The following is a 144,179-nucleotide window of genomic DNA, read 5'->3' on the forward strand; positions in this document are numbered from 1 at the left end:
ACTACAATAAACTCGATAAATATGGCAGGTACCGTTATTTGGAGAAATTGTCATCCATTCAGAACATAGATCCATATATGAGCTGACTGCAGTAAATTGGAGTGCTGATCCCACATTGCTTTCTCATCCTCATACTGGGACATTGTCAACTATCTTGTTTATGGTATAAGCGCATATACCAGTGAACAATTTAAAAACTATAAATCTCTTAAAACCCACGGACATTTTACCAACGGCTGAGTACAGGATTTATTTACATTCCCACCGAAGGACACAGTAGTAACAGCAAAGATAGGTTTGCTGTATTGATGATGATGATAATGTCATGTTAAGGATGGTTTAGTTTTAAAAAATAATAAAAAACACAATTCTCCAACAACAGAATACCCCTGCATCGATACCTTACAAATGGCGGCTACGCCCCATAATGCACTTCGTGTATCACGAGTGTGACGTCACCTGACAAAGACCGATAAGGCGAATGACTGTGATTCATTTCATCTAATGAAAAATAGATTTTTCACTGGTATTAATATCAAGGTCAGGAACATAACCTCACACCCTCAGTGGAAACAGCATTACAGTTGTAACAAAGGCTGCGCAGATGACTGTATAATCGTGTATGCGCACCTCTGGCGCATATTGACGCGCTCTAACACACCATGAGGGTACGCAACGAGCAGCGCTCTGCTCTGTGCAGATTCACGGATGATGGTGAAGCAAGTGTGTGATGGGACGACGCTGCTGAGATTATTCACTGTTTGGAGAGTGTTTAGATTCATATTGTGTGCGTCACTGCTGAATAGTAAGTGTTTCTGTATTCATTTGCTATTTAGTGCAGATGATCGTGTTTGTGTGTTATAATTTCATATTTATCACTAATGTCTGACTGACGCGATGCTAGAGTTATTGTGCTAATCACCTCGTTTATTTTCATTACTCTCCGTGTATATTTACGTTATGCGTCCAGTGCAGATATTATTTATCTATATTGTGGATTATGTAGTTCGATACTTTGAATCCTTTAAGTAGTTATATTCAATATAATCTGTTACTCGTGTATTATTGCCACTCACGTTTCTGTACACGTGACACCACCTAACGGCAGTTCGTATGCATCTGACTGTTAATAGTTATTGCATCGGTTACGGTTTAGTAATGTATGTATATTTAATTCATAATGCTGTTATTCTTATTTATTTGTTTTCATTTAGAACCACACATCTGAATACATATTGGAAGATTGTATGCCCATGCCTACTGCAACAGTTTATTAAACACCATCTAATCAGTTATTGGTCTGGTTGTGTTCTGACCGACACTCGAGAGTGATTACCACACAAAAGTAGTTCCAGCAATAGAAGTATAATACAGTCCTTTTAAGTCTCCCCAACAAATGGTCATTCGAGCCGGTTACGTGGTAATTTCTCTCTAGAAGATGGATGATAGAGTTTCAACCAGACCTAAGCGTCAGACTTACCCGCCACGCCATTATGATGAGTATGAGATGGGGTATGTGCTGCCGCCCAGACATTCTTCTGAATCAAGAATCAGTAGGCATGGGCAAGAAGAGGAGTTATATTCATATGAGGAGGGAGCAGCCAAGATGACACCCTCTCCTTTCAGCGATCATCAGACATTGAGGGATGCTGGCTATACAGAAGAAGACCCATATGTTGAATCGAGACTGCGCAGTTACAGACATGGTCCTGAGAGTCAACTAGCTGAACCGTACCCAAAAGGAACACATCCTGACAGAAGTAGAGAATCAGTTCCACGCGTCTGGTCTACGACACTGCGAAATCTGCCTCCAGCCTCCCAGGCAGACCCTTCGCATATCAGCGAAGAGCATTTTAGTGCCACCTTAGCAGAGATCCGACAGACTACATCGGAGTTGAAGTTACTCGCCGAGATGGTGCACAGTCTTCAGCAGACCCCTCAACTAGCTATAACACGCTCTCGTTCCAGTACATCTGAGCCACTTATGTCTGCTCAATTCCCCATATTCCCACTAGACCACAGATTTGTGCCTCCTCCTTATACAGAGCTGGTCAGCGATGAAGTCAGCGAATGCGACGAAGTAGACTGGCCTGACCCTCCCCCCTGGCCAGAGCCAGAGGAGCCATGGCCTATTGGCGATGCTCCCATCGTGGGCCTTTTGGAGAAGATGATGAGTGAATTGCAAGTATTAAAGCAAGCTGCCATCCATCCAAGTAGACCTCTTGCAGTACCATCAGCGAGTATTCCTGTCAGAGACTTCAGACTTTCAGACCCTCAGACAAGCAGGATACTTCTGGGCCATTCAAGTCAACGACAAAGCCGTCATCCTCAGCCACCTCCCAGAGCCGGTCCAGCTTATAAGTCAGAGCAGTACGAGTGTTACCCTCAAGATGAGCATGCAGTGATCTCCCAGCCATACCTGCAGAGGAGGGCCCAGCCGAGAAACCCACTTGATCTTCGGCATCGGACTGTCCCACCCTCTGAGCCGACATACCGAGGTCCAATGCCAACGATCCCCCATTTCAGTCACAGAGACCCCAGCGAGTTTGCTAGATTGAAGATAGCTTTGGAGAATCTACTGCCCCCAGATGGAACGGAGCTGTTCAAATATCAAATTATAGTGGATCACTTGAAGCTAGAAGAGGCAAAGCTGATAGCAGATTCGTATCTGAACTCTCCCACACCTTACAGCAATACCATGGCTGCTCTTAATCAGAAGTTCGGCCAACCCCATCAAATGGCGTTGAACAAAATAGCCAGTGTTATGGACTCGCCTGATATTCGACGCGGTGATCAAGCTGCCTTTGAGAAGTTTGCCCTTCAGATCCAGGCACTCGTGGGCATGCTTAAATCCCTTGGCCCCCCAGGAGAGATAGAGTTACAGTGTGGATCCCACGTAGCACGCCTGTTGAGTAAGTTACCGCCAGAGATGAGAGCTGAATTCAGGCGCAGCAAGGTCCATTATCCAGGAATAACCTATAACCTGAATGACCTCTCTGAGTGGCTGCAATATGAGTCCTGGTGCCAGGAATATGATGGTTCGTCACAGGTGAAGATCACCAAGGAGAGACAAGGGCCTAGACAGAAACCTCGCCAAAGGAGGTGGACCACCACTGTGTTGCATGGAGCCAGAGAAGCGACGGAGAAATTTCAACAGTGCCTGTGAATCTCCCTGCCAAAAGCAGAATTAAGCCATATTGCCCATTCTGTAACAACTCAGATCACTTCTTGAGCCAATGCACAGAGGTTGTAAAACTGACAAAGAACCAATTATCAGAATGGATCCGTACCAATAAAAGGTGCTGGCGATGTGCTAGAACCCACCAAGCTGCGCAGTGCAACCTGCGGAAACCCTGTAGCATTTGTCAAGGTAAACACTTACCAGTACTGCACGAAATTAATTCCATGACACCCAAGACTGTGATCAAGCCAACCAAAGAGGAGAGCTGTCTGGTGAATACACCGTCGGAAGTGCTGTATGTAGACAGACCAGTAGATGGTAGTCGTGTGCGATTAAAGGTTATTAAAGTATTACTCCAACATGGCAAACACACCCTGAGCACATATGCCATCCTGGACGATGGCTCAGAACGGACTATGCTCTTACCAGCTGCAGCACGCCATCTGGGCCGCCGAGGGGAGCCAGAAGACCTTGCCCTGCGGACTATACGACATGACATTCAAATCCTTCACGGGTCCATGGTGTCATTCCGTATTTCACCTGCCGATAAGCCTCAGCACAGCTTCCTCATCACTGGTGCCTTCACCGCAGAACAACTGGGTCTTGCACTTCACTCTTACCCCATGGACAAATTGCAGAAGAGGTACAAGCACCTTGTGGACCTCCCAATACAGGCATTCGAGCAGGTGCAGCCCTTGCTGCTAATTGGAGCTGACCACCCTCACTTAATTACTCCCATTGAGCCAGTAAGGTTAGGACTCCCAGGAGGACCTGCAGCTCTTAAGACACGTTTAGGATGGACATTGCAGGGTCCCACTAGACTTGTCGAGCAGTACACTCACCCGCAGCAGTGTTTGTTGACGTCCACAATTCCCCACATGGCAGAGCTCTTCAGGAACGTCGAGAAACTGTGGCAAGTTGACGTACTTCCCTTCAGAAACGAGAAGGAGGTCACCAGATCTCGACAAGACCAATATGCTGTTCATATGCTTGAATCAAAGACTACCTGAGTTGAAGTGGACGGAGTCTTACGTTATGGCACCCCTCTGCTTAGGCGTAAAGAGATGCCGCATTTCCAAGCCCCAAAGAAAATGGTAATTCCCAGCCTCCGGAACACTGAACGGTGCCTCGCTAAACATCCAGATCGAGCCAAGGCATACAATGAGGAAATTCAGAAACTGACCCAGGCAGGAACTGTCAAGAAGTTGAGTTCCGATGAGTTGACACAGTCAGGGGAATCATGGTATATCCCACATCACATGGTGACCCATAACAATAAGAACCGCATTGTGTTCAACTGTTCTTATCAGTATCGAGGTCTGAACCTAAATGAGTGGCTGTTACCTGGCCCCGCCTTAGGACCTTCACTCCTAGGAGTGCTGTTACGGTTCCGGGAACACACCGTAGCTATAAGTGGTGATGTGAAAGCCATGTTTCACCAGGTACGCCTGCTCCCTGAAGATCGTCCCCTTCTGAGATTTGTCTGGCGTGACATGGAAGGAGACCGAAGTCCATCAGTGTTTGAGTGGCAAGTCCTGCCCTTCGGTACCACATGTAGCCCATGCTGTGCCACTTACGCCATGCAGCACCACGTTATCAGTCATAGCCAGCCAGAGGATGATGTGAGGTTTTCCATTGAGAGATGCTTCTATGTTGATAATTGTCTGCAAAGCCTCTCCTCCCCTGACCAAGCCCGAACACTGGTAGATAAGCTAAGGGAGATTCTAGCCTCTGGTGGATTTGAACTCCGACAATGGGCCAGCAATAAGCCAGAGGTTATCAGCCATCTACCTAAAGAAGCCCGATCAGACAGTCTAGAACTCTGGTTCGCTCATGACCGAATGGATAATCCAGAATCCGCCCTGGGCCTCAGCTGGCACTGTTCCACAGACACACTGAGGTACAAACATCGACCAGTCAATTATGATGCTCCTACCATGCGGAACATCTACAAGGTCTTAGCCAGTCAGTACGACCCCCTCGGGTTTATCCTCCCGTACACCACCCGTGCTAAAATACTAGTGAGACAGCTTTGGGACAAACACAGGGACTGGGATGATTCCCTACTGCCCCATGATTTGCTACAAGCTTGGAGAGACTGGGAGGGAGAGTTACAAGTCCTGCCGAAAATCACCTTTCCCCGAGCGTACGGACCTCCTGCCATGAATGAGAGAAGCATTACTCATGAGATACATGTGTTCTGCGATGCTTCGGAGCAAGCATATGGAGCTGTCGCTTACCTGAGGACAGTAGACAGTCAAAATCAGCCTTATCTCTCCTTTGTTGTGGCCCATTCAAGAATTGCACCTAAACGACTGCATTCTATGCCCAGATTGGAGCTTTGTGCTGCCCTCACAGGAGCCCAACTCAGTAGGTTGATGGAGCAAGAACTTACCCTTCAAATCAGCCAGATTACCCTCTGGACCGACTCAACCACGGTCTTGTCTTGGCTACAATCTGAGTCGTGCCGATTTAAGGTATTGGTTGGCACCCGAGTGGCGGAAATTCAGGAGCTCACCGATCGACATTCATGGCGATATGTTGACTCGGCGAATAATCCTGCGGATGATCTCACTCGAGGAAAGAGGCTAGAGGATCTGGCTAAGCCTAACCGTTGGAGCCATGGACCACCATTTCTCCTCCAAAGCTCAGATAAATGGCCAACCCTACCAGCAACAGTAGTGGTAGAGTGCTATTCAGAAATTCGCAAGTCTGTATTCTGTGGAGTTGCGACCATACCTGATGAAGAGCCTCACATACCCGATGCGCATCAGTACACCATTTGGAAGGAACTTCTAGAGACCACAGTGCAGATGCTTCACGGGGCAGCAGGTCAGAGCGAGAACCCTAATGCTGACAACTACCGTACAGCCGAGATTCTTATCCTGAGAGGGGCACAACAGGATAGCTTTGCAGAGGAGTTCAGACTACTGCGAAATGGGAAACCAGTCCAACGAAGTAGCCGTTTACTTACCCTGTCTCCAGAGCTGGACAAGACAGAGGATCTCATTAGGGTCGGGGGCCGACTGCGCCGATCTGAAGACTTAGACCTGGTTGCTGTGCATCCCATCATCTTGGATAATTGCCATCCTACCACTAAGCTTCTGATTCAAGACTATGAGACCCGACTCTGCCACCCAGGCCCTGAGAGAGTGTTTGCAGAGATCCGCCGTAAGTTTTGGTTCTTACGAGGCAGAGAAGCAGTTCGAAGGTATCAACATGCTTGTACAGAGTGTCGTAGATGGAAAGCAAGACCACAAGTTCCTAAGATGTCAGACCTACCTGTAGCACGCCTACGCCTGTATAAGCCCGCATTCTACTCGACAGGCATGGACTGCTTCGGACCCTTTATAGTGAAGGTGGGCAGGCACACCGAGAAGAGGTGGGGAATTATCTTCAAGTGCCTCACAACAAGATGTGTACATCTAGAGATCCTCACCAATCTGGATACCGACTCCTTCTTGATGGCCTTGAGGAGGTTCATTGCCAGGCGAGGGACACCAGCCGAGTTGTTCTCTGACCAGGGGACAAACTTCCGTGGAGGAGAAAGAGAGATGCGGGAAGCCCTTGCAGAATTATCTCCAGAACTCCGACTCCAGCTTGCCAAACACAAGATAAAGTTTCACTTAAACCCACCTGGTGCACCCCACTTCGGCGGAGCTTGGGCGAGGGAAATCCGCTCAGTGAAAACTGCAATGCATCGGGTAGTAGGCAGTCAATCAGTTACGGAGGAAGCGCTACATACTGTTCTTCTGGAAGTAGAAGGTATGTTGAATGCTAAACCATTGGGATATGTGTCTTCCAACCCTAAGGACCTTGATCCAGTGACGCCAAATGTTCTCCTGATGGGGTGGCGGGACGGGTCCCTGCCCCAAGTGGTCTATCCTAAATCTGAACTCCTGAGCAGAAGACGCTGGAGACATTCCCAAATTCTGGCTGGCCAGTTTTGGTCTAGTTTTGTTAAAAACTATCTCCCGAACCTGCAAACCCGCCAGAAATGGAATGCCAACCCTACAGATATGACCTTAGGATCAGTGGTACTGATGATGTACCCTCAACTGCCCAGAGCATGCTGGCCGGTTGGTCTTGTCACTAAATTTTACCCCAGTGCAGACGGACACATAAGGACAGTGGATGTAAGGATAAACAATAGAACTTACACTAGACCTGTAGCCAGACTGATTGTTCTACCAGAGGTTCCAGATGAGGTTCCCTTTATGCCTGTCCCCGGATATTGAACTGATCACCTATACAGTAACAAATGTGCTGCACACATTTGGGGGCGGCTGTAAGAAAGGCTGCGCAGATGACTGTATGATCGTGTATGCGCACCTCTGGCGCATATTGACGCGCTCTAACACACCATGAGGGTACGCAACGAGCAGCGCTCTGCTCTGTGCAGATTCACGGATGATGGTGAAGCAAGTGTGTGACGGGATAACGCTGCTGAGATTATTCACTGTTTGGAGAGTGTTTAGATTCATATTGTGTGCGTCACTGAATAGTAAATGTTTCTGGAAGATTGGAAGATTGTATGCCCATGCCTACTGCAACAGTTTATTAAACACCATCTAATCAGTTATTGGTCTGGTTCCTGTGTTCTGACCGACACTCGAGAGTGATTACCACACAAAAGTAGTTCCAGCAATAGAAGTATAATACAGTCCTTTTAAGTCTCCCCAACAAATGTACATATGCTTGGCTTTATGTAAAAGCAATGTCTGCACCATAAGTTTAAGAAAAAAAAATGTTCACCGGAAATTTGGCTCTAATAGATTTATAATGCATCCTTGATTTGAAATCCAGCCATTTCAGAAGTGCACTAAAAAGTTAATCTTTGCCAACTTTGCCCCACTAAGCGAGACAAACCTGCTACATTTAATATAAGCTTCAGCCCGAGGCATGCGAACATGAACTTTACAGTGACTTTTATGGTACCCCAGACTCAGCAGTGACTTGAAACTGCAAGAGCGACGTAAAAAACTGGCCCCACTGGTTATTCCTGCCAAATGTGTGATGACGTTATTTACACACTTCGAGGGAGAATTGGGGTAGTACTGACAGTTATAGTGTCTTGGGCCTGTGTTTTATGTTTAAAGTGCAAGGTTGCTGCACTGCATGCCTGTGTTATCTGCCTTATCTTCCAAATGTTCTCCTCAGAGAGCAGTCACTGACATATTGTGGATAATGAACACTTTTCTCTCTTCAGCAGTTGAAGAGAGTAATATAGGAACATGTAATTTCTTCCTGTTATACAAAATTGCACAGGAAAAGGTTTGTGCAATTGTGCTACAAGAATATTTACGTGAACAAGCTTGTTTTTTAGTCTTCTTGTTTACATTATCTCCGGCGTAATGTTGGCCTATATGGCTGGAGACTGGCCGTGACACTCCAGTTCTCACGACTGCTAATAAATGTTCATAATTACGAAAAACATAAAAAAAAAGCATTTGACACAATGATTTTAAAAAAGCGAGAAAACTGTGCATAAACATGTAGTTTCGTCAACTATTATCACATAAGGTGGTGTTATCAACTTACATATTTACAGTGCGCGACATCCTCCACTCAGCAATGAACAGATTTACGCCCTTCCCTGGCAAACTTCCCTCGGTCTCGTGCGTCTCGTGCACTCGGATGTACGTCATTGCTTACGTTGCACAAGTGCCCACTACTGGCAGAACCCTTGAAATTGAAATGTGTTTAAATGGAACCCTAAGTCCTTGATCACTTTAAATCTGCTATGGAGCAGATTTATTATTGCACATTTTTTCCCCTTATGAATTTGTTTTATGCACCAAATAGGCCTGTATGCTTGGGCTGTTAAAAAAATAAATATAAACAAATATTAATATATTAATATATAGAGTATTTATATTAAATATAAAATCTAAATATAAGATAGTTAAATGTAGCCAGGATTGCGTGCTCTTTGTCGGATTTGTGAACAAATGACGAATGAGTCGCTCTTTTTTTAATAAATCAGTCAATAAGATTAACGAAACAATCTTGAACTCGCATGAGAGTTAGAGGTTTGAATCAGATTCACTCAGAAAGTCAATCGTTCAGAGCAGCTTCTGGCCCTGTCCCAAATGGCACACTTCATATGCACTTTTGGTCTTGTGAACTTACAATGGCTGCCGCGTGCACGTGTCCGTTAAGTCCATGAGACCATAGGGTGTCCCATTTGTCATCATAGGTTTTAGAAGGGTGCACGTGAGTCCGCACTGAAGCGAGTTAAGCAACAGACTTCTTCCCGAGAGTCAAAGCGGCGTTACGTCACAAAAGTGCTGACTCAGAGCAAGACTGCGAATGTTTAGAGTGCCATTTAGGGACAGACAACTGTGGTTACAGTTCCCTCACTGAACTGCAAATAATTTTTCGATTTAGTCTGATTCGAAATGAACTGGAAAACGTTATGTAGCCTATTTTTTAAGTTTGTGAGACTCACATTAGTCTATGTGTAATTAAGGGTACGTTTGACAACGATATGCTTAAAATGGAGAAGTTTTTCCTTTGAGTTTTCCGCAAACAAACGACACCATTGTCAAAACGATAATCATTCTCATGGATTCGCGAAAACGACTAAAAAAGCTGTATTCTGCTGAACGTAATACGCATGTGCATGACGTCATCGTCTTCAGAGATTTGTGTTTTTGTTATTTACACGGAGACCGTTTTCAAAAACTTGCACTTTGAAACCCGTTTTCAAAAGTTTGCGTTTTCAGCCACCCAAAATGCCGTTGTCGTGTAAATGAACGGCCAAAACGCATACATTTTTTTAACGTTTAAACAGTCGTTGTCTAAACAGCCCCTAAAGATCCCTGATCCAACACACCTTATCAAGTGCTCCTGAAGATATTAATTATCTGGTTCAGTTGTGTTTGATCAGGGGTTGAAGAAGCCATAGGCACCAATTTATGTTTCTGCAGATTGTGTCACCGCGGAGTAACGAAGGCTGTCACAATTTGAAGGCTCCTTCAAATGCGGCCTCCAAATGCGGCCTTTGTTTCTCGTGAAATGAAGGATACATCAGATGGATCCTTCGTGGCCTTGCCTACCCCAGAATTCATTGCGCGCCAGTGACGACAGTCACTGAACAGTCCTCCGGTATAGACCGTCCCATTTAAAAACGCTCAGTCTGACCTTCGTGGCCTTCGAAGGATTCAGTTGGGACTTATGGTTGCTTACTAAATGTTTTATTTTTGGAGCTGATGACTCCTTTCTTCAGTCTGAAGCCCTATGCTGTTTCTCTGTTCGTCTAGAGAAACTACAACACACCTGACAGGCTTGCGCATGAGTATCATATTCTATTATTACATGTATGCAAAAACAACAACGAGACGGATCCCTCAAACAGAATTATAGTAGTACGATGATAAGTTCTGAAGTCAAATGGAATGATTTCCATTTTTAACAGGCCGCTCTGTCTGCAGCCCCTCTGCTCCATGATCACACAGGCTGCGAATGACACTTATAGGATTGAACTGGAAGCAGGATAAAGCTCAAGTCGCCAGCAGCAAGCAGAAATCACAGTCTTAAGAGTCCTCTGGGTGCTGTTCCGCCTGGCGGTGCATTCAAGCAACACTTTCAAACATGTCCTGCCCAACTAACTCTAGAGGTCCCCAGCCAAAGGTCTGCTTTATGAGCCCTGGAGCTCACACAGTCGGACTGGGAAGGCAGGCACATAAAAAAAAACGCCTGGCCATGGATATCAAAGCCTAGTTTTTTTCCTTCTCGCCCGCTCTTTCTCATTGTCTTTCAGTTTTACTTTTTCTGTTTAACCAGGGATCGTCTCTGAAAGCTGGCAAACGTTCTGTAAAAGTTCTCTTAAAATTACAAACAAAATGTTCTTGTAGTAACATTAATAGAACGTTCTCTCAAAGTGTTCTTTAAATGTCTGAGAGTTAATAAATCAAACGTTTAGTTTAATAGTTAGCAGTGTTTCATTAGTTATAGGTGCTTTATTGGCCTCATTTATTTCATTATTTTACTTTCAATTTTATTGTTGTTAGATTGTAGTTTTTTCTTAACATGTTTTTAGTCTAAATGAAGTTTGTTATTCATTTTCAGTTTGAAAACGACAATTTTGTGGTGCATTTGGACAATGAGAAAACGAATGTTGGCTAATGCTCTGTGAAGGTTCTCTTAGGGCGTTTTCACACCTGAAAGTCCGCACCAAAGTCCGAACCAAAGTTCACGTTTTGATACATTTTATACTTTCAGAAAGTTCTGGTTTGGTTTCACACTGCAATTATGCGAGCGCAGTAAAGAACTTTACGTGACATACTTGCGTCCTGTCGTCATCATCTATGTGGGCTGCATCTTGACATTGATTGGTTTGTAAATGGACGTGCGTCTGACGTCAGCGTGTTGTCAGTTCGGCGGGTAACTTTGACAACATGAATGAACAGACGCATATCGTTGCAAATATTGTTATTTTTATAGCATAATTACCTGAAGCACCAACTATACACAAGGCCAGTTCAAATTCGCCAAATGAACGTCCTCATCGTGCGAACATTTTATCGAGTTGACTTCTTATTATGTCATCAGACCATACTTCAATTAAAAAACCTCGTCTACTCCTCTCCCCATGTGCTACCACCGTACCACGGCTCATTTTTCCTGCCACCTTCTGTTTTTTCGGCTATGCGGGAACCACCAGAACTTCCTGTAAAAGGTCTGAAAGTCCGAACCATACAGAAATGCTTTCACACTAGAAACGAACCAAACCTTTGTTCAGTTTGATCCGGACCGAGACTACCTCTTTTCGTCGGACCAAATTTCATCTGTTTGGTCCGGACCGTGGTCCAGGGTAGGTTTCACACCTGTAATTTTGATTCGGACCAAACTGAAAAGTCCGAAAGTCCGGACCAAACAAGGTAGGTGTGAAAGGGCCCTTAATATGTTAACCTAATTTCACCAAGTGCACCATGTTCCTGGATCAACATCTTTGTTGCTCCTGGAAACACTTTCCAATTAACCAATCAGATTTGAGGGACAGGTTTACACTTTATGTGAAGTTTAGGCTTACAAACAGCATTAGGTGCTTCACCTGTCATTTCACTCATATATTGGGGTAACTTATGGGTAGGGTTAGGTTTAGGGGTAGGGATAGGGTTAGGACAAAATTTTCGGCAAAATCACAGTACATTTTTAGTGTAACATTCTTTACATGTCCGTGAGTTAATGAATCAGCTAGTTTGGTTTAATAGTCAGCAGTGTTTCATAGTTATGTGCTTTATTGGGCTCTGTTTTATTGTTGTTAGATTGTATATTAGTCCAATCTTGTTTAACATGTTTTGAATTTAAGTTTGTTTGGTCTAAACATTTCAGTTTGAAAACAACACTTTGTGGTTCAATTACATAATGAGGAAATTAAACGTTCTAATAACATCGGAAACGTAATGGCAACATTACAAAATGTTCTTAAAAACATAAAATTGTTTGTCTTTTTTCTGAAAACCTTCTTTGGCCCTAACAGACTGAAGTGCAGTCAGCTCTTCCCATGGGAACCCTTATCCCGGGCCACTGCTCTTCCTCACCCTCACCTATCAGCCCGACCAATCTGACTGTGATATACAGCAGGTCCTGCACGCTGCCTGCTCTTTGAACATCCCCTTCTCCATTCACTTACCTCGTTAAACATGAAAAGGAAGATCAATGCTGTTGGAGTCACGATAACGGGCTGGATGACGCTGGCCAGTGAGACCGACAACAATTCTGTGGGTCAATGTTATGGCAACATTTCTTCCTTTTCAATCATTGAGGGTGGAGGACTGCAGTTCTCCTAACAGCAAAGGGCGAGACGAAAACTGGCTGTCCCAATGTCTCACTCTCCCATTTTGGCTGCTTGTAATACACTGACGTCTCCTGGATGAGGTCTTGACCGTACAACGTGAAACGTTGCAAAACCACCAAATAGCTTTACATAATGGGTAATGATAACCCAGCATGAGCCACAACGTCCCCATCAAGCAGTTACCACTCTTATATTTTGCTTTGCAGATATATTATATGTCTCACGATGAATCCAATGACAGAATTTCTCCATTGATGTAATGCCCATGATCTGTCAGTTAAGCAAAGCATAGTTTATTGCCAGTCAATCACAGTCGGCCAACTTGGAAGCAGCCGAACAATTGAACGGCACACCATGTACATTTGGTTTGACAGGCAGCAAAAAATAACACCAACACCAGGCCCTAGAGAACTGGGCATGGACGTGTCTCCAAAATAAATGATTCCACACCAGAGAGGAGCCTTTACAGTTCACACTCCTTTTTTATTCGATATAAATTTGGATCCCGGGTGGGCGTTTTATAACTCTTTCTTGAAAAGAAACGCTGTTTCCTTTACTGGCTGCCAGGATAGTCTCAGCAGTCTTGTATCACACCTTGAGTTTGGTCAAGGCAAATGGAAAGGACCACAAAAAACACACACACACACACACACACACTGATTTCATCATCTCACGTCTCCATGCCAGTCCATTGAAAAAAAAAAAGTACTTTTCAGGATTGTGGAGTTGTTAGATACTATAAATACTAGACGTGGCATTTTCTGTCCATCGCACTGTAAAAGTGGCTTTTTAACATCCTATTACAGTCAATCATTGCTACATTCATTCAGTTAGATTATACATTAACACTCATGTTGACGCTTGTTGACTATTATCATTCATTAAAATTTATAGTGACATGTAAAAAAGTTACATTTTTGAAGTGAATAATTAAATACTTTCACCTACCCCGGATTAATATGCAGGCAATTATGATGTTGAACAAAAGTCAAATAATTTATATATATAATTTTTTCTTGTCTTCAAAAAACATTGCTATTTGTTAGGGGTGGGACTATCTCTTTGTCAACCAATGACAGATGAGATGAGAGGCGTGGCCATGAAACCAGTTTGAAGACTGCTATTTTCTTTGCAAATCCGATTGGTCACGTCATTGGCTCAGAAATTACACACTTCGTTTATAATATAGGTCATATCTAGTCAGAGAGCAAGACAGAAAGTGTTTTAAACAGAATTATATTTGATAGTTTTATAGTGAATTATATTTAGGTGAATGTTCTGAAACAGTCACAAAAATATAATCAAACTTTTAGAATTTCAGACATAAAACTGACAATCAGTCACTAACACTGAATATTTAAGATGAGACCTGCCGGACAAGTTTAAAAAATGTGCAATTTATTGTGTTTTTTTTAGATATCAGATATTATATCTAAATATATAGATATCAAAATATTTGAATCAGACATTTGAGACATAAGCTGCTCAAACTGAAATTCTCCAAAAATGGACTATTTACAGGTGGCACACTGCAGTTGGATCACCAGTTCAGACTGGGAATTGTCCGAGCTCCGGCTAAGCCTACCTTGCATAATTGGTTAAACTTGACCTGGTCGCTTTAGCCCAGGTTATATATCATCGTCTTGAGGTTCACTTTATCTTAACATCTTTAATGCAGACTTAGGGAACCTCTCATGTTCACTTCAAAGCCTCGTTCCGAAAGCCTTCAAAGTCAGAGACTAAAACCTCTGGATTGCCCTTAGAATCAGAAGCCGGACTCTGGCTGAGTGTGGGAAAGTTTGTTAGGGAGCGACTCCATTTTACACTCCAATTCTGTTTATTTTTTTAAATTCACTCATCAAAATCTTCATTGAAAAGATTGTCCAGAGAAGTACAGGATGGAAAAGAACTTTATTTATAAAAGGTGATCTGTGACAGAAGGGAAACACGTACGGTTACAAACTGTATGTGGCATTCTATCGTTAGCGGACAGTTCTTATTAACATCCAGTGGAAAAGACAACAGGAATGAAACAGGCCAGCTCAGGTTGACTCACGGGCTATTTGTAGACATAGTGATGGCTCACATCAATTAAACATGGTTTCCTCTTTAAGTTTTTTTTGTTTTTTTTTGCTGATGTTTTTCATTCACAAAACATAATTTCACACCAAAAGCTTGAAATAAAAAAAGAGGAATACAGGAAAGATGGCTCGCTAACAAAAAATGACAATAGTTTCTTGATCACGCAAGTTGATCTGAGCACTTTATGAAAAAAGACGGCCAACGAATGGCAACACCGCCTCAGGAAAGAACAGAACGATTACCTTTTTTTTTCTACCAAAGAAACATCAAGCCTGCGTGTCGTGGTAAACACATCACGTGGGAATACAGAGGAAATGATTGGTTTTAAAAGGGGGCTCCCCCCGCCGTCTCCTCACTCACTTTGTAATTTGCCTCAACAGTAAATCAGAGCTCACTGCTGGGCCCTCTGACTTCAGCATGGAGTTGTCCTCTCCCAGCATTCCTGCACTCATGAATCATTCTGATTCCTGGCTTCCACCAGGCATTTCCTCTACAACTCTCTCCCTCTGAAAATTCAGCATGGAGCAGAGTGCCTTCGGTTCGGGCCACAGGAGAACAAGGAACACAGAATGTCATTCTAGAGCTTTCCGGATCGCGTTCCAACGGTTAAAGGAATATTCCAGGTTCAATGCAAGTTAAGTTCAGTTCAATACAAGTTATTGGCAAAGTATTGATTACAAAAAAAAAGAAAGAAAAAAAAAATGGGGCCTCTAATAAAATGCTCAGTTTTATTAGTATAACCACAAGATGTAAACAATATACTTGTTAACATGGTAATGACCATAAAAATGAACTTTACAGCTCAAATAATACACTAGTTTCAATAGAAGAATATCTACCATTTACATAAAATTATTATATTATATTATTATTGACACTTTAATTAAAAGTGTTATTGACACTAAAAATTGGCCATTAACTTTTAACCTTTTATTTATTAATATATATTAATAAATATATATATTTTTGTGGCAATCAAAATTATACCACAAGTGCTGTCAATTAATCATAATTTGTACTGATTCCTGAATATTCCTTTATTCCTTTAATTTATTTGTTGTTGTTGTTGTTGTGTGCATTTACCGACTTTGTCCCCAGACGATCTGTAAGTCTTTCAGCAAACAATAAGCTTACTCTTACGTACTGTAACATATCTTTATAATAACATTCATTTAAAGCAAATTAAGATCTATAAGAAATCCATAGTGCCATGGGAAAATCACAGAAATATCCTACAAGAGCTTTGAGTTGCAGTTTCTCAAAGAGCGGATAGAAAGTAGAAATGATTTGTTAAATTATTATTTCAACAAACAATCAAGAATTGCTTCTTAGCATTTAAAAGACCAAGTGGGCTAAAATTCTCATCTTATTCAATTATATACAAAACATACAACGTACAATACACAGATCACTTCACAAGTTCACGAATGCGACCGGTTCCGAAGCTCCAAAAGCAATGGCTCTGTGTCGTGTAAGCATGTCGTGTGTGTGTCAGCCTGTGCCTTCGTGTGCAAGTGTGAAGATGTATCTGTCGTTTCATATCATGGCCTGTATCACCATCCTCCCGTTCACCTGGTGAATGTAGGAGCTCTGCCTGTCAGCCAGGCTCTGAGTGGCCATTGTCTCATCATCGCTGGCATCGGGCTCCTCTTTGACCCGGATGACCCCAGGGTGAGTGTCCAGTGGCTCGATGGGTGATCCGGAGCTGCGGTTGCTGTCGGGACTGTGCCTCCTGATGACACCACCAGAGGGCGAGCTGTCCTCCTGCATGGGATGGTCATGAAAATCCTCTCCCTCTTCCTCCTCTGACTCCTGCAGGTGGACGTTCGGCTGACGGAGCTGCTCGATGGATTTCGACAGCATCTAAGGGAGAGAGAAACACGGTTTATTGTTATTGGAGGTTCCGTCAACGTACATAATCGTTTCAGTCGATGAGTGATTTACACAAACAGTGTCATTTACCAGAATTGGAACTCATACACAACAGCTAAATAGTGAGGAGGAATCTAAACCTCATGTAAATATAGCCTACGCCAAGTAAATATAGTCATTGTGTCCGGGAATTAGTAACATACTTTTTATATCTCCTACTAAAGCTGGATGTAAAATTACACAGGTGCCCTATTTAGCACATGTAAAAAACATTCAGTTATTAAGCCAGAGAGCTAATCCCTGATTTCACAGCATTCATGACCTCATTTCCCTCAGAAATCATTTACTTCTAGGTACATCTGTTTTAGGCTTACAGACAATCCAAAGACAGATTATTTACTCTTCAGTTGCTGAAAATAGCAGGATCAATTAAATGAGACTGATTTTCTTTTTTTTAAAGGATCTATTAATTACTTCGAAATACATTAAAGTTAAATTCATATACTGTATGACTTATATACACCTCTTCTATGATAAGCATGTTTTTAATTTCTGAATTAATTTATTTTGATATTTTTGGGGGCATCAAGTTAAAAATGTCAAGGTGATACAACTGTCCTGATATATCATAATCATAATAAAAAATAAAATACAAATGTGAAAATGAATTAATGTAGCTTGGCATAATCTTTTATACCTTTGAAAATATAATCGAAATAATATTTGGAAGAAAAAAAAAACGTTTGCCAAATCAACAAGTCATGTGGTGCAACCAAACCCAAACATTATATTATATATATGTCTCCTACAATATCAAATTGAACTTTTTGTGGCAAGGCAAATTTAGTTTAGGCTGTAAAATATCAGGCGGCCAACAGCCTCAAAAAATGTATGACATGTATGAGGGATTATTAATTCATGATATTTGTCAAATAAACTATTTACCTTAAAAAACACATTTCAAAACCCTTTTGAAAATACTTTTCCCCCCTCTAAGCATTTTTTGTATCATATCTGTGATTTGCTTGTCTGCTATAAATGAAAAAAGCTGGGTGAACATCCTCTAAGTGTGGCGATTCCATAATTGTGCACATATATTCAATGTGCAGGGAAAATATGTTTCAAGTTTTTACTTGATGGTTAAGACCTCATTGCATTTTTTAGAATCATTAAACAAAGTTTTCTTGAAAATGGTATAAAAGTTTTTCAAATTCATATGATACCAACATGACTCGAAATAGCCCTAAATACATTTCTAAGAACACGTTTTAAACTATATTTAAAAAAACAGCTGCACTCTGCACTTAACTCGTTTTCTATTTAAACATGATTTGCTAGTTTCACATCATTTAAACATGAAAAACAAATCAGTTAGCAACTTTCAAACTACATTCATGCAACTATTCCAGTCATGTGTGACCCAGACCAGACTTCTTCTTTTTTTTTTTTTTTACATGCCCCTGGTGACTGAGGCCATAACAATAAATAGGCAAAACAAGTGCTCTCTGGGTACTTTTGATCTTCATGTTTGAAAATTGCACATGTAACCTTGAATTTCCCATAGCACTCTCAGCAATAATAAGGCAGATCAATCTGCAAGCTCCCGTTAACAATGGAGTCTTTCACAGCGCGAGCCTCCCGTGTCGCTAACCTTGCATGCGCGGCAGAATAATTGCACTTAAACGGATGGCCAGGTCACGGCTGCTGGTGCACAGAAACACAAATATTTCCACAAGGGAACAAAAGTATGTATTCTATCCACTTTGGTGCACATTTGAACTTGTCCCTATGCAATTTTGTGGTGTTAGCATGCAGCTGATGCCTTAAGCTATGCTAATTCATATGCCGCTTCTGAACCCAGTACATGTTTTTCCCCTCACATAATGGAGATGGGCTGTCCAACTTTAGTTCCCATGTGAACCGAATGGTATTTCAAGGTAAATGTGTTTTATGATGACAATATAATCATTCAGCTTCATCCTCATCTTCCCATGACAGTACTAAGAGTGTTTTTAGACATTTAGATCATTTGCTTTGTTCCGAAACAGAGACTTAAATTGTTCAAATGTTGCATTTTCTTCTTGGTTCGGTTCGCTTTCACAAGCCAACATATGTTTTGATGTGGATCCAAGTGCGATTGCCATGATCAAATTTGCCTAAACGAACCAAACTAAGGGAGAAAACGTGCCAGGTTTTAAAAAACAAATTCTCCAAACGAGCCAGGTGTAAAAACACCTTAAAATCATTGCCGCACTGACAGTTGGCTAAATGATTGTACCTTGTTGATGTGGATCTGTTGCTGGTACTGTTTCTGCTTCTCCAGGAAGTTCTGATGTTGCTGCTGAATCACAAGTTGAGCTAGTGTGCTCTGGGGCAGCGGAGCAGATTGGGTGCGGTTTAAGGGCCGGTGACGAGGCAGTTTGGGTCGGGTGCTGCTTGGAGAGCTTTCCATCATGGCCAGCGGAGAGGGAGGATGCACAGGACTTTGACCTATGTAACAAAATGTATGTATCTGATAAATATAAATGTATATAGACAATGTTATATTGTTTATGATGTGTTTATAATGAATAGATTAAGGAATACTAAGAAGGTTGATGTATAACTTTAAAAAATGAATGAGGGGAACTTGAAGGGTAGTGAAAGATATCCTAGGTCGACAAAGACCTAAAGAATGCGTGTAAGGGTTAATGACACGATCATAATCTTTGGGTGAACTATTCCTTTAAAAAAAAAAAACTTTAGGCCACAAGATGAAAGGTTACAGGTTCACACCCCACAAGGGACAATCTTGAGCACCAATGTTGTGCTGCTGATCAAGGCACTTAACCCCATGTTGCTCCAGGGGGGCTGTACCTGTAACTTAACATTGCCATGTGAAAGCCATTGAAATAAAATGTATTATATTCTATTGACCTAGAATAGAGAGTTCTGAAGTATTTGGTAATCTCGTATATGTTCTCACCAGTAGAGAGGATCTTTTGGTGGCGAAGTTGTTCCTTCTGGAGGAGGTGCTGCAGGAGAGCTTGGTGGCTGCTGCTCACTTTGGTCTCCATCGCAACAGACAGGGGAACTGGACCCAGAAGGTGCGTGGGCAAACCCTGAATGACCGCTGATACACCACCAGCCTCAACATGCTTCTCCTGAAGTCCTAAAGCAGCCTGACAGGTGATAGAGAGAGAGGACATTGTCTATTTTTCCCCCTCTTGGTTCACTTGCAAAAATTTTGAATATACTGATTCAAACCTCAATGTGTGCTATGATAAACAAGAGATTACGTGGAAGGGTCCTGAATATAGCATTAGCCAAATACAGACTAATGTATTCAGGTTTATTTAATTTTCTTGGGTAAAGAGCAATAAGATATTTAAACTGCAAATTAACTGAAGATTAAACATTATTTGGAGCTACATTTAATTATCCTGGTTTGGCTGGACTTTAAACAGCAGTAATGGATGAGGTGCATGGGGAGGGCTGGAGTGCAACTGACACCAGACACTTAAGCACAATATTTATCTAAGGCCTATAAAATCCCCCAAGGTCAAAGGTCAGTACCCTGAGGCTACACATATCATCCAGCCAGCCAGTGATGGCTAGTCTTTCAACAGTCAAAGCAATATGCAGCTGAGCCAAGGCCATAAACTAGATTTCCCCTCATTTATCAGCGTAAACATCCACATAAAATTAATTAGAAGTTAATCAGTTTTGGACGACAAGAGTTTGAAAGAGACATTCAAATTAAAAATGTGATTTATTATTTATTATTTTATTTTGTATTTCATAAAATATTAGAAAATATGTAGTTTTGCACATAATCTTCATAGTTATTTTGAATAGGCTTGATCAAGTGATATATATAGACTCATACTATATCTTCACTTGATCTCATGTATGCATGTATATACACTACCGTTCAAAAGTTTGGGGTCAGTGAGAATTTTATTTTTATTTTTTGGAGGAAAGAAATCAATACATTTATTTATCAAGGACAGTAAAGACATTTATAATGTTACAAAAGATTCTATTTCAAACAAATGCTGTTCTTTTGAACTTCCTATTCATCAAAGAATCCCAAAAAAAAAAAAAACTGTACAACTGACAGACCAACAACTGTTTCAACATTGATAATAATAATAAATGTTTCTTGAGCATCAATTCCTCATATTATACTGATTTGTGAAGGATCATTTGACACTGAAGACACTGACACTGGTGATGCTGAAAATTCAGCTTTGATCACAGGAATAAATTACACTTTACTATATATTCACACAGAAAACAGCTGATTTACACTGGAAAAATATTTAATACTATAACTGATTTTTGTTGTATTTTTAATCAAACAAGCGCAGCCATGGTTAGCAGAAGAGAATTCTTTTAAAAGTATTTAAAATCGTACCGACCCCAAACTTTTGAACGGTAGTGTATATATATATATACAGTATATACTGTATATATATATGCACACACATGCACTTCCTCTATACTCATTGCAGTCTAATTCAGTGTGTTATGTTATTCATGCCGAAAATCTAGACTTAGTGTGAACAGGCCTTAACGGGGGAACTTATGAATGAGGATGTCATTATTTCACTTGCTTTATAGATGAAATGAACTAATTTAACAATTGATGATCTTTACAATTGAACTGTATCAACACTGAACTGACTTCAGCTGAACAACAGACACAATGCATCATTTTCCTATTATCACTGTAAAGCTGCTTTGAAACAATCTGTATTGTATAAAGTGCTATATAAAAAAAGGTTACTTGACTTACACTGATGGGAGAGGAGGCAGCCGGGAGACCCAGGGAGATATTGGGCAGTGATGGAGACGTATAGAGATTTAACATAGACATTGAGCTTTCAGGCCCTAATAACCTGGACTGTGACGGCCACCGCTGTGATGGAAAAAGAGAGAGAGAGAGGGGAATGGAGGAAGGGGAGAGAGAAAAAGAGATATTTTGAAATCCCACTACGGACCATTGGAAAGAGCAACAGCAACAGAACAATAAACTTTAATGTATTAAAACGAATGACGGTTTTGTTCCTGCCACAGCGGAGCTGTATGAGCTCAACGTGGAGGACGTAAAACCAAGGCAACAGAGAAACCCACAAATGCAGAATCGTATCCCAGTCGAGATCATTTCACAAACTGTATCGGAGAATAAAAACTGATCAGTTTTCTACTGTACTTCCTCCACCCAGTGGTGCGGCCCATCAGCATGTGGCAGAGAGGCTGTACTGTTTACCCTTCAATCCCTCCTGCTTATTCACTGACCTGTATGTGGATATCCGGCCTTATTTGACCCAGGGGACCAGTTCCCTCTGAAAGAAGATACCCAATGTAACGGATCACAAACACGGCTCGCTTTCGAAACTGGCGCGCTGTCTGCGGGTAGCAACTCGACCCAGCGGTCCGATCCATGAGACGTCAAGCTTATGTCAATACAATAGCGATCGGGCGTGTTTGTGTTGTTAGCGTGTCTTTGGCTACCAGCGGCTGGTGGATCAATTAAGCTCAACCACCCACCACCTCGACCCTGGATCACAGCGCAATAAGCATTCCTTCTCGGCTATTGCATTGGAGGTCCATGGGAGTGTAAACAGTGGTGTTGAAGAATAACACAGCTGCTAAGCTGAGGCTTCACAGAGACATGTCACATTTGCCCAGAATACACCTCTTTGTGAGCAAAGTCCACAGGGACCTGGAGGAACCGAGCTGTGAAGCCACCAGGAAGTGAGTCAGAGGGAGCTAATGAACATTTTGGATTCAATGCGTTACGCTCAATCGGCAGTAGGAATTCAAGATTTGGAGAAAAATATATATATATAATCGCGATTTTTTTTATTTAGAAAAATCTCTAATAAGAGCTTGTGTAATTTTTCCCAAAATTCTGTGATTATAAATCAATATGACTATGAGATTATTATCGTTATTATTAGCTGCTGACATCTAAAAGAACACAGTGTTGCGCTTCACCTTTAAACACGCAGCGCATATATTTATTTAATTAAATAGCAGCCAATTTAAAATCTGACATGTATTATTTTATAAAAGCACTTCATAAAAAAATAAAAAAAAATAAAAACTCATGTTAACATATATTTTTTATATATATCTTGTGCTCATACTTTTGAGACAGTGAGTTTTTTAACATTTACAAATTCCCCCCCTCCACTTCCATTGCAAATGCCTCAATGTAAACCAGAATTTAGATTTTTTTTTAAAGAAATGGATGGTCAAAATTCATTTTGTGGTGATCAACATTATTAACAACAACAGTGCTGTCGATTGAGCATAACTTGTACTGAACCTGGAATATTCCTTTAAAATGCAGGCTATATTGAAGGTGTAAATGTCTGGCTCAGATGTAATGTCTGTAACTTTGTTTCAACCAGTATCTGATCTACTCTTTCTTGCCCTGAGCTTTACGAGAGCCGCAGGCAAAGAAAACCACATAGCTGTGCCAGTAAATGTTAGCGGTTATAGAGCAGGAGTTTGTGGGAGGAAGTGAACTGACTCTTTATTGTCCGTGCTGGGAGCCGTTTTCATTGGACTGCGACGGACAAGCAGGTCACATGCTGTAGAGACAGAGTTCTGTTTTCATAGCTGCACAAGGACAGGCTGGGTTTGTGTCGAGGAAATGTATGGGTGTGGCCTGGTGGCCATCAACTTTTCTTTAAGTCGTACAGGTTCTAATCTTTCAGGAAAGCTTTGATGAAACTGCTGTGAGAAAGCTAAACTGTTAATAGACTTTTGTACCTGTTATAAAACATGTTTAATGTAAGTACCTCAGTGCGTGTGGTGACTGGTAGTGAAGAGGGTCCGTTTTCAGCCCCTAAGGCACTGCAGGCCCCGTTGGGTGAACTGGGCCCCGATCCTGGTGCACTGCTGCTGGCTGTGGATTCTGGGGAAGATTCAATTAAACAGACATAAGTTCAAGTGTATACATCATTGACATTATCATTTATAAGCTGTACAGATCTATATATCAACAAAAGTTTTCAACTAAGTATATTTTACCTGCAATTTTCAAGGTAAAAGAATAACATATATATATATATATAATATATACACATACACACACAATTATGTAATCAGATTCCAAAAATTTAGTTTTAAAAATTAAACTTGTAATTACAAGAAGTACTTAAGTACTTGTAATTGAGATTACAGTTACTTTTTATGGATTACATTATTATATATTATTCCCACAATGGCGAATCCCCAAAAATATCAAAATGAATTTTAATTTGTTTATAAAAAAAGATTTATTTAAGTCATTCTATATATATTGCGATTTTTTATGTATTTTAAAATAAATGAATAAATCCAGGCAAAAAAGTGCTGTCAAATCGATTAATCACATCTACCATAAAAGTTTGTGTTTATATAATGTGTGTGTGTATATATTATTAAATTTATATATATCATATATGTGTCTGTGTGTGTGCGTTTCTTTGTATATGTATACACATACATACAGTATATATGTGTATAAATATATGTGTGTATATACAGTATACACACACAGACATATATACAATGTATATACATTTAATAATAATTATACACACACATTTATTATGTAAACACACACTTTTAAGTTAGATGCGATTAACCACGATTAATCGATTTGACAGCACAAAAAAATGCATGTCATGTCATTGATCCATCTCTCTATGGATTTTATGATAAATTGACTGGCAACTGGCGAACAGCAATAGAATGATATCATATTTCGCATCTTTACATAAGATTTACTGGATGACAATCTTGCCACTGTGTTTTTCCAAACCCAACCACCAACTGCTGCCACAGATACATTATAAATATACATAAGCGACTGAAATACCATGGAAAAATCATTCAACCGGCCAAGGCTCCAAACCACATTGGATGGCACTCCGGATTACACCTGCCAGAGCGGCCATTACGTAATAACACTGAGCTTCACAGACAGTGGATGCCAACCAGTAGGATGTCTTATTGTTTATGCCCCAGGTATATTGTCTAATGTGAGATGCATTATGGGACGGCACTCCTACCCAGAAGCTCCAGGGCTCTCTTTTTGAAGGGTGTCATGATGCTCCCCTCCTTCCTCCTGAGAAGTGGGCTGCTCCTCCTCTCTGCAACCTTCTGCTTTAACCTGGACCGCACCTTTAGATTGGGCTCTGAGACTGAAGAGAAAACAGTGACACATTTAAATCAAATATTCCCAATCTAAAATCGACTTTAGATTCTAAGCTTCATTTAGCTAAGTGTTGTCACGGAAATGTTTTGATGTATTTGTAGCTGTGCCTGTTAGTAAGCAGGAGAGGGGAATCCACAGTGTTGTGTAGTAGCATTCCTGTGCTGTGATGTTATCGGTCTGAGATTAGATCTGTGGGCATTTGCAGGCTGTTTTCAAAGATAAGAGTTCCCTCATCACCTGGAGTAAATTAGGCTGAGTAGCACAAAGGTTTGACATACACTGACCATAAAAAAAAAATTGTGAAAAAAATAAAATAAAATAAGAAAGAAAAAAATGTTGGCATGGTGTAATGTTTGAACATAGTAAAATAGTAATATATAATAATAGTTTTTTGGCTCAGTGAGATTTTTTTTATTTTATTTAAAGAAATTAATGCTTTTATACAGCAAGGACATATTAAATTTATTAAAAGTGAAGAGATTTATAATGTTTAAAAACATTACTATTTCAAGTAAGCACTGTTCTTTTTTCAATCTTTATTCTTCAGAGAATCCTAAAAAAAAATGTATCATGGTTTCCACAAAAATTAGTTTTTAACATAACAAATCAAAACAACGTTTTACTGTATTTTAGTAGAACAATTTGTTATTATTAATGCAAATTTGTACAAATCCTTAATTCAGGATTTGAATAATATAACATTTTTAAAAATACTACAATAATAGTCATGGCAACTTCAATTTAGATTATTAAGCCAATTATTAAGATTATTATTAAGCCAATTTTATGGTTTTTAGTTTTTTTTTTTTATAGTGAGTCTCTGTACAGTAGTAATTAAATTAACAGACAACGTTGGCAGATGTTTTGGCAAGTAAAAGTAACATGTCTTCTATGCAAAATCATATTAATTCAAAACATAAAAAAATCGACAATGACTACAATAGAAAAAATATATATATTTACATCATTATATTCAAATTACACCCTATGGAGCATTTTGCCATCATTTAAATACTGTTGAATTATGGAGAAGTGTCTGTTTTGCATGACTGTAATCTACAGGCAAGTGTTTCTAAACATCTCCCTGATGGGAAGTGAGTGAGTAAGTCAGCCACACACATTCAGTGCCTCCCTTTGGAAAACACCCATATCACAACTAGCAGCCAGAAATACCGAAATTTGGTCTCATTATTATGAATGCTGTTTTATTTTTTCCCCCATCAGTTCCCCATTGTGCAGTAGTACCACCCAGTGAGCAAGTTATTATGTTGATCAGTGGTTCTCAACTGGTTTTGTGTCACATTCCCTATATATATATATATATATATATATATATATATAGTCAAACCAAAATGTATTCAGACACTATCAACATTTCTCACATTATCACAGTTTATTTGCTATAGTTTAGAAAATGGTAATAGACAAGAACTCTATCAAATCAGTTTATATTTCACTGGCTTTGGCCATCCTTCTGTAAGACTGTCTCACAAATGAATTAGGTTGAATAGCTGTCAGCTGTTAAATTTAAGTACACAATTAGATAATACCAATGTATGTCAACCAATTACCATGCAATGCTTAATTTTGTTCAGTCTGTGGTGTAAAAAGCAATTAAAGAAAAAACACTCGGTCAGGTCAAAGTGTCTGAATACAATTTTTGGTTCCAAATTTTTATACATTTTACTGGTAGTCCACTGTATGAAGAATTTTTGGGTATAATATGTCATAGTTTACTTTATTTTGCTATCCTCACTTACATAAATGAACTATAGCGTCCTGTACCCACTAGTAAAAAAAATATAAAAAATTATATCTGGTCTCTGAATAATTTTTGGTTTGACTGTATATATATATATATATATATATATATATATATATATATATATATGTGTTGTGTATATATATGTTGTATATATATATATATATATATATATATATATATACAGTCAAACCAAAAATTATTCAGAGACCAGATATAATTTTTTATATTTTTTTCTCATACAAGTCTCATACAAGTCATCCTGTATGGTCATTTACATTTGGTCAACTGTCTTTTTAGGATGGCAACAATACGTTTCTAAAATAAATCAAGATCATAAGACCTTAACTGGAGGGCCGAATGACATAAAGTGGCAAACAAACAATAATACAAAATTTTTTTATCTTGCATAACTGTGATATATATATATATATGTTGTGTATATATATGTTGTATATATATATATATATATATATATATATATCACAGTTATGCAAGATAAACAATTTTTGTATTATTGTTTGTTTGCCACTTTATGTCATTCGGCCCTCCAGTTAAGGTCTTATGATCTTGATTTATTTTAGAAACGTATTGTTGCCATCCTAAAAAGACAGTTGACCAAATGTAAATGACCATACAGGATGACTTGTATGAGCAGTGGGAGTCATGGGAAGACGCAGCTGTAAGTAGTAATCTCAAGGGAAAGAACTGGACCGCAGGCTGGGCTGCTATTTCAGGCCTCTTCAGAAGCAGAGGCAGGACTGTCTGCTCCCATCCAGCAGTGCACTAATGGGATGTAAATCCCGCAAGCGGAGTGGGCTGAGAGCGAACTGCAGGGAGCCCTCTCCAATCCGCCTTGCACCCCACACTGTCCTGATTGCCTTCTATTTTTATTCCGGCGCTACAGCCTGTCACCACGGGAACGCTACCCTATTGCTGTGGAGGTGGAAGAGCGATTGTTGGTGGGTTTAGTAGGAGGCTGTGATCGTGATGCCATGGGAGAACTCATCACTCTACTCCACAGCTTCGCTAAAAACAGTGGTCATCACTCTGTCGGAGAGACAGGCCCGACACCTGCTTGATTTTTCCCCGTGCTGACGTATACGGCCTGGAACTAGATGCCAAGCCAAACAGGAATATGTATGAGGCAAAGACTTAACAGGCCTATAAATCAATCATATTATTACCCTTGAAAGCAGCACTGGAGGGTACACACTGCTGAGTTCTATTTATTGTGTTGTCTCAACTCGAAGATGAGGTTCCCCTCAAAGTTGTGTGGCTTAGCATGTGTCGGACAAGTGTGAGGAGTGTAGCCAATGTGTATGTGTAAAGAGACAAAAAAGATCATCTCTACTAAGATGTGGTAACTAGGATCAATAATTAACAAACACCAAGTGCAAGTGTGAGTAAAAATGTGCGTGAAAATTGGATTCAATAGGTGTGAATAAATTCTAGCCATTTCATTCTTAACCAACGAACAATTGGAAAACGGAATAAAACTCTAGCGTTTGAGCAACCGAACACACATTTTCAACCCATATTGCTCCGTGACGTGTCAACGGTCGCTTTGGCCAGGTGGGATTTATAGCATAGGAGGCGGGACGCTTTAGATTCTAGAGAGCATTTGATTGGACAGAAGATGTGATGAGAAGCTGAAGTCCTCGGTTATGTCATAAAAATCGTTTTGAATGCTTATATCTCCTAAATGGGAATTTTGTCATTGTTTTGGAACACACCAGCTTATTCATAACCTTAAGGCTAACATATTCATACCAAAAGCTAAATAACTTAAATTTTGATTTCAGGGGGCCTTTAAAAGAAGAGCAGAGTCAGACCTTCTAAAGATAACCCATCTGTGCACACACATTATCCTGTCTATGGCCTCTCTGATACTTGTTTCTCTCATTAGTAAAAATACAAACACCTGTTTACCCAGGAGATGAAGGCTTTGTGATGCAACAACACTGCCCTTGCAAACCATATTACTTCATCATTGGATCATTATAAATCATCCCTGGTCTGATGGCCCAAAATATCCACATTTAAGACACACAAACTCCAATCCCTTTCATCTCAGTTGCACCTGCTCTACATGTTTGGTATGTGGGTCATAAGAAGGAGTTTTTTTTTCCCCGTCTTCAATAAGCTGGGCTATTCTTGCCCGCAGCAGTGTCAAGTGCCCCCACACCACACGGATCTTTTCTAGTCCAGAACTTGGCACAAAGAAGATAGGTGGCGGGTAAACAAGCTAATCATGTGATCCTTTTGAGATAAACAGCTTGTTTTTCTTTGACAAGTTTAATCAAGGGTTTTTTTCACAACAGTGAGATCAAACCAAAGCCACATTGAGTTATGTAGATGATACAGCATTGAGGACCCCGGGGAAATTAAGGTTAAAATTACCTCTTGAAAAAGTGTCAGTTATTGTAGCACTCACAAAACAGCCTTGTTTTGGTTCTCTCTACAGCGCTAACCTAAACGTTTGACATATGCCAGTCAAGCATCTCCCATGAAATCCAGGATGTGGAACAACCAGCATCTTTGTGTGGCTCCTGTTGTGTGCATCTACATCTAATTGAGACAGACAGGAAGAGGGGGAGGGGTCCTTACACGGGTGTGACCACATATAGAGTTTGGAATCCAACTAGCAGGAAATACGTTTTAAAAGGTTTAGGCAATGGATAAGATTAACACACATAAAGGACGGGTTATTCCTGACACTTATTTGGCTTTCGGTAGCATATATTAATATGATTTGACAAACATTAAAAGTTAATTCTCTATGAAACGGTTTATTTCCGAAATTTTGTCACTTCAATAAGTTATATTGAAAAATATATAATAACGCATTAAGAAAAACGCCGAATTTGTATTAGAATTTTGTATTTTCGTATTTAAAAAGTCATGTCGTGCAACCAACACGCTGAAACACAGAGACAAAAAACATAAAACAGGCAATTATATCATCGAGTGTCTGTCAAGGTCAAAAAGTCTCTGTGCAAAAATAGTAAAATATTGTTATTGTTAAAAATATATTTTAAAATTAAGATGTGTACACAAAAATACAAGAATATTACTTGATGGTTACACCACATGACATTTTTAGAGTCATTGGGTCTCATTCATGAAACATTCGTAAATATACGAGTAAATATGAGAGTGATTTGCGCGTAAAGAGACCTTCCCGAAAACAAATACTTCGTAAACGTCAGATGTGGTAGTGAAATGTGTGTGTGTGTGTGTGTGTTAATGAATTCCAATCAGTCGTATATGGGACGCGCGTGCACGCTCATTCTCAATTACCATAAATCCCGCCCATTAAATCCGACTGACAACTATATATGGGCATCAAACAAAGGATTTCAACATGTCTTCTCAAAAACGAATGAAAAAGAAAATTTTCTCAGATGCAGAAATCAAAGTTTTATTATCAGAAGTTCATTCAAAACACCACATTTTATTTTCAAGCATAGGCTACATAGTGGCGTATCAGGTCCTAAAAAAAGGAAGCTTGGCAGCATATTACAGATGCAGTTAATGGAGTTTCATCTGTTAATCAAACAGTCCCAGAAGTGAAAAGAAAAACCATATGTAATTACTATATATAATAAAATGCTGTGTAAATATGTACCCGATTAAGGTGAATTAAAATGCAGCCTTAGTTATTAATGAGCAAAACGTTCGGATGTTAATCTCACTACTTACGCGTGGCTGGGAGCAGGTGTAGATTTCTTTCGTACCAGCTAACATTTGGAAAATACGAACATTTTAATGAATCCGAAAATTTACGCCAGAACCACTTTACACACGATTTACACAAAAATTCGTTCTGCTCGTGTTTCATGAATGAGACCCATTAAATTTAAACATTTCGTAAAATGTGTAAAACGTTTTTTTTTTCAAAACCGCACAAACCCAATAAGAGACATTTCTAAAAAAAAAAAAAATTGGCATGTGTTTTAACAAGATTTTCCCTTTCCTTTATCATGGTCTATCAATAATCAATCAATAATATGTTATTGATCTTAATATGTAATAGGGACCAAAGCAGTTCATATTTGTAAGTTTTCCTAACAGCAACAGCTCAGGCCTTTTTTTTCTTTTCTTTTTTTCTTTTTTTGGGACTGCTTTCTCAGCAGGCTGTTTGGATTCCAGAACCTTCCGCTCCTTTTAGTTCTCAGGATATTGGCTGGTTTCAGTGGAGCGAAGCAGAAATTGATGCTGAAACTGGGAGGTTACTGTTGAAAAGCTAAGACAATAAACATGTCTCTTTCATGTGTCCATAAAGAGCTTATTTGAACAGAACAACCTACATAATTACCTTAGATTAGTTTACATTTGGCACACACAGTCTGCATAATTTGGGATTAAACCTCCATTGCCTGATCCCTAAATTACGTAAATACACAACATGCCAACCCATATGGTGAAGCATTTAAGCAGGTATAATTGTTTACCATCATAATTCAAAGGGACACAAAGGGGAAGGAATGTAATGTCATTTCCGTGACTTAACAGCACAGTTATGAACAGTTCGCCCTTTGCAAGAACTCGTGACTGGCCGGCCAAGTGGGAGTCATAACTCACACTAATACTGACTTCCTACGAGACTCCCTCCAACACTGAGTCAACAAACCTGTGGTGTTTTCTTGTGAAAAGTCAAGGATTTTCTAAATTATTAAAGCCTCTTATATAGCTGAAAATTATACACCTTTTAGTGTTTTAGGAAATTTGTGGTTCAGTCGCATGCTATGAGGGAAAGAAATCCTACTGTGGAAATCTATACTCTTCATTTACTGTACTTAAACTATCCATGAAATAATGCAAATACGGGTATTATCTCTCTCAAGGGATCCTGTAATTCTGGGGAAAACACTCTAATCAGAACCCCTCCTTAGTGCAAGAAGCAATGAATTGTGAGCAAAGCTACAAATTAAATATTGTATGTGCAACACACATTTTGGCAATATCACAAAATGATAGTGGGAACGGATTGTGTGACTCCTTTTTTGAGACAGTACAGCTAAATTTTAAAAAATGGATTTTGAGAGGCCAACTTTTAGAAACCTACCTGTCTTCCTCAGAGGAAAGTCGTCCCGGCAGTCCTGTGGGGAGGGCAGGGAGATCTTGTAGGAGGAGGACGCGCCTCCCAAAGGAGGTGAACTTTGCTCCAGAGAGGTGTGATGGGAGGCCCTGAACAGAAAGGAGATGCAAACTGAACTCCTGAACTTACCTCACAGTCATAAATACAGCTGACAGCCCTTATGTGCTCTAGTACCATCCACCTTAGTATCACTTTACTGATTATTAGCTAAAATCAGAATTGTATTACTTTGAAAAATCTGAAAAGTGTTTCCAGTCTTGCTTTATTTATTTTATAAACAATAAGTAGCCTACATTTAACTTTATTTGTATTTAATATTTTAAAACACTACACTTTAAAGTTGGGGGTTTTCCCTAAAAAAACTCTTACTCCTTATTGATAGTAATAAGGTACAGTAGTTGCTGTAGTAGTTATTTTTAGGTATTAGTATGTTAGTAAAATGCATGCTAATAAGCAACTAGTTAATAGTGAATATGTGTGAATAGTGAATCTAAAGTGCTAAATTTTTTAAATATCTATTAATATATCACATGCTTAGACAGTATTTAAATGTTTGTGGTATTTCTGTGCTACATCCATTTAAATTGAAAAGTCTGAAATAACACATTTCAGCTTATTTAAAAAAGCAAATGGTTTGAGGCTTGTGCGGGTTACTTACGTGTACCACATTTTGGAGCCCTGTGTGATTTTCTGGGGGACCCCATTTGACATGCCGTCTTTGGTGGATTTACTCAACAGAAACTCTTGTAGTTTCTGCTTGACCTCAGTGCTGGCCGCTGCACCTGTCAGACCAGGAGACGCACACAGAGAAATCATAAACATCTTGGGGTTTGATCAAATTAATACAATAAAACTGAGACATTCCTGACAGAGCTCAGCTAGGTCTCTGGTTAGAGTCACTGTAAACAGAAAGAATGCTTGCAGAGTTTTGGCTTCATTTCAAGGTCAGAGAAATGATTGTATTACTGCCACTCCCAGACACAGCAGGATCAGCCTCAACTCAAACAATAGCATCTCTCCTACACATTCACCCACACGCTCTTCTCAAAAGCTACAGTTCAGATGCCTATATAGCATTATTGCCTAAATATGTTTGAGCACATTTAAACAAATGAAGGAATATCTCCCTCTTCTGGACAGCAGGAGTGAGGCACCATTCAAGGATGTCATATATCGAACTTCATGAGCAAAAATGAAGTTCTAATTGATCCGTTTATGGGTAAATCTTATGAAACCTGTCCAGAACATTCATATTCAGTCATATTTCCCATTAAAAGTGATTATGTCATGCGTATAGAAAAGGGAGCCTATAGAAATGAAGTCTATTGAAATAACTATCTAATGGTCCAATCCAATTGTATTTTAGTTTTTTACACTATGAGATGACAATTTCACATTTCCCCCCAAAATTTTAATTAATCTGTAATGAAGTAATGATATATTCACTCCTCCCAAATTCTATATATTATTTATGCATATGTATACATATTTGTTGTAAACCCTATATATATATATATATATATATATATATATATACATACATATTAAAGGGTTTACAAATATATAAATATGTATAAACAATATATGTACATAACAATATACTGTCTGTATTCTTTTAGGGAAAATGTAACCTTCATATTCACCCATATCAGTTTGTGCATTTGTTTTATAATATAAACATATTGTTAAAGGTTTAACTAATATTTAAATATATATAAAGTCGCATTGGTCACATTTACCCACATTTTACCCAATTACACACAGACATGTACTTTACCTTTTCCTCTGTTATTTTTGATGTTCAATAACTTTTACCCTCTATTATATGTACTTTTTAATGTCATTTTGTTACATTTTCCTTTTTTTTTTAAACAAATCTAAACTGGCGTACAGTTCAGATCTAGCCGACAAGATATAGTCGTTTTTTGTTGTCAGTTTCATCCTGTGTTGATCAACACCTTGAACATGTAAAAGACCCAGACGTCATTTGACTGATGCCATTTTGATGTCATTAGATACAGACAGGTTGTGGAGTGTTTGAGTGTTGTGTGGGTGATCGTGATGATGAGCTCTTACTCTCTCTGCTCCGCTCTCTGTTGCGGAGGACCAGGACTTGTTGTTCACGCCGATGCCTCTCCAGTTCTCTCTCCTGACTCTGTAGCTCTAGTTTCCTCTCTTTCTCCAGCTGCTCCTGTTGTTGCTTCATGACATGTAGTTCCTGCTGCAACTGAGAGGCAGATGTTTATTACACATTTATTTATCTAGTCAGACTGTATGGTTGTATTGCACTTCTTGCTTTTTGCGTTGTATCAACTTAGTATGTCAATAGGGTTGTGTTGTTACCTTCAAATGCTCCTGTATCTGTGCCTGGTGCTGGCGAACCAGGTTCTCGTGCTGTTTCTGGAACTCACTGATGAGTAACTGTTTCTGAATCTGCTGCTGCTTCTGAATAAGGAGCAGCTCTTGTTGAAGTTGTCTTTCCCACACAATGGGGTCCGAAGCAGAACCCTGCATCCTAACGTCTGTACGCAAGTCCAACGGGGAGCCTGGATCAAGAGCCAGTGGAACCTCTGGCTTAATGTCCACTGAGAAAAAAAAGGGGTGAGAATGCAAGGATTTAGTACAGATGTCTTTATATGTTTTGAAGGGTTATTATTATTAATCATTCAGAGATATTGTAATGATCAGGTATGACATTCTTTAGACATATTACAAACTTTTTTTGACATGTGGTGCAACCAAAAAAGTCATGTGGTCCAAACAACATGCATTAAAATATCAGAAAATTTGGCATTTTTTAATGGCAAGGCAAGAATGCAAAATGCCATGTGGTGTAACTTTTTTTCAAGGTAACTTTTAACCTTGACAAATATATTTTAAAAATATATAAAATATAATAATGTGAATATATATATAAAATATGAAAATAGTGATTAAAATGTGTACACTCACAAGTATTCAAGATATTAGGAAAATATGCTACTACTTTTTCACTTGATAGTTACACCACATGACATTTTTAGAGACATTACAATGTAAAATTGAAAAAAATCTAAAACGTATGAACAACATGCATTCAAGGAGTACATTTCTAAACACTTTGCAGAATTGCGAGATATAAAGTCAGAATTGCGTGATATAAAGTTGCACTTGTGTGTAATAAAATCAGAACATTTTTGTTTTTTGCGAGTTTTTTTATTTTGATTTTTGCGAGTTTATATCTCGCAATTCTGAGATAAAAAGTCAGAATTGCGAGATGTAAACTCGCAATTGTGAGAGAAAAAAAGTCAGAATTGTGAGATAAAGTCGCAATTACCTTTTTTATTTTTTATTCTGTGGAGGAAACAAGCTTCCATAAAAAATTCGCTTTAGTTATGTTCAGTAAAAAATTAAGTCAAGTTGGGAAAATTGCTCTAACAATATTATTTGTCATTATATTAATGTAATTATGGTTACAGTTGTGGTGTAGAGTGATTTTTAAAACTTATGATTGTAGTTATAACTTTTTATATAATTGGCCTTAAGCAACCAACTACATCTCAAAGTCATCAAGAATGTATGGCCCCATAGGAGCTTCTCTGATACAGCATGCAGAGATACAGTAGAGAGAGTGAAGGAACTCTATTTTTATTTTTATTTTTTGCAGTAGTGTGTATATAAGAATCCCATCACGTATAATTCCAAAGGTTATTACTAGCCATGATTTGGTCCAATGTGTACTGACTCCTCTGGTTTGAAAGGAGACTGCAGTGCCACAGTTTGTTATGTATGTCACAACATAGTTGTGATGTTTGTGTTCCTGCCTTTTATTCCCCCGCCGTTCTCCCCCCTTAGAGCCATCATCACACCTTCACCATTATGGAAAATTGCTGCTGTAGTCTTCAAGCTGCGCCTCATTACAAGTAATACACCGGGTACAAAAAGCAGAGGACACCCCTAAGGCCCCAAGAACTATATCCAACAGAGTGAAAATCAATAGCAAGCCTGAAACACAGAGGAGATGTTTATCATAAGAGAATGTGTCTCTTCTGAAAGACGAAAAGCAATTACTTAGAGATGGGGTTTGGAAAGTGCACGTACGGACAGAATGTTCTATGGGTGTGGAGAAGAAAGACAAAGAAGTTTACAGAGAGGCTTGTCAAGATGTACTTATGATTCAGTGAATCTAGGTTCCACATTTAGGAAAAGTACTCGCTGAAGTGGTTGTTACACAATTGGGAATGATGTAACATCAGGAAGCCCCGCACAGAAAACAATTCACTTTAAGATCATCTGAGTAAGCAAGTGTCTGGAAACATGATTAAGTCAAATAGGTTTTCCTCTTAGTCAACATGATGGATTAGTTGGCTAGTTTTTAATGAGAGTTTTAGTACACAATGTCAATGGCTGATAAACTGCACAGAATCGATAACTGAGAATATGGTTTCAGGTTAAAAAAAAATTGATCACTCTCTTTCTTCTGTATAGAACACAAAAGAAGATATTTTGAAAAATGTCTGATTTATTTTTTGTCTGTGCTGTGTCAATGTTGTTGGTCCCGTCTTTGATTATGTAAATTGAACACTTGAAATATTATTTAAAATATCTTCTTTTGTGATAGACAGATAAACTGAACAGATCGTTTTTTTTATTCAAATAAACTTAATTTACTGTGTTAATCCAATTGATTTGTCCAAAGTATTTGAATTGACTAAATAAATAAATAAATAAAGTTACTGAAAAGTTATTGAAGTTAAGTTTTGGGAGTAAGTAAAACTCAAAGTAGTCAGTGCAGAAAAAAAAAGCAACATGGCATCATGACTTTGCGTAAACATACACGCCACTTTCAAGTCAAGTGGCGTGTTATCTATACGCATTTTGAGCTATCCGCGTGTATGTCCACGCCGAAACGAACCGTCATCTTTTGCGTGTATGTGTACGCCGTTAAATGTCCGAGTGATTCCGCGTGTAAATGTCCGAGTGAAACGAAGCAAAATGTAGATCTACATCTGGGGAGCGATATTTTTTTTCCTATAGGATGGTAGGGGAACACTCATAAATGGTATTAACCCCAGTGACGGGTAGGTTTAGGGACGGGGTTGGGGTAGGTCAAATATTTATATACAGTAATGTAACGTTAAGTCAACGGCGTTGATAAACACGCTGTAAAGCGATTATGCGTGTTGATAGCACGCCAAAAATGGAAATACGAATTGGCGTGTCATACATACGCCATTTCATGAGATCAGTCTGAAAAAAAGATACAAAATATAGGCCTACATGTAATGATTTGAGGACATTTACAGTGCAGACAGACATAAATAGAACAAATGATAGAATGATGAGATAGATTGATAGATTGATAGATAGATAGATAGATAGATAGATAGATAGATAGATAGATAGATAGATAGATAGATAGATAGATAGATAGATAGACAGATAGACAGACAGATAGTATTTTAGTAAACACACTAGATGCAAGAGACTAGATTAATTAGCTATGTATCTTTAATCCTCAGAAAGCTTGTTATTGGCATAACACACTCCCACCTGTTCAGTGCTCACACACGCACACACACAAAGAGGAAAAGCCTTTAAAGCATGAATTCTATCCATGAACCAGTGTCTCTTAAGCCTAGAATATTCCCCTAATGAGTTGCCATAGCAAGGCAATTATTGTGACACACGCAGCAATTCACACCTTAATGGTGAAGCATTTCTGTGCTTGTTTGATTGAACATAATGTTCTTCACCATCATCAAAAATGTCTGCATGCGCAACCGCTGATTATAAATAGCAACATAAAAGCAAGTGGTGCAATCTTAGACTATGACAAAACGCACACCCAATCCACCACCCAAACCGGCTGCCATGGCAACACTGGCGACATCATAACGACTCCTCTTCCTGCAGATATTGAGCTGCGCTGTATGGTGTCTCCTCCCCGAGAGCACCCATGGATATTATATCATCCCTTATATAAGACAGAAACATACACACACACACACACACACACACACATGCTCCCTCTTTCTGTCGACACTCATACACGTCAGCTATGCCTGTCAGCTCCAGTAGAGCTCGAAGCAAGCGTTTGAAGCCAACTTCTGGGTGTTTAGCAAAAATTCACCTTGGTTTGTTGTCGTGACGGCACTTCTTGGAAAAGAGTTTGAAGAGACATTTGCGGCTCTCTGTAGTGAGGACCCTAAGCATCCTGGAATGATGGGGGGAATATTAATTCTGACTTGAGAGAGCTCTTCACAAAGAGCAGCCTGTTACAGCACTCATGGAGTCAGCCAATGAGCTTCAACAATGAGTCACAGGCATTGGGCTCGCTGCCCTAATTGAGCTAAAAATAGCCTCAAAAACACCTGCTGGCTTGGAGCACTTGCCACGGTGATATCTCATTTATCTCATGTTTCCCTGCTTGCCCTCCCCGCCACCGTCGTTAAAAAGATACACTTTGATCGACCATCCAACCAAGCTCTCGGTGAAGAAACCTCAGGTCAACTCAGCAGGTAGCAGGCGGTTTAGAGATTAAGAATGGCCAGGTTAGACCAAATGGCCCTCTGGATAACACAACTTAACCCTGTTCCAGGCAGCGCGACATCATTGTGACACATTGTTGGAAAGAGAAGCTTTGACGTCATCGAAGGTCAAAAGACTTCTTCTAATGTGAACTATTAGGTCTAGGGATGGAAACTGTATTGAAATGAATGATTCCAGTTTTGATTCCTCATCATGGTTCTGGTTCCTCAACAGTTACATATACCATTCTTTTAATACTTTTTAGGAATAAATATTTAGGGGGGGGGGGGAATGAAATAAATTAATTAATAAATGTCAAACAATTCTTGCAAAAGGTGATTGGACTTTTTACACTGTAAAACTGTACATTTTTAAGTACAATCAACTTGGATGTTTAAGTCATTTCAACTTAGATTACATTAAACTGACCTAAAAAATGAGTTGAATCTTGTATAACGGTATAATAAAAAGTAAATTGATGAGACACACACAACTTATTTTGATGAGTTAAAGCAATGTAAAAACAAATGTTGTCATAACTTATTGATATATATTTTTACAGTGTTTTTTTCTTGAGAAAACACAAAAACTATGCAATAATACATCATAATTGTGCATTAAACAGCAATAGTAAACCAATAAAAAAATGTGGTAAACATATTTTATTATTTTTTTCTGTTTTTCTTTTTTTATTACTGACAAAACACAAAATGTGTAGGCTATCTAAACACATTGTCATATGAACAACCAGCCAGTTACTACACTGGGTTACACTTTATATTAAGGAGACGTTGTTACAGTGTAATTACATAATTAAGTACTAAGTAATATTAATTAATTACATGTACTTACTGTAGGGTTGAGGTTAGGGTTAAGGTTTGGTTTAGGGTTAGTTGCATGTAATTATCCATAATTTACTGTTATTACTATAGTAAATAAAGTGTTTTAATTAACTCATAAGAACCGACTCATGATACTCATTTGTTTGGGAATCATACTTCACTGTTTGCACTGAATGTTACTGAGGGTAACATTTCCTTTGCGTTTTTCGCGTACAGATGACAACGTTGTTAAAACAATCCCAGATCTGCAAAAATGACTAAAAACGCTGTAGGCCTATTATGCTGCCAGGCCAGTAGTTGGCAATGTCACTTGTCACGCTAAAAAAACACTACGCGCCAATAGACTGAACACGTAATACACATGCAAAAAATTGTGCATGACGTCACCGTTTTCACAAATTCGCATTTTTGTACAGTATCGTTTTCAGAAACTTGCACTTTGAAACCCGTTTTTAAAAGTTTGTTTTCAGGCCCCCAAAATGCTGTTGTCGTGTGAATGAACTGCCAAAACGCATAAAACTGACTCACTACGAGTCATTCGTTTGTGAATCAGACTACACTGGTTGCCCTGATTGTTTTGATTCGCTATTCACTTCGTTCAGGAGTCGCACTACACTGGTCGCGCTGGTTGTTTCATGCTGTAGATTTTCATGCACTGTTCAGGAAACTTCGGCTGTGTTTTAGTACAGTATCGCCATGTTAATTTTTAGTACAGAAAGCATGTTTTAGACCATTTAGCGAACCGAATATCAACCGTTTCTGTCATTGGATTAGGTCGATTGATTGAATCCACTGTGCTTTCATAATTTATTTTTAAATAAACGTAGTAAATGAAGCAACAGGTTGGATGCTGTAGAACCGCAATGACGTGCATGTTTTTCATTCTATTTTATTTGTCAACAAGGCACTTGTAGAGAGTACAGTGGGAAGCGGTCCATTATTGCATCACCTGACATCATCACTAAATCAATGTTATGAGACAAAACATGCTCACACCTTGTATTTTGGCCTCGAGCCTTCGAGAGAACATGCAATGAAGCCAAGAAGAGCTGTTGATGTATTAACGCCAGTTGAGCTGAAAAGAGACGCAAACCAGCAGTAACTGGGCTAAATATAACTGCATTTCTGAGCACACTCTTAATATAGGGAATGTGTGAAAGACTGTCAAACGTGTGGAGCCATCTGGTAATTTTAACTCGGGCAAAAATAAAAGCACCCCGTCAAATTTATGTAAGCTATTGGGCGGCCCGCTCCCACCCTTAACCCCCCACCACAAACATTTCAAGCACCTTAGCTTTCATGAACTGTTTCCTTTAGTTGTGGTTTCACTTATGAATTCTCAACTGAACGGTATGACATGAGAGGAGAATTGTGGTGCAGATGTGGCACTGAATCAGTAAACACAAGTTCGAAGACCGTAAAAGCACCCTGTTTTATTTTTTAGCAGGAAGGGATGACAAGCATCCTGGCCTGTGTCCAAACGGTTCCCTTTCCCCCAGAGGGCCAGACTCAAGGGATATGGTGACACATCTGCTCTACTACATTTCCCATAATCCCTTGAGCAATGCATTTCTCATAGACTCATGTTTCTCATTACTGTTGATTACAGAGATAATAAAAGCGTCGAGTTTGTAGTGCTGCATCCAGCTACAAAACCAAACCACCCACACACCGTTAAGTAAAAACGTACTAAATTAGACTCTTAATGAACCATCTATACATGACACTTTTTATTGGGAGAAATGTGTCACACAATGATTTGCTACCTTATAATTTGAAAGGAAATATACTTAAGTTTAATTTGGCTTGACAGAGTCAGTGGTAATGTTGAATACGAATACCTAAATTAAATTACATGGTTCATGACATTTAAGAAAAAATAATAATGCATAAATGCTCATATTTTAGTATGCTTCAAATGCTGCCTATGTTAACCTTTCTTGTAGTGAGGCACAGTTAAATGTAAATCTATTTTTTAACCTCTGTTGTCAGTAACAGTTTTTTTTTGTGTTGGGGGGGGGGTGGAGATACGGTATGTTTCTTAGCAAAAACAGGGTGATGCTTTTTTGGCTGTATATGCTGCGGTGACTGAGTGCTCATTACGGCTGATGTTATTCTGAGCTGCAGGCGTGTCTAAAGCAGGAAACGCTGCTGTATTTTTAAGTAGAAGCTTATTCCTCACAGCAAAAACAGGACAGGGGGAATCCAGATCATCCCATTCAGCGAAAAAGATGTTTTCGGGTATATTTTTGGATGCATTATAAAATATGGGGGGGGAGGAAATTCCACAAAAAAAGATCAGAAAAATATACTGGTAAAATATAAGTGTATAAAATATAAATTACTTTTCCTGGTGTATTTAAAAATAGCCTTCCCCCGACATGCATTGTACATTTTAATTCGATATTTGAGGGTTTAAATAAAATATATTTCAACAAAACATATTTTCATTACATATACATACATATATACATACACACACACACACACACAAATGTTGGGTTTCCATGTTTTATGGGGAAATTCAGACATAATGTTTTTTTTTTTTTTACAGTACAAACTGTAAAACAAAAAAATCTGGGATTACTATCCTTGTGGGGACATTTTAGGAAATACCTAAATCACACACACACACACACAAATATATTTTCCTAGAAACTCTGAGAAAAATTGGTAAACCAATCAAAACCACTTATTGCAATAATCTAAATCTTAAAAACATAAAAAGGCACATAGCACATAAAGCTCACGTTTAAGAAATGTGATCACATCCATAACATTAAGCATCAGTGAGAGAGTCATTCCACTCATAATGTTGCATATTACATTCATAATAACAGCCCAACAAAATGTTTAATTTTCCACTGTATAGTTCTCCATAGACCACATGATCACATCACTTGCTTATCACTGTCATTAGCATAATCCAAAACTCATTTTTTAAAGTAAAATAACCTGGGGTCATAGATGGCTACAGATAAAAACAACAAGATGATGCATGAACAGCCATTCATTTTATTCAGAAATATATTAAAAACCACAAGGATGGCAAACTGCACAAATCATTTAATTTTCACTAATTATCACCTACATTAAGGGACTTCTTGCTCTGTGAGCATAAAATTGCTGCAAGTGTATTAGAACAGATTTATGAGTTCTTTACACTTGAGACACTGTGTTTTGTTTGCGCTGAAATAGACAAGTCAAATAAACTCCAAAATATTTTCCTCCAACGCTGGCTGACACAAGATGATTTTCACCTGTTCATTCAATATATTTTGTTGATTCAACGCAATATTTAGCCCTCTGAAGTGTTTGCTTTAATCCACATAATCAGAATGACTGTAACATTTGTTCGAAGACTAGCTTCAATGGTTTAAAACTGACAGTGAGCGTACATTAGCATTACAATAAACATCTTCCGACAGCAGCATTGCTCCCATAGATTTCTGCCTCGACTCTTGATCACATATATTCAAAAAGCTTGAGTTAGTGTTACAGAATAAATCCTTAAGTCTGCACTCTTAAGAAATACGTAACTTGCAACCAATTTGCCTCAGTTACCAAAACACAGTTCATCTGACCGTTGATCACACAGTGAAAAGATCACAATGTTATGAGAACTACTTCAGATAGGCTACTCTGCACTCTTTGAATTTTGCAGCGATGCTATTTGCATCGAGCAGAACGACAGAAATGAAACACAAAAAGAAGAAACAGTCTTTTTTTAAAACAAGTAGACCCTCGTTAACAATAACAGATTTAAACCCGACTGCATATCACATGACGGTGAAAAACTCTCTGTTAATAACTGTTCCACTGTTAGGTTATATTAAGAGTATGTGGAGATGGTATGATGGCGAAGCGCCACGGTGGCTAATCTTAGCACGCTAATGCTATAAGCTGAAAATAACATACTAATAATAGCTGACCCATAGAGCGTGCAACAGGCCTGCCTGCCTCACTCGGGTGGCTGTTGTTTAACCACATTCTTCTGTATAATGCCTCGCATGCCTGTAAAGGGCTTTCACTAGACAGATGAGCATTAATTGAATTGTTTGGTATCAGAGTTTTGATGGGTGGAACGGGACGCCCTACTGACCTGGTTGGTTGGATTTAGCCTCCTAACAGGTTGCTCCGCTGAGCCTTATTGAAGACGTCAGCTCAGTCTTTCTCGTCTTTGTGCACAGTACACGAAAATGAGGTTTTGAATAAAAAGGGCTCTATATAGAACCCTAGGTTTCTTGACTCATTTTGTGAAAAGAAAGTTTCTATATAAGGAGAAATGTCTGTGTATTACTTTCATGTTTAATGGGGTATTTCATTTTTTTTTCTAGTCATAAAGTATGCTTCATTCATAATATTTAATTAAAATGGATAATTAATGAAAACCAAATTAATTAAATCCATAAAGTGATGGGAACCCCTAAAAGGTTCTATCTATGAAGTGCCTGACAGAACCCTTTAAGGTTCTATATAAAACCTTTTTTTTTCTAACAGTGTATATTTAGAACGCCGGGATTGCAACTACGCTTGTGCTGACTGCTGATTAAAAAATTCAGTGAAATTTCAGCCATGTTGCAACAAAGCTGAAATAGGCAGACGATCTCCTGCGGTTCTCCAATGATACGTGCAAGAGAGAAAAATCAGAGGTGAAGCAATCCCCTCCACCCTTCTTTCAGGAACTGACATGACTCCATCTGTCTTCTTATTATACAATACATGCACACACCCCCCACCCCCAATTCACCCCAACTTTCATATCATGGATTTCCCAGAACACCACATTCTGAACCGGTCAGAGGTTGTGAGAGCAGATTTCTGGCAGCAACCGCAAGTCAGAAACAACAGCAAAGAGCAAAAATGAGTCACGCTCAAATTTTAGACAATAAAGCAAACACACACTCGCTCAGTGATGTCAGACCCGAGCTCTCGGCAAACAGTGTCAGGTCACAAATAGAACGGGTTGATTGTCTTTGGCAAATGCAAAAAGTAACGTGCCTTTCATGTTGACAGCGTATTTCTCAGGAAGTTTCCTCTCTCCTGAATTAAAGGCTAAAGTCGCATAACATCCTGTATGCGTTCTGTTTTCATGCCCATTATAACCTACGCTTTCTGCCGAAATGACGTCTGACGGGATAATTACACATACCTCAAGCCGCCTCCCTGTTATTTTAGTGATTTAAGGTTAAACCAACTAATATGCATCCACAGAACGCTGCTCTCCTGAAAACTTTCCCCTCAGATATCATAACAGCATCAAAAACACAATCTTACAGTCCTCAAAATCTTGCAACCCAGCAGAATGAAACTCTCTTGATGATGCTGCCACAAGTTTAGGATGTGATCCTTGTCATCTCAATACAGAAAATACTGACAGAGATCTAAAAACCAGTCACCTGAGTTGTTGACGTTGTGCATATCAGCGTTGTGAGGGGTCAGAGGCAGCCGGTGTTTCCCGATGCCGTCTGCAGAGAAACAAGAGTCGGCCTCGTAAATGGTCTGGAGCATTAGTACTTCAGTTAGCAGCACATCGTCTGCCAGCCCTGCTCTTCCTGTGTTGCTGTCAGCTTGTCCCCTCCTCTTCTCTCGGTCTCTCTCTGTGTGTTTGTCTCTCTCTCTCTCTCTCTCTCTCTCAAAAGATACCAAGGAACATTCGCCCCTGCCTCCTCCTCCTCCTCCTCTTAAGCGACACCCGAAGAGTGACAGAGCTCTCCCTCACTAACACTAAAAAGCTTCACTCCTCCTCTGCTCTGCTCATCTCCTCTCTTCGATCCTTCTCCAGTCGACACCTAAGTGGCTCTGAGAATCAGCAGGAGAGTCTCTCACACTCTCTGCGCTCTGCCTTCCTCTTGCCCCGACAAAACCGCTTGTTATTTTCTCTCCGATGTGTCAGATTCACTGTTTTCGGTCCTCCCTCCCTCTCAAACAGTTTTTTTTTTTTTTTTTTTTGTCCTCCAAGGTGGCTCTCCGCTTCTTCAGAGTTGCAGCTCCTGTTTCTATCTCTCTCCCTCTCGTTTTCCGTCAAGTTGCTTGCTGCAGAGAGGAGGAGGCTGATTTGCATGTGAATCAACAAGAGCATGGCCCACAGGTGACAGAAATAGAACAATGGCCGGCTCGGGCTATAAATAGGTCAGGCGCGGTGCGGGGATTGGAGCAGCATTGATGCGTTTAAAAATACCACACCAAACACAGCTGTGGCCCTCATCTACAGCCAGAAGGCATGTCTCTGTGTCTATCTCTCTTTCCGTTTTAGTATGCTGTCACTCTTTATCTCTTTTCTCATTTTCTTTCTCGCTCCATCTCTCTTCTATTATCGTGCTTCTGGCCTCCATAAAAAGACACACTACCAGTTTTTTCCTGCAGATATAAATATAACCTCCCTGCATTTTGCTTGACATGTTGCTGCTGCTCTGAGCCGCAGCGCTGACACTCTCGCAGGGGTTCTGTGCTTGAGAACAATATATAGTACATTTCAGATCTTGCATTCAATGCCATGCTTGGTGTTGATTAAAATATGAATGTGCATGTTGCATAAGGAACTGCAAAGGCACAACATGGCAATACATATCCACTCTATTTATAACAAAACATATTTTATAGCCTGATACTAGTGGTTTTCAAACTGTTCTGGACCCGCTTGGGTTCCCTTCCTAAAATATAAAGGCAGCTGTATATTTTCATGTATAAGATTTGTGAAAACAGATGTTAAATAATTGAAATTAAATATGAAATCATATTTTTAAAATATTAAATAAAATTGCATCACTGTTTTCAAAATTAAATAATCAGCTTTAATACTATTATTATACTTTTTATTGTATTGTACTTTTAAAAATATTCTCTTCACATTTTATTATTATCATAATTGTTAACATCTTAACTTTGACAGCCATGAAAATATTTTATATATGATATATTTTTTTTTTATTGAAACATATATATAAAATAGGGATAAGTGATGAGGGGAAAAGATTAAAATGGGAAGAAAAATTATATTTAGATGGTTTCGCATTCTCCTCTACAAATGTTTAATGTTCCCAAACTTTATGTTCGCTCACAAAATTGCTGTGCTCCCCAGAAAACCTTGCCTTTTGAGATAGAAATATGAGGTGGGAAGAACAATATTTTAGCGAACAAATGCAAAAGATTTGCAAGCGAATGCTGTTTCTCTGCGAAATGAGAATGCAAAAGTCTTGCGAACAAACGCAAAAGCATTGAAAGATTTTTCAACCCATCTTATATTTTTCATCACCTTCCCCTTAAAGCAGAAGTGGGGAATGTTGATCCTGGAGGGCCACTGTCCTGCAGAGTTTAGCTCCAACCCTGAAAAAAACATTCAGCTGCCTGTAACTTTAGTAATCCTGAAGACCTTGATTAGCTTCAGGTGTGTTTGATTAGGGTTGGAGCTAAACTCTGCAGGACAGTGGCCCTCCAGGATCAATGTTCCCCACCCCTGCCTTAGAGGCTTCGTAGAACCTTTAGTTTTGACTTCCACAAAGTTCTTTAAAAACACATCAACACACTGACCTGAAGAACCATTAATGAAACACCAAGAACTTTAACCACTAAAGAACCATATATGAACTCAAGAACCCAATACAGCCAAAAATGGATCTTGATAAGAGAGGGTTTCTTGAACCTGAGGTTCTGCACTGTATGCAATATTTCATTGCTAAGAGAGAACTACTTTTATTGCCAAGTACAGTTCTCAGGAGAACACATTCTTTCCTAGCTTGTGTAAACACTAACGCACATCGGTCTAAGCTGAATTTGTTTAGCTTGTGTTTGTGGTCATTTGTGGAGCAGGTAGGGTGTATATTGAGGCCAGTGTTGCTCTTCAGGAGGGATTTCCCAGCTGGCCAAATGTGTTTAAGATGAACTGGTAGCTCAGAGCACACAGGGAGAGCCATCTGTGTGACAGTCAAACTTTATTTAAAACTCTCACTCCAATCCCTTCTGTTGTCACACTGCTCTGAACTCTAAACCATATTTTGCTTTATTGTAATAATAACTTTTCCTAATATTTTTTTTTTTAGACAAAACTGATTCTCCTGACATTAACAATTTAGAAAATCCAGTTTTGCATATTTCACTTCCTCATTAGATATGCAATCTTTTTATATTGATGCTATTGTTCACTTATTAAAAATATTTCCAGCACTGCCAATAACTCCACCAACATGAAATTTGATGCTGTGTTGGAATTTCTTATCACTTTCATCTTCCATTTCATTTTGTCTCAAGATTTAGGATGCATCCCCATGCACCAGCCTACTACACGCGACGCGCGATAAAATGTATCTTTTCCATGTTAATCAGAGTTTTTGTCCTAACCAGCCGCGACGGCGACACGCGACGATTCTATTTTAGAAACAGTTTCTATTTTTCTGCGACGTCGCACTGGAACAACAAACACAAAGTGTGCCAATGATAATCTCTCAGGTACTGTTTATGCTCTTTATTTAATGTTAAAAGCGTGTAATGTGACTTTGAATAGATCCCAGCTTTGTAGCTGTAAAAGCAACAATGGATAATTGACCTCAGATCTTGAAATTAAAGGTGCCCTAGAATGTGAAATTGAATTTATGTTAGCATAGTTAAATAACAAGAGTTCAGTACATGGACATGACATACAGTGAGTCTCAAACACCATTGTTTTCTCCTTCTTAGTTAAATCTCGTTTTTGAAAAACACCCCTGAAAAACAGGCGAATCTCAGCCTACCCGACTGTGACGCAACAGTCGGGATCATTAATATGTACGCCTCCAAATATTTGCATATGCCAGCCCTCAATGCCAGGCGGAACTGCGCAGCCGAAGCATGGCAGTTGCTCAGTGTGGATGTACACATGAACACAAAAGTATTTTTTAGTTCCTTCATCTGAGCCTCTGGAGAAACAATGGGTTAATTTTATTTTCTCTGGAAATTTCCAAACATTTCACCGACTGTTTCCTCAACTTGGGCCAATACAGAGCTGGCCTCGGATCGAGCTACCAAGCAACACTTTCTGATGTGTAATTGTTCAAGTTCAGTAATCTTTCTCTCAAAATCGTTCAATACTGTTTATGCATCAGTAAGTCAAGCCAGTGACTAAAATATCAACTTCACATCGTTTCTTTTAGTAGGATGAAAATAATCGTATTTAAATTGTGAACAAATTATATACAGAAAGCGATCAAAGAACAATCTTTCCACACAGCGCGAGTTTATCTGGACACTTGCCAAACTCGTAATGAAATCAATGGCTACTCTCTGGTGCTGTGCACTACTGTGCACTACTCTCTGGTGCTGTGCACGTTACTGCACAACGAAGCTCTTACTGTAAATAATCGTATTTAAATTGTGAACAAATTATATACAGAAAGCGATCAAAGAACAATCTTTCCACACAGCGCGAGTTTATCTGGACACTTGCCAAACTCGTAATGAAATCAATCGGCTACTCTCTGGTGCTGTGCACTACTGTGCACTACTCTCTGGTGCTGTGCACGTTACTGCACAACGAAGCTCTTACTGTATTTACATCATCGTGTTTGCATTGGTGAAAGCATTAGAGAGAGTGCAGAAACTGCTTTGCAATGATAAGATCTTCATTCTCGCGATCAACACACTGTCATCTGCTCAATGCTCATCACGGCAACATTTTATGGGATGGGAATAGATCTAAATACTTTAAAAACATCTCACGATTCGTTAATCTCGATAGCTGTTATAGTAAAAACGTATAATAGCAGTAGTAAAAGTATTCGAGAGAGTTTCACATGTAATGCGTAGCAATTTCATATGCAAGCATGTCAGCCAATCACAGCAGTGGCCGCGGTTACACTGAATCCCACAGCAGACACGCCCCTTCAAACAGAGTGTTCAAATCAGAGGCTAAAAGCAGGCTAGGAAAAATGCCATTTATTTCTAAATTATGATTGTTTTTGATCTAAAAAACATACTAACATTATAAGGGCAACCCAGGAAACATTATAAAATAATTTAAAAAAACATTCTAGGGCACCTTTAAACAAATGGAAACAAGAAACGTTCATACTGTGAACAAACAAGTGTATTATTTGACAAAGATTGTTTTAGTAACTCAGTAGCCTATGTATTTGAATAATGTTTAAATGGTGTAATATTTGTGAATTTGAGTAGCCTACTTATCCATTTTCTTGCGATTTCCGTCAAGATTCGGCTACTCTCTGGTGCTGTGCACTTGCCGCGAGACTCCGCCCACACGCTGTTCTGATTGGCTGTGGGTTATGATTGATTTTTACGCATCTCGCAGTCGCCTCTAGTGTGAACATACAAATTATTTGTCGCTGGAATCGTATCGCATCGCGTCTGGTTAGGACACGGTGTTAGGCTTCTTGAGGTTTTTTTTTTTTTTTTTTTACACAAAACTTACTTACAGCGAGAAAAATAAAGTAATAATGATGGAAATCTTTTTATAGTAGAAATCCTACTAGAAATCACAGCTAAAAAGTTCAGTAGACTTTAATTGCATTAAAGCAGATAATATAGCCAAAGCATTTACAATTTGGGCCAAACCAGCACCACAAAAATATTTGAATTGTCTGATACAGTAAAACAAACTGACTCATAGATGAACCATATTAAAAGCTTCCTCTTCATGAAGGTCATATTTGTTATTTTTGCACCATCATCAGACTTCAGAGGCAAATGTCTTATTACTTTCGTAGGGTACATTTTATTGTCCTTCCAAGTTCCAATGCAAAACACACTTGTGAAACTACAAATTTTGTCAAAATTAAGTTATGACTGAAAGGAGGTTAAGGCTTGGTCACATTAGTGAAACTTTGGCAAAATGGACTATGTTATAGTTAATGAAACGCAAGGATGTGCCTCCTTAATGGGGGGATATGTCACAGGGGATGTGGGTTCTTTTTTTGTTTGTGTGATTTTGCACTAGTTTAGAACAGTTTTCTTGTGTTTTCAGTTAAGTTACCTTGGTTATTCCTTGTTTGATTATCGTTTGCACCTGATGTAATTCGTTTGGTCTGTGTATTTAAGCTGTTTCTTTAAGTTAGTTCACTGTCAGTACTTGTCACGTTTACCTTGTTCTGTTGTCGTTTTCTAGTTCTGAGTTCGTCCTGAGTTCAATGTTGAATCTTTAAAATGCTGCATTTAGATCCTGCACTCACTCATCTTTATTGCAACCATTGGTGAAAGAGAGGAAAGAAAGCTGTACCCTAGCAAGTTGATTTGCTGATAAACATCTTTCAGCAAATCAGCTGCAATGTATTGACAATAACTTCCACACTCAGTGGTGCTCTCGGGTTATCTTTATATATTTGTATATACTATATGTAGGCCCACCAAATAACTCCTTTCCCAGTCTGAAGCTTAAAAGCATCTGGTCACCCAAACGCTAAGTGCTAATCATGCTAAAAGCAATGATGACCATCTCATAACACCGAGCATTTAAAGAGGTGGGTTTCACTTCCTCAAGCATAATGGCTAATGATTTTTTTTAGGATGAGCTCAAGGGGAGTTTGAAACAAGCATGCTTGGAAAAGGTTACTGATATAAGTAAATATTATAGCAAGAGCTTAAGTACCTGTAACTCAAGTAATTAATGGCATAAGCATGTATCTATAAATAGCGCAAAAAATATATATACAGCAGTCTGACCTCTTTATGAACTCACTGAGCTAGTCAGTTAATGGCACTTTCTACTACAGACATACACATTTAATCAACTGCACTATACAGGAAGGTTACTATCCAAGACAACCAATTGATTAATCTATGCTCTGACTGGGTATCAAGAACTGGTTCCACTTTAAAACCAGTTCTAAATTTCCAAGAACCATGGATTCGATAAGACACGCATTTCGATTCTGCTTATCGTTTCAGTATGTGTACATTTTAATGTAATTTTAAACCATTCAAGTGCAAGAAGACGCAAAAGAACTCATCTATAGTCTTTGGCTCAATAAGGGTTAAGCACAACAAACTTTAATATTCTATAAAACGGTTCGCATCGCTTCTGGTTCAGGTATGTGCTTTGATAAATACCAAAAATAACATTTTATTTAAGATCCTTTCAAAAGAGCTACCAAAGATGAGCAAAATGGATGTCCATCGCATATGCAGATTGATATCTGAAAGTGTTTTTATTTTATTTTTATTCTTCTCACTAACATTTAGATATTAAAATAGGATAAAACACCAACAATAAAAATAATTATCTAGGTTACCGGACCGCTAGTCCGGTTATCTAAGTCCATAGATATCACCGTCAGTTCGTACTTCTGTTAACACTTTATCCGACAAGTGGATGCAATGAGACCTATATTCCTGTTTGCTCATGTGACGTTCGGCGTAAAGCCGATTCGCCATTTTTGTTTGTGGTATTCAGCTGCAAAAGAAAGTTTTGCAAATTGACACAGAATGAATAAGTTTGATATCTAAATGTTTGATTTCATTTTGTTTTCATTTTTTTACGTTATTGATATCAAAACAGAGAATAGATAGATATGCTTCGGAATCGATAAGCAGAACCGGAATCGCTAAAATTCAAAAGATACGCAACCCTAATAATTATGCCATAAGAAGTCATAATTATGACATAAAAAATTGACTTATAATGTCTGTAATAATTGTTTTTTAGTGTCATAATTTCGATCTGTAATAAATTTGTTCAGCAGAAGAATGTCATACAGGTTTGTACGACATGAAGGTCAGTAAATGGTGACTTCTGGGTGAACTATCATTTGAAGTGTGCATCTTCATAGTATTTCATAGTGTTCAAGAGATTTAGATCACCTCTGACCCCACATCTCCTCTGCATCTAAAATACTCTTCGCCATTTACCTAGATACCCTATACACTGATATTTGTAATTGTACATTACTTCCCCTGCTGGTTTTTGAAAGGAAAGGGTATGTATTTTTGTGTCCATAAAGAGCAAGTAGCCCTGATCAATGGACAGAAAAAAGCTAAGTGGCTGGGGGCCAGTTATAGCTCATCCACGTCAGCACTGGCCTTTATTCGTTCTAGTCTTATTAAAGCATTTAAGTGTAGCGTCAATGTAAGCTGGAGTTACACACATACACACACACACACAAACACAAATATCCCTGGCCACTGCTGTCACCTCCAGGACATGAGCTGGATCAGACAAAAGCTCCTGCGTTTTCTGAATTTAAATGTGAGCTAAATGGAGAGCTCTCAACAAAACAGGGTAATAGAGAGAAAAGGAGAACAAGAGAGCACATCAAAAGGAAAGGTCGCCACAATGGGCTTTGTGTCGCATCACAGACGGCATTACATCATGCTCTGCATTTACACAGGCAAAAGGTGATGTTCAGTTTTTATATAGATTTATGTGTTACAGCTTTTGCATCAGAAATGCATTTGACTACGTGAAGTAACTCACATACACAACAAGACTCAATTGCATTATGTCCATACATTTCCGTCCAAGCACATTATATATATTTTTTTTTTCAAGGGCACCAAATGTGTTTACTCTGAAAGCTCTGCACTCTTTCTTTGGTTCCTTGCTCTCGCCTCGTTCCATATAAAGGCAGCGCTGCATTAGCTGTCCTCCGGGTGAGCAAATATTGCTCTTTAGTTAATTAGATCAGACTGCAGCGTGTTTTTGTTCCATACTGGATGATGACCACTTTGTGTGGGAGAGGAGGTGTCAGTTCCAGAGTGTCTGCTCACTTGTTTTTCTTTGCTTCAAAGATCTGTCTCTTTTTTTTTTTTTTTTGGGTCCGTCTATCTCTTTCTCTCTGCAACTCTTAGATCCAATAAATGGATTAGGTGCACTGTCTGAACAAGAAATTATACTTTTTCATTAATGGCTTGGGTGTATGTGTGAGAGAGACAGTAGCTATAGGCTACTTTTGAACACAAAAAAATATCAAAAGAAATTAGCTACACCTGAAAAACAACTCTTTTATGAATGTCAAATGAGTAACGTTAGCCTTAAAGATTCATAAAGAGAATTAATGTAGTCTATTCTCCTCGGAATATGACAGTACTATTAGACTAAAGGTAACGTTATGATGTAGGCTAATAATGATAACAGTCTATTCAATAAGATGTAGCATCAAAGTTATTATATTTGTTGACCTGCTTTTCTTAAAACTTTAATAGTATTTTCCAATTAAGCAACATGACACAAGCATAAAGGATTAGTTCACTTTTTAAAAAACTTTTGCTGATAATTTACTCACCCCCATGTCATCCAAGATGTCCATGTCTTTCTTTCTTCAGTCGAAAAGAAATTAATGTTTTTGATGAAAACATTCCAGGATTTTTCTCCATAAAATGGACTTCAATGGTAGCCAAACGGTTCAAGGTCTAAATGACCGTTTCAGTTCAGCTTCAAAGGGCTTTAAACGATACCAGACGATGAATAAGGGTCTTATCTAGAGAAACGATCTGTCATTTCAAAAATAAATAAAAAAGTTAAAGTGTTATAGGCACAAATGCTCGCCTTGCGAACTCTCCTGTTCGAACTCGTTCATCAAAATGAACAAATCTTTTTTCGACTCGGTGCCCAGCAAAGTGCATTATATGGAGAAAAATCCTGGAATGTTTTCATCAAAAACATTAATTTCTTTTCGACTGAAGAAAGAAAGACATGGACATCTTGGATGACATGGGGGTGAGTAAATTATCAGCAAAAGTTTTTTTTAAAGTGAACAAATCCTTAAGTGCTTGAGTGAATATTATTCGGAACATGAATCGAGTTTAATGTGTTAGTTTGAGTTGCACGGGCACACTGATATTCAAACAAAAGCACATTTTCAAGGAGGATGCTTTTATAACTTACAACTGTTCCGACAACTAATAGGGTAATAATGAGTAACTTACATTTTAGACACGATGTTGCCAGTTCATTTCTCTCATTTTGCTCCACCAACAGAAAAGGATATAAAACCGAAGCGAGATAAACCGTCTCGTATCCCAGAGTAACACACTGAACGGTTTCTTTTGAATGAATCAATGTTTTCAATCAGTGACTGATTCAATGAGTTAAAAAGTCGCTTGTCGCCACCTACTGGCGTAACGATGTAACATGCAGAAAGATCGAGCCACAAATAATAAAGGCCTGTTCACACCAAGGACGATAGGCTATCTATAAAGTTTTCTAATTCTACAAGAACAGCTAAGTTCATACCACAGCTATAATGATAACAAGTTCAACACAGAAAAATAATGGCATTAGAATCACAGAACGATTCAGAAAGTTTTTCCATAAAGGGATACGATAAAGGCAGCCAATCAGACACGAGCCTATACTTGCTCACACATTTAAAGCGGCAAAAAGCTGCAGTGCGCCTACTTAATAAACAAAACATTACTGTTTGGCGTCCAACTGTTGGACGATAATGTTCTGTATAGCCTAAATAAACAATCCCTTGTTGTGGAGACACCAATAATTATTATAGCCAAGCCAAGGTACTGTCACTGTTGTTCCGAAAATGCAATAGCCCATCAATGTCAATACTCAGAGTTGGGAATTTCATGTGAGATTCGCGGGGATTGGACATGGGGATTCACCGTGTTGACTGACAGAAACCTGTTTACTTTGAAATTGACTTCTGTGTGAGCTGTGCTTAATACATTGCTACTGCAAATAGATGATGGACCTTTTTTGCCCACAAAATGTTTTGCATATGACCACACATAGGCTAGGCTATGATGCATTCACATGCTCTTGAAAATGTCCTATCCATTTCTGAAGTCGTGATTACAAGCTGGTAGCGTTCAAGCTTTTGTTGTCGAAAAGAACAGGAATCATGAAGGACACCAGGTTTATTCTTTGCTTAATTTTTGGTAAAAAAAATATATATAGCGTCTCATTCATTGTCAAACATTCACCACACTATATCAGCTTGCTGACAATTCTGGAATTTTAATTCCAAATGGCTACAGGTTATTTTCGCTGTGTATAAAACAGGCTTCAAATAATTATTCATATATGTAAATATGCACTACTTTAACAACAAGACAAGGCGATGCAGATGTTGTGGAGAAAACTAATGAAGAATACCAGTCACAGCAGCAATCGTGGTTACACTTTATTTAGATGGTCCACTTTAGACATTCAACTATGAGTAACTTTGCAACTACATTCGTTAAAGTATTAGTAGACTGTTAGGTTAGGGTTAGGTGTTAGGGTTCGGATTAGTTGACAAAGTTACTTAGTCAGTAGAATGTCTGTTGGTGCAGCATCAAAATAAAGGGTTATCAAATATTAAGCAGACAGTCAACAAATATTTCAATGAGAGTTAGTTGTAGTTGCAAAGTTATTTATAGTTAGTAGAATGTCTAAAGTGGACCATCAAAATAAAGTTACCTCAATTGTTCTCCCCTCCGCCATGTTTAAAGTTGGGTATAAATTTATCACCAAGGTTCTCAATTTTTAACTAACTTGTATTGATAATTGATTGATTATTGATTCCAATGAAGGCAGCATTAGACAGTCTGTCTGGAACACGCAAACACAGACAAGCTGCTGTAATACTGGACAACCTTCTGGACAAGAAATGAAAGCTTTAGCGCAAATTCTCCCGAGAAGACTCAATTGTTACGTCACTTATAAGTTATTACCTTCTCATCTATCCAATCGTGTTCTAATTCGTTAAAAGATCGGTACTTACACATGTCTGAGTTCGCAGATGCTGACGCTTTCATTCACCTCCATCCTCCAAACCACCACCAGGATGGTCCCTTCCCCTCCATCCTCCCCACCAGCACAAGATTGGTCCCTTCCCATACCTCCCAGGGGTCAGCTGCGCCCCTGCCTTCGTCTTCAGGCAGGAAATGCAGATTCCGTACCCTCGGATTGCGAGCTACAGACGGGGCCTACGCCAAAGAACTTTATATCACAATACTTGCTTGTTGGGCTGTTAATAAATGTATGTTACGTTATTTTGCCTCCTGAGTCTTTCTGGTAGAACTAGCTGTTATAAAATCTACTTTACATTTTTTATTTAGTTTTAGTTAGATACAGCAGTGGGATTTCCGTTTCAGTTTGGTTGGTGGGATGTCCCAAACCGATCTAAAGGAATACCAAGGTGGCTATTTTTTATGAATTTGTATAATGTGACTTGTATGAGAATGTACATTTTTGCTGCCTGGGGCGTAAACATAAAAGTGGAAATGAAAATAAAAAAATATCTATTTTACAAATTCATAATAAGTCACCAATTCACCAATGCGATGAGATAGTGTTAGATGTCTTATCTGACATGCGAAGATGGTTTGAATCGTGTGAAAATGCTTCGATAACAGAAACTACTTTTTTCACCTTGGTTTTATTTTTAGTTTATGGGAATTACCTAAGGGGAAAATATTGTGAGTTACAACAAAAAGAAGAACAGTGTGAAATATTCCATGTGCAAATATGTTTGTTTACATATGTGCTGTTTGTGCATGGCTACGTATTTGCTCCCCTCAGAGTTTCATCATAATTGTTTGTGGCATTATAAGCGGGATGTACTCGTTTCAGGTTGCCGTTGGCAGAGGAGCCCGGTGCTGTAGGTGTACCTGGAAACAAACGAGAAATATCAGTTCTCCCCTGGGTCCTGGCTCATCTGGGGCAATACACCTCACAGACACACTGGCAACATTTCAGGTTCACGCTCACACACTTGCATCAGCTCTCCTTCCCTGGCCTCCTCCCACCCTATCCTGAGGTTTTCCCTCCTCTGCTCACATGCCGTCCTTCACTAAGACCTGCTCAATCTCTCTCCATGTGAATTAGTCACCTCAGCCCACCTCTATCCTGATGCAGCCACCAGGTCCAGCACGTAGAAGCCCAAAGGCATCAGGGTTGTTGACTGGAGGTCCAAACCCAATTAGCATCTCCATCTGGCTGTATTAAAGGGGCATGTTTCCGCTCTGTCTGATGATTTAGGCGCTGTGGCTTTATTAGGTTACTCAGTCTAGCCCCCGCTGGTTTTTCCTGCAGGACATTTAGGTTGAGAGTGAGAGCACTTTGCGGCTCGGATCAGATAATGTGCAGAAAGTGCTTCTTCTGTTTACTTCATAAATTTCAGTGGAAGTGTCTAATAATGAGGCAAGAAAGAAACCTTACTAACACACATAGGTCATTGTCAAGGGACTAAATGTAAAAATAAATGTAAAGGGATATTTAAAAAAATAAAAATAAATCTGTCATCCATCCTGACTTTTTTTCTTCTGCAGAACACAAAATACGATATTTTGAAGGTTGTTTCAAGGTATATTTTGAAGGATGTTTTCCATATACAATGAAAGTCAATGGGGTTCAAAACAACTACCCCACTGACTTTCTTTTTATAGACAAAAAAATAATAATAATACTCAAAATGCCCTCTTTTAGTTCCACATAAAAGAAAAAAAGTAATACATGTTTGGAACAACATGTTTGACAGAATTTTCTGTTTTAAAGGAAAATATATGTGGAAGGTGTGACTTAGTTGAACCTTTTTACCAACAATAATCATGCAACTTAATGATTGAAGATATGAATAGGTTTTTCGGATGTAGCATTTAAAATCCACATGGTGATGTTGGCCATTGTCAAATGCGTTTTGGTTTGTGAGAAGACTGGATCATTATACGGGTAAAAAGGCTGTTTCAATGGCCATTCAAAAGTTACAGTGCATTATAATAAAATATATATATTTGAAAGCAACCTATAAATGAGAAAAAAAATCATGCAATTTTTGGAGGGCCCTTCCAAGGCTGTTCGTGCATTTTTGATCAACTCCCGTTTAGATGAATGGGGATGTTATCAGGTTCTCCGGGTATTACCTCCTGGAGAAAACATATATTGCATCAGTTTTGTTTTGCATAAATGATGTGTTCAGGATGGTTTCAGATCGTAAAATAATATTTCTACCACTTGGATATTTTATTTCCTGCAGGTTTGAATAATATTCTACGTAGATTATTTTCGATCACCATTATAGATTCTTTCCCTCCATTTGCAACAGAGATGACATCAGAAATTTCTCCTCATCCCATTTCTATTGGTATTCTCTGTGCATTGCCTGTCTCTGAAGAGGCTTTGCTGTCTGTCCTTTCGGTGCTGTATTGATAAAGTTCTATAAATAGACATGTTGCTGTGCATGTCGCTGGGAGGGAAGGGATAGTTCACTGAAATCCCCCTGATCAATCAGACCACGACTGCTGGAGCATATTGATATACCTCAAAATAACAGATAGAGTTTAGCTCAACCGCACAGTCTCTCTCTCTCTCTCTCTCTCTGACCTTTAACCTGCAGCCTACATCCTGAACACGCCTCAGCCCTCACATTGGAAATATTTGACTATACCACCAACTTTATAAACCATGTGGTCATCACCTGTCATAAATGCATACATTAGTATTGAAATGACACTTTAAATTCCATGAGGAGGATTTTTTTTTTTTATTTGTTATTGACAGTATCGGGCTCACATCAGGAAAATCATGTTTTATTAGTTAATTAAGTAAAAAATGTAAATAAATATGTGATAAAATATGTATTAATATAAAATAATTATATTATATTATATTATATTATATTATATCACCTCAGGTGTGCACTATTTTACTATTTCAACAGCCCGGAGTCAATTATTCCTTACATGTAGACTAGAGTATCGTGTGAGAGAGATCAACAAAACGAGCGCATTACCTGCATCCATATAGCTGATATTCTTCAGGTCCATCTTATATTCAAATTCACAAAAACAGTTTAGACTGTCCATTGAGGAAAGTGAAATCTTCGTCTTTGTCCGTTTAACTGTTAATGGGATTTTCTATGACATCCCTATGTCTAGTCTATGTCAATGCATTTGTAACTTGCGTCTTATTGTCTTGTTTCAGTCCATTTCAATAAAAGTCTTTACTTCTGACTTACTCATAAAGACAGTCTTTGCTGCCATCTAATGGTGCAATGCAATAATGTTACTTTCACTGAAGTCGAAATCACAATCACTAAAGGACCCTCCAAATATGGCATGTTAGTTAGGGTGACCAGACGTCCCGTTTTTCCCGGGACAGTCCCGTATTTTAACTCTAATTTTAGTGTCCCGACTTATTATGAAAAAATCATGTTTTGTCCCGTATTTCATCGTTAATATATATTTTTATATATTATAGGTTTCGTTTTCGAAAGGCTACGTGAATATGTATGTATGTTATGTTCAAAACCGTGTAGCGCGCGAACGATAGAGAGGGAGAGAGCGAGAGACCTTGCGTGTGTATGCTATAGTACGCATTAATACGCATGCGTCCCCCCCACATGCGGAGTGATACCACTGATCTATATAATGTCATTATATAGCCTATCAGTGAGTGAAACATACAAACACTGAAACTGTTCCCGTGGTGATACTGGTAGAATATCGCATGGCTGGAAAAGGCTCTCTCAGCCAAGCAGAATCGAGAACCAGAACAAACTGTTGTATATAATATAATATAATATAATATAATATAATATAATATAATATAATATAATATAATACTGTATATAGCCTGAACTGAGAACAAATCTGTGAACTGGATGCCACATGCCTCAGTGTTTAGAGATCAGAGATCACAACACAATAGTGGAATGCTGAGCCTCCTCGCTGAGTTAATCTGAGGTTTTATCTCACAATAATCTCTACATCTCAATCCATCTCTCTGGAAACATTCCATGTCCTCACAAGCACAAATATACACTATAACCTGCACACAAGGACTCTCTCGCTCACACACACACACACACACACACAAACACACACACACACACACACACACACACACACACACACACACACACACACTTCATGGTCCTTATACCCTGCCATTGACAGTCAGTAATGCTAATCCATTACCTATTTAGGTATGTTACTATTTTGGGGATATTCATGCTTTACAACCAAATTGCTCAATCTCACAATTTTGTTTAATGATCATACTTGGCTCGAGTCTCCCTGTGTTATGCAATATTAAATTGAAATCTCTTTAATGAAAACAATGGCGGGGGGGGGGGGGGGGGGGGGGGGGGGGCATTAACAATGAAGACGTCAAAGTAACTCCAAACTGACCATATACAGTAGCAAGAGTCCAATAAATGTCCAATAAAAGTAACTGATCTGAGGATGTTTCTTACATAATAGCTTAAGCTTCATTTGACTCAGTAAATCAGATCCGTCCTCTGCATTTACGGAAAAGCTCGCAGGAAAGCTCAGTTCAGCACTGATCAGGACTAGTATATGCGTAAAAAGGTAGGGGAAAACAGGAAATTATACATTACAGGAAAGGAAAAGGCAGGTTTCCTTGACTGCTATTGTCTTGGATGTTACCACCTACGCCATTGTGGCTTTCCATGACCAGGGTGAATCTGGTTTCCTAAAGGTCCCTGAGAGAAGTACAGCACAATGAACAAAACAGATGACACATTTTTCCTTTTTTTATTTGCAGAGAAGAATAAATGACATTCTCAAAGGAGGGTGACTCAAGCTTGACAGCAGTATGAAAATTGAGCTTTTTTTTTAAGAATGGAAGAGTATTTTTAAATAAACCAAAATAAGCCAACTATCTCTTTTCACACTATCTCTGGCCTTAAAACTGAGCTCAGACCTCTTTTTGGTCCATTTTACTAAGATAACTTTTAACTCACACTGTTGTTATTACTGTTGTTATCACTGTTGTTATTGTTTAAAGCTGCAGTCCGTATCTTTTCCTCTGTGTCGCCATCTCTCTGTTCGAAATCTGTAACTGCAGTGATTCGCGGAATTATCATCTTTACGTGGGTTGTAAATCGGCATGAAACAGCGCGGATGAACACAGTGTTTTGAGGCGAGTGCTGCTGTCAGTCACCGCGCCGGTGTGGATACTGTCATACAGAATCACAGATTCATTTTTTGAAAGTTTGACCAACATAAGAATTTTCATAAGAAAATGTCTTCTGAACAAGTAAGTAACATCCATTTTTGTTCTGACCAACTAAGGGGGAAAAAGCATTCGACATGATAAGCTTCGTTAGATTTAATCAACGCGATTTACAGCAACCGTGCAAATTATAGCCTACTTTGTTCTCAAATTGTTCATGTTAACAACATCACATCAGCATTGCGTGACTAATGTTAAATTTAATGTGTTTTATGGTTACCTGTGTAGTTCAGAATTCATATTCTCCATAATAGCAAAACGAGAAAGGCACAACAAAGGAAACTCCATAACTGTGTGAATTAAGAAAACGTACTGTTACACGATTGAACTATTGAAATGTCTTAACTTACTTGTTCAGCAGAAAAAAGCCGTCTCTTCTTCCGTTTTGAACCCCTTCAAAACACGGAGCTCACGCACTTTTCAAAAGCCCCGCCGATGTTTAAATCCTTGTGTTCGCATGAGACGGTTTCTTTCTCTTTCTCTAGCCACCTTAAATCTGAAGTACGAAGTCTTTTGGTTTTTATAACTGCTGAATCTCCAGTTGACACTGATGATTGTTGTTTGGATCTTTCTGGATGCCATAAGTTTAATTATGTAAAGTGCTGCGAGAAAAGCCTATACATCTAAACATCTCGTCACGCGCAGTATAGCCGGCTAGCCGAAACTCCTTCTTTATGTGTACGGGTGTGACGTAATGACGCAAAGACATGCTCGAATTTCCCGCGGAAACCCACCAGTACCACTGGAATTAAAATCATTATTACAAGCTAACCGTTTTGAATCTAGCTATGGCAAGCAGATAGTTTTGACCACTGGCAGAATAAGTTTTTTTTAATATAATTATTTTGGATTATTTTTAACTTAAAAAAGTTACGGACTGGAGCTTTAATTCACACTTTATTGTTTTAACATTATTTTGTTTTATTGTATTAATTATAATATTAATTTGTATTTTGTATTAAACAACAACAACAACAATAATAAGAATTGTAGCATCTTAATTTACAATGTTCATTTGATTTCAGAGGGGTTCAAGTCACTTCCGGTCACTTTGTGTGTGTGTGTGTGTGTGTGTGTGTGTGTGTGTGTGTGTGTGTGTGTGTGTGTGTGTGTGTGTGTGTGTGTGTGTGTGTGTGTGTGTGTGTGTGTGTGTGTGTGTGTGTGTGTTATATAAGGCAAAATTATTATCAAACTGCTCTCCACCCAAAGTTTGTTTGGAATAGAGACCACTTGAATTTATTGTAGTCATTGTATTAATATAATATAATATAATATAATATAATATAATATAATATAATATAATATAATATAATATAATATAATATAATATAATATAATATAATATAATATAATATAATAAAAGTTCTAATTTGTATTTGTATTAACAATGCATGTAATAAAAACAGTAATACTATATTGTATAATAATATTTTGCCATTCAATTTAGTATTATTATTACTATTATTATTAACAATAATAATTGAACTGTAGAATACTGTTGTACAATATTAATATAATTAATATCTAAAAATATTATCAATTATAACTGTATTTACAATTACAACTGTATTAACAATAATGCATGTTGTAATAATAATAATAAAAGTATGCTATTATACACTGTTTTACCATTTAATTTATTACTATTAATAATAATTAATAATATTTATAATAATAATAATAATACAGTAGAATATTGTTTAACAATATCAATATAATTAATATCTAAAAACATTAATATAAGTCTCTTCTCGTTATCCCCGTGATGTTGTGTGGGAGCAGCGGGTCTTCATTATTAATTGTCAGAGGAGCTCCCAGAAGCCTGTTATGAGGAGTGGGACACAGATCAGAGGGCACATCAGGTCAGCCCACTCATTTGGCCAGAAGCTCACAGTGCCGTAACCTCCCACAGAATGTTTCTAGAGAGCACATTTACCCCATCCATCCTTTGCGTCATTTATCCTTCTTGATCCCTCCTTTCTCTCCCTTCCCAAAAGGCTCAACACAAATAAAGAATGTCTTAAGTACTGTTATAAAGCACACAATTGTGCAGCACAATAAAAACTGCTACCTAATCCTAAAATAAGATTCCAAATATGGAATATACACTTAAAGGTAGAGTTTTCTCAGAGATAACTTCACTTTTCTGAGCAATCGGTGTCAAGGTTATCCTTCAACTGTGATAGGTTTTATATTGTATTATTCAATGGGGAAAAAAAAGACATTTATACATTTTAAGTGTGAAGTAGACTTCCAATTCTACTCCAAAGAGAGTTATTTTCAGTTAAAGGGGTGGTAAAGTATGATTTCACTTTTCTAACTTTAGTTAGTGTGAAATGTTGCTGTTTGAGCATAAACAACATCTGCAAAGTTACAACGCTCAAAGTTGAAAGCAAAGGAAGATATTTGCTTTTAAAGAAAAGGACTACAACAAACGGGTGGTAGGGACTACACGACATTCCTCCTGGGTTAGTGACATCAGCAACCCCAAAATGTACATAAACCCCGCCCCCGGGAACACGCAGTCCATGTTGAGAAGAGGAAGAGTTGTTGTATAAGAGTACATTTGTGAGTCAGCTCAAACTTTAGCATCCATCTTTTCACATGCAATAGAAAGTCACTATGACAGAATATCCTAATTGAAGATAGTTAACTTCACATCAGCAACATAAATTCATCAACGAACCATTCAGGGACAGCCTGTTGCATTCTACATGTTGTCACTTCTTCTTGAGTCTCTCCATCTTTGTCTGACTCCGTTTTAACCACAGACATAATAAATACATAGACGCCCTATTGGCCGCTTTGGAACGTTGCTGCGATACGTCAACGGGTCCGCCATTTTGCGGAGGGCAAGACTGCGCTGTGAACAAATGTAAGTAAACGGGGGAGCTGCGTTTTTTCTGGATAAAAACAAACTGTTTTTACATTTATCAACCGATTTCAGTGGTTTGTATGTGGTGTACAAAAAGTTCCATCTCTAGTTATTTAAACTCTCGATAGTTAGACTTGTAAAATATTTTTTTTAATAAAGAATGGTCAATTAAGCTCAGGCTTGTCATGTATCTGGCTTTTTATTCTTGGATAAGAATGGTGAAGACCCCCATAATGAGATATAATTTAAGTTTTCTTATTGTGGAAAAAGCATTTTCTGTGATTGACCAGATTTTAGCAATAACAAAGATAACTGATGGATCCTTTATAATAATACGTTATGGTACAACTACAGTGCAATGCAAATAGTAAATATAGCATAAAGTGAGAAGTAATAGTAAATAGTTTAGTCAATAAAATAAACAAATAGTATACAGCAAATAAAATAGTAATGATTAGTATAATTATATAATATCATAAGTACAATAATACAATCATAAAAATATTGATAATAGCATAGTTTATTAATACTATAATAATAGCAATAGAATAAGAAATATCAATTACAGAATATACACAATAAAAAATAAGTTAAATAGTGACTTTAATATTTAACTCTTTTTGTTAAATTTCAGTTTTATTGATCAGTATAACAGAAGTAGCTTCAGTCAAACATACAGCAGGATACAACCCCAGATAGCACAAGTCTATTTGATGTTATATTTACATCTGGAAGACGTATTTTTAAGAGTGTTTGCTCATCTGCAAGACGTCTATAGGACGTTTCCTGTCAGATGTCAAATAGACGTTTAGAAGATGTCAGTTTAACATGCATTCTAAATCATTACATCTTAAAGACATCTTCTAAACGTCTATTTGACATCTGACAGGAAACGTCCTATAGACGTCTTGCAGATGAGCAAACACTCTTAAAAATACGTCTTCCAGATGTAAATATAACATCAAAAAGACTTGTGCTATCTGGGACGTTAAAATAGCCTAAATATAAAGTTATGAAACTTCACTTTGCCCTCAGCCAAAACGATTTACCAGGGAACCATTTATAGATTAATGAGACCAAAGATCGCCCGTTAGATATACACAAGACGAATTATATCTCATGTTTAACCACTAGACTACAGACATCCGAGTCAGCGGCAAAACTTCCAATGCACTGGCCGAGGGACGGCTGTTCCAGGCGGGGTAGACGAGCGCTGAGCGCATCTTACAACTCCGAAAACGTCAGATCAAATTTTTAAATAGGCGCTCTCTTTATAAACAAACCACAGATTTGAGCTTTAAACAACTACATTGTCGACTGAAAAACTATTTAAACTACATTTCGTGACACAATAACAGTAGTATTTTTAAATTTATCCTCTGAACGTTACTATTAGGCTACTAATTAAATCATGACCAAATACAACCAAAAACAAACGTTCAGTCTTGCTTGTGAAAGCTAATTCCTCGAAAGCTGTTTTCAATTGTGTGGCGATTTGTACAGCCCCAAACAGCGCACAAAACATGCATTTTTCTCAATTCCCGGTATGAGAGGTATGGGAAAGTTGCCATCCCCAACATGGCGGCGCCGTTGACGTACGCTCCAGCGGCCAATAGGGCGTCTATGTATTTATTATGTCTATGGTTTTAACATCAAAGGCAGAACAGTTTCTGTAATTTTAGTGTGTCTGCGTGAGGTAATCGCAGCTGCTAACACAGGCGAGCTCTTGGAACCCCGCCCTCTGCAGCAGCTCATTTGCATTTAAAGGGCCAGGCACAAAACGGTGCGTTTTTGCAAACCCTCAAAAAGTGACAACTTTTACATGCTATATAAAAATATCTGTGTTGTATTTTGTGCTAAAACTTCACACACACACTCTGGGGACATCAGAGATTTATTTTACATCTTATGAAAATGGCATTTTACCACCCCTTTAAGCACTGTTTCTGAACATCCTTCCCTGAAACACCTCGATTGTAGTCTTGAGTTTACTGCCAGGAAAGTACACATCACAGTATTCCCCATTTAAATAATTCCTGCCCAAAGCATATACGTAAAAAAATGGGCGAAGCCTGGGTGAGTTGTGTGTTAAAACTCAGTTATGGTAAGGAGCGTGACATTTCCAAAACACGCTTGCAAAGGTTAACCAATCACAACACACTTAGCTGACCAATCAGAGCACATTGTGCTTTTCGGAAGGAGGGGCTTCATAGAGACTGGAACTAAACAGAGCATTACTGATAGACTGGGGAAGAGAGGTGCAGTAATAATATAAAATATGTGTAAAAATATTTATTTATTTTAAACATGAAAAATCAATTTTGGGGCCATTGTATATTTAGATTTTTGGTCTGAAAAAGTCATATGAATATCCTTTTTTAATTATTGAATCTTTCCTTGCTCTTTTTTTTTTACCATCTCAAGTCACCATTTACAAAGGGAAGTGAAAGTTTATGTATAGACACGCAGTCAGTCACATGCATATACACCACATGCTGTGTTTAGGAGTGGTTTCAGAGAGCCTAACCGCTCCTTTCATCCCAGATCTAGTTCCGCCCTGGTCTTTCCAACGAAACCACTGCGATGTCAGCCACACTAACAAGCTGTAAACCTCTCATCTTTGTTCTCTCTCTCTCTCACTCTCTTTTAGACAGTAGGGCTAAGAAAGGCAACAACCTCTCATCTGAGGTAACTATGAGATTTGTTGGCTTTCCACTACAAACAGAATCAAACAGATGCAGTTGCAGAAGCTAACATGACATCAGAGCCACTAGCTGCATCCCTGGCCAGGCCAGAAGGACTGTGGCAAGGCTTAAAATAGAAACTTCATCGCCTTTCATCAGCCTTATCATCAAGCTGCAGATGACAAGAGAAAAAGAAAAACAGAAGACAAAGAGAGATGGAAAAACTGTAGTATTGCCTACCTGTTGCAAAGATTTACTGTAAGATGCATGCACACCACTAGTATAAAGTTTCCTAAAATAAAAAATACAAATACTATAAAGATCAGACAACATTTATAACAATTAAGATTAACTAAATATAAGACAAAGCAAGTTAACCGAGACAAGTTTCAAGCAAGAAGCACCTACACCAGTAGGTGGCAACAAGTGACTGCGTGCGTTTATAAGCAAGTCACTGAATCATTAATTTAACTAATTCATCCAAAAACATGGATTCATTTAGGACTGAAACAAGTAACTGCTATTTTAAGAGCTATTCACTGAATCATCTACTTAACCGATTCATTCCAAAAATGATAGCTGCACCTGAAATTACATACTGTCTTTGAAGGTACTATATTTTAGTAGTAGTAGTAGTTTAGTAATAGTCTTTTATTGTCATTACAAAACATGCTGTACATTAAAAGGAACAAACTTTTGTAGTCAGGTCCCGACAATATGCTGACACTGAAGAAATGATGGACAAATTGCGTGTCACTGGAATTGTATCAGACCATATCGTGCTAGAACAATATTCAGAAGCCTCCTGTCAATCACACACATCTGGGGTATATTGCTTCCCTGTTTTAGACACCAAACAGGGGCACCACTTAGTGTGACTAAAGCATGTGGAAACTTAAAGCAACTTCACATTTCTCATTTCACGCCTTTCTATGCAGCGCTACCCCATAACTCACCAGGACGGCCCAAGGGAGGGGCAGAGCAGGTGCACTGCACATGAAAGGCCAGAACAAAGGGCCGTCCAATCACAGAGCGTGGTGACCTGGGCCCCGAGGATGATGGGACCTGGTCAATGTCACCCTGAAATGTCTGTTACTGCTATCAGGGTCAAAACTAGTATGTGTGGTAATGGGAATCACAGATCTCACGCTGAGATGGAATGCAGTCGTTCGCACCTGTCTTGTTGATAACCGCTAACATTCCACAACATTCTACAACTTGCTATAAGACAAATTACAAAGGGCTCAGCAAAGACTTTTTTGTTGATTTTAGTCAAATTATTTTGCAGTTAATTCCAATATTTCGAGTCTTTTTGGAGAGAGGTTCAGATTATTAGCTGGAGATGAGAGAAGGCGTAGTAAATTAGGCCTGCCCTAAAATAACTCAACCTTCAATGTCGGAGGCATTTTATGACCCTCCAGAGAGTGAAAGAATTAGTTCTCTTTCCTTTAGACTTCTCTTGCCCTCAGCTTAACAGACAGTCCTGCAATAATTAATTACACTAATTATTACTCAATGTGTCCGTCCTCACTGTAAACTGAGATATTCCCCCAAAGTCAAGAGTTTTAGAACGTTATAAGCTATCATCTGTCTACGTTTACTTTGAATTTCTGTGCCCTCAGTGAGTCACAACAGAAAATCAATGCACATGTGCATACATTACAACATTTGTTCAGTATTACCCAGATTATTTGTGATAAAAGCTTTAAAAAGTCTATAAATAATTTTTTTTCATGTTTATTTTTTTCTTGCTTTTGAAATTAAACTCCATTGAAACCCTTTTCAAATTCGCTAGTTTAATGTGTCTGCTAATAATTTCTAACAGTGGAAATACATGCAAGAAGGATAATGCTGTTTTATTTGTTTTTCCCAGAACAGTCATTCTGCGGTGGAAATTACGTTTGAAACATTTTTTAAATAAAATGCTGACTCCCTCATCTTGCTAAAGCTTATTTAATAACTAGCTTAATGCTGAGTTGTTTCAACCCATGTTTGGGTCAAATATGGACAAACTCAACTGTTGGGTTTAAAATGTAATTTAAAAATTCAAACCAACGGTTAGGTTTGTCCATATTTGACCCAAAAATGCGTTGAAACAACCCAGCATTGTTTTAGAGACCAAATACACATATTACAGTATTTTCACACTTTCACCACTATTTCTTTAAATTGCAGCTTGACTGGAATTGGCACAATCAAAATATTACAGTTTGAAGTATTATGATATTTGCCTTGAATGTTCTTTGTTTTCTTTACACATTATGTCTCATATTTCAAATCAAGAATGCACTTCACTGACACTGTTGTCTCCATGGTAACTAAGTACACTAGGCTTTTGGTTTGTGGTGGAAAGGATTACACAACCAGTGGGTTAAAATGTACATCAATTATTTTCACACAATAAATATTGAAATAGTTAAAAGTGTATTTCACTTTCACTTTGTAAAATGTGATTATAGGTCACACATTATATTAGGTGTCTCTATGTACATAAAATGTACTCATTGTTCATGTTGTATTGCAAAACACTTTGGCTGCCATACGGGAAAGTGTAATGGTGGGTTAAGGTGTAAAGGAAGGTTCAACAGATGTAATTATAGAAATGAATTACGGAGATAATTACATGCAGGTACACTGTAAAAAAAATTAATCAATAAGTTATGACAACATGTTTTTACATTGCTTTAACTCTTCAAAATAAGTTAAGCAATTTTCAACTTTTTACTTTAGAGACAAAGCACAACCAAAACAATGTTCTTCTGCAAAATGCATGCAGTTCTTTTAAACCACTAGAGGGCCAGAAGTTACATAGTATCCTTTAATGTGAGCTTCATTTAATAAAAATAAAAAATGAAATCGGTTGTATTTAATACAAAACAACCCCTAAGAGACAGAAGTGCCAGAGTTGAAGAAACGTCCATAAAGGTTTGAGTAAGCAGTTCAAAAAGCCGTGTGACTGTCAGCTGGTCACATCTCCATTCTGCCAGCAGTAGAAGGATGAGTATGACATGTGTGAAGGGCCACTGCTGCTGAGAGATGGAGCAAACCACAGATGCATTTGCACAGAATTATCACACTTTTCCGCACACGTTTTCTCTCTCAAGGAGAAAAACAGGCACAAAATCTGTCGAATTTTTCATATTTTTACATCCACTTGCCTTAAAAACAGTACAGAAAAACGAATGATGCAGTACATTGTGCATTGCTTCTTTTATCTTTTACCAGCAGGTGGCAAAACTTGAAAGCCACAGTTTAATTTATCGATCCGTTGACTCAAAATGCAATTCTGGACTGAGGTTGCACAAATCATCAACAAGTTTCTGAGGATAAGGGCTTCTTTTAATCCCAAGTGCATATTTAACCATACAACCAAAGAGGGTCTAATGCAAAATACTCCCCAAAAAGCTATTCAGTGTATTGTGTTTTCAGATATATGTGCTGGTGAGTGCAGGTAAGTTGTTTGCCTACCGCTATGGAAATGAAGACAGCTTTGTTACTTTAAAATCTGATGCTGTTGCTTAGAGACCATGTTCTGCGTCAAGCCTGAAATGGCTCCCAATATAGAGCACAATAGCTCTCGTTCTGTTCGGCTCCACCCCTGTCTGCACTCTTATTGATTGATCTCCAAATGGATTAAATCTAAGATTAGATCACTGGTACGTATGTAAGCTCATCATTACGAGGGTACCATGATGCATGGCGTACTCTGATTCTGATCCATACCGGGCCACAAGTGTGAAATCGACCCATGCTGCTCTCATTGTTAGGGTTCATAATCCTCCTAACACTGTTTGACAAGGAAATATTTACTCTGAACTACACGTTTCAGATCAAAAGGTCTGATGAGGTGAACGTGTCTTTCATATGATCTCACATCATTAAAATGTCTTAATCACCCATTTGGTAAAAGCAGGCCTACTCATTGTGTCTCCCTTCCGTTTCTGAGAAACCCACAAATTACAAAAGAAGCCTTTCAGTTTTTAGAGTCAAACAGGAAGCTTGTGAAAGGACATCTCATGAATGTACTATCCTATTTGCGCAAGGATGTGTGAAGCTTTCAGCGTTTCCTCTTTCAGGCACATTACACTTCCCCATCCAAGTTTCTCTCTCACAATAACAGCTACCAAATCCCTGCCCACACTCCAGTTTTTTTTACAATGAAGAATCAACAGGGATATACAAGTTAGGGAAAAAGCGCATTATATATGCAACTTTTCAAAAGTTTGCAGTTGGTAAGTTTCTTGCACCAAGGCTGCATTTCTTTCATCAAAAATCCAGTAAAAAAACAGTACTCTTGAGAAAAAAAAAATTTAATTAGGACCTGATTTCAATTTTAATATATTTTGCAATGTAATGTATTCCTCTGATAGCAAATCAGCCATTACTCCAGTCTTTGTCACATCAGTGTTGAAAGCAGTTCTGTCATGACAACTCTCTGGGTGTTTGGCATGGTAATGGATATGAGAATGTTGATATGTTTGATCTTGACGGAATAGATCGCGAGTAATAGCGAGTACGGGACTTGCTACTGCCAATACATACACGACATGCTGCTGTGAGCAAGTAAGACATGCTGCTGCTGTACAATATAGCGCACATGAATTACCCATAGCAGATCTATACAGGTGGAGCTGGGGAAGGTGGAGGGTTTCTGAAAAAGCGCTGCAACTGCTAAAACAAATGCTGACCGAGTATTTGAAAGTTGAGCAGCGAGCTCATTGGCTACTGATACGGCAGGAACCAATCAACTGTGCCCTATAGAGAATGATGTGATTGCCAGCAGATTGAGTTAAGTACTTTGAGAATCAGCCTTCACCATCTAGAGTTTCATGACAGAATTGTGTATTTGTGCTGCAGCATTTATTTGAAACAGAAATTACTATTTCCGTTTTTTACTTCAAAATTTGATGTTCAATTCAAAGTGTTATTAATGGATTAATTAATCTATCAAAGGGAATAGCTACAGTTACATCTTCAGCTAGTCAGCTTGAGATCCTTTCCATCTAAACTAGATATCTCTCAAGCCTAGAAGTGAGTGTTTTATGAGCAGTCGGATAACCAAATGCATCCGTACAGTCACGCAGAGCCAAAGCACAACCAAAACAATGTTCTTCTGCAAAATACATTCAGTTTTGTATACAAAGTTACATCGTATCCTTTAATGTGAGTTTCATTTAATATAAATAAAACATTAAATATGTTGTATTTAATACAAATAAACCCCAAATAAAGGGGTTATTTGTTATTCCCTTGTCATTATTTACTAGCAATTTCTGAGGGAAAATTGTTTCTGGACATTGTATTTTTCTTTACTTCTACACTTTAAAGTATACATATTCTACAAAACTTGCCTCTGATGCACTAACCTCATACTAAACCCATAAGTCTATAAGAATTCCAAAATATATCAAATATTAGATTATGTTATCAAATGTTAGATAAAACAGTAATTCATTATTTTTGCATTTTTCATGACTTTTTGGCACATTTTAAATGAAGCATTTTTGTCATATTCAGTGCTATTTTTGCCCGAGCCCTGTTAATTTTTGGCCGTTGAACACAAAAAGCGAGAAAGTATTGTCTAGTTTTGCTAAATAGTGGTTTGGTCTGTCACAAATTCTTGTTTTGTAAGTCCACTTGCACAATAACACCATCCAGTACTTGTTACAGAGACAAACACATACTGTATGATGCCACTCACCGTAGCCCCAGACTGAGTGCTCTGGCCTGATTAGAGTGTTAAAGGGAAAGAGCTGAGCTCTCCTGTCCCATCCTAATGGCCCATAGGATCCGTGTGTCATATAGTTGTCACAGCCTTCACCTAAAGCTGTTATTACAAAAACAAAAAACATTTACTATATGGAACAGAGAAAAAAAAAACAGTGATACATTTCTCAATGTTATATTAAAACATACCATAACACTATGATACATAATCTAGACTGTATCTTTAATGTTAGGATTGGCCATAGACTTTCATATATTAGTTATCGACAGTTTATTGTGCACTTACCTTTCTTGATCTTCATAATGTAGTCACTCCTCTGTTGCAATCTGAGATCAGTCTAGCACACGCACCTCATTCATACACTCTTACACTGTAGATTCCTGTCAGAAAGTCAGCAGCAGAGGAAGTGGTGTCTGATGGCCATCTGAAGTTTAAAGGGCTCTGAACATTGTCTGAGGATATGAAAAAGTCGTGCTCTCACAATTCCTCTTTCCCCATCTCACCGGTTTGAAAGGATTGAAACACAGCAGTTATGTGGGGACTGAGTCATTGGCTGCGTCTCACTTACTGTCACACATTATTACAGCACGTTCTAAGTCCTACGCTACTGTCAGAAAACTCACGCTTGAACGCTACAACATATTTCGGTAGCACCTCATGAAACCTGTGTAATAAAAAGCAAAATACAACAGTTAGTTGTATGAAGTCCTTGAATTTGATTGGCTGGGTGGCTTCCAAGATAACTGATATTGATCACAAAATTTCCCACCAACTTTTTTCAGCAGCTTTGGTTCTGGAAGGTTTTTTTTTTTTGCCATATGGATTTTAAAAAGTCTTTGTTAAAGTGGTATAAGCTATGAACTAAGATAACCATCTACAATGTGATTTGCAACAAAAAAAGTATTTGAAAATCAGACAAAAGCCAAAGATGCAAGTGTCACGGTAGACGTTTTCTCTGTTTCCTTCTAGTCTCGTGTTTATGTTGTTGTATGAATGCACGTGTGTGAGGGGTGTGTCTGTATGACATCACTTGATCCGCTCCAGCTGCTCATCATCACATCACCAGCTGCAGTTGATCATCACCACACTATTTATACTCACCGTCATTCTCTCATCTTTGTCAGATCGTTGTTTCATCTGGTTCGTGTTGGTGTTCCGGTGTCTAGTTCCTGCGTCCAGTTCCTGCCTTGTGTTCCTGTTCTTCGTCTGGATTCGAGTTCTACGTTTGTCTCACCATCGTCTCTTCACCGCACCACTTCACGCATCCTGACCATCTAGTCCCTGCGCCACCAGCCCACCCGTATCTCTGAACTGTCGTCTGTCCTCAAAATAAACAAAGTGTTACTTGCATCTTTGCTTCCGCCTTTTGGTTGTGACAGAACGATCTGACCCGATATGGAAGCAGCAAGCGAAACCGCCTCATCCCTGGAGGATTTCATCAAGTCCAGTATCTCACGGATGGATTCCCAGGAGAGGAACATGAACGAGTCGGGTCGGGCTATTCAAGCTCTTGTGGCGCAGGTGTCCGAGCTCACCCAGCAATTCCAACTTATGCGAGCTCCCACTGCGCCACCCACGCCGCCTGTTCCCCCGGTACCATCAGAGAACGTCTCCCAGTCAGAGCCCCGCCTACCAGTGCCTGAGAGCTACAACGGTGAGCCGAACTTTTGCAGGGCATTCCTAACACGTTGTTCGATGCACTTTTCTCTGCAGCCCAGGACCTTTGCGAACAAACGTAGCAAGGTCGCGTTCGTGCTTACGCTACTGACTGGGAGGGCAGCGTTATGGGGGACGGCGGTGTGGGAGAACCAGGATCCATGCTGTGCCTCGTTCCTGACACTCTCCGCCGAGATGAGAAGAGTGTTTGACCGCGCAGTCGCGGGAAGAGAAGCGGCACGGATTCTCGCAGACCTCAAGCAAGACGAAGGATCTGTATCTGATTACTCTATCGAGTTCCGGACCTTGGCGGCAGAGTGTCAGTGGAACGAGGAGGCGCAGTGGGACATGTTCCTGCATGGGCTGGCTGACCGCGTCCAGCGAGAGATTTACGCCATGGACTTACCTACTACTCTCAATGGACTGATCGAATTGGCGCTCCGTGTGGATTCTCGACTCTCCCGAGTCGAGCGTCGGAGATTACCCGCTCGGGTGTCTGGAGCGGTGGAGACTCTGCGAGCCAGCGGCGGGGACGCGGTCAGCCCCGTCTACGATCACGAGCCCATGCAGGTCGGGCGAGCTCGGCTTTCCCGGGAGGAGAGGGAGAGGCGGAGATCCCAGGGCCTTTGCCTGTACTGTGGTGGAGCGGGACATTATGCTTACAACTGCCCGGTAAAAGGCCAAGCCCGATAGTAAACGTGAGGCTACTATCGGGTGGGATCTCCGCCAGGAAGACCTCATCGACTACATCTACCTCCACGCTCCTCCCGGTAAGACTAAGATGGTCAGTCCACCAGCACGATTGTCTTGCACTGTTGGACTCCGGGGCGGAAGGTAATTTTATGGACTATAATTTCGCACTTTCATCCCAGATTTCCCTCCGACCCCTCACTCACCAGATTTCAGTTCACGCATTAAATGGTCAAGAGCTTCCCATCATTTCTCACACCACTGAAGACATCACACTTATTACCTCTGGCAACCACACCGAGACTATTTCTTTTCTTATTTTGGACTCACCTCTGGCACCCGTTGTTCTCGGACATCCCTGGCTGATCAAACACAACCCTCGTGTGGACTGGATTAATAAAGCTGTGCTGGAGTGGAACAAGGAATGTCATAAGTCTTGTCTTGTGTCTGCTTGTTCGTCTGTACCTGTTTCTGTGTTTCAGGAGGAAGCAGGGGATTTGTCTAACGTGCCCGTGGAGTATCTGGACCTGAAGGAAGTGTTCAGAAAGTCTCGCGCTGCTTCTCTCCCTCCGCATCGTCCCTATGACTGTGCTATAGATTTACTGCCAGGTAAGTCTCCGCCTAAGGGCAAGTTATATTCACTTTCGATTCCTGAAAGAGAGGCTATGGAGAAATATATTTCTGATTCTCTGGCAACCAAGTTCATTCGCCCTTCCTCTTCTCCAGCGGGGGCGGGGTTCTTTTTTGTGGGGAAGAAGGATGGATCGTTGCGACCTTGTATTGATTACCGAGGGTTGAATAACATCACGGTGAAGAATACTTATCCTTTGCCGTTGATGTCTTCAGCCTTCGAGAGGTTGCAGGGAGCATCTATCTTCACAAAATTGGACTTACGTAACGCTTATCATTTGGTTCGCATTAGGGAGGGTGATGAGTGGAAAACTGCTTTTAACACCCCTAGGGGGCACTTTGAATATTTGGTTATGCCGTTCGGGCTGTCCAACTCCCCAGCAGTTTTCCAGGCACTGATCAATGACGTGTTGCGAGACATGATCGATCAGTTCATATATGTTTACCTGGATGACATATTGATTTTTTCCTCATCTCTCCAGGAACGTGCAACACGTCCGACGAGTGCTTCAGAGGTTGCTAGAGAATGGGCTTTTTGTCAAGGCGGAGAAATGCGATTTTCATGCACAGTCTGTTCCTTTTCTAGGGTACATCGTGTCGTCCGAGGGAATGCGGATGGACCCTGAGAAGATCAAGGCTGTGGTTGATTGGCCAAGTCCAGATTCACGCAAGGCCCTGTTGAGGTTTCTGGGGTTCGCCAATTTTTACCGGCGTTTCATTCGCAATTTCAGCCAGCTAGTCGCGCCTCTGACTGCCTTGACCTCCCCCCGAACTGCGTTCAGGTGGTCTGACTCAGCCGAGGCTGTGTTCTCTAAACTGAAAAGCCGCTTTGTTTCAGCTCCGATTCTCATAGCCCCTGATTCATCACGTCAGTTCGTGGTGGAGGTCGACGCGTCAGAGGTGGGAGTAGGAGCAGTGTTATCCCAGCGTTCACCTGTGGACGACAGGGTGCACCCTTGCGCGTTTTTTTCACATCGATTATCCCCAGCCGAACGTAATTATGACATTGGTAACAGAGAGTTGTTGGCAGTCAAGTTGGCGTTGGAGGAGTGGCGTCACTGGTTAGAAGGGTCAGGGGTACCTTTTATTGTCTGGACTGATCATAAGAATCTCGAATACATCAGAACTGCTAAAAGATTGAACTCCAGGCAGGCTCGGTGGGCACTTTTTTTCGGTCGTTTTGATTTTACTCTCTCTTACCGTCCGGGTTCCAAGAACATCAAACCCGACTCATTATCTCGCATATTTGATTTTTCCGAACGCCCGTCTACTCCCGAGTGTATTTTACCTGAAACCATATTTGTTTCAACACTCACATGGGAGATCGAAGCGAAGGTCAAGAGAGCCTTAGAAGGGGTAACGCCTCCGCCCGGGTGCCCACCGAACCGTTTGTTTGTACCGGAGGGATTACGGTCAGACGTCATCCAGTGGGGTCACAGTTCCAACGTAGCTTGTCATCCAGGAGTTAATCGCACTGGGTTTTCAGTCAAGCAACGATTTTGGTGGCCACGTATGGCTCGCGACATTCACGATTTTGTTTTGGCTTGCTCAGTTTGTGCCATTGGTAAGTCTTCCAATCAACCTCCAGATGGGTTACTTCAGCCGCTGCCGGTGCCTTCAAGACCCTGGTCCCATATCGCTCTAGATTTCATTACCGCCCTCCCACCCTCTCAGGGTAACACAGTGGTTTTAACTGTGGTGGACCGATTCTCGAAGGCAGCACATTTCATTCCCTTACCCAAATTACCTTCAGCTAAGGAGACAGCGGCAACGATCGTAGATCACGTCTTTCGGTTACATGGCCTCCCGATAGACGTGGTTTCCGACAGGGGTCCCCAATTTGTGTCCAAATTTTGGCGAGAATTTTGTAGATTACTGGGGGCGACTGTTAGTCTGTCCTCTGGGTTTCATCCCCAGAGCAATGGTCAAACTGAGAGAGCCAACCAAGGATTTGGAAAGAACGTTGCGATGTTTGGTTTCCAAGAATCCTTCCTCATGGAGTCAGCAACTGTCTATGGTGGAGTACGCCCACAATTCGTTACCAGTGTCATCTACGGGCCTATCTCCGTTTGAGTGTAGTGTAGGTTACCAACCACCAATTTTTCCTAGTCTGGAGTCCGAAGTCGCGGTCCCCTCTGCCCACGCCTTCATCCAGAGGTGTCATCGCACTTGGACTAGAGCCCGCGAGACTCTACTCCAAGTGGGAGCACGCACCAAGGTCAAAGCCGATCGCCACCGGCGGAGACCTCCCGTATACGTCGTCGGTTCTAAAGTGTGGCTTTCTACCAAGAACATTCCTCTCCGATCCGTCTCGAATAAACTTGCTCCCAAATTTATTGGCCCATTTGCTGTCACCAAGATCGTTAGTCCGGTGGCAGTCCGCCTCAAACTTCCTCCTGCGTACAGGAGAATTCATCCCGTGTTCCATGTTTCCAAAGTCAAGCCCGTGTTTTATGCTCGCATTAATCCGCCAGTCCCGGTTCCCCCACCGCCGCGACTCGTAGATGGGGAACCGTCCTATTCGGTCAATCGTATTCTGGATTCTAGACGGAGGGGACGCGGATTTCAGTACTTGGTGGATTGGGAAGGTTACGGTCCGGAGGAGAGAAGTTGGGTTCCAGCTAGAGACATTCTGGATCACTCTCTTATCGATGATTACAATCGACAGGTAAGGGAGTCTGAGAACGCCAGGAGGCGTTCTTAGGAGGAGGGGTACTGTCACGGTAGACGTTTTCTCTGTTTCCTTCTAGTCTCGTGTTTATGTTGTTGTATGAATGCACGTGTGTGAGGGGTGTGTCTGTATGACATCACTTGATCCGCTCCAGCTGCTCATCATCACATCACCAGCTGCAGTTGATCATCACCACACTATTTATACTCACCGTCATTCTCTCATCTTTGTCAGATCGTTGTTTCATGTGGTTCGTGTTGGTGTTCCGGTGTCTAGTTCCTGCGTCCAGTTCCTGCCTTGTGTTCCTGTTCTTCGTCTGGATTCGAGTTCTACGTTTGTCTCACCATCGTCTCTTCACCGCACCACTTCACGCATCCTGACCATCTAGTCCCTGCGCAACCAGCCCACCCGTATCTCTGAACTGTCGTCTGTCCTCAAAATAAACAAAGTGTTACTTGCATCTTTGCTTCCGCCTTTTGGTTGTGACAGCAAGACTCAGTGAGAGAACTACAATAATGCATATAGAAACAATATATTTTATGTTTATTGCAAAATATGCATACATTTATATACACTAAAATATACACAAAAGTGTTATTTTGGCACAATTTGTTTTCAATTCTCTGATTGGAGGAGAGTTCATACAGAATCATGGGTAATATAGTTTTTCAGCAGGAATTCCACTACTGAACACGATTATAAAAAAAAGAATAACTTGAAATAATGTGAACTGATGGCTTCCAACTTGTAGCTGTCACGAAACTGCTCTGAGACAGGCAAGTAAAGATCCAAACGCAGCTTTATTTGTGGGCAATCCAAAGTTCAGGCAATGGGTCAAAAGACAGTTAGGCAGTCCAAACAAAGAAACAAACAAAACAGGGAGGGATCAGAGGCAAAAGAGTAATCCAGGAAACAGGGCAAGAAATCCAAAAACCAAAATACATGAAACCAGGTAAACGCTCAGAGATGCAGTGGGACACAAACAAAACTTCACCATGAGTGAGTGAATGAACATGGAATAAATAGGCAGGGACTAACAGGGTGATGAGAAACAGGTGAATGAGATGATGAATGCTGATGAATCCGGGCAGTGAGTGATGGGAAATGTAGTTATTGAGGAAGTGATCAAAGTCTATTGTGGAGCGCCCTCTGGTGGCTCTCGAGGGCACTCCAGCTGGTGATCGTTACATAGCCCCCCCCCCCCCAGAGCAGACAGTCCATCGGGCGCCCAGGGCGGAGCAGACAGTCCATCGGGCGGCCAGGGCGGTGAAGACCCTTCGGGCGGCCACGGCGGTGAAGACCCTTCGGGCGGCCACGGCGGTGAAGACCCTTCGGGCGGCCACGGCGGTGAAGACCCCTCGGGTGGCCACGGCGCAGGAACAGGAACAGACTCTGGCTCTGGAACAGGAACAGACTCTGGCTCTGGAACAGGAACAGACTCTGGCTCTGGAACAGGAACAGACTCTGGCTCTGGCTCTGGAACAGGAACAGGAACAGACTCTGGCTCTGGAACAGGAACAGGAACAGACTCTGGAACAGGAACAGGAACAGACTCTGGCTCTGGAACAGGAACAGACTCTGGCTCTGGAACAGGAACAGGAACAGACTCTGGCTCTGGAACAGGAACAGACTCTGGCTCTGGAACAGGAACAGGAACAGACTCTGGCTCTGGAACAGGAACAGGAACAGACTCTGGCTCTGGAACAGGAACAGACTCTGGCTCTGGTTTAGGAACAGGAACAGACTCTGGCTCTGGTTCAGGAACAGACTCTGGCTCTGGTTCAGGAACAGACTCTGGCTCTGGCTCAGGAACAGACTCTGGCTCTGGCTCAGGAACAGACTCTGGCTCTGGCTCAGGAACAGACTCTGGCTCTGGCTCAGGAACAGACTCTGGCTCTGGCTCAGGAACAGACTCTGGCTCTGGCTCAGGAACAGACTCTGGCTCTGGCTCAGGAACAGACTCTGGCTCTGGCTCAGGAACAGACTCTGGCTCTGGCTCAGGAACAGACTCTGGCTCTGGCTCAGGAACAGACTCTGGCTCTGGCTCAGGAACAGACTCTGGCTCTGGCTCAGGAACAGACTCTGGCTCTGGCTCAGGAACAGGCTCTGGCTCAGGAACAGACTTTGGCTCGGCTCAGGAACAGACTCTGGCTCTGGCTCAGGAACAGACTCTGGCTCTGGCTCAGGAACAGACTCTGGCTCTGGCTCAGGAACAGACTCTGGCTCTGGCTCAGGAACAGACTCTGGCTCTGGCTCAGGAACAGACTCTGGCTCTGGCTCAGGAACAGACTCTGGCTCTGGCTCAGGAACAGACTCTGGCTCTGGCTCAGGAACAGACTCTGGCTCTGGCTCAGGAACAGACTCTGGCTCTGGCTCAGGAACAGACTCTGGCTCTGGCTCAGGAACAGACTCTGGCTCTGGCTCAGGAACAGACTCTGGCTCTGGCTCAGGAACAGACTCTGGCTCTGGCTCAGGAACAGGCTCTGGCTCAGGAACAGACTTTGGCTCGGCTCAGGAACAGACTCTGGCTCTGGCTCAGGAACAGACTCTGGCTCTGGCTCAGGAACCGACTCTGGCTCTGGCTCAGGAACAGACTCTGGCTCTGGCTCAGGAACAGACTCTGGCTCTGGCTCAGGAACAGACTTTGTGACGACGGCCATCTTGTCCGTAGACACTGGCTCGGAGGTGGCCATCTTGTCCGTAGACACTGGCTCGGAGGCGGCCATCTTGTCCGTAGACACTGGCTCGGAGGCGGCTATCTTGTCCGTAGACACTGGCTCGGAGGCGGCCATCTTGTCCGTAGACACTGGCGTGGAGTCGGCCATCTTGTCCGAAGACACAGGCTCAGAAAGAGGAAGAGGCTCAGGATCAGGCTCAGGATCAGGCTCAGGATCAGGATCAGGATCAGGATCAGGATCAGGATCAGGATCAGGATCAGGATCAGGCTCAGGCTCAGGCTCAGGATCAGGATCAGGCTCAGGATCAGGCTCAGGATCAGGATCAGGCTCAGGATCAGGATCAGGATCAGGATCAGGCTCAGGATCGGCAGAAGTGTTGTGAAGCTCAGTCTCTGGATCTGCAGAAGTGACGTGAAGCTCAGTCTCTGGATCGGCAGCCGTGACGTGAAGCTCAGTCTCTGGATCGGCAGCCGTGACGTGAACAGCAGCCTCTTGCTCGGCAGGCGTGACGTGAACAGCAGCCTCTTGCTCGGCGGTCTCTGGCTGGACGGTCTCTGGCTGGACGGTCTCTGGCTGGACGGTCTCTGGCTGGACGGTCTCTGGCTGGACGGTCTCTGGCGGGGCTGCCATCTTGGCAGATCGCACTGACATCATCGGAGGATCTGCCAGGCTCGATAGCAGTCTGTGATATACCGATCTGGTGGCAGGCCTGATGTGAAGAGACCCAGACCTGGCAGGCATGACGTGAAGTGGCTCAGGCTTGGCAGGTACTGTGGGGTTGCAGGGTTACGTGTCTGCCAAACCCACAGTAATGGTTGAGCCACATAGTAACAAGGCCAAATCAATATAGAACTCTAACGTCCATTGGGGATCATGCAGTGGCATGACTGACCTGAATGGCTCCGAAAGTCCACCTCTAAAGAATATCATAAGGCACAAAGAGTCCATTGAAGTTTCATTTGCCAGTTCAACAAAGTCTCTTACGTACTCCTCTATTGGCCGGTCTCCCTGACGAAGACACATAATCCGTGCTGCTGGATTCATCGGGGCGAAGTTTTCTGTCACGAAACTGCTCTGAGACAGGCAAGTAAAGATCCAAACGCAGCTTTATTTGTGGGCAATCCAAAGGCGTAATCCAAAGTTCAGGCAATGGGTCAAAACACAGGTAGGCAGTCCAAACAAAGAAACAAACAAACAAACAAACAAAACAGGGAGGGACCAGAGGCAAAAGAGTAATCCAGGAAACAGGGCAAGAAATCCAAAAACCAAAATACATGAAACCAGGTAAACGCTCAGAGATGCAGTGGGACACAAACAAAACTTCGCCATGAGTGAGTGAATGAACATGGAATAAATAGACAGGGACTAACAGGGTGATGAGAAACAGGTGAATGAGATGATGAATGCTGATGAATCCGGGCAGTGAGTGATGGGAAATGTAGTTATTGAGGAAGTGATCAAAGTCTATTGTGGAGCGCCCTCTGGTGGCTCTCGAGGGCACTCCAGCTGGTGATCGTTACAGTAGCTCACAGAAGGTCTGTTTTTTAAAGGTTTTTAAGTTATCATTATAATCAATTCCCCAATGGATAAAACTTTTACTTCCAGAACCCGACTGTTGCAGACTTTTCACACTTTCAAACTATTTCTGCAAGTTAAATTGTTCAGCCAGGTGGCAAATTACCTTTTGATTGAGGCATTGAATTATTTACTCAAGCAATTCGTTCCAAACACTGGTGGTTCATTCAGTAACGGAATGAAAATGTTGCTTAGAAGTAGGGATGCACGATATATCGGCCACCATATCGGTATCAGCCGATATATGTACATTTTTAATGTTATCGTTATCGGCCAGATAGGAAAATTTGGCCGATATATTAAAGCCGATAAATAATGGATTATTTCCTTCAGCTGAGACACACTTAAGCTGATGCGCACTGTTCGCCATGATGTTTTTGAATTGCTTGAAATATGATTGGAATGACTTCAAAGGGGAAAATACAGTTAAGACCAGCTACATACAATTATAATTAGAACATCATTATAATTGTGTGCTTGGGACATGGCTTTTTATGGTGACTTGCTTTTGTAATCAGGATCAAAATGATTAAAAAAAATGGATTTAAATTTATCGGTTATCGGCTTTCAAATATAAAGAATTATCAATTATCGGTATCGTATCGACAAAAACTTTCATATGGTTGCATCTCTACTTAGCAGTGTGCGACGGGAGATTTTGTAAGCTGTAAGCTACAAGTGATGAACCAGTAATGTGAATCTCAGCATTCTCATGAAATGGAAAAGTACATTGTTGCTACTCTGAAAGCTTTCAGTTCTCACTTTTTCACAGAGAAATACCTTCAAGTAATAGTAAGGAATACTTTAAAAATGAAAATGAATCCAAATGTACTCCCCCCTGTGTCATTTACAAATCTTTTTTTTCTTCTGTGGAACACAAAACATTTTTTAAAGAATCCCATTGCACCTCTTTTACATAAAACAATAGTTCCCTGTCCACATTTACCACATCAAATGTTGATTTAAATAGCGCTTCTGTTCTGACATTCTGACACAATTGTAAGAATGAGTCATTTTGAATAGCCATTGTATATCCAAAGAAAATTCTAGACTTGCTGGAATATGTTGTTCTTACATTTCCAACTCACACAAATCTGTGGCGAGAATGATCCTGGGTTCACGAGGACTTTAGTTGGCAGTATGGCGATGACACTGCCCCCTCAAGCCATCTGACTGGAGAATCGTACACCTGCTGGGCTTCATCAGGCAAAAGCTGCTCTGTGCCAGGCACGCTACACATTGTACAGAAAATGTTACATATAATGAGAGTCAACAGAACCACAGACCTTCTGACTATTCATTAGCGATATTAAAATACACTGCCCGGGTAAATTTTTAACCATGTCTCACCTTTTTTAGTGATTCGTCCCACTAAGTTGTCCTTGTGATTTTTTTTTTTTTTTCAGTTACCAGTAATTTCTTGACTTTCATCACACATTCTGTCAGAACTGCTGAACCATGATTAATTATCATCCAAACACTATGAGTGTGACTATGTTGATCTGGGGACATATAGTGCGAGAAGTTTTTTTAGTTTTTTTTTAACCAAAAAAAATGGACTGCTTACTCATCTCCTAAAAAATAGCTTTAAAGGGGTCATATAATGGCATGCACTTTTACAAGCTGATTGTACTGAAATGTGTGTTGGCAGTGCCTGTACACAACCATCATATAATGATAAAAATCCATCCAGTGTTTTTGTTTTAATCTCCTTATATGTTTTCCCCTGCCTCAAATTGAGCTGTTCGTTTTTGTGACGTCAATAAAACGGACGCCCCTCCCACGATTGTTGATTGACTGCAGCGTTTCCACACAGACCCGCCCTGAGCGAGCTGTCATCATTGTAATGTTGATACACTGAAGCAGAATGGCGTCTAAGCGGTTGTGGTGTTCTGTTCTTGGGTGTAATAACGAACACAGTCATTTTGATGTTCCTAAATCCGAACCGCTGAAGACACAGTGGCTGAGTTTTGTTTTCGAAGGGAATATTCCCCACGATCAACGTCAATGCTTTCATGTTTGCGCATTTCTCACCAGACTGTTTTATGAACGAGAATCAGTATAGCTAAAGCTGGTTTTGCTAAGAAGCTGCTCCTGAACAAAGAATCGGTACCAACTATTCATGTTCCTGCTGCACCTCCAGAAGAAGTGAGTGTAAAGTTTTATTAACCTTTATATTAATCTTTGCAAATCGTGGAAAAAAGTTTTTCATGACCATTAGATGTAACGTCAATCTGTCATTGAACTAACGTATACATCAGTAAACACATAGCGTTCGTATCTCACTTCTCTACCCTGCCAGGGCATACAAAAATAGATCAAAGTGACATTACGTTAACCAACCATTCAGAAACGTCCAGCTCGAGCCTTAATTGTCGAACTTTTTTGCGGCCGTCATCCTCAGACACTCCCGCTGCCATTCTCTCTCCAAAATATACCCCTCAACTGTTGTCAAGGCAATACTTCACGTGTGTTGTGTCTAAACACCCGCAGAACAGAGGGGCGGGGGTGAGCCAAGCTCATTATCATTTAAAGGCATATGCACTGAAACGGCGTGCTGAAAACAGTCCTGTTTTTGACCAGGTAAAATTAGTGTTTTCTTAAAATACTAATGAGAATTTTTAATAAAAGTATATTACAAAGTTTTCATTTAGACCCTAAACATTCATATTAACTTGTACACAAATGGCATTATATGACCCCTTTAATGCATTTCATTTAAATATGCTTTTTTTATTGTAATGTCCCCAGATCCAACATAAATATTTCTCTTCTACTTTATTCATCGATGTGAATATACATTTACATGTATATACTGTATATATACATACAAAATATAGTTAATCACAGGACAAGCTTCAACCAAAAAGTAGCTATCTACATTGGAGTACTTAAAAGGGACCTTTAATGTCCCTTTTACAAGATGTAATATAGTCTCAAGTGTCCCCAGAATGTGTCTGTGAAGTTTCAGCTCAAAATAACCCACATATCATTTATTATACCATGTTGTACATTTTTGAGTGGATGGAAAAACATGCTGCTTTTGTGCATGTATCTTTAAATGCAAATGAGCTGCTGCTCCCCACCCTGCTTTCCAGAAGAGGGCGGAGCCTTTACAGCTCGTGCCTTGGATATTCTGCCAAAAATGAACAAAACATCTGTTTGGTTTTGATTATCATCTCTATAGCAGTCATGCACACGTGACAGTTCATCATCATGAAAGTTTATTATCTGCATGCGATTTAAAGCCATATCTATGGAAGTTTGTTTCCGCCACAGAATGAAAAATGAAAAAGGTAATTGTGACTTTATCTCACAATTCTGACTTTTTTTCTCACAATTGCGAGTTTACATCTCGCAATTCTGACTTTATTTCTCAGAATTGCGTGTTATAAAGTCAGAATTGCGTGATATAAAGTCGAAATTGCGTGTTATAAAGTCAAAATTGCGAGATATAAAGTCGAAATTGCGTGTTGTAAAGTCAGTATTGTGAGATATAAACTATTCTGAGGGGAAAAAAGTTAGTCTTTTTGTTTCCTTAGAATTGGCCTGATAACTCGCAATTGCGAGTTTATATCTCACAATTCTGAGAAAAGATGTCAGAATTTCGAGATATAAACTCGCAATTATGTGTTATAAAGTCAGAATTGTGAGATAAAAAGTCTCAATTCTGTCTTTTTTTCTCTCAATTGCTACTTTATTTCTCATAATTGCGACTTTCTATCTCGCAATTGCGACTTTATTTCTCACAATTCTGATTTCATATCTTGCAATTGTGAGATAAAAAGTCGCAATTATTTTTTTTATTTTTTTATTCAGTCTAAACGTCTGATATATGGTTTTCTGAGTGCACACACCCTAAGCATGCGCACAGAGAGCTGGATGTCCGACGGCGCGTCCCATGCATATTAAAGGAGTGATTGATTATGATTTAACTTTTTAAACTTTAGTTAGTGTGTAATGTTGCTGTTTGAACATAAACAACATCTGCAAAGTCACAACGCTCAAAGTTCAAAGCAAAGAGTGATATTTTCTTTTAAAGAAATTGCTTTTTAAGGACTACAACAAACGGCTGGTAAGGATTACGCAACATTCCTCCCGGGTTAGTGACATCACTAACCCTAAAATTTACATAAACCCGCCCCTGGGAACTTGATTTATAGATTATCATGAAAGAATATGCTAATCAATGACTAAAAGATAACTACACATAAGCTTTACATAAATTCACCAACTAACCATTCAGAAATGTTGTCTACATGTTGTCACTTCTTGAGTCTCTCCATCTTTGTCTGACTCCTGTTTGAACATAAAAGGCTAAACGTTTTTGAAATTTTCAGGACACACAAGCTGTTGTAGCTCCACCCTCTGTGCTGGGAGCAGCAGCTCATTTGCATTTAAAGGGACAGACACAAAAAAACGGTGTGTTTTTGCTCACCCTCAAAAAAAATATATCTGTGGGGTATTTTGAGCTAAAACTTCACATACACACTCTGGGGACATCAGAGACTTATTTTACATCTTGTGAAAAGGGCATTATACTACCCCTTTAAGCTAAGTTCTCTTCACGTCTTACTGCGCTTAAATTGTCAAAAACACACAAAGTTGACATAAACACAGTCAGTTATTTCTGTGAACATAAACAGTAAAGAAATCGCATGTGTAGATCTGTGTATTAAAGTGAAAGCAGCGTAATATACAGTACCTACTGCTATATATGCTGTTAAAATGAATCAAACAACAAAAGAACAGAAAAACACACTGCTCTTGATTGAATAACTTTAGTAGCTTTATTAAGAATACATTTCTTACTTGAATGCTGCTGTTAAATGCTCTGGCGAGGAGATAAACATGGCGGACTGTGTGTACAGCTCATTCAGGGCGGGGTTTATGCTAATAGGGCAGAGTCCATCAGACTCAGCAGTCGTGGGCGGGGCCTGTGCAATGTGATGTCACATTGCATAGAAACTGCAAACGGCTTATTCTGAGACACTGCTTATGATTTATGGGGATTAAAAAAAAGGAGTGGGTGGCACACATTTATGTTGTACCATGTAAAAATTAATTTTGCATAATAGGTCCCCTTTAAGGCTTACAAAGCAAATTAATAATTTATTCAGAGCAGTAGCTATTTTTGATATAAAAAACAATGAAGGGTTTTGAATAAATGAACCAACTCTGACAATAGGCCTTTCTATGGAAGCTTGTTTCTGCCACAGGATAAAATAATAATAAATAAGGTAACTGCGACTTTTATATATCACAAATCTTTTCTCACAATTCTGAGAAACAAAAACAAAGTCAGAATAAAAGGTTTCACTTTATTTTGATGGTCCCTTTAACACATTCTGTTGACTAAGTAACATTTCACCCACATGTCTACTAACTCTCGTTAGGTTTAGTAGAGTATTATTAGACTGGTAGGGTTAGGGTTAGAATAAGTTGACATATAGTTGGAAAGTAGTCAGTAGAATGTTTGTTGGAAGAGCATCACAAAAGAGTTAGCCGATATTATGTAACCAGACAGTCTACTAGTCAAATGAGAGTTAGCTGACATGTAGTTACTTATAGTCAACAGAATTTTCAAAAGGGACCATCAAAATAAAGTGTTACTGAATAAAACAAATAAAATCAGAATTGCGAGTTTATATCTCACAGTTACAAGAAATAGTTGTGAGATATAAACTCTGAATTCTGACTTTGTTTCTAATAAGTAGAACAACTACACCATTTACATATCCAAGTCAAAAATACAACATATTTTTAATCTGTTCACTGTTTAATCTGTTTGGGCCACTGTCCTGAAGAGTTCAGCTCCAACCTTTATTAAACTCACCTGAACCAGCTAATAATGATTTACAATAATGAACTGGATTTCCCAATACTAGACGTTGATTTACTAGAATAAATCAGATGTTCCAAAGCTACATGTGAGAGAGAGCAGTTTAGAACAAACTGATTCACTGGAATGACCTTCAAACGCTGCATGACTGAGAGAACCGTTGAGGACGAACTGATTTACTAGAATGAATCGAAAGTTAGAACACAACAAATGAGAGAGTGAGACTTCAGTTTAGGACGAACCGATTCACTAGATCAGACATTCCAAAGCCACATGAGAGAGAACAGTTCGAAAATAATTCTCTAAAATGAATCAGACTTTTCAGTGCTATACCTACATATGAATGAGAGAGAGCTGTTTATGTGAGCGTTTGCTTGTTCTATCAGCTTAGAAATTAAAGTCAGCATGAAACAGAAGTCGCAATAGTCTTTTTCCCCAATTGTGATGTATATCCGAGTGAAATGGCTTCTCAAACGAGAAAAAAATGTGACTTGGATTTGTCCATCAGCAATTGATTGGATCGCAGTCATTTGCTATTGCTGATGTCATGTGAGATCTCGTACCAGGAAACGGGTCATTAGAATAAACACTGCAATGCACCATAAAAAAGAATTGTCAAATTTTGAATTTTGTTTGTTACTGAAAAAAAAATGTTACTGAAAATGGTGTTAAATTAGAAGAGTCACTCTTCATAGTTACTCTCCAACACTGATGATAAGCAAGTTAATGTATTTAAATATATAACAGATGCATGCTCTGATCATCACTGTGTCCAGGGTTTATTGCATGCAATGACCTCAAAATAACAGCTTATGGTAGAGTTATTTTCATACAGGAGCATCTTGTAAAATTATAGAGCAGTTTTTTTAGCTTGCTTCTCCATTTGCACTCTTCTCTGTTCTTCTTTCAAAAACATGTTTAATGTTCTTATGGCCTTGTTTGACTGAATTACTGTATCTACAGGTGTCGAATTAATACCTGAGTTAAATTTATTAACCTCAAGCGTTGGTCTCCAGCCAGTAGCGCTGCGCTCATTCGCATGTCAACATGATTACAAATTCTCAAGCTGAGAGTTTTTCCCCTGCTACCACAGTAAATACATCATCACGTTTGTTTGCAGGTCTTGCGCATCAACAAAAATCCCTTAGGATCCATCTACACATTTCCCAACCATCTTCTCTCCCTACTTTTTGTGTGATGATGAAGAGATGGGGAGCTCCTCTGTGATGGATGACGTAGTTTATTGTGCAGAAGACGAGTGTCTGCGGTATGAGGGAGAGAGCGCCAGTTTGTGCAGGTGTACCAGCCACAGTAGTGTTTATCCTGGCTCGGTATTGTGTCTGGAAACGGGGGCTCTGACGGAGGTTAAACGTCCCCTGCGGCCTCAAAAACACTCTAGAACATCAGCCAAAGGAGGAGTCCAAGAAAAGGGACGCTTAGCTGGTCCTCTTTTAGAGTGTTTCCTGAGAATATGTGCAGGTCTTTTTTTTAAGGAACTCTGCTTTTAAAAATGTTTTATATCAGGTAAATGACATACGCTTGTCTTTTTGAGATGAGATCGTTCTCCTACGATGAAGGTGAAGTGTTACTTAGTCTTGAAAATAAAGTTCTGTATTGGCATTGATGGGTCCACGAAGAACATTTAACATCCATGGAACCTTTCCATTGCACAAAAAGTACTTTGTACTGTTCACTGAAAGGTTCTTATTTAGGGAACCAAGGGTGGTTCTTCTATGGCATCGCTGCTAAACCACCTTTTGGAACCTTTATTTATAAGAATAAAATTTGCCCACTTATATTACATTGATTCAAGGCATACATTTTTATAATTCAACCCATGATCCTGCTGTTTCTACTGCCACACACCACATCATGTACATGTATAGTCAAACAGTGTGCATTTACTAATAAAATTAAACATATTTTTACAGTTTATGAGTTTAGCATGTACAAGATAATGATCATGTCAGCTAACAGGAAATGTTTTCCCCATGCAGGCAGCAACATACAGTAGTGTCTGTCCAGATCCGGGCCACATCTGGTACATGTGGATCAAACGCAACTTATGAACAATGTTATGAACAAACGTTATTGAGAAGAACAGAATGTTTGTTCAAAGTTGTCTGGTCTTTAAAAACGTTCTCAAGACTTTAGCACAAAAACATTACTTATGCATTGTTCATGGAACGTTTTTCTGGATTTTTTTCTCGTTTTGGTGCATTTTTCTGAATCATTTTAGTTAGATGTTTCGTCTAACTTTTTGTTATTGTTACTACTTACTAGTTTCAGATGTTTCGGAGAACAAATGGAACATTCCATTAATGTTCACATAGCCAAAAAAATAACGTTTTTTAAACTTTTTTTTTTTTTTAAACCTGGACGTTTTGAACGTTCAGAGAACATTCAGAAACACCGTTTTCATAGCTTGATGGGAATGTTAGCTAAATGTTCTTGGAAAATATTTTTTGTTAGCTGGGATCCAATTTATTGTTTATGGAAATTACTGGGATCTTTAACTAATTTACAGTAGTTGTTCTTGCACAAAATTATGAAAAGGGGCGATCTTGCCCCACTATTGAGGTATGATGACCCACTACCTGAAAAAAGAAACACTCTGGTGTAAACTTAGACCAACTGTCAATATGAATATTACAGAATATCTAAATTACATCTGAAATTAATTATATTTTATTTATTTTTTGTTCAAAGAAAGGTGTCATTAATGTAAAATGCTAAATGGAATTCTGTGTAAATATATGTTGACAAATAATACATTTGAATAATTAAATGATGACAGTTCAATAAAATAACAGAATCCCACTCAACGAGATACATGTGAATAAGTGTAATTCTATGAATTATGCACAGTCCTATACTTTTAACTGAAGTGATATAATAAATAACAGCTCAACTAACAGCTCAATAAATTATAATAATAATTTATAAGATAAATCATATAACAACCGCAACTACAGGCCTTCTGTCCCAATTCTGAGGGAGGAAAGTCTAAGCATAATTTTTCACTTTTCACTGAATGAATGAATAATGAATAGTTATTAGGTAATCTATATAAAGTACTGTGCCCTTGAATTTCATTCGAATTAATTCCATGGCTTGATATTTTCTTATTTAATACAGTGACATCCATCCATTTTTTTTAGTGTGGCTTGGGAGTTCAAATAATTTTGGAGCCCCTGCATTTTGTCTGAATTGCATTGTTGTTAAGTATGAGTTAGTGGGAAATTCATTCTGCACAGAAGTACTTATGCGCACCTGCTATATTTCTCTACAATTTAAGGAAGAGGAAGACTGCCACCTACTGTTCAAATGACAATAACTGAACATTATCCTCCACAAAAAAACTTTTGTATGAGTCTGCAGCCATCCAGCCTGACTTTAAAGACATGAATGATCAGTTATGCCTCATAACACGAAGGTCTTTCCCACTCCTACCGTCTGTCACTGATGACTGTTGGGAACGCAGTAGGACAGGGACTCTTTCATCCCTCCTGAGGGCTGGTGGAGGATGCGATTAGCACCGATTATGTACAGATTTGTCATCGTCATAAATCCACAGCTGTCGGAGGTTTCACATTTTTACACGTCACTTCAAACGCATTCCAGTCTGTCTCCGCCTGCTTTACAGCTTCTGTCCAACTCTACTGACGGCAGCCGAAGAGGGTCACTCTTCTCCAGCACTTCTCCACCGAGATGTCACGTTTCACGTCATGCTGCCTGAATGCTTGTTAGGAGCAAATTGGAAGCCCAGTAGTCATCCGCAAGGTGTTGTCTGACTCTGAACCCTGGATCATTTTTCATCCTGACTTTCCTTCCTCTTCTTATTCTTCATACCCTTTCTTCTCCTCTCACCTCCTTTCTTCTATGTCAAGCATCTGGGTGTGTGTGTGTGTGTGTGTGTGTGTGTGTGTGTGTGTGTGAGAGAGAGAGAGAGAGAGAGAGAGAGAGAGAGAGAGAGAGAGAGAGAGAGAGAGAGAGAGAGAGAGAGAGAGAGAGAGAGAGAGAGAGAGAGAGAGAGAGAGAGAGAGAGAGAGAGAGAGAGAGAGTGTGTGTGTGTGTGTGTGTGTGTGTGTGTGTGTGTGTGTGTGTGCCTACTTAACTATATTATATTTGTACCCAGAAGTGACCAGAACCTGACAAAATCTAAAAAAAAAAAAAAAAAAAACGTCTGAAGGACGTCCTCATTTGTAAACCGTTATAAAAATACAGTAATTACAGTTTTTTTTTTATGTAAAAATGCAGAAAGGTTTGTGTGATGGGTAGATTTAGGGGTAGGGTTAGTGTAAGGAGATAAAATATACAGTTTATACAGTATAAAAACCATTACGTCTATGGAATGTCCCCATTTAGATGGCTAAGTAAACGTGTGTGTGTGTGTGTGTGTGTGTGTGTGTGTGTGTGTGTGTGTGTGTGTGTGTGTGTGTGTGTGTGTGTGTGTGTGTGTGTGTGTGTGTTGCCAGCTGTTAGCTATTCCTCATGCTGACTGCCTGGGAGTCTCCCTTGACCCAGTGTCCCCATCCTTTCGCAGATCTGCCTTGAGCTGCACTGCATGGCATGGGACAATATTAATTGCTTCACAATTGATACATTTACAGCTGTTTTTATTGTGCACATATTGATTGTAAAAATTATTGTAATTTTACCTTTAAAAGGCTAAAAAAAAACATTTTTAGAAGTAAAAAACAAAACAAATCTAGAGTGAAAAAATTTAAACGGATATTCCCAGAATTCCCTGTGTGACACTTCACATTTGACGGTATTTCATGTTTCGTTATCAGGTACATTAGGGTTTTATGGTACAACCTGTTGTTAAATTAATGTGCGTTATTTTGTCATGTGTGTTATATTTTGTATGTGTGTGTTACAGGTTGTTCTGTAAATATGTTTACATTTGTTGTCACTGTATTTTTACAGTATTATTTTGGCAACCACAGCTGCCAGTTTTTTTCAGTAAAAACAACAGGATACTTTTTTTTCTCACATTGCTCCATTCGGGCACACCTATTAATTATTTATTACTATTTTCAAAATTTAAAGCGATAGTAAAATTCTAAAATGAAAAACTAACACAAATGTAAGTATTATAATTACGTATGCAAATTATTTTTGAGCTTCTTCACCCTTTGAATGTTGTACATAGTCAAAGTGAGACCCTTTTGTTTTAGACAGAGAAAGACGGTGATGATGATCACATATGTTCATTGCCACAATGAACCATAAACCTCACAGGAAGTGTAAGTTCAAAGGTCAGCAGGTCTCAGACAGGACTGGAATACAGTGGCAGAGCATGGGGCAGAGTGGGCTTGACCTGCCTTGTGCTCTCCCTTCACTGACAGTCTACTAATTCAATTTGTGGGAACATTCAGCCATGGCGAAGGCAAATTCCTACTGGTGTTAGTGGGGTTTCATGGGGCTTATGGAGCCCAATCCATTGGGATTATCCTGCTATGAGTGGGTTTGCCCCAGAAGCTATGACACTATTAGCTGTAAAACTAAACATCACCCCATCTGACAAAATAAATACGGCCACTTTCATCATCATCATCAAAACTTTATTAAGGACACACATGGTCCAATCACACACAGTAACAGACAAAAAAAAAAAAAAAAAAAAAAAAAAAAAAAAAAAAAAAATATCACAGGTTTACATATAGGCTAAAACGCCAATGGTTCCACATACCAGAGGAGAACCTGACTGAACTTAGGGTCGGGTTTGTCAATGTTGAAATTATGCTGTTTGCAGAGTCTAACAACCTACACATACATCTGTACATGAGATTGCGCAGAACAGCAGAACAGGTGGGCACGCCAACACTGACAAACAATTGACTTGCACTACTCCATCGCGGCACCCCAAGCAACAGCCTCTTTCCGTCATTATATGCTACATTGAGTTTCTGCATGCTGCTCTTTCTGTAGCGCCGCCACAAATGGGCAGTATACATCGGGGTGCAATATGCTCTAAAAAGTGCAATCTTTACAGATCCAGAGCACATACAAAATTTGCGAATCAACGTATTCGCCTGTGCATATATCATACGACACTGTCTATAAATATCCCTATCATCAGACAGGTCCTCAGTTATATAGTGTCCCAAATATTTAGCCTCATCGCATACCATAAGGTCAATACCAGACAGAGAAAATACAGGAAATAATAGTTTCCTGTCCTCCCTACTCCTGACAATCATAACATTACTCTTCTTTGCATTGTATTTAATGTCAAAATCTGAGCCATATTGAGAACAGACCCTCAGTAACTGTTGAAGGCCAGCACTATATGGACAGAAGATAACCAAATCATCTGCGTACATTAAGTGGTTGATGATAGTATTACCAACCATACAACCAGTTCCACAGCTGTTTAGCAATTTTGATAACTCATCCATATAAACATTAAAAAGAAAAAACTTTATTAGGTACACTTTGCTAGTACCGGGTTTGGACCCCATTTTGCCTTAATTCTTTGTGCTGCACAAAGGTGCTGCAAACATTCCTCAGATATATAAGCATTTTATGTATAATAAGCATTTCTATGGAATATTCTGTCATATATACACACACATTACATTATTACATGATATATTACAGTTTGTATACACTACAAATAGACTTTAGATTTTCATTTAATATAAACATGTATTTAATGTAATATAGAAAGGCATTAAAATAAGCATTATTATGTATAATAAGTATTTATATGGAATATATATTCTATTATATGTCAATATAAATATAATTGGTTTTAAAGAAAAATAAAATGTAAAACATTTTTATTATCATTTTAATTTTCATTAATCACCAACCAAATCACAAAGTTGCCAATGCTGTTGCAAACAACAGAGGGCGGTATTACACAATCAAAGAAGAGAAAAACAACGGGAGAGGTACTCAAATACAGGAAATGTTTCAAACATCTTAAAAATGATGAAATAGTCATAATTCATGTATCGCAAAATCCCACCAGGATGCCACATTCATACTCGATCAGCTACACATGCTTTGTAAAAGCTTTATTGATCTGTTCATTAGAGAAGGACGATGAACTTTTAGTGTTCTTTCAGAACGTGTTACCCGTGTTGCTCTAAATGAGTAGAAGGAATCCATTCATTTACAAGTTCTGAGTTCAAGCTGTTATTTCATTTGATTGTGGTCTAGTGAATAGTGGTGAATATCTCCAGTAAATATATTTTTATATATATCCATTTACACTAATGAGCTAAAGCATTGTGACCAGTCACACTCACAGGTAAAGGGAATATCATTGATCATCTCCTAACAAGGCCAGATATTAAGAGATGAGATGGTAAGCAAACAATCAGCTCTTATAATTCTTGTAACGTGTTGGAAGCAGGAAAAATGGGCAGGAATAAAGATCTGAGTGACTTTGACAAAGGCCAAATTGTAATTGCAAACAAACTGTCAGAGTATCTCTGAAATGGGTTGCTCCCGGTCCGGTCAGCAGTGGTGAGTATTTTACCAACAGCAGTCCGAGGAGGGACAAACCACAAACCGGTGATAGGGTGTTGGACACCCAAGGCTAATCTGCACAAGGGCAACGATGGCTATCCCGTCTGGTTCGAGCCACCAGAAGGTCTACTGTGGCACAAGTCACACAAAATTTTAATGATGGCTTTGGGAGGAATGTGTCACAACAGACAGTCTAAAGCCACTGTCTAAAAGCCCCTTCAATGGGCAGAGTTTCATAACTGGACCTTAAAGCAGAGGAAGGTTTCCTGGTCCGATGAGTCACGTTTTCTTTTGCATTACGTGGACCGCCCTGTACATGTTGGCCATTTACCTGGGGAAGTGATGGCATCAGGATGCACTGTGGGACGATGACAAGTCAGTGGAGGGAGTTTTATGCTATGGGCACTGTTCTGCTGGGCAACCCTGGCCATTCATGTGGGTGTAGATTTGACACATGTCACCTACCTAAACATTATTGCAGACCAAGTACACCCCTTCATGACAATGGTGTTCCCATGGTGGAAGTGGCCTCTTTCAACAGGATAATGCACCCTGCCACACTGCACACATAACATTGTTCAGGAATGGTTTGAGGAACAAGATTAAGAGTTCAAGGTGTTGCCCTGGCCTCCAAATTCCCCAATTTCAATTCAGTTGAGCATCTGTGGGATATGCTGGACCAACAAATTCAATCCGTGGCTCCACCTCATAAGCTACAGGACTTGAAGGATCTGCTGGTAACGTGTTGGTGCCAGATACCACAGGACACCTTCAGGGTCCTATAGAGTCCATGGCTCGGTGGGTCGACGCTGTTTAGGCGGGTGGACATAATGTTTTGGCTCAACGGTGTAGATTGAAGTTGAACAAACTTAAAAGGATTGTAGGACTCCTCAACTTTAGAAAAAACAGATCCACAGACATCTAACTTTACCATCACAGGAATGTTACATTTGAAAATATATTGAAAAAGCATTTTACAATACTACTGTTTTTATTGTATTTTGTATCAAATAAATGCAGCCTTGGTGAGCACAAGATACATCTTTCAAAAACATTAAAAGAAATCCATCTCAACCCAATTTTTTCAGAAGCATTAAGAAACTGCTTTGGTCATCTCATCTGTCATATTATCTTGCTTAATCGTTTAACAATAGTGCTTTATTGATACAACATTCCTGCAGAAAAATAAACATTGCTTGATTTACAGTTTGGTCAATGTTTATGTCTCCTGTGAAGTTAAGGAGCTGAATTATTCTATTCATAAGTGCTCCACATGTCTGATTATCTTTAACAGCTTTCCCCAAAGAATAAATGATTAAAAAAAAGATAAATTACAATACAAATGGTAGTCCAGAGAGGTACCCTGAGTACCCATCAATACTCCAGAACATTACAAAACACTTAAAATCTCTCTCTAAAAGTTTTTTTAATATGGAAATATCTTCCATTTAATGAATTTAATTATTCAAAAAAGAAACATACCAACAAAAATGTTGAAAAATTCTCAGCTTAATTGAAAATATCCCTGACACGAAGTCAATGTAGAGTAAATCACCCAAATAAATCATATACTGTACAATATTTGTCTTTTGACTTTAATCTAAAGAGAAAACAAGCAGCAAGCATGTAAAGAACTGGAAATTAGATATTATAAACGTCAATACATATTTGAAAAACCAAGGCTTGTTTGGCATCTGGAGTTGGTCCACACTGTATATATATATTGCTTTAGGACACATTTTTGACAGGCCAATAGATTTGCAACATCTCATGAGAGACATTTAAAGAGACATTTATCAAAGCACAGTGACAGCACTGTTCATTTAACAGGGAAGCCACAGATTCTTATATCTAGCTGATCCAAGCGCGCTGGTTCTTCATTCATCTTAGACTTCATGCTGAGCCACAAGACAGTTGTGCCTTTCTTTGTCCATTTTCAGCCTTTCACCCCAATTTCTGCTTCTTCCCCCTCATCCTGCATTCTAATGGTGATCTTTTCTGGCCTAGGCATTATGGGTTCGTATGACCACACCTGCCATATCTAAACAGCCAATGATCATCACAGCTCAGAGCATGGTGACCTCTAATAAACAGGAACAAAGCTCCACCTTTTTTATTATTATTATTTTTCATGATTGTAAGCAAGTATCCTCCAAAAGACAGGTTTGGATGGGGTCTGTTCTAGTTCTGCCGCTGGCCGAAATGTTGTGCGAGATGTGCCGTGTTACTCTCCATTGTATAGTTTGTGTGGCCTCCATTCTGAAACTGATTAGAGAGATGATTTTAGTATGATTAATTATCTTAATGTCAATTCTAAAATCCCAAAGTCAATCTTTTCCAGTACCGATTTTACAGGCCTCACAATCAGTCCCTCACTAAATCTGCCAGATTTGTGACTGAATTATCAGTTATCAATATTTACAGTGATTTTACTTATACAGTAAAGTATAATTCAGTAAAGTACCATACAGTGGAATTCAGATATGGTAATGAATGTTTCGTTTCTGAACACACGCTGTGAGTAGTAGACCAATCACAACAGTCTAGGCCATCTGACCAAATTAGAGCAGAGTAGGCTCTCGGAAAGGAAGGGTTTACAGAAACCAAATCCTTCATCAAACCGTTTCAGGCATTGTGAGAAAAAGGGTGATGCTGCAATGTATTATGCAAAAATTAAAGTCCATTATAAAGAACCTTTTGTGCAATTGAAAGGATCCATGGATGTAAAAGTTTCCTTATGGAACCATAGAATTTTTAAGAGAGAAGGTAGGTAAACCACACGAGTGGTTTGGTTCTAACCTGGCCTATGTAAGCTTGTTGATCCAGGCTTGGTCGGAAACCTAGTCCTTCGTGCTGTCCTGAGTACCTCTTCCTCTCCATATCACCATCTAGGCCATTGAGCAGCTCCTCGATATCCTGAGCCGTGAACTCGCTTAAGCCTGCGTCACCAGCAGTGATATAAGGTGAAGAGAGCTGCTGGGAGTAGCTGATTGACACAGTGCTTAGATGGTTTCTGTAAGGGTGTTTCAGATCCACATGAGGTGTCTCCAGGTAAAAGCATCCAGGCTGCTGGAGCTCTGGCTGGAGGAGGGGAGGAACCTGCTGTGTGTCACTGGCTTGAACTTCAGTGAGGTTCCCACAAACCTGAGCATTTTTGAGTGTTTTACACACCTGCTGATCCAGCGGTGGAAGGTGTGAGCACTGTGACTGTTGACTCGTCGTCTGAACCTGGTGTTTTTGGATTGCAATGTGTGAAAGTTTGCATTGTGAGATTCCAGTCTCTTTGTTTAAGTGAGACATTGAGTGTTGCTGTCCTTGAGGATTGTTTTGGAGATCTGCAGCAGCCTTCAGTTCCGTTTGAGGTTGTATCCGTGTGAAGTGTTGTGTCTTCTGTTGTTCCTGAGGAACTAATGTGAGAGGATCACATGAATCTTCTGGGATTAACACAGGAGCTTGCTGTGGAGGTGTGAAGGTCTGAGTAGGCTTCCCGACAAGACACTTCTCCTTCACATCGTCCTGGACATCACCTATACTGTCCGTCTTCGTCCCGAGAGACTGTTGCACATAGGACAAGATGCCATCTGTGAGGTCTGCCACGTCATTTCGACCATCAAGGTCAATCCTGAGGAACAGTTCGTCTTGTTGTAGGGACTTCAGATCTTCTGGGCTGATACCTAAACTCTGCATGAAGTCCAGTATCTCACAGTTGTCATCTCCTCCAGAGCCAACGATTGGTTCTTGTTTGAACACAGAGCTTTCAGAGAGTGAAAGAACATTTTCTTGCCAGTTACTGGAAAAGATCCCACCAAGATCCTCATTCCCTAATCCCTGTACCGACACTGAGCGCTTATCTGCAGAACACACATATATTGACTCGTCCTGCTTCAGCATGGAGCCCAGCAGGGAGTCAGGGTCTACAGTTCCAGTGGTTCCGAGTTGGTTATTGTTGTCTTGAGCAGTGGGATCAGAAGGTGTGGTGTTACCCAGAGATCTGGGCAGGTTCATGTCATAGAGAACAGCCTCTCCAGTAGTAAAGCTGAAGGGAAGCATCATAGCACGCTTTCTCAGGTTCTCCTCGCCCTCCTCATCCCTACAGAAGACAGAATGACTCATTCTCAAGCAAGACACTTACAGAAACGATATTAAATGCAATTACCAAATAACAATATTAATACTAGATCTGAAAGAAATAAAAGTGCTTGTAACACAGCAAAAGTAAGCGTAGGGTTTAGGTTTCTGTTTTGCCACTTTGCTGACTATAGATACACATCCCCCAATACAGAAGAAAAAATCTGTTGCTACTTCTATTTCATCACGACTAAAAATTATGGATAAAAAAAATGCATGGATGAATCGGTCATAATAAGATTAATAACTAAAAATGTATTAAGCTATTAATGTTGTTTATATGTCTATGTGGTGTTTTTAATATGCTTTAAGACAAAACATGTGAAAAGTCATAAGTCAGCATAAGACACCATTGTTGAGTATTTTCTCCTTAAAACTGTAGTGAACCAAAGACAGTCTCAAAAACGCAGTTTGAAATCGCTGGTGTTTCTGATGTCACAAACTAACTTGTAACCAATCACGTCAATGTGTGATCATCAATGAGTGGATCTCTGAGCTGGTGGTGTGAGTGAGTGGAGGCGGGGCTCATTTGCATTTTCAAAGAACCGTGCATGCAAAATGAAGCACGGGTGTAGAGCTACATTCAAGCTATTTTAAGGCGTGGATATTTTTTTTAGGGATACAATTATTGACTACAGGGTTGACTACTGTTATTGATACAGTTTTATCTACAATTATTACAACTACGATTAAATTATCTGCGGTTACCTTTTGCTATGAATACTGCTTAATAATAAAACAACATAGGAAAACATATACAGAATATTCAATATCAAAAAGAGACAACTTCACAAAGACACAAATAAAGGCATACGTGATGACTCTCTGAGAGGCAATGATGTAATCTGGTTGCCCGTTTTTGTAGACAAGTCTAGCGTTGGACTGTACCCAAATCCAGAGGTTCTGTTTAGTCAACAGTCTGAAAACAGTTAACCCGCTTTCACCCGTCCTGATCGCTGCAGGGGAGAGAAATTATTAATTAATTTAAATAACCAGCAACTATGTTGCTACCATTAATAATAATAAAAAAATATGCTTTTAGCAGTCCCCTTTTAAAAGATTAATTTCAGATTTATGTATATGGTATATGTAGATTTGTCATTGGTTCTTGCACGTCAAACAAACACATTTGAGCTTCTATTTGCCATATTTGTTGTGCTCTATCTACGTATGTGCGCTGATCAATGCTTATATGTGAATAGAAGCCTAAATTAAATCTGTTCATAATATAAAGTGATCGTGTCTCTTCAGAAGACTTGGATTAAACCGCAATTCATGTGGATTACGATGTCTTTTTGTACTTTTGTGGAAATTTTGGTTGAATTTTGGTTGGCCTTATGGGATTTTTTATTTTTATTTTTTGAGTGAACTATTCTTTTAGAAAGCAATACAACTATTTCAACACCAGTTAGATCTCCACAGCGTGAGTGAGGTGAGTGTGTTTTCTTTATCCATTTGTGATAAAAGGAGGCTTACCCCGCATGTGGTTCTCGGCACAATACAGCATGTCTGCTGCATGGATGAACTGATAGCCTGAGCCGCGGTAAAACAGTTCTGCCTCTGTGTAGCCCAGAACAATCTTTCCTCTGTGGAGGAGGGGAAAAAAAAACATGGCTTTGAAAGTGAGAGATACTGATGGTATAAGAGCACCAAATTAAGGGTCAATTATTGTTTACAACAAAAATAAATATTTTTTTAAGTGGTACTGTATGTAATTTTTAAAACTTGCCACTACAAGTCAACTGAAACAAACTGAAGTGAACAGAGAATAAATCCACAAGCTTTTTCACACTTGATAGGAGCTAATATGTCTTACTTTGGGTCACATGCGGTGGGCGTGAAATCCAGTTTATGCTTGGTTTTAAACATGAAGCTCTTGGTGTGGATCTCCAGTATGTAAGGCGGCTGCAGAGGGCTGACCAGGGCAAACAGGGCCAGCTGAGGAGGGATGGGTTTGCCATCTGCTGTCCTCTCATTCTGCCCATGCAGGAACTTCAAACGCCCCTGAAAGTTCATGGCCTATAAAAGTACAAGCCATCTATTTAACACATTCGACCATATGTTAATACATTCCACAGCATTCAGCTAATTTTCCCCAACCCCTCTTTGAAACCAATATGAAGAGATGATGCATTTTTTTGAGAATTGTCATTTGAGCTATGTGATGTAATGGAAATAGCGACAGATCTATTTCGTCCATATTGTGATGTACATCCGAATTATCACCTTGTGAGTCTTGAAGCTGACTTCTGCTGATGAAACTGCAAACTATCTTCAGTAAAACTTTTCTTTCATTTATTATAATTCTGACTCTTGTCTTAATTAATCATTTCTGGTTCTGGGTGATTTTAACTGCTATGTACTAAAATTTTAATTAATCATTTGATACAATGCACTGACTGTATACATGTTTTTACATGTGCATACATGACCCTTCCCTAACACCTTAAACCTACCCTAAACCTTTCTCTAACCTTACCCGTATCCCACCTCAATAGCAGCAAAAAATACAACATGAACCCAATACAACATGAACACAATAAGTACATTGTACCTAACAATTATTTTTTTAAATGTAAATACATAGTAGTTAAAGACACCTAATATAATAGTTTTTTATTCATTATTATTTCAACTTACAAGAAAGCCAGATGAGTTGTCCAAGAGACATCTTAACCGGCAAACAAAACTTCGTTCCAGAAAGGTGGAGTTCTCTGGCGGCAACTCCTCTGGACTGTAGTGTGTCTGAAGCAGTGGTGAATCATGGGAATCTGACAAAAGCAAAGCAAGTGCATTTAAACTTGGTTATAGAGAAAAGAGAAAAGCATACTTAAATACAAAACTCTCTAAGATTATATAACATAGAAAAGGATAATAATGCATTGGTGGCAGTGTAAGTGTTTATATAACTCATTGTAGGTAGTGTCATTGCTGACAGCTGGATGTGCTGTGTGTGTGTGTGTGTGTGTGTGTGTGTGTGTGTGTGTGTGTGTGTGTGTGTGTGTGTGTGTGTGTGTGTGTGTGTGTGTGTGTGTGTGTGTGTGTGTGTGTGTGTGTGTGTGTGTGTGTGTGTGTGTGTGTGTGTGTGTGTGTGTGTGTGTGTCTGTGTGTGTGTGTGTGTGTGTGTTGTCTGACACAGCTGTCATGTGTATAACAATGACAGGCCTTCCAAATTGCCAACGTTAGATCTGATGCAAACCGATCCAGCTTGGTTGAGAATAAAAAGCCCAATTTGAAACCAGAGCAAACTGGCACAGCCTTTGAACACCATCTATAAGAGGCGGTGACACATATGAACCTGAATCCTCAGAGCATATACTGTATGTATCAAGTGAGCTGTTGGTTAAAAACATGGTCCATAACAAACACATTATTAGTTATTCTAAGAAAAAAACAAAAACATTTGGATACCTTAACCAAATGTTAGCCATCTGAATAATGACAACGTTTCAGATCCATTGTGAAGAAGTTAATTGAAAGGTATTGCTTTTATTGTTTTAAAATCATGTTATTCGAGGATTTATTTCATGAAGATTGTTAACTAGGATGTCTGTCACAATGGAACTTTGCCAAACTTTGTTTGCAGACAAATGCAATCCATCTTCATTGACTCTGTGTTGATGGAGTGGGGACAGAATGTTTCAGTTGTCCAGGCACAATGCTCAGGTCTGCTCATGGTCTGTCTGGAGAGATGTTTAGTTAACTTATTTTCTACCTTGCACTATCTGTACGGCGTCTAGAGTGCAGCTGGGGTTGAGCGCCCAGTGGAGCTGCTTCTGAAACTTAACCCGGTCTTCAGTGTGAATGAGCTCGTACACACACTGATGGATGAGATCCGACTGCAAACAAAACACATCGGTTTTACTGCAAGTAGTTTCACAGCTACTCATTACAGCTGGTACCAAATTTAGGAAGAAATCTGAATCTAAATGCTGAAGAAAAAAGAAAAAAAAATGGTAAATGTCTTAGCAATCAACCCGTTTTTATCTAATTTGTTCACAGCCTGCTTTGTCTGGCAAAACAATCCAATTCAAGTTGGTATTTGTTTACAGTTTGATTTCTGATTGCGGTGAGGAAGTGCTTTTAGAATCACATTTGTGGGAAGAAGCTGGAATTTCACACACAATAAATTAGAAAGCTGCTATGAGGGATTTAAAAAGACTGGTGACATAAATCTCTTTCCAGTAGCGTTTCACAACAACAACTGAAAAACTGGCTTAAATTTGGATAAAATCAGGTCAATAATGTTTAATGTATTGAACCTTGAAATGTTTTTGAGTGAGTAGATTCACTAAACTGATGAGGGATGTGTGCAGTGGATCGAACAAAAACTTGGATTGGTGAAATTTGAACAAACTGGACTGACAAACAAATTGCCAATATTCTTGTTTGTTCTTTTGTATTTTTGTTCTTGGGATGGGCATTGACACAAATTTTGATTCACAATCTTGCGATTCAATTAAATGCCATTCAATGTTAATCAATTTGAATGTGTTCTTGTTTCCTAGTTCCTGAGTTATTTGTAAAATATACGTAAAACTGCTGCATTTAGATCCTATACTCATCTCTATTTTCAACCCAACTGTGACAGATACCGATTAATATCAAGTACAGTACATGTCAATTTATCTCAAGGAAAAAAATACACTTGTTAAAATTAACAACTGATTTGTACACAAACATTTAAATTGAACATAAGGCCATTTTTATAATAACTCAGTTTTCTCCAGTTTCAACTCCAATTCAGTTTTTTATATATATAAACATTTAAATGATGGCTTTCCTAAACTTGTTTTTATGACAGATTTATTCAAGAGATGACCGGTTCACATGCCGTTTGAACTGAGGCGGCTACAGCGACCTGTCACACCACATTCAAGGCCATCCAAACGGTATTTATTGTTTGAATTTTATTATAACTGACAAAATTTGAAAGCTTCAAAAGTCTGATAACTGAAGACAGCATAGAATAAAAGATTGATTTCTGGGATTTAAGGATTAATATTGGTTGATCAAAATGAGAATTGATTAAAATCGAAAAACTTTTTTAACCCAGCCCTATTCTTTTTTAAACAGAAGGTGCTATAATGTAAATCCAGATCATTTCGGTCCAATTTAGCCCCTACAAATAAACCCTTTATTTGGGTTTCAGTTTCTTCCACCCCCACAATACATATGCAAACCAATACGAACCTGATGGTACCCCAAGTAGTCCTTAATGGTGGAGGAAGCATAGAAGATTGTGCCACTGGAGGTTACCACCAACACAAAGCCATTTATAAGCTATAAAAAAACGTAGGTAGATTAAGTTGTGCAGCTAATAAATCGAATTCTAAATCAGTTTTTTTGTGTTTTTGTCTAGATCTATGTGCTTGAATTAAAATACTAATGTTTCACAGCAGTGAATTCACCTGTAGTAAAAGTTCTCCCTCTGGAAGCTCCTGAATTTGTGGTTTAGTGTTATTTGCTAGTTGGCTGGAGTTCTTTGAGTTCAGGGTCACTGCAACAGCAAACAAGCATTAAAGCAAGAAGCTCTGCACAATAGATAAAACAGATAATACCAATTCTTCAACAAAGACATGATGAGAAAATTATGGGTAACCTTTCACAATATTTAATGTCATGTGAGGGCAGTTGATCAGGCATAATCAAACAACAGCACAACTTCATGCATTAGAAAGAATTCCCTGCATTAATAATGATAGTGAGAGGGAAACATGAAAAAATGTATAACAATGGCAACTTATATCACAGAGCTGTTGGCATCTGAACAACCAAAAAGTGAAAGCAAATCATAATGCCCAGTGGTTTAACAATACACAGTAATGGTTGAAAAATACTTGTGCTTGGCACACATGAGTCATGAAAGGTTTACTCACAGAATGGTTTATGACATGCAAGGGCAATGAGACGTATCTTAACAAACAGACATTGGGTCAATAACAAATAAGAGAGCCCATGTTAAAGAAAAGAAAAAATCTAGTTTAAAAAGCATGTGCCAAGTTCTATTGTTCTCTATTCATATTGGTTTTATATGATTTTGAAAAACTTTTTAATAATAACATAATAACGTATGTTATTTACATTATAAAATCTTGAAGAATTGATCTTCCCAACAGATACATTTTCAAAACAATTAATTAGTTAATTACATGACTGTAACAGTGACACAACGCATTTTCTATTGATTTATTTTAATTTGTTCAAAAATATATTTAAAATGAAATTGATTCATACAGTGGCTTCAATACAGCTATTCTACACTCACCGGCCACTTTATTAGGTACACCTGTCCAACTGCTCGTTAACACTTAATTTCTAAGCAGCCAATCACATGGCGGCAACTCAGTGCATTTAGGCATGTAGACATGGTCAAGACAATCTCCTGCAGTTCAAACCGAGCATCAGTATGGGGAAGAAAGGTGATTTGAGTGACTTTGAACGTGGCATGATTGTTGGTGCCAGAAGGGCTGGTCTGAGTATTTCAGAAACTGCTAATCTACTGGGATTTTCACGCACAACCATCTCTAGGGTTTACAGAGAATGGTCCGAAAAAGAAAAAACATCCAGTGAGCGGCAGTTCTGTGGGCGGAAATGCCTTGTTGATGCCAGAGGTCAGAGGAGAATGGCCAGACTGGTTCGAGCTGATAGAAGGGCAACAGTGACTGAAATAACCACTCGTTACAACCGAGGTATGCAGCAAAGCATTTGTGAAGCCACAACACGCACAACCTTGAGGCGGATGGGCTACAACAGCAGAAGACTCCACCGGGTACCACTCATCTCCACTACAAATAGGAAAAAGAGGCTACAATTTGCAAGAGCTCACCAAAATTGAACAGTTGAAGACTGGAAAAATGTTGCCTGGTCTGATGAGTCTCGATTTCTGTTGAGACATTCAGATGTTAGAGTCAGAATTTGGCGTAAACAGAATGAGAACATGGAACCATCATGCCTTGTTACCACTGTGCAGGCTGGTGGTGGTGGTGTAATGGTGTGGGGGATGTTTTCCTGGCACACTTTAGGCCCCTTAGTGCCAATTGGGCATCGTTTAAATGCCACGGCCTACCTGAGCATTGTTTCTGACCATGTCCATCCCTTTATGGCCACCATGTACCCATCCTCTGATGGCTACTTCCACCATGTCACAAAGCTCTAATCATTTCAAATTGGTTTCTTGAACATGACAATGAGTTCACTGTACTAAAATGGCCTCCACAGTCACCAGATCTCAACCCAATAGAGCATCTTTGGGATGTGGTGGAACGGGAGATTCGCATCATGGATGTGCAGCCGACAAATCTGCGGCAACTGTGTGATGCCATCATGTCAATATGGACCAAACTCCCTGAGGAATGCTTCCAGCACCTTGTTGAATCTATGCCACGAAGAATTGAGGCAGTTCTGAAGGCAAAAGGGGGTCCAACCCGTTACTAGCATGGGGTACCTAATAAAGTGGCCGGTGAGTGTGTGATAAGCATGGTTTCCATTTCAATTAATTTAGATATTAATTTTAATTGAAAATGAAACCATGCTCATCATAGAATAGCTGTTTTAAAGCCATTGTAGGAATCAATTGCATTTTAAATATAGTTTTGAATAAATTAAAATAAATCAATACAAATGCGTTGTGCAGTCATGTAATGAACTAATTAATTGTTTTGAAAATGTATCTGTTGGGAACATCAATTATTCAAGATGTTATACTGTACATAACTCCACAATACCAAAACACTGGCAAGAAGATACTCTTGTGCCAGGCAAACTCTTTTCTATTGAGAACAATGATCTATCTACAGTCTTCACGTAGATGCCATTACTTAGTCACTGTGTCAACAAACCCCTGAATTTTGGAAGTATGTGCCAGCAAAACATTGAGTTAATATCTCAACTGGTGTTCCTGCACTCTTCTCATGCAATGTCTGACCCTAAAGATCCCCACACACTGGTTCAAATGATCAAAACTTGGCAGGGTCTTTGATGCTACACAGCACCTCAGGTCAAAGTTTGCTGCTAGAGCCAATGACTATCAAACATTTCGTAACTCTTTTTCACCTAAGTCAAAATGTCAACGAGTCGGTTTCAATTACTCACGCAAATCCAGATCCTCCCCTCAATGGCCTCCAGAAAGTCGGAGTAATTACACGCAACAATCAGCACACCTGTTTAGCTTGTTTCTCATGGAATCCCTTCAATGCTGACCACCTGACTACACCTCTGAACTGGTCAGGATAATTGGAAGAATATAAGGTGGGAACTGGAAAACGGCTCTGGGTATTTTTTTACATGACAGGTTCTTGCTTAACAAAACTTGGACTGTTGCCTTTATAAATCTCGAAAAAGATGTACAACTGCATCTTTGAGAGCATAATTGTGTAAGGCTCGCCTGAAACCCATGCATACACTACATGAACTGTGATATTAAACTCTCTAAAAGTCTATTCTCTGGCTGACTTTAAACGGGCTAATTATTAACACTTGAAATATATGTTTGATCAGGGCAGTAGTTCAGATATGTGTACTTTCCCTGCCAACATTTTACATTTTCAATGCTAAATGTTTTCTATTAGTCAAATAATATGTAAATATATATACTTTAAAAGTTTGGGGTCGGTAAGCTTTTTATTATTATTTTGATGAAATTAATATTTTTATTGAGCAAGGGTGCTTTATTGATCAAAAGTGACTATGATTTTGAAATGATACTATAGACCAATTTTCAGTTGGTAAACATGGTGACGTTTTTCTGTGGGCGGAGCTTAGGTGGTGGCAGAACGATCCCTCTGGCCGCTTCACTAACGTAAAGTCTGCAAGTTTTGTTAGCTTGTTTTTAACAATGGCTGGAGAAAATCCGATTTTATCTTAATGTGCAAGGTCGCTCACTGTCCAGGACCACGATTGTTTTTTGCAAAAGTTAATTTTAACGGACGGAACCAGATTGGCCGACCCTTACACTCATTGATTGAGGATCTGACAGTATTATCGTTAACGCTACCTCCGGTTGAGTGGCCTGACTTCTAAACCTACCTGATAGAGAAACAGAGGGCACATACATTTTTAGATGCCTATAACTATGTGCTGAATGGTCAAGTACAAGACTTGTGTGGTACGATCCGCAGTTCTGCCGAGCCAGCGCGATGAAGACGACAATGTAAAGAGTGACATTACGGTGCAATTTTAATGAGGTGAATATTTTCTAGAAATAAAAAAAATGCAGATAAAGCATATTCATTTTTCATTGATTCTTGCACCCAACAACACAACAAGATGACATTTAATAATAAGAAGAATAATTTAAGATCCTTATTTTGTAGCCGAATCTGTGCTGGTTTGTATTTGCCGCCTCCAGTTTTCCCTTTGTTCTGCCACCAGCTAGCGCCGTGACGTAACTGTGACGTCGGCTGGAAATTGGTCTATATATAATGCAATAATTATACTATATATTATTACAAAAAATTTGTTATTTTAAATTTTTTTTTTTTTACATTTCTATTCATCAAAGTATCCTGAAAAATGTATCATGCATGGTTTTCAGAAAAATATCAAATAAATTACATTAAATATCAAATAAATTACATTAAATATAAAATGTTTATTTTAAATTGGAACAACATTTTACAATATTACTGTTTATATTGTATTTTTTATCATATAAATGCAGTAAGCTATAGAAACTTCTTTCAAATACATTAAAACAGTATCTTAGCGACCTCAAACTTATTTAGTTAATATATATTCATTTAACATTTACTTTGTAAAAACAAAGTATTGCTAAGACTTTGATTTGTAGTAATGATTTGTAGTAAATTTGACAGATATAATGTAACCAAAAGCTATGAATTCATATACACACTCCATTCACACAATGACATGATCTGTTAAAAGCTTTTGAACCCATTGTAAGCTATTTTTGCAATTTCAACTAAATTTTCTTATCTATGTTAATCGGCTAGATTAAATCAATGGAATTCAACAACAATGTTCAGGGCTGTTCCCGGGCCATCGGTTCATTCTTACAGTTGAGCATGCATTATATACTGCAACTATATGGCGCTATATTATCTATTTTCAAGTACCAACATTGCACAATATGTGCCTTGAATTTTGTGAATCCATACACACATTAAAACTTTTGGACAGCGGTAAGAAAAAAGTATCTGTCACCACAGAGGAAAGAACCTCCAGACCATTATTAGAATATTTTCAAAGCATATTTCTTTTGCATATTCCTTATGTTACCCAAATATGGGTCATCCTGAAATAAAACTGCCGAGAGACCGGGATGTCCTGTGATAAGCACTCAATCTATTACAAACAAAAGGAGGAACTCCATGCACTGCTCTGTCCAACTTCCAAATCTTAATGCTGAGGGCAAAAGCCTCTTGCCTAATGCCAGGTAAACTTCTTTGGCCAATTTCACAGACAAGGCTTAAGTCCGAGACTAAAATGCATGTTTGAGCTGTTTTGACTGAAAGAAACTTGCACTGATATATCTTAAAATATGTTAGTGAGTGCCATTGTTTTGTCTCAAGATGCACATCAGTAATATTTATTCTAAGGCATGTTTTAAAAAAGCTACTTAAATGTCCTAACTAAGGACTAATCCTGGCTTAATCTAAACCCTGTCTGTGAAACCAGGCCCTTCTGTTAATGTTTTCAACAACATATTCTGGTATTACAAAAACAACCAACTTTGGGTGATCATTAAGATAATTTACTTGTCAGAACAACTGCATTTTCTGCTCTTTGAAAGGAAAATAATATTGTTGCAGATCTCACCAGACTTCTGCTGCAAGGGTAAGCATTTGATTACAAATTTATATTTTACTTTCCGCAGGATCTCACACACCCCAGTGGCATCCTTTTATTTAAAAGAGCTCCCCCTACTTTCCCTCTGAGGATTGCAATGGCAGGCCCTCATAGGAGGAAACAAACGTATAAATATTGAGGTTCTCTTACGAGAGGTTCTCTCGTATTGCGTAAGTTGCTTGCGCTACGGGTAAAGTCATCTTTTCTCGAGATATTGAAGCCAAAAATTATCCTTAATTTTTCATATATTGTCAACGCAGTGCAGCAGCCAGCAGACCTAGAGCAGGCTATCTTGCATGCCCATTGGCTGCCATGCGGCAACTGCTGCAGCCTACCACTGAGCCTCGCGCGTGACGTCATACCCAATGAGGGCGCTTCGCGCCCACTACGCGTCACAGCCCGCCAGAAAAGGGGGGTTTGCTTAGCGTATAAAAGACTGGCTCGGGGGCTGCATCACTGATTTCAACATCTTCAGCGAAGCTCTTCGCATCGCTGGACTCGGAGAGAAGCCATCCACCGTTGAATCTAGCGACCAGCACACAGAGGACAGCGCTGAAGAAGCCGGCCGTCTTCGCCACCTTCAGGCTTCCGTGCCTGCTACGCCATCCGGCGTCGAGTATCCTTTTCATTTACTGCTTTTCTGCCTGTGAGTGTTTGCCGCCGCGACGCTCACTCTTCTCTAAAAGAGCGCGAGCGTTTTTATAAAAATGCCTCGCCTTTCCTGTGGCTCGTGCAGAGCCCCGCTCAGCGCCGGAGACCACCACATGATTTGCGCTCTCTGCCTGGGCCCAGACCACGCAGCCCTCGCCCTGGATTCGGGAGGCTGCGTGCATTGTGAAGCGCTTCCGCTGTCGACCCTACGGGCTCGACTCAAAGCCTTCACCACGGCCGCTGTCTCTCCGCCCTCCGGACCGCGCAAGAAGAAGCGCCGTTTGCAGAGGATACCTGAACCTGAGGTCACCGTGAAAGGCTCGCCGGACTTCATCCTGCCAGCCTCTCTCTCTCCTTCTCCGCCCCTCCCGGACGCGCAGCTGTCGGCTTCGGCCCGCACTGCCGCCGCCTCAGGGGACAAAGCTGAAGGAATTGACCTCGGTGACAGCTGTTCTATCCTGGCATCGGACAGTGAGGAGTGGTCGAGTTCCCATCACTCCGCCTCCTCGATCCAGGAATCCAGCAGGACTCGGGCTGGCGTGGACGCCGAGCTTTTGCGCCTCCTTTCTAAGGCCGTCGACCAACTCGGCCTGGATTGGTCAACTAAGCCTGCGCCCAATAGGCTTGACGGCTGTTTCCTCCACAGCTGCCGCCCACCGCCCGTTTCCAGATGTGCGCCTTTCCTGCCGGAGCTGCACACTGAGCTCTCGAAGTCGTGGAACGCTCCATTCTCCGCAAGGCTCCACTCACATGTCTCCTCGGCGCTCTCCCAAGTGGACGGCGCCGCCGAGAAGGGGTTCAAAGCTATCCCGCCAGTGGAGGAGGCGGTCGCAGCGCACCTTTGTCCGCCCTCTGCGAGATGGCGCTCAAAGTCTGCCCTCCCGTCCAAAGCCTGCAGGACCACCTCAGCCCTTGTCGGCCGCGCGTTTTCTGCCACCGGACAAGCTGCTTCCGCCCTGCACTCGATGGCTGTGCTGCAGATCCTCCAAGCTGATCTCCTCCGCGAATGGGATGAGAGATGCAAGGACCCAGCCGCCATCACGGATTTAAGGACCGCGACGGACCTCTCCCTTCGTGCTACTAAATCCGCAGCTCAGGCGATCGGCAGATGCATGGCCTCGCTCACCGTCACAGAGAGGCACTTATGGTTGACGCTTGCGGATATGAGGGACTCTGAGCGTTCCGCGTTTCTCGACGCGCCGCTCTCCCCTACTGGTCTCTTCGGCCCAGCGGTAAACGGGATCGTCGACCGCTTCTCCGAAGTGCAGAAGACCTCGCAGGCCATGAACCTCTTTCTGCCTCGACGCTCGAGCTCCGCTGCAAGCCGCCCACGTGAGCCGCCTGCACGGAATGTTAGCCAGCCTCCAGTTCAGCCCCAGCCTTCGCAGCGACGACAGGGCGGCCGCCCTAGATCGTGCTCGTCCAGCTGCCCCAGGCCGCCTCCCCCCGGGGACCCCGGCCCAGGATCGCGCTGAAGCCCGAGCACACGAAGTCCTCCTAGCCACGGCAGAGAGGAAAAGACGGCTGGGTCTCGCCGCGGCCGGACCACCGTCAAAATATCTCGTCCTGTCAGTCCCCTCAGAGAAGGCTACTGCAGATGTAGTTTTAGCAGCCAACGAGTCGGCAACACAGCCCGCTCGCCTGCACACAACCGCCGTTTTCTCGCCGACCCACAGAAATCTCAAAAAGAGTATAATTTCTGGCAAACCGGCTCACGCCGATGGTGTTTTAAGTGTAGAAAAAGTGCCCACAAAGCAGTGCTCACCCCTACACATAAACACGGAGCCCCACGTGTCTCACACACCCACAGAGCCCACTCTCATAAAGCTGGTAGAAGCCGCTCGAGTGATAGATGTAGAGAATGTGCCCACAGATTTGTGCACACATCTACTCACTGCCCGCTCTGTCACACGGCAACAGCCTCACAGCGGCCGAGTTATGAATGTAAGTCACGTGCCCGCCCGTGAGCGCTCACGCTTACTGACAAACGCTTCGCCCCAGGCTCCGCTCGCACAAAATATTTTCACAAAATGTTCCCCACTCCCAGTAGATGGGTCATTACAAGTGATACAGACAGTCTCCGCTGTCAGCGAGCCGCCGTTCCTGAGATCCGAGGGCGCGCGCGCCTCGCACACACCTCCGGTTCAGCTTCCCGAGCCCGCGATGAGTGACGATCGGAACCCGGAGTCCATTCTGCCCCTAGCTATACATGTAAAAGCATGGGAGGCTATTCCAGGAGTGTCAGAATGGGTGCTGAGCACTATAAGTCAGGGCTATTCACTTGAGTTCGCTCGCTGTCCCCCTCGCTTACGAGGACAGACCAAGAGATGAAAGTGAAAGCGGATGTAGCGCATCCACTGCTGTGCAAAGGGGCCATAGAACCAGTACCTCCTTCTCTGAGCGAGTCAGGCTTTTACAGCCGTTATTTTCTTGTACCCAAGAAGGACAGAGCTCTAAGACCTATCTTAGATCTGAGATATTTGAACAAAGCTCTCATGAGACGGCCGTTCAAAATGCTCACGACCAGACAAATTCTCGCGCAAGTTCGCCCGAGAGACTGGTTTATCTCTCTCGATCTGAAAGATGCATACTTTCAGATTCCGATAGTCCCCCGTCACAGGCCACCGCCCTAGCGTTCGGCCTGTCTTTAGCACCCCGTACATTTACGAAGTGCATGCACGCGGCTCTCGCCCCCTTGAGAGGAAAAGGGCTGCGAATCCTGAACTATTTGGATGACTGGCTGATTCTAGCGCAGTAAGAGATGGAACTGTTATCTCACAGAACTGTGCTTCTCAGTCATCTGGAAAGCCTGGGTCTCTCGGTCAACAGGACCAAGAGCTCATTACTGCCCAGTCAGTCAGTTTCCTTTCTAGGAATAGAACTGGACTCTGTGGCTATGACGGCCCGTTTATCGACACGCGCGCACGCCGTGTTCAACACCTGGCCGCATCTTTCCAGGAGGGCAGCAGTGCTTCTCTGAAGACATTCCAGAGAATGCTGGGCTATATGGCATCGGCCTCGGCTGTACTTCAGCTGATCAGAGTGACTCAGAGCTGCGTTTCGGCTCTGCAGCCCTGGTTAGCGGCCGACTGGTACCAGCGGGGTGTGACAATGGGAGCCGTCTCGTACCGAAAGTTCATCTCGACGGACGCCTCCATCCTAGGTTGGGGCGCCCTCTTCGAGGGCAGACCGGTCTTTGGCCTCTGGTCAGACCAGGAGAGATGTTTCCATATAAACTGTCTGGAAATGATAGCGGTCAAGAACACGCTCAGGCGCTTTCTCCCGTTCATACGGGACCACCATGTGTTAGTCCGCTCGGACAACACGTCTGTGGTGTCCTACATAAACCGTCAGGGCGGTGTCAGATCCAGAAGTCTCTGCCATCTGACAGAACGCCTTCTCGTTTGGTCTCAGCACCTCCTGCGCTCGCTGAGAGCTGCGCACGTGCCAGGCCACCTGAACGACGGCCCAGACAAGCTATCCAGGGACCATGTTCCCCCAGGGGAATGGTGACTGTGACTCCAGTTACTGTGGCGCCTTTTTGGCAAAGCGAAAGTCGACCTGTTTGCGTCAAAAGACAATGCTCATTGCCCGCTGTTCTTTTCAAAGAACGAGGATGCGCTGGCCCAAACCTGGCCCAGCCTCCCCCTTTATGCTTTCCCTCCGGTCTCTCTGTTACCACAGGTAATCAAGAGGATCAGGGAAACGCGCCACATGGTGCTCCTTATAGCCCCGCGATGGGAGAACCAAATCTGGTTCCCGGAGCTGATGCGGCTGTCACATACAGCCCCTTGGCCGATTCCGGTGAGGAGGGACCTCCTCTCTCAAGCCCGCTGCTCAATCTGGCATCCCCATCCAGAGCGCTGGTCTCTGCACGCATGGGTAATCAATGGATACCCGTTGTCTTGCCAGAAGGAGTGATGAACACGATTACGCAATCCAGAGCCCCCTCTACAAGGCGGCTTTACGCGTCTAAATGGTCTGTGTTCTCCAAATGGTGTGCCGATAGAGATCTAGACCCACGAACCTGTGGGGTCCTGTGTTTGCTTGGCTTCCTTCAAGAGCTGTTGGATAAGGGCAGGTCCCCATCCACGCTTAAAGTATATGTGGCGGCAGTCTCAGCGTTCACTGAGTCGGCGCGAGGTCAGTCAATAGGAAGAAATGAGCTTGTCATCCGCTTCCTTAGAGGAGCCAGAAGGATGAACCCCCCGCGACCCCCATCGGTTCCCATGTGGGATCTTTCATTGGTCCTAGAGGCCCTGAAAGCTTTCCCCTTTGAACCGTTAGACTCCGTTGACCTAAAGTACCTCTCGCTCAAAGCCGTTTTTCTGACAGCTCTGTCATCAGTTAAACGTGTAGGGGATTTGCACGCGCTATCTGTTAGCGCTGCGTGTCTTGAGTTTGGGCCAAATGACTCCAAAGTCATCCTCAAGCCAAGGCACGGTTATGTCCCAAAAGTGTTGGGCACTCCCTTTAGAGCACAGGTCATTTCTCTCTCGGCTCTGCCAGTATCCGATAGTGAGGACGATGCTAATCTCCTCTGCCCTGTCAGGGCGCTGAGGGCTTACATTACGCGCTCCGCCCCTTTCAGGCGTTCGGAACAGCTTTTCGTTTCGTTTGGTGGGCGCAACAGGGGTCTCGCCGCCTCGAAACAGAGCCTGTCCAGATGGATAGTGGAAGCTATCGCATCCGCCTATGGGTGTAAAGGCCTGCAATGCCCCCTGGGCATCAGGGCACTCCACTAGAGGCGTGGCCTCGTCGTGGCCTTGGTCCAGCGGAATTTCCATTCACGACATTTGTGAGGCGGCAGGCTGGGCCTCTCCGTCTAATTTTGTCAGGTTTTATAACCTGGAAGTTCCAGCCCTGCAGGCTAGACTTTTGTCAGTATGAGATGTGTGTATGTCTTGCCCAGATTTATCATGCGCAGACTACTCTCACGCGATTCTGGCTCTCCTGGTTGAGCCGCACTGTACGGTGAATATTATATGGACCGGCATCGCCACTCTGTATACCCTATATGTGCTTTAACATGTGCTGCCCCACACTGCTGGCCACCTGTTTCCCACTTATCTATGTTCCCCGGGAATCGCTGGGACTCATGAAGTGGATGCTGGGCGCGCACGGCGTTGACAATGGGTTGCCGTAGCGTAAGCAACTTACGCAATACGAGAGAACCTCTCGTAAGAAAACGTACTCGGTTACGTACGTAACCTCGGTTCTCTCTAGTAGAGGGAACGAGTATTGCGTAACCCGACCGTGCAGGCGCCAAGAGCGAATTTTCGCTTCAGCTGATGAAACCAGTGATGCAGCCCCGGAGCCCATCTTTTATACGCTAAGCCACCCCCCCCCCCCCCCCCCCCTTTTTATACGCTAAGCCACCCCCCCTTTTCACTTGCGTTTACTGTATGTGCTTTGCATGAAGGCTTGCAAATGGACTCTTTTGAGGAGCGATTACACTGCACACTCACCCCTCGCTCGAATCCAGAGTAAATCATCAAACTGTCATCTCCTACGTGTGTTTTGTTGATGAAACACATGCGCAGGTTACTTTCCTTCCTGAACAAGTGCGTCCGAGGCAGCATCCTAAATCGCATACTCTCTTGAGTAGGTACTTATTTTAAATAAGTAATTACTTCACGAGCGCTAAAAAGTATGTTCTATAGGCCTATAGTATGATTGTGTAGTATGAATGTAATCTGGACATACTACATTAGCCATGTAGTCATTATCATGTGATCTAGTCGCTCCACTGTCATTCATAAATCCTCTCCCGTGGCCTCATGGGATAGTAAAGTGTCCATCGTATACACACTTCAGAATCTCGCCGAAAGATGTAGGTCATCTCGGTACATGTGCGCAAAAAGTGTTGCTTTTGGATGCAGTCCACAATCCTAAACTATGACAGAATTTTATAGAAATTACATAAAATTATAAACAATAATCTTTCAAATTTGCATAAACTGGATGGGACTATTGCAGGGGTATCCAGTCCTTCTCCTGGAGAATTTGGCTCTAATCCCAATTAAACACACCTGAACCAAGGTAATCAAGGTCTCCAGGATTACTTGGATTTTTGGAGAATTTGGGGCTAAACTCTGCAGGACATTGGTCCTCTGGCATCAGGATTGGACCCCCTGGGACTATTCCATCCATAAATTTAAATACAGTCAGCACTTGTACAACTAGTATACAACTCCAGCTTCCGTTTACATGTATTACCATTGAAGTGACTTTTGGCCCTCAGGTAGCTCACACTTAGCCTCAGTATGGTGAGTTTGTCCATCTTGGATATGACCTCTTGTGGGAAGGGGAGCTGGCTGGCCAACCTGTCTAACTCTCCATTCAGCCGGTCCCGATGTCGTTTGGATGGATTCGATTTGATGCATTCAGGAGGAGACTTCTTTTCACTAAAAAAAGAGAGAAAACATTCGGCTTTACTGTAACTTTCAGATTAGTACATGACAGGATAGCCAGATATTCATAATTTCATATTTTGTAAAGTTTGCTCTATTAGACGTAATTAATCACAAACTTTTAGACTGTTTTTAGACATGGCCCACATTTTGGTAAGAAAAAAGCAAAAAAATATGAAATATGAGTAGAAAATAACGTGAAACACCTAAATTCAATGACCATGTTGAAAATAATATTTGTTGTTGTTACAGTTTTTTTACGATTGCTTTCACACTAAAATTAAACTTTTCCCACAATTAGCAAAACCTTACACTCATGGAGCAAAACAAAACACAAGGCTAGATTTGCACAACTGTAAGCACATTGTCAGCTTCACACTATTTGCAAAACATTACACACAGTGATTTACAAAACACTAAACACACTTGTATACATCAGACACAGAAGTATATCATGATGTCACTTCCTTGCAATTCCAAAGCACTGAAGCTGCGTCCCAATGTGCATACTATCCATCCTAAATAGTATGTGACATTAGGAATTGTCAATACTATTTAGGGCATAGTATGCACATTGGGACGCAGCTTGACTGTCAAATTACCACACCTATGAGCCAATCTGTTAAACACAGCCATCAGGTGCACACACACATGATTGCTAAATTGTAGACACACCAATCAGGTTTAAGCACTATAAAAATGCAGCAGGTAGGTTCACCTGCCTTTTTTCAGATTATTTTTTATGTTTGTTGTTGTTATTTACTGTAATTGTAACCTGTACTGGATACAGTATTTTACGTTTGTCTGTTGTTTGCTGAGCTAACAGTGTTATGCACACTAATGTTTTGTTGTGATTCTCCGGATTTGGGTATATGGAGAGAAATCAATGATATTTTCCTCAGTCTGCAGCATTGGTCTTGTGTAGTGTTTGGTGAACTATTGTGTAGTTGCACTTTCTCTGTGTACTTCATTTACAGTAGCTACTCTAATCACTGAGAATTAGACTTGCTAAAAGTGTTTTAGGTTAGCAACAGCAGTGTGTAACTGGTTCAAAAAGATTTAAGTCATATGAAATGTGTGTGTTTCGTATGGTAACAAAATATTGTTTTGTTATAGTCGTGTAGGGTGATATCAGGTAAAATGGGCCATTTAAGGTTTGAGGGTCCCAGCCCCTCTGGAATTTACAGCCAATGACTGCAAAGGATTTCAAACTGTTGTCATAACTGTGCTTGACAAGTAACAGGTGATTTGATTGGTTTATGGTTGCTATGGTGGGCGGGGGAATAATTCAAATCAAGACTACACCAGAAAGCTGCATGGTAAGTAGCCTGGCATACCAAATCTAAACTATTATAAGGATGATAAGTCTATAAAAAAAAAAAACATGCACATAAAAAACTATGCATAATATCTGTCTTGATGGCATTAATCAGAAATAATGTTGTTAGTTTGGTATATGAACATATTTTTTGTAAAAGTGATGTTTTTCTTGGCGGCCCAATTTACCTTAACCCACTGAGGTAAAATGGGCAGCATGGTTTCAGCTAAAATGGGCCATCATCTGTGTCACTTACAAACACACACAGACACACACACACACACACACACACACACACACACACAGAGAGAGACACACACACACACACACACACACACACAGAGAGACACACACACACAGAGACACACACACACACAGACAGACAGACAGACAGACACACACACACACAGACAGACACACACACACACACACACACACATACAGACAGACACACACACAGAGACACACACACACACAGAGAGACACACACACACACACACAGACAGACAGACACACACACACACACACCATGCCCCCCACCCCAACAGTAATAATGGTAGTAGATATTTTATTTACAGTGAGTATGGCAAACGAGAAGGAAGCGAGAGGAGAGGAGAGAGGGAGAAGGAGAGAGAGAGGAAGTGAGAGGAGGAGGAAGGATGAGAGAGGAGACAAGCAGAGACAGGAAGTGAGAGAACAGGTGAGGAGAAAGGAATGCAGAGGAAATGAGAGGAGACAGAAAGAGAGAAAAGAGAGGAGGAGCAAGGACCAGAGAGGAAAGGATGCAAAGATAAAACAGGGAGGGAAAGGAAGGCCAAACAACTACAATCTGTGGAAAGTTGAGAGGATGAAGGAGGCCTTAGATGAATACAGGGAGGGAGTGAAGAAAGGAATTACAGTGAGTGTGCACCTCTTGTCACGAGCATGGGGTGTGCCGCGATCCACACTGCAAAGACGCATCAGTGGAAAGGTGACTGCCATTGAACATGCGTCAGGGCGGAAGCCCTACCTTCCAGAGGAGGCGGAAAGGGAGCTTGCTGCCACCCTCAAGACCTTGGCTCAGAGGGGGTTTCCCTTCACAAAACGTGATGTCCAAAAAGTGGCCTTTGATTTTGCAGCCAAGAACAACATATCTGGTTTCTCCAAGACAGCAGGGAGGGCCGGATATTACTGGTTTCAGAACTTTCTAAAGCGCAACCCAGAGCTTGGGATGCGCAAGCCAGAGGTCCTGTCTGCAGCACGGGCTGCTGGACTCAACAAAGAGGTGGTTAGCCAGTGGTTTAACCAGTATGAGAGCCTTTTGGTAGAGCTGGGTATTGAGGGCACACCGTCACATATATGGAACTGTGACGAGTCTGGGCTTCAGGACCAGTTCAGTTCGACAAAGGTCGTTGGACAGGTTGGCCAGCCATGTGTGGAGGTGTGTGCCGGAGAGAAGGGGGAGACAACGACTTGTCTGGCAGCGTTCAATGCAGAAGGGACATACAGTCGAACGATAATTATTTTTAAAGGGAAGCGTGTTCGTTCTGAGTGGCTACAGGGATGCCCGGAGAACACCAGCGTAAGGTGTTCGGACAATGGCTGGATTACCTCTGACCTTTTTCTGGAGTGGGGTCAAATGTTCATTCAGTCCCTCCCCAGGGATGACCCCAGGCCCCACCTTCTCCTCCTTGACGGCCACAGTAGCCACGTCTATAACCTGGAGTTTATTAAGCTACTGAAGAATGTGCACATCATGTGCTACCCTGCCCACACAACCCATGCGCTGCAACCGGCGGACAAGGCCCTCTTCAAGAGTCTAAAACACCACTGGGACCAGGAAGGGAGGAAGTGGACGAGGATGATGGCTGGGCAGAAGCTGTCAAGGATGGAGTTCTTTGCGGTGTTCACCAGGGCTTGGGCAAAGGCTGCCACTATTGAAAATGCTCAGGCAGGGTTCCGGGGGACAGGGATGTTCCCTCTAAATAAAGATATTCTCCCTGAGACTGCTTTTGCCCCCAGCAAGACCACCGAAAGAGTGCTACCATCCACTCTACCATCTCCGCCCACAAGGCCGCAGTGTCTCTTACCCCCGCCCACAAGACCACAGTCTCTCCCATCCCTGCTGACCTTGACCCACTCTGCCCGCCAGCCGTCAGCCCTGCTCTCTGGACATCAGCCCTCCCACCCGCCAGCCAGACCTCAGTCGCCTGCCGATCCGCCAGCCAGACCTCAGTCCTCTGCTTCCCTGACACCCCTGCTACCTGTGGAACCACTGTACTTTTTCCCAGAAGATGAGAAGGTGGTGTTTCAAGAGGTTGGGTTGGAGGATGTACCGGAAGAAGATAATAGCCGCTTTCCGACCGGAGGGACTTTTGCAGTTCCTAGAACCTAACGTTCCTATAACCTTTTTTTTCGCGTGTTCCGACCGGACTAAGTTGGGGATTTTTTAGTTCCTCAGACCGTAGTTCCTATAACTCTTTCAGTACCTAGTCTAGAGCGAGGACTTTTTTAGTTCCCTTTCCCTAGGTCTACGTTGATTGGTTCAACTTATAAGTCACGCCCAGTGTCAACACATTTTATTCACTGTCTGTTGCAATTCGCCTATCTATGTATGCTATGCTAACTCATAACATAACGCATTCAACCAGCTAATTGCTATGCTTGCTAAACTTACCCGTCGTTTTGTTTGTCTCCTGCGCTCTGCTCTTCTATCTTCTTCCATTATATTACTTAAGATCATATTACGCTGGAGCCTTCGTCTTCTTTGTTTCTCTGTACAGAACTCAAGCATAGTCTTTAAACGCCGCCGTTCGTACTCGTTATTAAGCTCCCGGCAAGGCAGAACAGGAACATTCCGATAGCCTCCTCCATGCTGGTTTGTTGTTGTTGTATGTGGCGCCGCCGCCGCCGCCGTGCTTGCGTCACTCCCTTACCCCTCCTACCAGTTCCTATGGCCACTTGGCCAGTGCGAACGCAAACAGCAAAACCGAGTTTGGGGGAGAGTAGTTCTTAGAACTGTTTAGAAGTGGACAGTTCCTATAACTAAGTTCCTGTAACTACTTGGTCGGAAAGCGGCTAATGACCTCTTCAATCAGTTCACACCACAGAAAGAAACCCACTCCCAGGATGAAGGACCTTCCACCTCCACAGTAAGTGATATAATTTATACTACTTTAAAATTTAGGCTACATGACATGTTACACATGCATGCTCACGCAAACATACACATGCACATTCATGCACGCACGCGCACACACACACACACAATTTAGTCCCTAATATAAAATGTACACCAAATAATTATTCTATTTCTTGCAATAACATAGGCTCTTTTTTTTTCTTTCTGTTCAGTCTGTGAGATCGGTCTCATTCACTGACTTGATCTCAGTGCCGCAAAGGGAGAGGGCCATCAGAAAGAGAGTGAAGCCACCCTCATATAACCTAACAAGTGAACAACACATTGAATACATTAAAACAAAAAAGTCATGCAAGCAACCAGCCAAGCAAGGCAGCAAGTACCCGGGCAGCAAGCAACCAAAAGGGGAAAAAAAGCAGGGCAAGATAAGCAAATCACCTTGCAAAGTCTGCAACACCCACTATGGCGACCCAAATGACCCTAAGGCTACTGAGGAATGGGTAAAATGTGATCCATGTTCTGCTTGGTTTCATGAGAGCTGTGGCGAAGAGAATGGTATCTGTGATGACGATGGTTTCATTTGCAAAGACTGTGTTTGAAAAATGTTTTCATCACACACAGTTATCAATTCTGAAGTGATTTTTTGTAATTTGCTCATTTCGTTCTAAATGTTGTTCACACACACACACACACGCGCGTTTTTAAATGGCACATATGAAATATGTTTGTTTAATGCAGTTTAAATGTTATGTGGCTGTATAAGAAATTGTGTTTTAAAATTAAAATTGATGATAAATTGCTATTTCCCTTTGCAGTTTGACTGGCCCATTTTACCTGAACAGCTGGCCCATTTTACCTGAAACGGCTCATGCAAAAAAAGTTGCCACAGCTGATGTTTCAAGAACTGTAGGGCCTAAATAATTATATTTTATTACATAATTTCAACACAAAATTATCAAAAACAGTCATTATTAATCATAAAACCTCATGGAAAAGGCATTTATGGTATTGTATTATTGTCACAAACGATTTACCAAAAAGTGGCCCAATTTAGCTGATATAGTTTTGACAAAAGTGTTCCATTTTGCAAATGATCTTAAGTGTTGTGTTATTGGTTGTGCTACTTTTTGTGTAGTGTTTTGACAAACCTGTTTTCAAAATTGTGCTTAAGCAATTGAAAAAAACGATGTGTGTGTGTTATGTGCCCTTTTTTACTGACTTGAACGTTTCGTTCAGCAAAATGAACAAATCTCTTCTTTTTTTTAAGTCAGGAGATCAATTTTATATTTTCAATGGTAATAACACGTTCATATGCGCAATTTTTTATAAATTTCTTTTAATATTCCGATTTAGGAACTCATAACGCATGCAGCCAAATATGAATTATGGAAGCACACATTATTAGTTCACCTCCTGGTCCTGGGTCGCTTATTTGCCATGTGACGCGCAAAGAACGAATCGTTCAATGAAAACGCTCAAGCACAAAACACGGTCGAACGCGTTTATACGTCCAAAGTTTCGCAAACACAGTCTGGTTAGATTTTGGAGAGAGTGCATCGACACCACTCAAAGTTGAGTCAAATTGAATTCAGATAACTATATAAAGAAATACTAAAACAAAAACTATATCAAAAATATGAACTATGCCACGATAGTCAGGAGTCTGGTGAATAAACAGGCTGACGCCGTGCTGTAAGCTGAGTAACGTTATGTTTAACTATTAAGCAGCCTTAGTAAAACAATGATTTATTACCTTTTCTGAGCAGGTTTCCTCCGTTTGCGACTTGCATAAACATTACAGGAGCTCATCATAATTCCCACAGAAGATTCGTGGTTATCTGGGTGGTGCTAGCAGGCTAAACTTAATCTGCTGTTAGCTTTCTGCCCAAATAAACAAACCTTACAAAACTAACAATTACCCGGTAGTGGTCTTTAAATCTGAAGCATTCACCTGTGTTAGTAAACAGTTAAAGCCCATGGTTGACACGAGGGCAGAATATAAACACATCCCTGTCATTGCTAAGCTAAAATGACAAGCTGTCTGTCAATCTAACTAACATTATCTAAGTTTCGTCTAACTTTCTAAAACTCTACTACTGACTCAAACGCACCCTTTGCTCTCTAAAAAAAATTGTATTCAGCTATACTAACTAACATAATAGTCCAGGGCTGGCTAACTTGTAGTTAGTTTGACAGTTCTGCTGTAACTCAGTGACAGACCAATGTTTGGTTTTGACAGTCTGATCAGAGGCAGGGCTTCTCCCTCACCCATAACCTGCTAACCACTTCCTGCAATTCCTTTTCAGTCATGGGGTGAACCAGTATGCAACTTCGTCCAAGTACCCCAAAACCCACAAAACTGCAGGCAACAAAATATCACAGTTATTGTTAAGCCATTATAAATATAATACTGTAATATGAACTGTATGAACTGTAAAACCAATAAATATCTTTAAAGAAGCATTCTGCAATTTATTTATGTTTAGTTTTTATGACAGTGTGTGACTAATACTAAGTTACCAGTTTTAGCATGGTAATAAAAACAAAATGTTTAAGCAAAATTAAAGCTGTTCAACATAGCATGAGTTAATTGCACTTTTTTGACCACTTTGAATGACTTTACTGATGAAGAAAGTTGAGACGAAACTCTGAATACTAATAAAATTTATTAGAATATGATATAAATTAGAACTAATTACATGGATGTAACAAAGGTATATGCCACCTTAGCAGAATTTCATATTTAAAATAAATGTGTATAGACATCACATTTTGTCTGTATTATAATTGTTTTTGATTAATGTCATTGACTATTACAATTATATAATTTGCCTAAGTTCATCTGAGGATGTAGAAAATGAAATTGCTGAGCCTATTAATGTTTATTTATTTATTATTATTATTATTTCTTAGTAACAAGACACACTGAGGACTGGAATGTTTCATCTGATTAATTAAATTTGTACAAATGGTCAAATGTCACCGCATAAAATATTTGCACATCCTTGCATGTTTCTTTAACAACAGTGGCTTGTTCACTAAAATGTATTAATTAGGCCTGGAGCTCAGCCATTTTTTTTTTTTTACATTCCTTGCTTTTAATTGTGAAGAAGACAGAGAATTCCAAAGAATTCCAAGAAGCTTTCATAGGGTTGTCATCTAAAGGGATAGTTCACCCAAAAATGAAAATTCTGTCATTTACTCAAGTTGTTCCAAACCTGTATGAATTTCTTTCTTCTGCTGAACACAAAAGAAGATATTTTCAAGAATGTCAGTAACCAAACAGTTGATGGACCTCATTGACTTCCATAGTATTTTTTTCCTCCATAAAATTCCCATATTCTTCAAAATATCTTCTTATTTTGGGTGAATTATCCTTTTAAATTCAGTGAATCTTCAATGTGAATAGCCTTAATGGAAGTATAAGGGCTTATGCTATGACATAAAAAGTGCTGAAAATGGTATTGTAATATGCAAGTTATTATTATATCACTTTTTTTTGTGCTATATTCCAAATTATTTGCTGCCTCTATACCTATAGCCTACCTGACAAATATCACTATATATTAATGTCCATTATATAAAATTAGCCTCTTCGAATAGGCTATTTTTTTATGACACCTATAGCATATCACTTAATAACACATTGGCTGATGCATTTAGCTATCATTTCATATGCTAAACTTACTATATAAAATATGTGCCCGAAGTAATGCACATGTTCGTATGGGACATCTTCCATCTTAGCCTAACGTTACCAATGTGAGCGTGCAACAACCGCATTTGATGAAAAGACGAAGCTGGATTCAGCCTTGTCTTGCATATCCACAGATATGGCGATAATGATGAGCATATCCGATGTCTGCGGTCTGTGGATTTGACTGCTATTTTACAGAGAGCAAGCAGCGAATTTTTTGTAGCTAACCAAGATTTGTTTCAATTTATGTTTATTTAAATTGTTTTAAATTATTGTTTATATAGTAAATGCATGGTATCGTGTCAGTTTCTGTGACTGGTTTGCGTTAACAAGCTGATATGTATTTTGTAAAGTAAATAGCCTACATCTTTAGCGTCATCTGGTGCACAACATTAATAGACTGTTCTCCGTTTATTTAACGCTCATCCTGTCTTTAAAGCAACTAAAGCCTCGTTTAATCCAAATGAATGTAGTCTCTCTTTATTCTCATAGTTTTATAGGCCTATTTTATTGAGACAAACGTTCAGTAGACTATGATTTATGATATTCATGTAATCTGTCTAGCCTATTTGTTATCTAACACAACTTTAGCAACTATATCTTCTGATGAGCTGCTCCTTTAAGGAACAATACAAGGAACCGGTTTCATTGTTTTCTGTACAGTCCTATGAAAACATGTATTTCCTGTAACACAAAGTGAAGACCCAGTAAAGAAGATGGGTAAAATATGGGTAAAGTTATATCATTGATACAGATTACACTTTGTTAGCCTATAATATAATTAAATCCCCCCACTTGAGCTAATTCGACAGTTTTATATTAAAATGTAGGCTACCACTTTTAAACCTACAACAGGTCCGTCCCTTTACCTAAAACAGTGACATTTATAGTTGATCATTGGGATGAATAATTAGACCTATCCCAATTGATATTGGCATAACACATATATCATTTTCCATAATGTTCATGGTCATTTGGCCACTTTACTTTAAGTATTAAAGTATTTTCTTAAAGGACTTAAAATATATAAGAAACCGTTATAAATGTAGTCTATAGGATAGCCTACTAGGCCTACTAGCCTAAACATAATATAAATCCTAATCTACCTTCTTCTGTTCATTTTTGTTCAAACATGAAGTGGAAGTCACTTTGCGATAGAGAAACACACACTTCTCTTTTACTTCTCTGAAATAAACAAACACACAAACACACACACACACACACACACACACACACACACACACACACACACACACACACACACACACACACACACACACACACACACACACACACACACACACACACACACACACACACACACACACACACACACACACACACACACACAGCTCCCCATCTTGCTTTTAACCAATCATCGTTCTTCTTACTCTCGCTCAAACTTCTGTCTAGCCAATCATCGTCCCCGTTCTTTGTGAGGCAGCAGTGGCGGTAATGTTATGGAGTTTTCTCCCCTGCTCATCAGTGGCACATAGGAAACCCCAGGCCTACTGGAAGCGCTAGATTTACCGACAATAAAACATCAGCATTCAAGTGGTGGTGGTAAATAATATCCGTTTAGTCCTGCATGAGAGCCAAAGAGAGCATCGAAACATGGTGGTTCTCAAAATTAGAGACCAGGTGAGTGATGTGTGAAACAGCTAGCCGAGTTAGGCTAATAAGTGCTAACACGCTAGTGAACTACCCAGAAACCTTACAGATGATTAGACTGTACAAAGTCATTTAACTAAAACCGAGAATGGGAATGAATAAGTGATACACAATGCTATAAGCGAATAAGCACGAAACGTAGTATTTAGGTATTTGTCATCTCGTACAGTAGGAATGTGGCTAATAGTTGCTAAGCTAAATGTCCGCGAGCCACGAAATTAGTATAACGGATCATGACTGATGAAGTATACACTTTATGTCTTCAATAATCTACTAAATGTAATTCATAAATCGCTCTTCGGTTTAATTGTTATCTTGGCTCAGTCAACAGTTGGTCTCATGAGAGTAACGTTAGATGGTTGACATCTCGTTGTACTACTGCTGGCTATGAAAATGCACAGCTATCAGAGATTAATAGTGGTTTGATTATGTAGCTTTATTCATAGGGTTGATAATAAGTTGAAGGTCATTTAAAGATTGATAACTTTAACGTCATTCTGCGTTGGCTTACAACTTTGCAGGGTGCACGACAGGTGTATAGTCGCCTATCAATGATGTACAAATCCAGTCATGCACAGCAGTTATAAAATAATTTAAATGTGGTGATTAGGGTTTTGCAGTTGATGTTTTACACTTAGTATGTTACGTGAACTTTGTTGGCTTTTGAATATGAGATGTGGCTGGTATAAACCCATTCAAGATGTTGAATATTTTGGACATTTTGACCTTTGTAGTGATGAGACTGCCAAAGAGGCTTTATTTAATTACTCACGTCATAGATTTCACTTGTCACATTACTTTGTCCTGCAGGATATCTATCTATTTTTTTTACATTATTACATTAAACTTTTCTTGTTTTGACCAATTCGTGATTTTACATTAATGTAATTCCTGGTTTTCTTTGGAATAACGCAATCATTATGTATTCGATGAATGCTTAGCAGTGCTCAACATTAAGGATTTTTGCTACCGGCCCAATGGTTTTGATTTTCACTTGTCCTGTCACAAAAGGTTGTTACAACACCAGCATTTTGATACCAGGGAAATTTCACAATTCTCAATTCACAATTTTGATACCACAGCAAAAACTACTAGCCTTACGTAATGTTATAAAGTTCAAACATAGGTATAGCAGATTCGATTTCTTTCTCCACTGTTTATGTTCACTTATAACATAGCCAACTGTTTACAAAGATACTTGCCAAGACTTGCATTTTGAATATTGTATGTGTATTTGTCTGTTCAAGTGTGATAAGACACAAAAGAGAACCCATTTTGTGTACCAAATTGCAATATTTAGCACCTGAATGGATTGAAATCAATTGAACGTTTAAATTGGCGAGACCAAAAAACACATGCATATAATAAACGTCTGTGACAATTCCCTCAGCTGGCTATTAGACGTTTCTTACTGTTGAGCCCTGCTTATGCACTTACAGTGTATTCCAGGTGTTCTCTGGGAGTCGAAGCAATGACCTTGGCATTACTAGTTCCATGTTCTCCCTGTCGACCTCCAGGAACAGAAGGAGATTTCAGTGTTAGGTTGTTAGTGTTTGTACATGTGCACATGTGTTTCTCTGGTTAGAGAGGATGTGGAGATAGCGAAGAGCTCATCTCCATGGTGATGGCATTAACTAGAGGAGCTTGTTAAAGGAGACAGAACACGATCGCAGTGCTTGAATAGAAGTTTAAAACCCTGTATGCATCCAGTAGAGCACAGGCCACATGTGACAAATAGAGCCTTGTCTCAGCTTAGAGCCACTAAAGGAGGCTTTTCAAACGAAGCTTTCTTCAAGCACAAGTGCTTTCTTATGTTCTCACGACTCTCAGTGTGAGCCTGTCCTTCCACTGACAACCTGAACTGAGACTAACTGGATTTAGATGAGCCAGATCTGGGTAGATGAACTCTACATATTGTTGATTTTTGTACCACATATTGTGTTAATTGAGACGTAAATCATGTGTCAAACGAAGAGATCTTTCGTATTTTCTTGTGCTTTTTTAAAAATACATATCCATTACCGTATATTATCTTATATGACCTCAGATTTACTAAACTTCTCAACCTCTATATTACTCATAAAAAGAACATGTTAATGTTCATTTAAATGCCTTGCTGATGTTGTTATCCTCAAAAGTAGTCCATGGTGTGAAACCTGAGGCAAATTAACACTTGGCTGTTATCAGAATTTTCTGCGTCTCATTTCACAACTTTCAAGAATGTGTGACTGAACACTTCCTGTAACTCGGGCATAGTGTACATACTTCCCATGAGTCACATTGCGTGTTCTGCAGGAGATGCGGAAGACACATGCATTGTTCTAAACCCCCCTTTTTTCTTTCTTTCTTTTTTTTTTGAAAGTGATGATAGAGATAAAGTATGGAATACTTATGGCCACGTACACACTGCAGCTAAATTCAGTGCAGCGGTGGGCAAGTGATGTAATCAGTTTGCGGCTTAACACCGAGTACCGCAGGAAGCCTAATGTTCATCAGAGATGTTTCTCTCTTAATGTGCAGTGAAAGTTTTTGTCTCATTCATGTTGCCAGATCTTACTAAGAAAAACAGAGAACAAGGAGAAGCCCATAAAAAAATGAAATAAATCGAAATGCTTTATGCTGAAAATAATACCAAAATATCGCGACCCACACCTGCTCACTTTAATAACTCCATAAACTTGATCGCTCTATGAGCCAAGCATAAACAAGCCCAAAAAATGCTTATAGCCTAATAAGTGGACATGGCCAAGTCAACCCTGCGAGACCATGCTCTGTGAAGCAGCCTTTACAAGCATAGGCAAAACACTACGCCTCCGTCGACTGTGCTAGTGTGCTTTAGTTAAAATTGTTAAACATAAGTTTTTTTTTTGTCACTCTAATATTCCTCTGGTCAGAATAGCAGATACTAAACAGGCGAGACGCTATATATACGGTGTCAATCATTGCAGTTTCGTGAGCGAGTCGCGTTTCATACACACACACAGAACGATAATTTAGGGCTCTCTCTACTCACTCACAGTTAACGGTCCCGAAACTTTACAGTGTGTACGTTGCTAATTTGGCAAAGCTGGAGATGGAGATGGAAATGAGTCTCTGCTGAGGAGAACTGGTGTTAGCACTCAAGGTGTCATCTTTTTCACAGTGTATTTGGCTCCTCCTATCACTGACATTTTTTTGATTTGTTTGTTTGTTAAAGGCACTATGTAGGATTTTTTCGCCACAAGATGGCGCAGTTTCCAACAATAACAAAGGCGTAGGTTGATGACGCAGTGATGAGCTGAATGATGGGACTTGCTGTCAAGCTGATGGATCTAATAATGTTTATGGATGAGTGCAAACATTCATGTTTTTTAACATTACAGTGGTATGAAGCAGGTCGCGATTGCTAAAGAGACAGATATCACACGCGAGTCCCGCGGATATAAAGGAATAAGGACATTTAATTCTACCGAACTACTCGCAAGTGCTGCATTACTCACACAGGTCAGCTTATTAGACGAATTAAACTTGTGAGGTAACGCAGCGCTGCTTCACTTGGTCTAACGTTACACTATCACACTAAACGGCATTTAAATGTGTGTTGAAAGTTATAATGTTATACTACGTGTTAGTTCGTTTGCTATACGAAACTAGCAGTAAGCTAGATCAACATTAGAATAACATACTGACCATATTCTAACATTTCATCATGTTGAGCTAACGTTATATAACATTGATTTGTTTTATGTACATTTGCTCACCTGTCTAATAAAGCTGTCAAGTCGTGACTCGTGAAAGCTCTGTCAAGTCCAAGTTAGTCGCTGACGTGGAGCTCTCGGCATCTCAAATGTTGATCCTCATTTTAGTTCTCCTTGTTTGTCCCAAAGTCTGCTTGCCATGGTCTATCTATGTTTGAAAGAAACAAGAACTGCGTGCCGCTAAACGTTACGCACTACGCAGTTGTCCACGTCTGTCTCCATGGTTACGTCATGGCTATGGCAGTATGAACGGAAACCTGAGGATAGCGCGGATATTGCGTCATTGACAGGCAGCATTTTTTTCCGGGACGGCCACTTATTTAAAATTTGGAATTTCTCTGAAATAAAAAATCTTTGGAGACTTTTGGGATATTGTAAGTACACAACTGCAGGAAATATATCACACTGTGCAAGTGATTTTTGGATATTTTATTACAAAATTCTTACATATTGTACCTTTTATAGCTGGCTAAATATTTATTGATAAACACAAAATTAGCCAGTGTTGTCCTTGATAAACCAGTAGCACAAGCTTCGCTGCTGGGAGGAACAGTGTTGTCCAGCATCAACTGTCATGCCGATTTGGAGCAGATTTGCCTTGTCTGCACCATCTGCTCTCTCCACACTAGTGGAGCCCATCATATTTTGCATCCATCTTTCAATTAATGAAGAACATTTTTGAATTGATAATTTTGAGGTTTCTCGCTGGTTGGGATTCACTGCTGGTGTTTAATTAATCCCATTTAACTAATATAAGGTCCCCCCCCCCCCCCCCCCCCAAATTAGGTGGATGTTTGACTGCTTAATCTTGAAAAATTAAGATTCTTCAAACTGTTTCATCCATGTTAAAATGTACCACATTTCTTGGAATAAGGATTTAATCGTGGTTTTAACCTTCAAATTGATTTTGGTTCAGCTTGTGGAGGTGTGGATTTTAAATATTGTGTGTGTGACGGCAGTTTTTGATCCCAGTTTTTGAAGTTATTAATGTAATTATAATTTTTAGATGCTGACTGTTTGTTATTGACACCTAATAGAGCAGAGCTACTCTCAAGTCATGATTAAAAAGTAGTACAATTACATTTCTGGTTTTCAATGTCGCTCTGTGGTTCTGGCAGAGATGTGTCGCTGATTTTTGTCAACCAAATTTACATTTAATAGGAAAGTTTTGGCCGATACCAATAATTCTTTATATTTGAAAGCTGATGACCAATAAATTGGCCAATAAATCTAAATCCAGACCCTGAGTGATTACAAAAACAACTAATCACGAAAATAACCAACACTAATCGTAATGTACAATGCCAGGTTTATTAGGCAACGAGATTAGGAGGAATTGAGGCAAGCTAGAGAAGAGGAGAAATGCAGAGGTAATGACAAAATTGTTGGGTACAGCAATTCTTTTTTTATAAAAGAAATTACAAAGTGTCTACAAATAGGGGAAATTCTTCTTTCCAAACAACTCAAAATCATACTTTATCAAATAGTATACAATTTGAAAATATATATTTTAGATATTTATTATAGTGGCAAAGTTAAGTCTGCATGGGGACAAGCTCCAAATTGTGAAATTCTATGAGGAAATATTAATTAGAGGCATCATTTAATGCTATTATAATCTATCCTTTAAATCTTGAATGTTTGTCAACTAGAATGAAAGCATGTTTTCTTTAAAATCATTGTAAGGGAAAGAAAATTGACTGATTGAAGAATCACCCATTAGTGTCAATTTGCACTGCAGCTCAAAAAGACGAGGCAAGGAGGCAGAGGCTGGTTTTATTTAAAATCATTCTGGCCCTTGAGGATGCACTTACATAAGCAATACACATGCAGTCTCATGACAACACTACCTCAAGGTGTTTTTGCTTCGGTTTGCTGTCGGAAGTCTTTGGGGGAGAGATGCAACCATGTTTATTCAGTTGTTGCAAACACAATCTCAGACTCTGCATTTAAGTTCACCCCTCAGGACACAAGTAAAATGTCACGATTCAGACTAGGCCATGTTTCTCACTGTCAGTTGTGTAACTTGATGTTTCTCTGTCTGTCTTTCAGCCTGCCCTGCTAAAAGCTATTTTCAATGTTGATCCGGATGAAGTACGCTCTCTCATTTTCAAAAAAGAGGATGTGAATGTACAAGTAAGATTTTAACCTGTTAAAATCAAATAAAAATCATGACCAGATTGCTTAATTGATCCACCACGTTTTTTGAATTGACTCCATTGTGATTAAGAACTCTCTTTATTTCTTTCAGGACAATGAGAAAAGGACACCACTGCACGCAGCTGCTTACCTAGGAGATGCTGAAATTATAGAGCTCTTAATTTTATCAGGTAAATGCACCTGAAATATTCATCATGATGAAATACATTTTCTGAAGCTTCTCGTATCTTCTCCCTTTGATTCCAGGTGTCTTCAGATCAGATGTGGCTTTGATGTATTGTTATACTTTTATTCATGAATCTCTTGATGTTTCAATGTTTTTTGTGATGTAGGGGCGAGGGTGAATGCCAAAGACAACAAATGGCTGACTCCTCTTCACCGCGCAGTGGCATCCTGCAGTGAGGTACTACAAGCACAGAGCCATTCAACAACCTATACATGTAGACTCGCGCTTGGACTTCCTGAAGAGTAGGATTGTCACAATACCAAAATATCAGTAGTGCATACCAGGGTTATTATAGTTAACTGAAACTAAAACTGTATTTAAAAACTTTTTTTCATTTTCATTTAGTTTAACTTGATGTACTGATATAACTTGAAAAATGTAGACATACAAAAAAGTCAAAAACACGCAACAAAATTACTAAAACTTTCAAATTAAAACGGAAAAATAAATATAAAAACTATCAGATATCAAAATATTAATAAAAACTATAATGGTGTACTAAAATAACACTGGTGAATACCAAAATTCTGATATAAATTTTGGCATCAGAGCAAAAACTGATTTTGAAACTATTCTAAACCATTTTGAAACTAACTAAATATTTTATTTAAAAAGTTAAATTAATTACATGTACAAATTAAATTAAAAGCAATAAGATATAGCCTACATTTGATTAATTAAAATGAATCTAATAATTATCAAAGTAAACGGTAATAAAATAAGATAAATTACAATCATAAATGAATAAAAACAGTAGAACAAAGATATAAGTGAGCTAAACACTGCTGTAAGATATTTGAAACTTCAAGCACTAAATATTGAAGAATATAAAAATCGATTTATTTTGACACGTCTAGTTTTAGTTTTTTGCCTATAAAGGCAACTGTTCTTGTTTTTATTTTTGCTCTCGACATTTTGCAGTGCAAAAATACCAATATGAATAAATTGACTAATTGTTACTTGACAAAATAAGGCAAAAAGAAAAGTAATGTTTCAGATTATTGATCTGCCTCTTCATGTAACCTTGTGTCTTAAAGGAGGCAGTGCAGGTTTTGTTGAAGCACTCTGCTGATGTAAACGCTCGAGATAAGAACTGGCAGACCCCTCTACATGTGGCCGCTGCTAACAAAGCGGTTCGCTGCGCTGAGGCGTTGGTGCCGCTGCTAAGCAACGTTAATGTATCCGATCGGGCTGGACGAACCGCTCTGCACCACGCTGCCTTCAGTGGCCACCTGGAGGTCAGTGAAGAAGCATTTGCATATGTGTGGGTTTGTTGAAATTATGGTTCAGAATTCATTAAGAGCTTGAGGTACAATTGAGAGATGAATATTTTAACATTATATAAATTGAGTTTTTTTTTTTTTACACTACACAGGGAGGACATTAATTAAACAATACATCTGCAAAGTATGCATGTTTTTCTTTTTTCAGATGGTGCGGTTACTGCTATCCAGGGGAGCTAATATAAATGCGTTTGATAAGAAGGACAGAAGGGCGATCCACTGGGGGGCATACATGGGTGAGACAGAGCAATGTTTGTTTTCCAGTCCTTTTCACAGCCATATGTGGGATCTATAAATTCAAAACCCATTCAAATCCTCAACTATTATTTTTTTTTGTATCCCAGGTCACATGGAGGTGGTGAAACTGCTGGTGTCGCACAGCGCTGAGGTGACGTGTAAGGATAAGAAAGCTTACACACCCCTCCACGCTGCGGCGTCCAGCGGGATGATCAGTGTAGTGAAATATCTGCTGGATTTGGGAGTGGATGTGAGTGTTAACCTTTCACAAAAATCAAATTGTCTTAAAATAAATGTTTACTATGGATAATATTGAATATACAGAAACTTTGCTGCCGATATTAAAAACACAGTAGTGGTCGATGGCGGATATTTATAAAACTATTTAGTTTAATTATAGACAAATTAAACATGCAATTAAATGTAATATTTTACAATGTATAATTTTACCTATTCACTTAAAATTAAAATAAGTATAAATTAAAAAATAATTTAAAAACTATAATTTAATATAATAAAAAATAATTTAATTTGAAACTATAAAGAATAAAAGTATTTATACTTTAAATAACAGCTGTTTGAATCTGTGATTCTAGTATTTTTCACAAATAAAAAAGTTGTAAAAAAAATAAAATAATAAATACTAGGTAAGAAAGTAAATACTAGAGATGTACCAATTGCAATTTTCTTCAATATTTCTTTTGCCGATTTGCGATTTTCTTTCTAAGAACTATTATTGACAGTATATGCAAACAAAAATCTACCTTTCTTCAATGCAAAATGTTATTTTTATAAAAAACAAACACAAGTAAAATTAAAACGATAAGAACAAATAAACAAATTGCATATGTAAAATACATTTACATATGCCTGCCTCCAGAGCAAGATATCAAAGAATAGTTATACATAGACATGTGCCAGTATTCGGTAATGCGATAAATCGCGGTAATGAATATGCACGATATTGTTATCGCGGGGACTTCAAAATACCATGAAAAATAATAGATCCGAATTTAGATTTTTAGAATGCGCACTAGCTTATTTTCCATCAACCGCTTGAAAAACACTGCGTATATGTTGCGCAAAACACGTGCGCACTCTGATGTAAACAATCCCCACATGGAGAAGAAGCATGGGTGAAGGAGGAACGCTGCCGACGATTTATCCCTCTTCTAAAAGCAGGGCTGCCAACACGCATTGACCGTGCAGACTCACGCAATTGACACTTTTCACACGCTCTCACGCTACACATCCATTTTCTCACGCAGAGAAAAATCGCGGAGCAAAGAGGACACTGACACCGACAGACTAGACAGAGCAGGATACTTATGATATGAAAAAAATATCAGCTCTCAGGTTCTGTCCATTTTATTATGAAATTCAGACAATAAACACCGTTTTGGCGCTTGTAAATGTGACATGACAGATCGCTGCGCCTCAGTTCAAGTAAACCGATCATCTGTTACTTTTTATTAAAGATACTGTACAACTTACCGAAAGGTATACATAATTTCGATCAATCAGTGTTTTTCAACCACGGAAAGAGGTCAATAAAACTGCAGGAGAAAAATTATGTCAAAGAACGTTACATTTACCTCAGGAAAGCCATTTAATGACCAGCACGTTAGTTGACTAGAAAAAATAGCTATAGAGAGGAGTATTTTGCTAAATATTTGCACTATATTACATATTTTAATATATGTTTACTTGTCATTACATAATTGTTATTATAATGAAAATTATATTATATTTTTATATTTATTTTATTATATGTATATTGTATGCATTATATTTAATTTCTCTGTATGTTTACAGCATTATGTGAGATGTTTTTTCTCTAGAAAAATTAAAATGCAGGCTATCTACTGTAGCCTACCTAATATTTATCCAAACGAGTCAATATTGAATCAAGATTGAAATCAAATCCATCTGTTTCTCGTGTGCAATTAAAATATTGTGATAATACCGTATACCGTGATAAAAGCTCAATCAATTAATCGCAGCATGAAAATTTGATACCGGCACATGCCTAATTATACATCATCACACTACTGCCATTCTGTCAGTGACTTAAATTAATTTCTCTCAAATCTTTTTTTTTTTTGTATTTTGGCAGTGCGCAATTTTATTTTTGATTTTCATTGGTCAAAAGTGGCAGTTAGTTTGATTGACAAGAACATAATAAAATGCACAATGGGACTTGCTTTCACACAGGCATTTGTAGATTTGGGACAGGGTGATTTGGTCCAAGTATGTTTCAGAGGGCATTATGCTAACTTTTTCATGCAGAGACCCACTTTAAAGGCACTAAGAAAGTAGACTGCTGTGCATTTAAAAAAGCATGTATAGCTAATTGGGTTACACCACAATGCTTAAATTGGTACAGTTTCATTCAGTAGCACATTCTATTTGACACGTTTGTAATTAAACTCTTCTGAAAGCCTGCGCAGTTTAAAGTAGGGCTGTTATGAGGCATCTGCGTAATCGATAACGTTAATTTGCGACAATGCGTCTCACTGCATGTTCACACAAAACAAGACTCCTTTACTCACGGAGACAGAGAAGTGATATGAACCCACGGCAGCTTCAGTGGATCTTCAGATGCAGCTCAAGCGTACCCTACACTTGGTTGCAAAAATATCTAGTCGTTTCAAAATAGCTGATAGATGAACTCATGCCTTGATTGGTGTTATGGACTTTGGCATCTTTGGTACTGTCGCTATGGTTGTCGGAGTTAGAATGCGGTTCTGACTTCAGCTGTTCGTTTTTCTTCTGCTGAATGAACAAAATATTTCAATACTCACACCTGTAAGCAATCCCAAACACACCTGTTGGCAATCCCAAACAGTGACTGAATGCAGCCGTCATGGACAGCCATCATAATTTTGTATTACAGATAGACATCTTTTCATTCTTGGCTCTTTCTTATGAGAATTTTTGGATAAAACATTGAAAATTTAATTTCAGTTTACAAGTTACGGTTATTATTTTAAACGATTAATCTAAGAATAATTCATATATTTATTAACATAAAAAATTATCGATAGATTACAGCCCTACTGTGAATGTTGTGTACCTGATCATTTAAACTGTGGACATGCTTGCAGATGAACGAGCCAAACGCATATGGGAACACTCCGCTGCATGTGGCATGCTACAACGGTCAGGATGTGGTGGTGAACGAGCTGATCGAGTGTGGCGCGAATGTGAACCAGGTTAACGAGAAGGGCTTCGCACCCCTGCACTTCACCGCAGCCTCACGGCACGGAGCGCTCTGCCTTGAGCTGCTTGTGGGCAATGGAGCTGATGTCAATATCAAGGTAGAGCCTCTATTAGGGCTTCACATGTATGACAATTACCACTGGATTTGATTAGATTAATAGAGCTGCATAAAAAACAGGTTTGAATGGTTATTTATCATTGTTTTCTCCTTGTACAGAGTAAGGACGGTAAGACCCCTTTACATATGACGGCAATCCACGGGAGGTTCTCAAGATCTCAGGCGATTATTCAGAATGGTGAGTCTTCATTTTTCTGTGTTCCATTATTGAAACCTGCAGTATCTGACTGTGTCAAATTTGTCTGTTTCGTGTATGTGTAGGTGCTGAGATAGACTGTGAAGATAAGAACGGGAACACTCCTCTGCACATCGCAGCTCGATACGGGCACGAGCTTCTCATCAACACACTGATCACTAATGGAGCTGATACAGCCAAGTATGAATTCACATTCCCCATGCGCTTGTTAATTACTAAACATAACAGCTTTGTTACATTTGTGCTCTAACTGTTGACATAGATGTAGGCAGGAATTCATTATATATCTTCTTTGGAAATCCCAAGAATGTTGTAATTGATCCCACATGCATACACAGTGAGATGCTCATGGCTTTCTGATTGTAACATTGGCTCTTTTTCATTTAGGAGGGGAGTTCATGGCATGTTTCCACTGCATTTGGCTGCTCTCAGCGGCTTCTCTGACTGCTGCCGTAAGCTGCTGTCATCTGGTAAGACACTTTCTGTGTATGGATTACAATATTTGTTGTTTTTTAATAGTTTGCTCTTTTCAATATAAAGATGAACTGAATGGGTCTCTGTCTTCCAGGCTTTGATGTAGACACCCCCGATGACTTTGGAAGGACCTGTTTACATGCTGCTGCTGCTGGCGGGTGAGTTTCTTTTTGATTTTATGGTCAATGACATGATGCAATGTTTTTCTTGGTCCAAATCTTTTTATTTAGAATTTATTCAGAAAAAAAGAAAGAAAAAAATATTTATTGATTTCGGAATTAAATGTAATAATTTTAAGGTATGGGTGATCCGATCAGGGGTTTTGTGGCCGATACTACATGATAAATAGAATGCTAAAAAAAGTTATGAGATGAGAAAGGGTCATTCACTGAATCCTAACCCACCGATCAAACTATATAAAGCTATTATCGGCCGATAACGATCGGTGCCCGATCAACCCAAGCACACTTATTTGAGGCATAAATGTCAGAGGTATACAAATATCTTGATATCATAAATAAGATAAAATAAAACACTTTAAACGAATAAAATTTTTTAAAAGAAACTTAGTTTGGCATCATGTTTTTATTACAGTTACTTAGGAAAAAAATATTTGAACAAATAATATTTATAACAAAATTGCTTCGTAGTTTATAAATATTTTAAAAACTTTGTCATGTGGTGCGACCAACATGGAGAAAAACTTAAATCATAAAATTATATCATAAAGACCCTCATGACTGTGTGCCAAGGTCAATAAGTTTCTTAAAATACCAGATAATTTGACCTTTTTATGGTAAGGCAAGGTTAGTTCAGTTTGTCAAATGCTATGTGGTGGCCCCCCCAAAAATAATGGTATTTATAAAGTTTATTAATAAATAAAACATTTTGTCAAGTTTCAAATTTGTACACTGTGATGTAAGGAAGCACACAAGGTGCAAGGAAAATATTTAAACAATATAAATAAAATAAAATAATGATTGCTACACCACACATTAAATTTAAAGTCATTAAATTGAAACTTTCTTGACATTTTAAACTAGACTAAATATGTCTCATATTGTATACTACTTGTTGTTGTGATTAACCAACCTAGTGTAACCCATTTAATGTAATTCGTGCAGTTTGAGCATGTATTACAGTATTTAATAAAACATGTTTTCCACTGCAGGAATCTTGAGTGTCTGAATCTCCTCCTCAACACGGGAGCAGATTTCAATAGGAAGGACAGTTTTGGAAGGTGTGTTTACCTGTACACTACCAGTGACATCCATTATGCTAATGTTTTTTTTGTTGATATTTTTTATTCTGGGGCTTGAGAAAATTCTCTTCTTTAGGACACCTTTGCACTACGCAGCTTCAAACTGCAACTACCAGTGCCTGTTTGCTTTGGTGGGTTCAGGAGCCAATGTCAATGAGCTGGACAAGAGGGGATGCACCCCCCTCCACTACGCCGCTGCTTCTGACGCAGATGGAAAGTGAGTTACCATAAGCACTATGGTTGAGTTGGATGGGTTATTTCAAAGCAAATGAATTTACCAGTCTCTCTCATTCCCTCCCTAGGTGCCTGGAATATTTGCTGAGGAATGATGCTAACCCAGGGATCCGAGACAATCAGGGGTACAATGCAGTGCATTACGCCTCTGCTTATGGACATCGCCTGTGTCTGGAGCTGGTGAGACGACTTAAAATCACATAATAGGTCTATGCTTTTAATATTTTCAGCTTACTGTATTTCTGTCCTCTTTATTAGATTGCTAGTGAAACTCCTTTAGATGTGGTAAGTACTATGACACTCAACATAAACACCTTTAAGATCATCACTGCCCTTGAGTGATCAGACCTAATTAAATCTGTTGTGTCTTGTCTTGAAGTTAATGGAAACCTCAGGGACAGACATCCTAAATGACTCTGATGTACGTGCTCCTGTGAGCCCACTCCACCTGGCTGTGAGTACAATCTCCATCTGTATGTTCAACAAATGTTGGGAAACATTTAAATTTACTTGCGTCCTGGCTGGGGTTCGTCTCAGATTATTTGTAATGGTTGTCCTCAGGCATATCATGGACACCACCAGGCTCTTGAGGTATTGGTTCAGTCTCTGCTGGACCTGGATGTGAGAACAGCACAAGGGCACACGCCGCTGGACCTGGCTGCCTTCAAAGGCCATGTTGAATGTGTGGATGTGCTCATCAACCAGGGGGCTTCCATCCTGGTGAAAGACTACACGCTCAAACGCACCCCCATCCACGCCGCTGGTATGTTGTACAAAGACTAATTAGATAGCATGAAGTTCAGTTATCCCCAAAATATTTGTGACAGTTTACCAAACACAGATCAATTGTGTATCTTAACGGTTAACCATATTTCGAGAAAAATCTTAATCTCATAAAACTATCTTGTTGCTCAACATGAATGCATTTTTTTTTAATCTGTTTTATATATTTTTATAATTACTCAAAGGATTAGTTGATAGCAATCAATATGAATGCGTATAATTATGCAAAAAAATGAAATGCTTGTGTTATCTTTTTAATGCTTTTAAATATAAAAAGAATTAATATAAATTTTACAAAAAAAATCATTTTGCATTTATGGCAGTTGATATAAATGAATATAAGCTGAAAAACTATTCTTATTAAAGTTTGAGACAGTAATTGATAGCAGTTATAAATGCATATATGCTGGAAATTTTACTTTATTATTTATCATTTTATCAATAATTTATTATTATTATTATTACAAATTAATTTTTTGAATACATTTTACTTACTGAAAGGATTGTGTGGCCTCTCCCGGTACAAACAAACAGGATTGGGCAGCCGTATTCGTCATTATGTTGTGCGTCAAGGTCAAGTGTTACTCTTTTGGCGTACGGCCGTCTGCCAGAAGCTAGTTATTTTAGTCGATAAACTTTTAAGAATGGATATTTTTCTTACGCGAACGCATCACTTTACTTCAGAAGGCCTTTTTTAACCTGCCAGAGCCGTGTGGAGAACTTTTATCACGGATAGATAGGCTTTGATGGAGTTCCAAAAAAATATACCCATTGACTCCCATTATAAGGCTTGGAAGAGCCATTTTTTAATATAACTCCGATTGTATTCGTCTGAAAGATGAATGTCATATACACTTAGGATGGCTTCAGGATGAGTAAACCATGGGCTAATTTTCATTTTTGGGTGAACTATCCCTTTAAGGCATTTAATGATAGAAATTAATGATTGCATATATACTGAAATCATTTTGATTTTATTGCTGTTATCTTTTTTATTATTTTTTAACTATAGAATTATATTTACTCAAATCACTTAAAATATTTGGAAACAGAAAATGTTCAAATCCATTGACAAAGCTGTTTAGAGATTCTTGACACAAGGCAGAGCTAACACCTGTTGTTAATCAGCCAATCAGACACAAGGTCGATGTTGTCGGCAGATTTATCATCCTGGCCAATATATATCGATCTATCGCTAACCTCAGAGGGATTTAACCTGTTACTGTATATGTATGGACATAAACACTCATGACGTGTGTATTTGTGCCTATTCTCTTGCCTTGCAGCCACAAATGGTCACTCTGAATGTCTCCGTTTGCTCATCGGAAATGCTGACCTGCAGAGTGCAGTGGACATCCAGGATGGGATTGGCCAGTAAGTACAGGACACAAAAAACCAACAATTTTCATGTTCTTCTTGTAGAAGTCAATGGAAATTACAGATATATTCATATACGTGATTCTCAGGACTCCTCTGATGCTGTCAGTTCTGGGTGGACACACAGACTGTGTTTACTCCCTTATTAATAAAGGAGCCAATGTTGATGCCAAAGACAAGTGGGGCCGCACTGCTCTGCACAGAGGGGTAAATCGCAACTCATTGCACTAGAAGTATTTCTACTGGCACTGGCTCTCACCTCTGCTAGTGCTTCCTGTCGTGGCTCATGGATGTGTGTGTTGTTCCAACCAGGCGGTGACGGGCCATGAGGAGTGTGTGGAGGCTCTGCTGCAGCACAGTGCCAGTTTCATGGTACGGGACTGTAGGGGGCGCTCTCCAGTGCACCTTGCGGCCGCCTGTGGCCATGTTGGGGTTCTGGGGGGCCTACTGCATGCTGCCCAGTCAGTAGAGACCATTCCTGTCATCACTGACCACCAGGGCTACACGCCCCTTCACTGGGCCTGTTACAACGGTGAATAAACGCACTTGCCAGTCACAGATGGATACACCATACTTGTCTAAAGGCCTGCTCACACCAAGTCTGATGAAACTTAATGCAGGGTTCCCACAGTCAAGGAAATATCAGGGAAATTAAAAATGGGAATTTCCATCTGTTTGGATTTCCATCATCTGTTTGGGGGCTCAGGAAGCTGAATCCTCTTTTGAGCTACATTCAGATTTCAGGTTGTTAGCCATTTTTAGAGACTTTCATGCACAGATAAGCATAATTATTGAAATCTTATTTTAAGAAAACAACCTGGCATATAAAGGAAATCCTCTTTAGCAATCTCTATGTAATAATAATAAATTATAAAAATATTATGTAGTAATCATAATCTCATTGGACAGGTCATGGAAATTCATTGGTCAAAATGTGTGGGAACCCTGTAAATGGCACTATGGTGTCTATTTTTGTTTCTTTTTCTGCAAAATGTTTAAATCTGAATGAAAGCATGAAATGGTCTGAAACATACAGATTTCACTTGCATTAATCTGAAACAACCCATATTATATATATATATATATATATATATATATATAGTATATTTCTAGGGGAGTGGGGAGTGAAGACAAATCTCAATGGTCTGATTTGTTGTGACTACACCCTAAAAAAGGTCATACCAGCATAATCACAAAATATGATCGCTGTCACCTGTTCACTAGCCAGAGTCTGTCATTATTCCTATTCTAAATGACGTTTGAGTTACAATTCTTATCACTCGACGCCTGTGATTT

General features: G+C 39.8%; 3 protein-coding genes and 1 long non-coding RNA gene across 6 annotated transcripts in view; 1 reads left to right on the plus strand and 3 right to left on the minus strand.

Moving 5' to 3' along the window:
- Positions 1-14,878: 14,878 nt before the first annotated feature.
- On the minus strand, positions 14,879-15,951 carry LOC130070140 (uncharacterized). The gene is made up of 2 exons (XR_008803844.1): positions 15,232-15,951; positions 14,879-15,199 (listed from the first exon to the last, which is right to left on the minus strand). It is a non-coding gene; the product is annotated as an uncharacterized LOC130070140 (long non-coding RNA).
- A 185-nt stretch (positions 15,952-16,136) lies between these two features.
- hdac9b (histone deacetylase 9b) lies at positions 16,137-73,116 on the minus strand. Of its 3 annotated transcripts, XM_056234419.1 has the most exons (13): positions 72,826-73,116; positions 72,514-72,639; positions 44,758-44,826; positions 34,350-34,591; positions 34,081-34,233; positions 32,665-32,795; positions 31,974-32,095; positions 24,995-25,126; positions 23,738-23,853; positions 21,721-21,843; positions 19,906-20,101; positions 19,219-19,430; positions 16,137-16,931 (listed from the first exon to the last, which is right to left on the minus strand). In XM_056234419.1, exons 1-13 carry the CDS (start codon positions 72,839-72,841, stop codon positions 16,605-16,607), a joined length of 1,965 nt encoding a protein of 654 aa, XP_056090394.1. In that variant the 5' UTR covers positions 72,842-73,116; the 3' UTR covers positions 16,137-16,604. The 3 variants fall into 3 exon arrangements, with proteins under 3 accessions (XP_056090394.1, XP_056090392.1, XP_056090391.1); XM_056234417.1 differs by lacking the exons at positions 72,514-72,639; positions 72,826-73,116 and adding an exon at positions 45,188-45,455 and having other exon boundaries at positions 32,665-32,788; positions 34,083-34,233; XM_056234416.1 differs by lacking the exons at positions 72,514-72,639; positions 72,826-73,116 and adding an exon at positions 45,188-45,455.
- A 24,759-nt stretch (positions 73,117-97,875) lies between these two features.
- On the minus strand, positions 97,876-124,413 carry ahr1a (aryl hydrocarbon receptor 1a). The gene is made up of 11 exons (XM_056234451.1): positions 123,961-124,413; positions 117,578-117,765; positions 105,310-105,398; positions 105,092-105,181; positions 103,614-103,737; positions 102,539-102,669; positions 101,715-101,917; positions 101,375-101,484; positions 100,713-100,854; positions 98,570-99,860; positions 97,876-98,035 (listed from the first exon to the last, which is right to left on the minus strand). The coding sequence occupies exons 1-11, from the start codon at positions 124,017-124,019 to the stop codon at positions 97,952-97,954; spliced, it is 2,511 nt and encodes an 836-aa protein (XP_056090426.1). The 5' UTR covers positions 124,020-124,413; the 3' UTR covers positions 97,876-97,951.
- A 2,917-nt stretch (positions 124,414-127,330) lies between these two features.
- The window catches only part of ankrd28b (ankyrin repeat domain 28b), a 22,810-nt gene continuing 5,961 nt past the window's right edge, over positions 127,331-144,179 (plus strand). The window contains exons 1-21 of the mRNA XM_056234400.1: positions 127,331-127,545; positions 133,365-133,448; positions 133,564-133,642; positions 133,805-133,875; positions 134,736-134,936; positions 135,130-135,217; positions 135,326-135,468; positions 138,326-138,538; positions 138,658-138,736; positions 138,820-138,934; positions 139,142-139,224; positions 139,323-139,386; positions 140,400-140,468; positions 140,566-140,706; positions 140,792-140,903; positions 140,982-141,008; positions 141,103-141,177; positions 141,285-141,486; positions 142,793-142,880; positions 142,973-143,090; positions 143,196-143,415. Coding sequence (XP_056090375.1) covers positions 127,519-127,545; positions 133,365-133,448; positions 133,564-133,642; positions 133,805-133,875; positions 134,736-134,936; positions 135,130-135,217; positions 135,326-135,468; positions 138,326-138,538; positions 138,658-138,736; positions 138,820-138,934; positions 139,142-139,224; positions 139,323-139,386; positions 140,400-140,468; positions 140,566-140,706; positions 140,792-140,903; positions 140,982-141,008; positions 141,103-141,177; positions 141,285-141,486; positions 142,793-142,880; positions 142,973-143,090; positions 143,196-143,415 — 2,299 coding nt within the window. The 5' untranslated portion in view covers positions 127,331-127,518. The remainder of the gene's footprint in view (positions 127,546-133,364; positions 133,449-133,563; positions 133,643-133,804; positions 133,876-134,735; positions 134,937-135,129; positions 135,218-135,325; positions 135,469-138,325; positions 138,539-138,657; positions 138,737-138,819; positions 138,935-139,141; positions 139,225-139,322; positions 139,387-140,399; positions 140,469-140,565; positions 140,707-140,791; positions 140,904-140,981; positions 141,009-141,102; positions 141,178-141,284; positions 141,487-142,792; positions 142,881-142,972; positions 143,091-143,195; positions 143,416-144,179) is intronic.

The sequence above is a fragment of the Rhinichthys klamathensis genome, unplaced genomic scaffold (genome assembly GCF_029890125.1).
Source record: "Rhinichthys klamathensis goyatoka isolate OS25496 unplaced genomic scaffold, OSU_Roscu_1.1 h1tg000395l_1, whole genome shotgun sequence".
Lineage (NCBI taxonomy): Eukaryota > Metazoa > Chordata > Actinopteri > Cypriniformes > Leuciscidae > Rhinichthys > Rhinichthys klamathensis.

Bases quoted from the DNA above. Each gene is read 5' to 3' on its own strand.
- hdac9b (XM_056234416.1), bottom strand. From the start codon at position 45,440: ATGCTCTTGTTGATTCACATGCAAATCAGCCTCCTCCTCTCTGCAGCA. The intron at 32,096-32,664 runs GTAAGTAACCCG...CTTTCTGTTCAG, and splicing joins GGCTCCAAAATGTGGTACAC to GGCCTCCCATCACACCTCTC. The intron at 19,431-19,905 runs GTGAGAACATAT...TTTGTTACATAG, and splicing joins CCAAAAGATCCTCTCTACTG to GTCAAAGTCCTGTGCATCCT.
- ahr1a (XM_056234451.1), bottom strand. From the start codon at position 124,019: ATGATGAGCTCCTGTAATGTTTATGCAAGTCGCAAACGGAGGAAACCT. The intron at 105,182-105,309 runs GTGAATTCACTG...GTTTTTTTATAG, and splicing joins AGGGAGAACTTTTACTACAG to CTTATAAATGGCTTTGTGTT. The intron at 102,670-103,613 runs GTAGAAAATAAG...TGCTTTTGTCAG, and splicing joins CGCCGTACAGATAGTGCAAG to ATTCCCATGATTCACCACTG.